Here is a 144,179-nt window from a genome sequence, read left to right on the forward strand (position 1 = left end):
GTCAACTATGTGTCTGTTTATCCCTGTTCTCTCCTCTCTGCACAGACCATACAAACGCTCCTCACCGCGTGGCCGCAGCCACCCTACTCTGGTGGTCCCAGCGCGCACGACCCACGTGGAGTTCCAGGTCTCCGGTAGCCTCTGGAACTGCCAATCTGCGGTCAACAAGGCAGAGTTCATCTCAGCCTATGCCTCCCTCCAGTCCCTCGACTTCTTGGCACTGACGGAAACATGGATCACCACAGACAACACTGCTACTCCTACTGCTCTCTCTTCGTCCGCCCACGTGTTCTCGCACACCCCGAGAGCGTCTGGTCAGCGGGGTGGTGGCACCGGGATCCTCATCTCTCCCAAGTGGTCATTCTCTCTTTCTCCCCTTACCCATCTGTCTATCGCCTCCTTTGAATTCCATGCTGTCACAATTACTAGCCCTTTCAAGCTTAACATCCTTATCATTTATCGCCCTCCAGGTTCCCTCGGAGAGTTCATCAATGAGCTTGATGCCTTGATAAGCTCCTTTCCTGAGGACGGCTCACCTCTCACAGTTCTGGGCGACTTTAACCTCCCCACGTCTACCTTTGACTCTTTCCTCTCTGCCTCCTTCTTTCCACTCCTCTCCTCTTTGACCTCACCCTCTCACCTTCCCCCTACTCACAAGGCAGGCAATACGCTCGACCTCATCTTTACTAGATGCTGTTCTTCCACTAACCTCATTGCAACTCCCCTCCAAGTCTCCGACCACTGCCTTGTATCCTTTTCCCTCTCGCTCTCATCCAACACCTCCCACACTGCCCCTACTCGGATGGTATCGCGCCGTCCCAACCTTCGCTCTCTCTCCCCCGCTACTCTCTCCTCTTCCATCCTATCATCTCTTCCCTCCGCTCAAACCTTCTCCCACCTATCTCCTGATTCTGCCTCCTCAACCCTCCTCTCCTCCCTCTCTGCATCCCTTGACTCTCTATGTCCCCTATCCTCCAGGCCGGCTCGGTCCTCCCCTCCCGCTCCGTGGCTCGATGACTCATTGCGAGCTCACAGAACAGGGCTCCGGGCAGCCGAGCGGAAATGGAGGAAAACTCGCCTCCCTGCGGACCTGGCATCCTTTCACTCCCTCCTCTCTACATTTTCCTCCTCTGTCTCTGCTGCTAAAGCCACTTTCTACCACGCTAAATTCCAAGCATCTGCCTCTAACCCTAGGAAGCTCCTTGCCACCTTCTCCTCCCTCCTGAATCCTCCGCCCCCCCCCCCCTCCTCCTCTCTGCAGATGACTTCGTCAACCATTTTGAAAAGAAGGTCGACGACATCCGATCCTCGTTTGCTAAGTCAAACGACACCGCTGGTTCTGCTCACACTGCCCTACCCTGTGCTCTGACCTCTTTCTCCCTCTCTCTCCAGATGAAATCTCGCGTCTTGTGACGGCCGGCCGCCCAACAACCTGCCCGCTTGACCCTATCCCCTCCTCTCTTCTCCAGACCATTTCCGGAGACCTTCTCCCTTACCTCACCTCGCTCATCAACTCATCCCTGACCGTTGGCTACGTCCCTTCCGTCTTCAAGAGAGCGAGAGTTGCACCCCTTCTGAAAAAACCTACACTCGATCCCTCCGATGTCAACAATTACAGACCAGTATCCCTTCTTTCTTTTCTCTCCAAAACTCTTGAACGTGCCGTCCTTGGCCAGCTCTCCCGCTATCTCTCTCTGAATGACCTTCTTGATCCAAATCAGTCAGGTTTCAAGACTAGTCATTCAACTGAGACTGCTCTCCTCTGTATCACGGAGGCGCTCCGCACTGCTAAAGCTAACTCTCTCTCCTCTGCTCTCATCCTTCTAGATCTATCGGCTGCCTTCGATACTGTGAACCATCAGATCCTCCTCTCCACCCTCTCCGAGTTGGGCATCTCCGGCGCGGCCCACGCTTGGATTGCGTCCTACCTGACAGGTCGCTCCTACCAGGTGGCGTGGCGAGAATCTGTCTCCTCACCACGCGCTCTCACCACTGGTGTCCCCCAGGGCTCTGTTCTTGGCCCTCTCCTATTCTCGCTATACACCAAGTCACTTGGCTCTGTCATAACCTCACATGGTCTCTCTTATCATTGCTATGCAGACGACACACAATTAATCTTCTCCTTTCCCCCTTCTGATGACCAGGTGGCGAATCGCATCTCTGCATGTCTGGCAGACATATCAGTGTGGATGACGGATCACCACCTCAAGCTGAACCTCGGCAAGACGGAGCTGCTCTTCCTCCCGGGGAAGGACTGCCCGTTCCATGATCTCGCCATCACGGTTGACAACTCCATTGTGTCCTCCTCCCAGAGCGCCAAGAACCTTGGCGTGATCCTGGACAACACCCTGTCGTTCTCAACTAACATCAAGGCGGTGGCCCGTTCCTGTAGGTTCATGCTCTACAACATCCGCAGAGTACGACCCTGCCTCACACAGGAAGCGGCGCAGGTCCTAATCCAGGCACTTGTCATCTCCCGTCTGGATTACTGCAACTCGCTGTTGGCTGGGCTCCCTGCCTGTGCCATTAAACCCTTCAACTCATCCAGAACGCCGCAGCCCGTCTGGTGTTCAACCTTCCCAAGTTCTCTCACGTCACCCCGCTGCTCCGTTCTCTCCACTGGCTTCCAGTTGAAGCTCGCATCCGCTACAAGACCATGGTGCTTGCCTACGGAGCTGTGAGGGGAACGGCACCTCAGTACCTCCAGGCTCTGATCAGGCCCTACACCCAAACAAGGGCACTGCGTTCATCCACCTCTGGCCTGCTCGCCTCCCTACCACTGAGGAAGTACAGCTCCCGCTCAGCCCAGTCAAAACTGTTCGCTGCCCTGGCCCCCCAATGGTGGAACAAACTCCCTCACGACGCCAGGACAGCGGAGTCAATCACCACCTTCCGGAGACACCTGAAACCCCACCTCTTTAAGGAATACCTAGGATAGGATAAAGTAATCCTTCTCACCCCACCCCCCCTAAGTTTTAGATGCACTATTGTTAAGTGACTGTCCCACTGGATGTCATAAGGTGAATGCACCAATTTGTAAGTCGCTCTGGATAAGAGCGTCTGCTAAATGACTTAAATGTAAATGTAAATGTAGATGACTGACTGACTTGGGGGCGATGTCAGGAGAAGCTTAACACTGTCACCTAGTGGTCATTGTGATGCATGACCACTATACAGATTCTATTAAGACATATCATTACATGAATAACTTGGTTTATTGTTCTGTACATGATCCCACAACAGAACCTCAATTTTTATGTATGTATTTTCTATTCGAATGTAAGTTATTCCCTTTGTTTATTGGTTTTAAACGTTTAGACCAGAGAGCTCTCAGGTTTCTCACTAGATTAAAATGTCACGAAGAGAAGCTTCCCTTCACATGGATGATCATCAAAGGGATTTGAGAGGTAACGGCTAAGAGTGGAACGAAAACATGCACTTTTATCCCTCTGAAAATTGTTCAATGTACGTGTATTGATGTGAGAAGAGAAAGAGTCATATACTGTGTCTGTGAAAGAGTGAAGGTGGGGGGTAGGGACCATGGTAGAGATGTAACTATACAGGAACGTTTGAGATTATTTATGTGCAGAAATGATCCAACCCCCTATTTTCATTATGTTTTTTATGCAAATGTTTTACATACCTTACTCTCTGATAACACATGTGCCTGCCTTACTGTATATCCCATACGTGCGCAAAAACTCATACTAGCGAGCGTGCACATTTACACTGAGGGCAGGATGAAAATATGACAGATGACGTCAGTGTCAACACGAACGAGAATGAGGTCGAAGTTTGGGAAGGCAGAAAAACATGGATCATGACTCCTGTCGATCATGTGGACTAGTTATTCAAATTGGGAAAGATATGGAATATTTCTAACGGCTTTTACTTTTGTTATCGAACCGTCCAAACGGGGGTTCTACTAAAACGAAATAATTTTGCATCACTTGTTATCTCACACATTGAGATTAGAGATGTTGCCAAACCATAGAGTACCACATTATGAGTCATAATCTTTCAATCTTTTTATTTATTTAACTAGGCAAGTCAGTTAAGAACAAATTCTTAATTTCAATGACAGCCTACCGGGGAGCACTGCCTTGTTCAGAGGCAAAATGGCACATTTTTACCTTGGCGATTTGATCCAGAAACCTTTTGGTTACTGGCCCAACCACTAGGCTACCTGCCACCCAAAATAATGCTCACAAATAATATTACTCTGAGTATTTTGGTAATAATACTCATAATACTCATAAACTCCTAGTGGTCAAACAGGGAAATGGTTCCAATCATTTTACCTTACTCATTTTTCCCATTTAGGATTTTAGAAACACTTAAAATAAGGTCTGTGTTTTGTGTAGACTTACCCTGGCGTGATGTTTTGATAACCGTGTGAATCTCTCTAAGACAAGGTGACTTTTATCAATATATTCACCTGTATTTACCCCCCCCCAAAATGAAATGCTGATTAGCTGCTAATGAGGCTATCATAAAGAACTACAAATGCTATGATGATCGGGACGAGACTGGTGAATCAAGGCAAAGGTTAGAATCTCTGGATTAATTATCTAATGTTAGCTAAATGTAGTAATGAATAAATTGGCAATATTTCTTCAAGTGGACAATTCTGTAAACTGACTTGTTCAAGTTTTATTTTCACACAAACCTGTTAGCAAAGGTGTCAGCTAGAGATGATGTGCAGGAGCTTGCAGGGATTTGTTGTTTTGCATTTGATATCAATTAGCATTTTCGAATCTGAGCGTAAATAGAGCTGAATATATTGATAAAAGTAATATTGTCCAAGAGAGAAGTACATGGTTATCAAAACGTCATGCCAAGGTAAGCCTACACGAAACACATACAGTATTTTAAGTGTTTCTGAAATATCTTATGGGACAAAAAATAATGATGGAAAAACGATTGGAACCATTTCCCTGTTTGACTGCTAGGTTTTATGGGTATTATGACACCTCCGCCGTGGGACTCTATTGAGGTCCAGGTGACGTCTGAACGCTCCGCCCATCAAGTAGAGGAGGATGCTGGAATGATAAAGCATCATGCATCTAATCTCTTTTGAGAATTCCGCTGAACTGTTTTCTGATGGACGTTTGAATTATTTACACGGCACGGACACGTGGATATGTATGACTGTTGCTTCCGAACATCATTCGACGTTATCATTATATTGTATCGGTGTTGACACGATAATGCTGTTGTTTGCGTTTATCATGACTAAAGTGCAACTAACCTTGTCCCCAAGCTATTGCGCATATAAAGCGGAAGTGTCTGGGGACGAGATTATAGCGAAACCTGGGGTTATTTCCAAGGTTCTTTACATGAGTCATATTACAATAATTGAATTGTAACCACATTTCAACGTCAAGACTCAAGATAATGTTTTATTGAACAACAATAATAGTTTAGAAGGCTTTAGTGAGAAAATGCGGTGTAATTATCTTTCTGCCATTTTTGTTGTTGCGTTTTCCACTTATTGTTCACATTCTAAAGAAAACTGTTCTTACATAGAGAAACAAACTTGGCGATGGTGATACCAAGAGGATAACTTCAACTTCAGGACAGCCACTGCCTTCATCTGACACTTGCCTTCGTTGGACCGTGGACCCTAGTAAACCTGACCGAATAACTTCATAATTCTGTTCTTCCAGGTAGGAGTCCATTTTACTTTAAAAAGTTTACCACTATACTAATTCAAAGTGTACCATTAGTTTACTACGCTGTAGTACTTTTCTTTATCCATGTTATTCTGAGCGCATGTCACCTGTGTGATAGGGAAAGAGGAGACACCGTGCATAAATATACAATATTTACATGATAACCACAATAATATGTCAATAACAGAAGTCATTACTCAGGGTAATCCTTTGAGTCCTGTAGAAGAGTAAGGAATATAAAGTACAATACATGGATCACTTGTCAATGATTTTATATAATATTTTCTAGAATGGGCATATTGCAATGGCTCAAATGGTTGTTCTTTGTCTCTCATCACTGTTGTGTTTAGTCACTGGTATATTTAAGCAATAAGCATGAGGGGGTACAGGCCAATATACCATGGCTAAGGGCTGTTCTTATGCACGCAACACAAAGTGCCTGGATACAGCCCTTAGCCATGGTATATTGGCCTGTACTCCATAAACCCCCTAGGTGCCTTATTGCTCTTATAAACTGGTTGCTAATGTAATTAGAACAGTACAAATATGTTTTGTCATAGTTGTGGTATATACCACGACTTTCACTTATTATTAAGCAATAAGGCAGAGGAGGTGTGGTATATGGCCAGTATACCATTGTATAGGCTATATTAAATATATATTTTTTAAACTTTATAAATGTACATGTTCCAACGGTATGCTTCTGTGGCTTGTAGGCTATGCGTGGAAGCCAGGAGATGCTAAACGTGTTTATGTTTATGAACGATCAATTACATTGAGACCGGTAGTTATTTGCATGACAATCACCGGCTGACAAAATGTCATGACTGTTACAGCCCTAGTGGCGGAAAAACTATTCTGGGTCCAATAGATTTTCCTGAACTGGTAACCTAACCAGGTGAAACTCCAGATCTTATATGGTATGACATGATTAATCTGTTGTAAAAAGGTTTAATATGGGCTATGATGGGATCCAAGTTTTTTAGAATCAGGTCACATGGTTTAGAAAAACTCCTCACCTTGGGGAATATAAAAACTCTGTCAAACTGCAGCAGCCTTGTACTTGTTCATATGAATTATATTTATACACAGAGAAAGCATCATAAATGGACAATAAAACTCACAGGGCTGAGCTTGCTTTATCCAGGTTGACATTGTGAAGTCCTGCCCTATGCAACTGTAGGCCTAATGAAACATTTACTCAATCTATGTCAGCTATTGTGTTTATTGATTCATTCCAGTTAATGATTTTGGATTGAAAAAGTGTGGGTTGCCTAGTCAGCCCAAGTTTGAATTTAAACCAAATGTGATCCCATTCACATTTTCTCACAATCAAATGGACTATAAATACACAGCGTTACCACTTTGTTTACCCTGGCCAGAGGTACAGGGCACATACTGTATGTAGTAGGCTAGACTATGCAGCTGCTGTTGATAGTAGCCTACAGTTGATCAGACTGAAACATAGTCTAATTTCCATGCCATACAGCATGTCAGATCTCACATGTTAGATGTATAGAGTTTTTGCTTGTGTCTGTCGGGAGTGATGTGTTATCACGCTTGCTAAATAAATACTGGAGGAAAGTGAAGAGCACGCCTTGAGCTTTGTGCTTTGTGCCCGGTCTGCACAACCTGCGATTTCTGTGAATCTGATTGGCCACGACTTGCAAAGAGCCTGAAGCAAACACTCTGATGTGAACGACAGATAAATTGTGTGTGAGTTGACAAATCACGAGGCAAATCAGTCAAAAAAAAACAACCATTTTAATGTTTGCTTCAATATATTTTGTTAAACTAAATGAATAGTGGTGTGGCGCTGCCACACATAATTGAAAAATACTGTGGCAAATGCCGCCCCCCCCCACACGTTTTCCGACGGCTCTGCATCTGTCAACCGATCATCCTAAGGCCAATAGTACAAACGCTCTCTTTCCCTACTGCTCTCCAGCCATGCAGAAGACACACTGTTATAACCCTGGGGATGTTACTGTACCGTGAATGTTTATGCTATGCTTAGACATTTATGTAATAGTGGTAAAAAAAAGAACTATGGGAATTATGTAACTGTTCATTGACGTATTATTATTCATATTTGTTGTTCACATTTGTACTAGAGGGCACTTAATGTGACGCTCCAGATCTTTTGTATCATTTCAGCCAGTAGTTATGGAAGTTGTACTCACAAGCCAAAACGGGTCCCCGTTTTTGTGTACTATGTCATCCATTTGATATGATCTGTTACGTCCTCAAAAAAAAACTATACATACAGTTCCTTTGGGGGGTATTCAGACCCTTTGACTTTTTCCACATTTTGTTTTGTTACAGCCTTATTCTAAAATGGATTAATAAAAACAATTCCTCAGCAATCTACACACAAATACCCCCATCCTCCGAGACAGGATTATGTCAAGGCACAGATCTGGGGAAGGGTACAAAAACATTTCTTCAGCATTGAAGGTCCCCATGAACAGAGTGGCCTCCATCATTCTTAAATGGAAGAAGTTTGGAACCACCGAGACTCTTCCTAGAGCTGGCCGCCTGGCCAAACTGAGCAATCGGGGGAGGAGGGCCTTGGTCAGGGAGGTGACCAAGAACCCGATGGTCACTCTGACAGAGCTCCAGAGTTCCTCTGTCGAGATGGAAGAACCTTCCAGAAGGACAAACATCTCTGCAACACTCCACCAATCAGGCCTTTATGGTAGATTCTCTGGTCTGATGAAACCAAGATTGAACACCTCGGCCTGAATGCCAAGTGTCACGTCTGGAGACCAGTTATTGTCAATGACATGTGATACTGTCTCCCAAGTGTACTAGATAACCCAGACAGCGCTAAGCTCTCTGTACCATCACCCCAAATGTACAGAACAAGTGGAATTCCTCTGACTGTGATTGTATTCATTGCCAGTTTTGACACTCCATAGTGTAAGTCAGCTGGACATTCCTTGGTTCTCTGATGGAGGCGTTCTCCTCCACTTCCACATATCTCTGTGTGTGTTCCCCTGGCACCTGTCTGTGTAGGTCCCAGCCTGCTGCGTTTGCTACTTTGTGTTTAGTACCACACTACCACCCCACAACAGCTGAATGTCTCCACAGAGGTTCTGCCCACGGAGGACCTCCATAACTCATAGTATCAGGGGATACTCGGGTTGTGTGTATGTCTGTGTATATATGTGCGTGTATTTCTAATACACACAATCTGTCATGGCCGGTGTGTGAACGCAGCACAAACCAGTCATACCCAGCAATGGTGGTGGCCTTGGAAAACTGTCTAGTTGAGCAGATAAGATGTCATTACTAGACCACACCAGCATAAAGGTTGCATGTTTAGTCACAGAACTGTGTCACTGAGAGTCAAGAGTTTACTTGTATCTCAAGGTCTTGAATTTACAACTTACCTGCTATTTTTAAGGTGAGTGAGCATTGAACAACTGAGTATTTAACAGCTTGGTTTAAACTCAACACCTTTATTGCCAGAGTGGCCTGGCAGTGTAATCTCGTGTCTGTTGTTTTGAATTGTATTGTGGTTTAGCAATGTGTTATAACATCACTATAACAATTGAATGTCTGACCCCAGACAGGATTTGGGTAGCAGTGCTCAATAGAAGACTGTGTGTGTAACAGTAGAACATGAATGTCAGAGTGGCCCGCAAACCCCACTCTGAAAAGTTTCAGTAGAGCTGGTTGTAATGTGGGGTTGATGTGACTTTGACAGTAGTCTGATCTGTTTCTCCGTCTCCACAGTCTCACTATGGGGCCTATCATTACAGCTATATTTAGCCCCGCTTATTGCTGCTATCTGACAGAGCTATGTGTTTCACGGTCCGGTGGAAGGTGTGCGTGGCACTGTTTTTCGTCTCTCATTGTCAATAATTGCAACATTTATTCCCATATCTTTTTCACCTAAATTAGTAATAAACAGACTCTCAGAATGTATGATTGGACTTGCCACTAGCCAAAAGCAACACTGTGACATGGATGTGAAGGGATTGTGTGTACACAGGTGTGTTGGGTAAGATTATGGATCTTTGTTTGATTGGGAGTGTTTTGAATCATAGGATATTTATGAGCCTCGTTGCGCTTAAGTAGATTATTAATGTGCAGGGGCTGCTAATACTGGCAGACAGGTGTGTTGTATCAATGTGTATACTAAGGCTAGACAAGGCATCAGTATGATGTGTCCCACCTCAAGAAGTCTGATTTGTGCTGACTGCCATCTTGGCTCTAATGTGTTTGGATGACAAGCAGCATATGTACTGTTTCCAGTCTCTTAGTAATGCCCTCCAGCTCTCAACAGCAGCTGGCAGCTCCATTGAGACCTTCCTATACGAGCCCCTAGAGGCCCCCTCCATTAGGCCTCCATGTTGTTTCATTCAATAATACCCCCCCTATGTCATGTGATACTAGTTTCAGCATCGGGTCTGCTCTTTGCCCCCAGGGCTAGGGCTGGGACCAATAAGTCCTGCTTATGGACTGCTGCTGCACTCTGAACTGGTGCTTTTATAGAAAGTGCACATGGGTGTGTACATGTCTGTGTGTGTGAACAATGCCCTATATGTAAAAGCTTTAGAATGCTGGCTTTGGATTTCTGCACTCTAAACAGCTGAGTCATTCCAATTCCAAGCATCACCATGTCTAATGTAGTCTGTTGCTCTCTTAAAAAAGCTCTTATACATTTAAAATAGCCATCCAGTATGCAGGCTAATGTGATGCTTAACTGCCACAAGGGTGTTTTCCTGAACATATAACACACAAGAAAGTGAGGATGACATTCTGCGCCCTCTCTTTTGAATTGGTTTCTTCTTGTTTCAAATATTGGAGTAAATCCATTCCACTATTTTTCATGTTGTTATTCAACATTGCCATAAACATTCCACCTACTGCAAGCTCTTATTCTTCCCAAAGAGTTTGCTTAGGATATGCTAAGCACTCACTGTCGGATGGGATCTCTCTTCCCACCTACCACTACATAGCCTCTCTAACAACCTGATTGTGGTCTTGGTAACACTTTGATTTCACGTATTTATGAGATGGTGACATTTGAAACCAGTGCCCTCCTGTTCAATACACAGCCCAATAGCATGCCCCTCCTACTGGCTAAAGACATGGAAATGAGATGGAGCTAATAAAATACTATTTTAAACACATTGTGGACTAAGAAGCTATAGGGTGTGTATTGAATCCAACTGCATTAGCATTGATCTCCATCACTCTCATACCCCCCATTATGATTGGCTAGCATCCATCATATGACTCATAAGCAGTCATGGTTGTCTGATCTTGTTACATATGTCAAATGAGATATGAGAGGAGTGTCGTATCACTTTACAGCAAAGGGAGGGTTGTGAGTGATGTCATTGTTGGTATCAGTGGATTGTGGCTGAGGACTGCAATTGAAGTGATTGAACTTGTGGCATGTCTGTTTTGAGCATCTGTTTTGAGTCTGCCCGTCTGTCTATGTCATGTGAGGAGAACCCTAAACATGTCAATGAAATTACGCCGAGCTTTCACCTCAGGGACTGTCAGTGCAGGGTTATTGGTCTGTTAGTCTGACCTCTACTGAGTTAGTAGGTAGGGAAAGTAGTAAAGTACAATAGTTGGTGCGCTTTAGTGGTTACGTATATAGATGTCACATAGGGGACTGTTGCCCATGACAACAACAATCTGACGATGGCGCCGGAGGGGAGGCTGCTGTCTTGTCTGCTCTTACCAACCACGTCTTACCAACCACGTCTTACCAACCACGCTATTAAATTACATTTACATTTACATTTAAGTCATTTAGCAGACGCTCTTATCCAGAGCGACTTACAATTAATTAGGGCCGATTTCAAGTTTTCATAACAATCGGAAATAGGTGTTCTTGGGCGCCGATTTTTAATTAAAATGATTTACACCTTTAATCTTTATTTAACTAGGCAAGTCAGTTAAGAACACATTCTTATTTTCAATGACGGCCTTGGAACGGTGGGTTAACCACCTTGTTCAGGGGCAGAACGACAGATTTTCACATTGTCAGCTTGGGGGTTCCAATCTTGCAACCTTACAGTTAACTAGTCCAACGCAATAACGACCTGCCTCTCTCTTGTTGGACTCCACAAGGAGACTGCCTGTTACGCGAATGCAGTAAGCCAAGGTAAGTTGCTAGCTATCATTAAACTTATCTTATAAAAAACAATCAGTCATAATCACTAGTTAACTACACATGGTTGCTGAAATTACTAGATATTATCTAGCGTGTCCTGCGTTGCATATATTCTGACTGAGCATACAAGTATCTAAGTATCTGACTGAGCGGTGGTAGGCAGAAGCAGGCGCGTAAACATTAATTTAAACAGCACTTTCGGGCATTTTGCCAGCAGCTCTTCATTGTGCGTCAAGCCTATCAACTCCCGAGATGAGGCTGGTGTAACCGAAGTGAAATGGCTAGCTAGTTCGCACGCTAATAGCGTTTCAAACGTCACTCGCTCTGAGCCTTCTAGTAGTTGTTCTCCTTGCTCTGCATGGGTAACGCTGCTTCGATGGTGGCTGTTGTCGTTGTGTTGCTGGTTCGAGCCCAGGGAGGAGTGAGGAGAGGGACGGAAGCTATACAGTTAACCTGGCAATACTAAAGTGCCTATAAGAACATCCAATAGTCAAAGGTTAATGAAATACAAATGGTATAGAGGGAAATAGTCCTATAATTCCTATAATAACTACAACCTAAAACTTCTTACCTGGGAATATTGAAGACTCATGTTAAAAGAAACCACCAGCTTTCATTTGTTCTCATGTTCTGAGCAAGGAACTGAGAGGTTAGCTTTCTTACATGGCACATATTGCACTTTTACTTTCTACTCCAACACTTTGTTTTTGCATTATTTAAACCAAATTGAACATGTTTCATTATTTACTTGAGACTAAATAGATTTTATTGATGTATTATATTAAGTTAAAATAAGTGTTCATTCAGTATTGTTGTAATTGTCATTATTACAAATAAATAAAATGTTAAAAAATCGGCCGATTAATCTGTATCGGCTTTTTTTGGTCCTCCAACAATCGGCATCGGTATCGGCCTTGAAAAATCATAATCAGTCGACCTCTAGTCAGGGTGCTCTCGATGGTGCAGCTGTAAATTCTTTTGAGGATCTGGGGACCCATGCCAAATCTTTTCAGTCTCCTGAGGGGGAATAGGTTTTATTGTGCCCTCTTCACGATTGTCTTTGTGTGCTTGGACCATGTTAGTTTGTTGGTGATGTGGACACCAAGGAACTTGATGCTCTCAACCTGCTCCAATGCAGCTCTGTCGATGAGAACGGGGGCGTGCTCGGTCCTCTTTTTCCTGTAGTCCACAATCATCTCCTTTGTCTTGATCACATTGAGGGAGAGGTTGTTGCCCTGGCACCACACGGCCAGGTCACTGACCTCCCTATAGGCTGTCTCATCGTTGTCGGTGATCAGGCCTACCACCTACCTATCATAGACAAACTTAATGATGGTGTTGGAGTCGTGACCATAATTCTATCCTCCTGATTCTTGCTTACAAGCAGAATTAAAGCAGGAAGCACCAGTAAAGGTGGTCCAGAGGTTTTTCTCCCTGTGGTTGCATATTTAACATGCTGTAGGAATTTGGTCAAACGGGTTTAAGTTTCCCTGCATCAAAGTCCCCGGCCACTAGGAGTGCCGCCTCTGGGTGAGCGTTTTCTTGTTTGCTTATGGCGTAATAAAGCTCATTCAATGTTGTGTTAGTGCCAGCCTCTGACTGTGGTGGTATGTAAACAGCTACGAAAAATACAGATGAAGACTCTCTTGATCGATATTGTGGTCTACATCTTATAGACTTAAGCGCGCAGCAGCTCGAGACTTTCTTAGATATCGTGCACCAGGTGTTATTTACAAGAAGTAAATAGTCCCCGCCCCTTGTCTTACCAGACGTCTCTGTTCTATCCTGCCGGTACAGTGTGTAACCAGCCAGCTGTATGTTGATAGTGTTGTCGTTCCTCAGATTTGCTTTATTAAAGTCCCCAGCTACAATAAGACCGAGGTGAAACAGATTTGACAACAGAGAGGGGATTAGTTGAGTGTTGGTGGTTCAGCTCTCCTGTCTCGATCTTTATCTGTGATCTACTGAATGGTCTCCAATGTAATGCTGGTGTCATATTGCGTGTGGATGCATTTGCTGTGTCTTCTCATGTTGTGATATTGGCAGGTTGTGTGATCATGTCCACTTTGCCATAGAACGGGCGATCAACCAGCTGTCTTCCTTTGTGCTTTTGGCAACATGATACTAGGGTATCTGATACGAACTTCCTTAAAAAGTTATATGACATTATGGTGAACACAGTGACCAGGCTAACTCATAGTAGCTTGATGCACCATTTCTCAAGGTAAATTATTTCCATATTTTCTTTGTGCTGTTCACAACCCTCCAGTGTAATTGTGTGTGTCTAAAGTACATGAAAGCTGGGTCATATGAATGTCACATGACTTCCACACAGTGGTACAGCCACAGAAAGAAAAAGCAAGGCTTATCTCTCTCCAAACAAAAGAATCGGTTGGTGGTTCCCTGGGCACATGCCCAGCGTGCCTGTTCAGCTCCTTGTAACATGTCTTTGCTCAGGCATTGCAAGGGACATTATTATTATATTATTATTATTATTATTATTATACATTCCTCCTCCACCAGCCAGGAATAAAGATGTGATTTCCACATCAGCAAATAAAGAATATGGCTATGTGTTCTAAAACATCAGAAGTACTGAGCACAGATTTGATGCCTACTTTAGAGTTGAAGTCATTGAATTAAGAAGAGCATCTGATGACTGCGGCTAATATATAAATAATATATGCCATTTAGCAGACGATTTTATCCAAAGCAACTTACAGTCATGTGTGCATACATTCTACATATGGGTGGTCCCGGGGATCGAACCCACTACCCTGGCATTACAAGCGCCATGCTCTACCAACTGAGCTACAGAAGGACCTGACTAAAATGTAATTACCAATGGATTCTCACCTCTACCCTTTTATCAATGGCAAAAGGCATGTGAGCATAAATATTATATTATTTTCTATGGGTGAGAGAGTAGAGTTAAGTATGTCCTCCTGTCGCTCGATAAACTCCTTTAATGACTTCACTGACAGTGATTGACACCACCAAAGCTACTGCAGGGCACTCATCAGCCTCGCTCTCCCCCGCAGCCAATCAGAGGCCAAGAAGTAAACGGGTTGTCAAACGCACTGCAGTCTTCTAACAGTGTTTGATGTCGAAGGTCATGTGAGCACTAACACGCCTGCACACTGCACAGGACACGGCTGAGTGTTAAGAAGATAAAAGATTGCTGTTGTTGGGAAATGTGATTTCAGTGATATAGCTGTTCAAACCTTTTCAAGTCACATTTCCTATATTAAAAATCTAACCTGACTCCCACTGCAGCAGCGCACAGGGCCGTTATCCGGAAGCACACATCATATTAGGGAGTCATTATAATTAACTATTTTTTTCCTATTTAAGTGCAGAAATGTGCGCATATCAATAGGCCTATGGGCGAATGTTCCAAAATGTGCAGATAAACACCGTTCGGAAATGCGTACTGCTCATGCAAGCAGTTTTATGGAAAGGGATGAAAATGAGAAATATTGAAAGAGGGGAGATTTTAAGATTCAACAACTATCATGGGTTGCTAATATGACTAGGATAATGCCTTTGGCTGCTAGACAATGAAAGAAAGTTTAAAGAAAACCAATAGAACAGGAGAATGCAATGTGCCTTCAGAAAGTATTCATACCCCTTGAATTATTCCACATTTACAGCCTGAATTAAAAATGGATTACAAAAATAATAATTCTCACCCATCTACACACAATACTATATAAGTGAAAACTTGTATTTAGAAATGTTCGCAAATATATTGAAAATTAAATATAGAAATATCTAATTTACAAAGGTATTCATACCCCTGAGTCAATACATGTTAGAATCACCTTTGGCAGTGATTACAGCTGTGAGTCTGGGTAAGTCTCTAAGAGCTTTGCACACCTGGATTGTACAATATTTGCACATAATTTGTATTATTCAGTCTTTGTCAACTCTGTTGTTGATCATTACTAGGCAGGTATTTTCAAGTCTTGCCATTAATTTTCAAGCAGATTTTAAGTCAAAACTTTAACAAGGCCATTCAGGAAAATTCAATGTCTTCTTGGTAAGCAACTCCAGTGTAGATTTGATCTTGTATTTTAGGTTATTGTCCTGCTGAAAGGTGAATTTGTTTCCTAGTGTCTGTTGGAAAGCAGACTGAACCAGCTTTTCCTCTAGGATTATGCCTAAACTCCCCGTCCTTGCCAATGACAAGCATACCCATAACATGATGCAGCCACTCCCATGCTTGAAAATATGAAGAGTGGTACTCGGTGATGTGTTGTGTTGGATTTGCAACAAGCATAATTCTTTGTTGTCAGGACATTTCATTGCCACGTTTTGTTTTTGTTTTACTTTAGTGCCTTATTGCAAACAGGATATATGTTCTGGAATATTTTTATTCTGTACGTGCTTCCTTCTTTTCACTCGGTCATTTATGTTTAGAATTGTGGAGTAACTACAATATTGTTGATGCATCCTCAATTTTCTTGAATCAAAGCCATTTAAATCTGTAACGGTCACCATTGGCCTCATGGTGAAATCCCTGAGCGGTTTCCTTCCTCTCCGGCAACTGTAGTGACTGGGTGTATTGATACATCATCCAAAGTGTAATTAATAATAATAATAATTTCACCCTGCTCAAAGGGATATTCAATGTCAGCTTTTTAATTTTTTTAAATTTATTTTTACCTCATCTACCAATAGGTTCCCTTCTTTGCAAGGCATTGGACAACCTCCCTGGTATTTGTGGTTGAATCTGTGTTTACAATTCAGTGTTCAACTTTGGGACCTTACAGATAATTGTATGTGTGGGGTACAGAGATGAGATAGTCATTCAAAAATCATGTTAAACACTATTATTGCATATAGAGAGTCTGTGCTACTTACGTGACTTGTTATGCACATTTATACTCCTGAACTTATTTAGGCTCCCCATAAAGAGGTCGAATACTTATGGACTCAAGACATTTCAGCTTTTCATTTGTAAAAATGTGTAAAAACCGAATTCCACTTTGACATTTGTATTGAACCTTTATTTGATCGGGGAGTCATACTGAGACCAAGCTCTCTTTTACAGATGAGCTCTGAATTACATACGGTACATTACAGAAAATACACACATCAAAATGCAAGCAGAAAGAAGAAAACACTGTCATAAAAACCTAACACCTTCATCTCATCAGTAATAAGGTCCTCAATCAACCTTCTGAATTGCCGTAGAGGCACCAGAACATCAAATTTAAGAACATTTTGAAGATTGTTACGCAAATGAGGTGCATGAAAATAAAACGCTAATTTAGCTAACTAGGTAAAGACCAAAGGAATTTCTAGAGTTAGCTGTCCCTGAGACCGGGTGTGGTAAGTTTAGTAATGATGTTAGGTACAGTGGGTCTTCTTGTAGAAAGGCTTTATCAATAAAAACATAGCAATGTATCAACCTACGTGACATCAAAGAGGGCCAACCAACTTTCTGGTAGATAATGCAGTGATGAGTGCTAAAACTGTCTCCCTTAATAAAGCGCAGTGGGCTATGATAAACTGCATCTAACTGCTTTAATGAAGTGGCAGCTGCGTTCATATAGATGATGTCACCATAGTCTAGGACTGATAGGAACGTCGACTGAATGATCTCCTTTCTACTATTTAGCGATATTTCTATAGAAGAAGCCCATTTTTATGGCCCATTAACTAACTCATCAATATGCTTTTTAAAAGACAGGTTTTCATCTATCCATATGCCCAGATATTTGTAAGCAGGGACACGATCAATATGGACACCAACCAAAGTACATGTGCTTAAATCATTAGTGTTATTTGTATGCACTCTAGAGAACAACATATACTTTATTTTTATTTTTACCTGCAATCAGCACTAATTTCTGGTCAATAAAGTTGTTCTGTAATCAGGGATGCAAACTAGTTACCGTTTGACGAAGTTTGCCGTTTTGAATCCAAAATAGGTGACCTCAGGTGACAGCTTCATTTCAATAGTAGGCCTACTATTAGCCTACTTGCAGAGTGAAGCTTGGGTTGGCCTGACTGAAAGAACAATATGGGATTTATGATTTTAGGTCATTCAGAGTATATGTCACTGTTTCATCAAATGTTCACACAGGGCGCCTATTCGTAAGTAAGCATTCCACTGTAAGGTACCTACCTTTTGTATTCGGCGCATGTGACTAATATGATTTGATTTGACATGTATTGGCGTGCACAATTGTGGATTGATTTAAAAAACAATAAATTCATCTTTAAATTATTTCTAAAACTCACAGGCTGCCAGTGCAGACCTTGAAACCGGTGTATTGTGCACTCTCCGCCTGGTCTTGGTCAGTACCCTTGCTGCAACATTCTATATGTTTTGCAGGATTTTTTTGGTAGACCAGACAGGAGAGCATTACAGTAGTCAAGCCTGCTAGTAAAAAAATAATGGATGAGTCTCTCTGTAGCAACCTGAGAGAGAAACGGACGCACCTTGTCAATGTTCCTCAGTTGGTGAAAAGCTATTTTGGTCACATTACTAATGTGTGATTCGAAATTGAGTTCAGGAATATAAAATAACACCTAGGCTTTTTAACTGGGGTTCTATCTTTATTGCCGTGAAATAAAATGTGTGGCCAGATTCTCTCTCTGTACTTTGGCTCCAACAATAAGTACCCCGGTCTTGTCTCGATTTAGCTTGAGGAAGTTGTGAGCCATCCAAGTATTTAAATCACTAATACAGTCTAATAATTTATCTTTGGAGCTAAAATCCTCTGGTGACACAGAAATGTAAAGTTGTGTATTCTCTGCGTAGCAGTGAAAATCAATGCTGTGATTTCTGATAAAGCTGCCAAAGGGGTAACATATGAACAGTACCAGACCCAAAATGGAACCTTGTGGAACGCCATGTGATGTATTTTCTCTGAGTTATGTTCACCAAGGGTGACAAAAAACTCTTGACTGGTTAAATACATCCTAAACCAATTTAGAACTGGACCAGAGAGGACAACCCATCTCTACATTCTGTCCAGAAGGACATCATGGTCAACAGTGTCAAATGCAGCACTTAAATCCAAGAGCACAAGGACAGAGCTGTTTGGCATCTGTATTGGCTCTAAGTTCATTTAGCACTTTAACTAAGGGGTTCTCTATGCTGTGGAGGAAACCAGAAGGGGATTTTCAACATTTAGCTGTTTGAAAACCAATTGCTCCAGAATTTTGCTTAAGAATTTAAGGATGGAGAAAATTGCTAATACCTGAAGAATCCACCATAGCAGGTTTTTAGTGCAGTGGGTTTGAAAGCGCCTGTTAACAGGGAGGAATTAACAATAGTTTGCACTTATTCAGATATGCAGTTAAAAACTGTTTTGAAGAAGGTGGTGGGGATAGGATCGAGAAGGCAGGTAAACGGCTTAAATTGAGAAATCACTTTCCTGAGCCGGTTTGTGTCAACCACGGAAATGTAATCCATAGTGTCTTTGCGTGATATGCTAGGGCACATGTCATCAAACTTCAGGTCTTGCTTGACTGATACCCAGCCTAATGGGTGTCATCTTATCTCTGAAATATGCAGCAAACTCATCACATTTAGATGTGGAGGAAAGTTCACATAGGTTTTGCAGGGGTAGGATTTATCAGGCCATCAATGGTCGAGAACCATTCTGCAGCTAGAATAAATGTTGAATGCGAATCAAAATGGTGTATGACATCAACAGACACTTGTAAAGAGTGGCTATTGAGGAACATTCTCAATAGTTCTTCATTTTTACTGGGCATGTCTGGCTGAGTGGGGAACAACTTGAAACCAGTGGAAGCTGTTAAGGGGAAGGCTGCTCATAATAATGTCTGGAAAGGAGTGAATGGAATTCCATTTACTCAATTACAGCAGCATTATGAGCCGTCCTCCCCTCGGCAGGCTTCACCGATTGACACTGTGTCTTTAATAGAACGATAACAGATCCTGTTTACTGGCAGATATCCCTCTGAAATGTGTCTGTTGAACCCTCTAAAATGGGTTCTCATAGCTATTGCCAAGTTGATATTTCTTTTAGTAGTCACAGTTGTGTGCTTGTGACTAGTTTCACACTGAGAAATGCCACATCAGCCTTTTTCTGGGTAAAGTGTGTGTGAATGATCTCTTGGTGGCATGTGACCTTTCTTTCATTTACAGTACTCTAACTTTGCCACTGTCACTTTCATTGCTCCGAACACTGCCTTGTGTGAGAGACTTGTGTGAAGTATGCTATACATCTCTAACCTGGCTCCTAAAAGACGCCCCATCAAATACTAAAGGACCCTTGAAAGCCCCTTTCAGTTCTCCCTTAGCTCCCCACCCAATCTCACACACATGCTGTATACAGTCAGACTGAATACATAGCCAACTGAAACTGAAAAGGTTATTTCTGTGTCCTTGCGTAGCAATATCCCAACGGGGTGACAGTAAGACACGGGAGAAAATGCATGAGCTGTACTGAATGTCTAAACAGTATCGAACTGTGCTTTCAACATTGATGTCTGGGAACTTGAGTAACTAGAAGACTTTGTGGTGTCAAGGCAGGTGGACTGCAAAGATAATGTATTTTTCCCGCGGAAAGCAAAGTGCTGCTTGTAATGTCTACAGGGATGTCCCCTGCTGTCATTGAGTCACTGTGAGAGATGGGTGGTGGCATAGTGTGGTGTAATGCGTTGCTCTGATAGAGCACCACGTGCAGTGCAGCACGGTAATGGAAGCCTATCCTGCATCACGCTTCCTCATCCATTTGATTTGCTTGTTAGAATATAGCACTAGCATAGCTTTCCACGCTCTCTCAATCATTTAGCATCACTTGGCGTAGCATCAGTATAGCTTTGCTAACGCATTCCATTTTCATTAGTTAGCATAGCCTCAGTGTAGCTTTCCTCGCTGTCTTATTCAATTAGCATCAGCTAATGGCTAGTTTGGGATCCCTTTGGGAATGGTGGAGGGCGGTTACACTACACTGAGGCAGTGTTTCTCAACCCTTTTCCAAGGACTGGCACGCAATTGTTCTCTAAGGCCCTCCGATTGTACAACTTGCATTTGAGAACTGTTTAAATTAGTTTCAGCGAACCATCTGCTTCGTGTATCGGGGTTTGAGAAACACTAATGGATGTCTCTTTTTTACACAGCCTTCTGTTTGCAGAGCCAGTGGAAGGAGTCCATGTCCAGATATGGATGAACTACTGCATCTGGGTTAGACTGACAGGGTTGTGTTGCATGGGGGGCTGTGAGTTTACCTCCACTGGGAAAGCTCTAGTTCTCTATTTCTAGGCATATGTCTGAGAATGGGACCAGTTGCCCATCAAACTGATGGTGTAGAGTAAATGATCAGACAAATTGATTCACTCTAAGAGTCTGATGACAGTTAGATTTACTGAGGCTGCAGTGCAGAGAGCAAACTGTGGAGCCTGGCTCAGCTCTGCTCAGTAAGAGGATGAAGAGAGAGGACTTGGGAGAGGCCATGGTCTACTGTAACCTCCTGGAAACTAGGAGGTTACAGTAGATACCAGTATTCTTGTCCATGACAAAAATGATAACAAGAAGCAGACCAAACTTTGGTACTTTAAAAACCTTTTATACATAAAATATTGTCTGCTAGAGCTTGGAAAATAAACACATGTGACTCTGGATGACAATATAATGATGTATGTTTCCAACATTAGGGCTGTTTTCCTAAAGACGTTATTTCTGCTTTGCGCTTTGTTTCCTTGCTATGATACTAACAAGTATCGTCATACTGGTATCATCCCGGCCCTACTGGAAACCAGTGCCAAGGCCCATTAATGGAAAGAAGATACAGCATGATAACCCAGTTTCCCCCTCGCTTTTCCTATCTCTTCCCTCCTTCATTGCTTACCGCCCTTATGACCTAGCTCTTAGTATCTAGACAGAGGCTCCCTAGGTTGGTTGGTTGTGTTTGTGTTTGAGATGAAGATAGAAGAGATATACTTCTACAGAGAGGAAGGCCTAGTAGTTATTAGTCGCTCCTGTACTCAGACCTATCGGCAGATAGTGGAGACTGAAGGGCGTGGGGAGGGTTATAGCAGGGCAGCATGGGGTTTTGGAGATGGGGGCCGGGACGGCTGCTGTATGATGCACTCATGCGTAAACCCACTTCCCAATTGATCACAGCCCAGGAGCTGTCATGTGCTATCTGTGTCCATCCTGTTGCTCTTGAAGAATGCTAGTCTGTATTTCAAGGGGGCGTGGACTGATTCGAGGCTGTGTGTGTGTGTGAGTGTGTGTGAGTGTGTGTGTGTGTGTGTGTGTGTGTGTGTGTGTGTGTGTGTGTGTGTGTGTGTGTGTGTGTGTGTGTGTGTGTGTGTGTGTGTGTGTGTGTGTGTGTGTGTGTGTGTGTGTGTGTGTGTGTGAGAGAGATTTGCTAGGGGAGTAAGTAATAATTATTTGCTTATACAATCTCCATTCCTTGACCCTCTCTCACTGCTTGTCGGGCCATCATATCACCCAATAATTTAAACTCTAAACATTACAGAAATGCCAAACAAGAAAACTCAATTATCTAACTCAATGTCTATACTGTCTGTATTTTGTCCTGCACAATTCAAACCATTTTCTAGGCTTGCTGTATCTTTGCCAAGTGCTAACTGTAGCTTCTGGGTCGGAAATGCGTTCCGGAAAGCTGCACTGCCAAATCAAAAGCTCTCCAAACGCATACGGGAGTAAGGAAAGATCCACTCTCTAAACAGATGATGATGCAGCTGCAGTGCACTCTGATTTAATGGAGGACACATTAAGACATGGCCATGTCTGAGCTGTATGTCTAATCTGTTTGATATGGATTATGTAGGTCACATTAGACACTACATTAGAGATTTCACTTACAGGTACACCCACCACGTAGTATTACTTTGGCAATTAAATCATACACATTTTATAGAGAATATATATAATCTACAGAGTAGAAAATAGTAAAAAATTAAGAAAAACCCTGGAATGAGTAGGTGTGTCCAAACTTTTGACTGGTACTGTGTGTGTGTGTGTGTGTGTGTGTGTGTGTGTGTGTGTGTGTGTGTGTGTGTGTGTGTGTGTGTGTGTGTGTGTGTGTGTGTGTGTGTGTGTGTGTGTGTGTGTGTGTGTGTGTGTGTGTGTGTGTGTGTACACAGTTGAAGTCGGAAGTTTACATACACCTTAGCCAAGTACATTTAAACTCAGTTTTTCACAATTCCTGACATTTAATCTGAGTAAAAATTCCCTGTTTTAGGTCCGTTAGGATCACCACTTTATTTTAAGAATGTGAAATGTCAGAATAACAGTAGAGATAATGATTTATTTCAGCATTCCCTTCCACAAGCTTCCCACAATAAGTTGGGTGAATTTTGGCTCATTCCTCCTGACAGAGCTGGTATAGCTGAGTCAGGTTTGTAGGCCTCCTTGCTCGCACACACCTTTTCAGTTCGGCCCACAACTTTTCTATAGGATTGAGGTCAGGGCTTTGTGATGGTCACTCCAATACCTTGACTTTGTCCTTAAGGCATTTTGCCACAACTTTGGAAGTATGCTTGGGGTCATTGTCTATTTGGAAGACCCATTTGCGACCAAGCTTTAACTTCCTGACTGATGTCTTGAGATGTTGCTTCAATATAACCACATAATTGTCTTTCATCATGATGCCATCTATTTTGTGAAGTGCACCAGCCCTTCCTGCAGCAAAGCACCCCCACAACATGATGCTGCCACCCCCGTGCTTCACGGTTGGGATGGTGTTTTTCGGCTTGCAAGCCTCCCCCTTTTCCTCCAAACATAATTATGGTCATTATGGCAAACAGTTACATTTTTTTTTCGTCAGACCAGAGGACATTTCTCCAAAAAGTACGATCTTTGTCCCCATGTGCAGTTGCAAACCATCGTATGGCTTTTTTTATGGCGGTTTGGAGCAGTGGCTTCTTCCTTGCTGAGTGGCCTTTTAGGTTTTGTCGATATAGGACTTGATTTACTGTGGATATAGATACTTTTGTACCTGTTTCCTCCAGCATCTTCACAAGGTCCTTTGCTGTTCTGGGATTGATTTGCACTTTTCGTAGCAAAGTACGTTCATCTCTAGGAGGCAGAACGCGTCTCCTTCCTGTGTGGTATGACGGCTGTGTGGTCCCATAGTGTTTATACTTGCGTGCTATTGTTTGTACAGATGAACGTGGTACATTCAGGCATTTTGAAATTGCTCCCAACGATGAACCAGATCTTGGCTGATTTCTTTTGATTTTCCCATGATGTCAATCAAAGAGGCAGTGAGTTTGAAGTTAGGCATTGAAATACATCCACAGGTACACCTCCAATTGACTCAAATGATGTCAATTAGCCTATCAGAAGCTTCTAAAGCCATGACATCGTTTTCTGGAATTTCCCAAGCTGTTTAAAGGCACAGTCAACTTAGTGTAGGTACACTTCTGACTGACTGGAATTGTGATACAGTGAATTATAAGTGAAATAATCTGTCTGTAAACAATTGCTGGAAAAATGACTTGTGTCATGCACAAAGTAGATGTCCTAACCGACTAGCCAAAACTATAGTTTGTTAACCTCTCTAGGGTACGTGGGACGCTAATGTCCCACCTGACCAACATCCAGTGAAAGTGCAGGGCGCCAAATTCAAACAACCGAAATCTCATAATTAAAATTCCTCAAACATACATGTATTATACACCATTTTAAAGTAAAACTTGTTGTTAATCGCACCACAGTGTCCGATTTCAAAAAGGTTACAGAAATAGAGATAAAATTAATCACTAACCGTTAATGATCTTCATCAGATGGCACTCATAGAACTTAATGTTATACAGTACATGTATGTTTTGTTCGATAAAGTTCATATTTATATCTAAAAATCTCTGTTTACATTGACGTGTTGTTATGTTTTGCCCCCAAAACATCCAGTGAAAGTACAGAAATACTCATCATAAATGTTGATGAAAATACAACTATTATGCATGGAATTAATGATATACTTCTCCTTAATGCAACCGCTGTGTCAGATTTAAAAAAAGCTTTACGGAAAAAGCACACCATGAAATAATCTGAGTACAGCGCTCAGAGACCAAAACAAGCAATATGTAACGGCGTTCGTCTGTTGAAAGAAGAGAGTCGGACCGAAATGCAGCGTGTAGGTTACTCATGACTTTAATGAAAGAATTGCGGTACATGAAATAACTGAAACTGAATACAAAAACAACAGAACGGAACGTGAAGCTAATACAGCCTATCTGGTGAATACAACACAGAGATAGGAACAAACACCCACGAAATACAAAGCGAACTCAGGCTGCCTAAATACGGTTCCCAATCAGAGACAACGATAAGCACCTGACTCTAATTGAGAATCGCCTCAGGCAGCCAAGCCTATACAACACCCCTAATTAGCCGCGATCCCAAATACTACAAACACCAATACGAAGACAACATATAAACCCATGTCACACCCTGGCCTACCCAAACATATAACAAAAACACAAAATACAATGACCAAGGCGTGACACAATACAGATACCCGCCATGTAATGGAGTCAACAAAAAGTCAGAAATAACATTATAAATAGCCACTTACCTTTGATGATCTTCATCAGAATGTGCTCCCAGGAATCCCAGTTCTACAATACATGTTAGTTTTGTTTGATAAAGTCCATCATTTATGTCCAAATACCTCCTTTTTGTTCGCGCATTTAGTACAGTAATCCAAATGCGCAGGCACTAGGTCGAGACAAAGTCAAAAAAGTTATATTACAGTTCGTAGAAACATGTCAAACGATGTATTTAATCAATCTTTAGGATGTTTTTATCATAAATCTTCAATAATGTTTCAACCGGAGAATTCCTTTGTCTTTAGAAATGAAACGGAACGGAGCTAACTCTGGTGCGCGCCTGACTGAGCACATGGCCTTCTGGCAGACCCATGACTCAATCAGCTCTCATTCTCTCTCACTTCACAGTAGAAGCCTGAAACAAGGTTCTAAAGACTGTTGAAAGCCTTAGGACGTGCAATATGACCCCGCAGACACTGTATATTGGATAGGCTAAGACTTGAAAACCTACAAACCTCAGGATTCCCACTTTCTGGTTGAATTTTTCTCAGAATTGTGCCTGCCATATGAGTTCTGTTATACTCACAGACATCATTCAAACAGTTTTGGAAACTTCAGAGGTTTGTCTATCCAAAACTACTAATAATATGCATATCCTAGCATCTGGGCCTGAGTAGCAGGTAGTTTACTCTGGGCACGCTTTTCATCCGGATGTGAAAATACTGCCCCCTACCCCAAAGAAGTTAACAAGACATTTGTGGAATGGTTGAACAACGAGTTTTAATGACTCCAACCCACGGTAAGTGTATGTAAACTTCCGACTTCAACTGTATATACATCCCTGGATTACTGGATCTCTGCGAGGTTTCATCAGACTTGATGAGTGTGGATAGAAGGGCAGGTGGTATAGTGTGTTAGTTCAGGGATGTTTATTTACCACAATGCTTTGGGGGAGGGGGTAATGTAGGAGCTTTGAGTGAGTGACAGATGGTGTGTTGGTAACCCTGACTCTATGAACTTCATATACTGGATGTGTGTCAGTTGCCCTGTTTGCTTACAGTTGCTATTTGTTTCTGTTTAATGAGGCTGTGCTAACATGTTTGTACTGGTCTTAGTGCAGGCCACAAATTAAGCTGTGAGGACAATGAGTTAATGCCTTCAGTACAGCAGCAGTTGTTAGCAATTTTGTTCAGGTGAATGGGTGTATATCGTACATTACAGAGCAGAAAAAATGTGTATTTTACATTTACTGGTCTAGTGATTCTGTTTTGGTAATTCAATTATTGGTGTGAATATTCTTGAAATAAATACATTTCAGATAGAGTATGTTCTGTGTGTGTGTGTGTGTGGGTGGGGGGTGGGTTATAGGATAAGTACGCACATATCTGGCAGCCTTGCTGGCCAGCTGAAGATGGTTGCCGAAGCTGCGCCAGGGTGTAGTCGTGTGTCACTCTGGATATGAATGGAACCTGGGTGAGGTTATTGAACTATGACAGCAGTGCGTCAGTGAGAAACTCCGTATAGGCCCGTCCTCCCCCACAACCCTTCCCTACCCCCTCCCTGGGCAAAGAGGCTTTGGCTACGTTGTCTCCAGTGACTGACCTGATTTCTAAGAGTGTGTGCTTGTGCAAGGCAGATTAGTGAGGCTGGCAGCAACTCTATTCTCTATTACATTGCAGTGTCAGTTTGGGCTGGTGATGGCACAGTGTGTGCGTGTGGGAATGTGGGTCAATGTGTAGTGTGAGGTCAGTGTTCCCAGACACACACACACACACACACACACACACACACACACACACACACACACACACACACACACACACACACACACACACACACACACACACACACACACACACACACACACACACACACACACACACACACACACACACACACACACACACACACACAAACCAGCTTTGTGGATTAATGGCCCAATGTCATCCTTTAGTTTTACATACACTTCTGTAGGTTTTTGGTCCAAAACACAATGATTTACTCAAGAATAGGAAGTGGCACATCAATGTAAAAGGGCAGGGATGGGCAATTTTGATAGCGTTGGCCCCCCACCTTGCGACCAACAATTTTAGCGGACCTCTTCTTGACAGCAGAGAGGAAAAAATGTATGTTAATTTCCATGGGGCGGAGAGCAGATTTTGGAATTTTATAACACATTTCATGCAATTCTACTTATTTTGTCATGGGGTGGAGAGAAAAATGTGCAGTTTTACAGCTAACTTCCTGCAATCGTATACATTTTGCCATGGGGTAGAGACAATTAGATTTCTGAGTGAGAGTAACTAACAAAATCAATGAGGGCCCCTCGGTCAGTGATTTGACCATAATTAATACAAGTGTAGAAAGCTAGCCGCTACACTAACTTGCCAAAAGTGGGGCCGCCAGTTGCCCATCACCGGTTTAGGGCGATTCCACGGGAACAGCGTGACACTGAGACTCTGAGTTTTCTAAATGTATGTCAAACAAAAACCAATTATTGCAAAGTTAAAGGTGTCACGCCCTGACCTTAGAGATCCTTTTTATTCTCTATTTTGGTTAGGTCAAGGTGTGACTAGGGTGGGCAATCTATGTGTTATATTTCTTTGTTGGCCGGGTATGGTTCCCAATCAGAGGCAGCTGTCTATCGTTGTCTCTGATTGGGGATCATACTTAGGCAGCCTGTTTTCCACCTTAGTTTGTGGGATCTTGATTTTTGTTAGTTGCTGTATAGCCTGCAGAACTTTACGTTCGTTTTGTATTTTGTATTTATTTTTGGTGTTCATTTGAAATAAAAGTAAGATGTTCGCCTACCACGCTGCACCTTGGTCTAATTCATCTAAGGAAGGATGTAACAAAAGGTCCAATGCATCCATTTTTGTTCTCAATATCAAGTGGTACCGTAACGCCAAGTCTAGGTCCATGAGTCTTCTACCCCCAAGCCATAAGACTCCTGAACATCTAATCAAATGGCTACCCAGACTATTTGCATCCCCCCTCCCTTCTACACTGCTTATACTCTCTGTTATTATCTATGCATAGTCACTTTAATAACTCTACCTACCTGTACATATTACCTCAATTACCTCGACTAACCGGTGCCCTCGCACATTGATTGACTCTGTACCGGTACCCCCTTGTATATAGCTTCACTATTGTTCTTTTACTGCTGCTCTTGAATTATTTCTTACTTTTATTTCTTACTTTCTTTAGGTATTTTCTTAAAACTGCATTGTAGGTTAAGGGCTTGTAAGTAACCTGTTGTATTCTGAGCATGTAACAAATAAAATGATATTTGATTAAATTGTTTCTGGGTAACAATGAACTGATTGCTTTCAATTAAAATGGTTAAAAATAAACAAAAATAGTTTCTAATCTAAGAGCAAGACTGTCTGAGAGGGAAAAATAAAAACTAGCTGTTATTGACAGAGAGGTTTGGAACGGACTTTCTTATTGGCCTATTGACTAATTAACCGCCTGGTGATGTCACAAGGCAGGCCAAAACTCCATCCCTCCAAAGCAGGCAGACATTTCAGGTGGCTCTTTTCAAACAGTTCGTACACTTAAAGGGCATTATCACAATTTCACAGTATTATTCCAACCTAATAGTGTGGAAATATATATAAAACACCGGGAAATCAAGTTTTTGACTGCCTTGGGCCTTTAAACAAGGACTACTTTAATAAATGTCCACTGATAATTTTATAATCACATTTACTTGAAGAACAGTACAGAATGACAGTTTGTGCTGTTACTGTCATCAGTTTTGTTACCAGACTTTGCATCTGCACTGTTCTTAAAGTAAATGTGTTTTTGTAAAAATGTCTTTGGAAATTGTTAAAATGTATTATTGTGCATAGAGTTGCATGGTTTGTTTAACTTTGCAATTATAGTTTTTTGTTTGACATAAGTTTTTATGTGAAAGATTTGAGTCTCAGTGTCCCTGTTACTGTGGAATTTCCCTTTACCAATAGAGCAGTAGATATCCCTTGTGTATTAGGTTAACTAGCACCCCGTATTCTGTGGTTGTGTATGAATACTATGGAAACACATATTAGTCCTCTAGAATGATTTATTTTTTAAGTTGACTACTAGTTATTACAGGCAATGGTGTCTCTTTGACAGGCTTCTGACTGGAGTCTGTCAATATACTGCCCACACCACCCAGGCTGCATTCATTATTTGAGTTGAATATTTATAGCTGAAGGATAATGGAGTTAGGCCTAAACTCACCAACGGCTTACGTCCATCCTCCATTCAGTATTGACTGAGCTGGCCTGAGTCCCAGCCTCAGTGTCCTACTTGGGGTTCTGTCCTGTACTTGGCCAAGCCCTCTTGGCATCTTACCCCCAGGTTCTGATATCCACGTCTCACATGGCTGCACTGTGGGATTGGGACTCAGGCCAACACATCCCTTTAAATTATATTTCCTTCTATTAACACATTTCTTCTTTACCCCATTATGTTCTGATAGTCTTAAGTTGACCAAGTAAAACTACCCAGGAGTTTCCTCTTAAGCCGCTATAGTTCCTATAACTATCTGGAATTTCCCCTTTGAAGGGACTTATCTGATGATGGACAATTAAAAAAACTAAAACAATGATGCCAGTCAGCATGGCCCTTGGATGATCGACACCGTGTAGCAGTTTATCCATGCTCATGAACTAAATGGACTATACTTGTCCCACTATTCCTGTGTCAGATAAGCCAGACATGCAAATTCCCCTCCTCCACAACCTTCTGACCTGGTTAAGGGGACCGGCACGTATATCAGCATCAGCAAGGCCTTTACAAAAGCCCTTATTATTGTCAATATGAAGTGACCTGCTTTGTGCCTCTGTGTGTGTGTGTGTGTGTGTGTGTGTGTGTGTGTGTGTGTGTGTGTGTGTGTGTGTGTGTGTGTGTGTGTGTGTGTGTGTGTGTGTGTGTGTGTGTGTGTGTGTGTGTGTGTGTGTGTGTGTGTGTGTGTGTGTGTGTGTGTGTGTGTGTGTGTGTGTGTGCTGCTTTAATGCAGCCTCTGTTCTGGAGCTGATCCAGATGAGTAGTAATGAGTCTGGGAATGGGGAACCGTTGGATAAGGAAGATGAAGGTTCTTTACCAGATGCTGCAAGAAAAGGAAGCTATACTACATGCAGAACCTAAAACTTCCCCTTCCCTTTGAACCAAATATGATTCACTATTATGCTCTATGGTTCTGTGATATCATAAAGCCTATGGCGCTCTGGTGTTTTTATGATAAGGTAGCTGTGACTCTTCAGCTTTGTTAAGTGTGGGGGGGGGGGGGGACGACCAGAGGTCCCATTGAAGCATATCTAAAGTGGTAATGAATAGGGAAGACAATGTGGAAAGTCTGCCAAATATCTTTCAAAGTTCATTCTTCATTGTCTGTGGTTTAAAAATCTAACGCTATAGATTTAGAGGAAAAGGCTGATATTGAAATAGTGAAATAACAGACGGTTGTTTCTGGTACTGTACAGTCCAACAAAAGATTCTGTCTATCAGGGATTGACTCCAGAATGTTTACTCTTTTCAACTTGCATATAAAAAAATACCAATGAGTTAGTGTAACGGCTAGCTAGTTAGCGGTGGTGCGCGCTAAATAGCGTTTCAATCGGTGACGTCACTTGCTCTGAGCCCTTGGAAGTAGTGGTTCCCCTTGCTCTGCAAGGGCCGTGGCTTTTGTGGAGTGATGGGTAACGATGCTTCGAGGGTGACTGTTGTTAATGTGTGCAGTTGGTCCCTGGTTCGTGCCCGGGTATGGGCGAGGGGACGGTCTAAAGTTATACTGTTACATTAGCTTTGATCTTGTGCCAGACTGCCACGCTCGACACAGAATGCAGTAGGGCCGGAATCCTTGTGTCAATGCCGGTTTCCAGTCTAGTCATTGACCCAAATAAATTATTACTAATCTAGGAATCATAACATCATGTCATTGTCTGTCTCACTGCTACAACATACTGTATATATACTGAACAAAAATATAAACGCAACATGTAAAGTGTTGGTCCCATGTTTCATGAGCTGAAATAAAAAATCTCCTACATTCTCCACATGCACAAAAAGCTTATTTCTACAAAATGTTGTGCACAAATTTGTTTACATCCCTATTAGTGAGCATTTCTCATTTACCAATATAATCTACTAGAAAGGCGTGGTATATCAACTAGCTGATTAAATAACATCATCATTACACAGGTGCACCTTGTGCTAGGGACAATAAAAGGCCACTTTAAAATGTGCAGTTTTGTCATACAACACAATGCCACACATGTCTCAAGTTTTGAGGGAGAGTGAAATTGGCATGCTGACCTTAGGAATGGCCACCAGAGCTGTTGCCTGGGAAGTGAATGTTAATTTCTCCACCATAATCTTCCTCCAACGTTGTTTTAGAGAATTTGTCAGTACGTCCAACCATCCTCACAACTGCAGACTACGTGTAACCACACCAGCCCAGGACCGCCACATCCACGCATGCATGAAAGAACAGAAATTACATTTTGATCTCTCTCTCTTCAATTCAATTCAATTAAATTCAAGGGCTTTATTGGCATGGGAAACATGTGTTAACATTGCCAAACAAGTGAGGTAGATAATACATAAAGTGAATATATAAAGTGAACTAAACAATAAAAATGAACAGTAAACATTACACATACAGAAGTTTCAAAACAATAAAGACATTACAAATGTCATATTATATATCTATATATATACAGTGTTTTAACAATGTACAAATGGTAAAGGACACAAGATAAAATAAATAAGCATAAATATGGGTGGTATTTACAATGATGTGTGTTCTTCACTGCTTGCCCTTTTCTTGTGGCAACAGGTCACAAATCTTGCTGCTATGATGGCACACTGTGGAATTTCACCCAGTAGATATGGGAGTTTTTCAAAATTGGATTTGTTTTCAAATTCTTTGTGGATCTGTGTAATCTGAGGGAAATATGTCTCTCTAATATGGTCATACATTGGGCAGGAGGTTAGGAAGTGCAGCGCAGTTTCCACCTCACCTTGTGGGCAGTGAGCACATAACCTGTCTTCTCTTGAGAGCCATGTCTGCCTACGGCGGCCTTTCTCAATAGCAAGGCTATGCTCACTGAGTCTGTACATAGTACATAGTCAAAGCTTTCCTTAATTTTGGGTCAGTCACAGTGGTCAGGTATTCTGCAACTGTGTACTCTCTGTGTAGGGCCAAATAGCATTCTAGTTTGCTCTGTTTTTTTTGTTAATTATTTATTTATTTATTTATTTATTTCTCTCTCTCTCTCTCTCTCTCTCTCTCTCTCTCTCTCTCTCTCTCTCTCTCTCTCTCTCTCTCTCTCTCTCACACACACTGTGCTGGCAGCTGATGGAAGAGAAGACACCCATCAAGCTTGCCATGGTGTCCAGACTGCCTAAGTTCGGTGTCCGCCCCACCACGGGGGTCACCAGCCCCCTGCCCAATGGAACCACCCCTTCACCCCAAGACAGCAAGACCACCCCTCCAGCAAGACCCAATGGGGTGGTCCGTGCCTCCTCCTTCTCTCTAAAATGGCGGAAAGACGGTGGCAGTACTCCAACCACCCCCACTAGCCTTGAAGATGATGCATGCCCAAAGGAGGGAGGGGACAAGCCCAAGACTCAGCACTCCACATGGGGGAGGGAGATCAAGAAACCATCCCCATCCACCCCTAAGAGGGTCAGGAGTTCTGGTTCGTCTGAGTCATCTACTTCAAGCCCCAGGGCCATCCCCCGCCAAGTCACAAAGACCAGCCCCAAGGCAGGGCCCAGACAGGGGCAGAGCGCTTCCTTCAGTGGAGGCCCCAAACTAGGCCAAAATGGAGCTACTGATGGCTCAGGACAGTCAGGTTTAGGGCTGGTGAGGCCACGGGCCAGCTCCAGCTCCCCGCGCAGCAGCTCTAGAGATAGCCTGTCCCAGTCCAGTGACAGCCTCAAGTCTCTCACACTGGACAACATGGTGCGCTCGCAGAGTTTCACTCACTTCAAGCAGATCCCGTCCCCGACCAACTTGCCCATGGCACGCTCCTTCTCCTTTAACCGGGCAGTGGAGCTGGCCAAGCCTCTGGCCAACACCCAGCTACAACCACCCAGGACCAACCACATCAGACCCCACCAGCTGTCGAATGGGAGGCAGGGCCTGGGGATGGGCCTCGGCCTGGGGACAGGGCTGGGGGGGCTTCAGTATCCTAGGAGCCTCTCTTCAGCCGGCTCCCCCTCCACAACCCCTAGTGCCCTGAAAAAACCTCTTCTCCCCAACTGTGTTCTGAACAAGCCTTCTGCTCTGGGCTATAGACTGACACGGCCTGGCCAGGTCAAGCAGCAGAAACCCCTGTTTACAGGGAGGGTGAAGGGGGAGGTCAGGGCTGGAGGAGTGGGGGACGGGGATAGGGCAGAGTCACCCCCCCTCACCCTCACTCCAGACCCCCTTAGTGACAGCGACAGGACCTCAGGGGGGCAGCTCAGGGGGACAGGGGAGGGGCTAGAGGACATGTCTCTCTCCTCAGCCTCATCGCTCTCTCGAGGAGACACCAGCGAGGAGTTCTTGGATGACTTTAATAACCTGGCTGATGGGGATGTCCCAGACAACAGGACGAGAGGTAGTACTGCCACTCAGACCCGCCTGCGGAGCTTCCTGATTGAGACCATGGACTGGAATGAGATGGGCCTCTCAGGTAAGCAAAAAAAATTAAAAACACCTGCTGAAATCATATTGTTACTAGTTGCCACGATTAACCTCTCTAGAGCTTTTATAACACTGCTTCAGTCCCATAATTCCTGACAGTCAGTAAAATGTACCGTATGAACTGTTTGTCCTGTTTGTGTCCCCTGTGCAGGGCAGAAGGAGGAAGTTGGGGTGAGGACAGCCCTTGACATCCTGCCCCCAGAGAGGGGAGACTTCCTTCAGGGCTTGTCTCTGGAGCTGTCCCCCTCCAACAGCTCGGGGGGCACCTACATGTGGGACGAGGAGGATCTGGAGCCCCTGGGACCCAGAACACACCCATGTGAGAGCTATGACGACTCAGACCGCCTCAACAGCATGGTGAGTCAACGCTTGGTTTGCCCTAGGGTACCAAATTCATACACACGAAAACACCCATATTTACCTGGCTGGTCAGATACAGTCAGAACATAGAGAGCGTCAGGAGAATATTTTGTCATTGTTTAGAAAAACACTGTTTTATTGTCAGCAATTGTCTTGTCTTCTGCTTAGCATACACTTCATATAGTATCACTGACTAGTAATGACATACTGTCAATTCTGTATGATGCACAGTACAGTACAAAGTTAATTCATCAGATTGACTAGTGTTGGTATTCAGCAGAGGCCTGATAGTGTGTACCTTTGACCCTATTATGTCAGTCCAGTCCTCCCAGCAAGAGCTACCTGCTTTATTCAATCAATTGATCCCGCTGCTAAAAATTCAGCTAAATTAATCCTTAATTAGGGATTAGGAGAACAAAGACTCAGGTCAGAAAGGGAATGTGAATGCCAAGGCTGCCAGCCACCCACTCCCAACCAAGGTCTCCCTCCCGTGGGGTTCCCAGATTCTGGAATGTCTGCATAGCTCCTTACAAGCCACATATGATCTCCTGGAGATAATCGAACACTTTCTTTCTGTTTTCCTCCCGGTGTTCCGGTGCCATTGGCTCTGGAATGTTTAACGAGCTTAATGACGGGGATTCAAAACAGTTAATCAGCTTAGTCTTTTCTTCCCTTCCTCTGGGGTTTACCATTACATGAAGACAGAATTGTTGACCGAACAGTGGTGCATAGACAACTGAGGCAGTGTGTATTGGGGAGAGAGCTGTCTGGGGATGCCAACTGTTCTGAGTGGGTGTGAGTGACTCTCTCTAATATATAATAATAATATTTAGCAGACACTTTCATCCAAACGACTTAAAGTCATGCGTGCGGCTTCGGGAATCGAACCCACAATCCAACTGAGCCATAAATCATTGCACTGATACAATGACAATGACATTCATGTATCTGGTAAGCCTAGTAGAATTAGGGTCCATCTAACATACTGTGTCCTAATTGTTTGGCCTATTAGGTCAAAGCACCCTTGAGATGTGCTGCATTTGTTTGGAACACGTGATTCAGAGCAAACACAGCAAAGTAAAGCATGTATGTAGGGTGACACCATGTGGCCAAAGCCATTTGTTACACCGATAAAGAAGTATAGATTGGAGTAGAACAGGGGACTCTAATAACATATTGTACGGAACACATTTGTGCTGTAGTGAAGCTGTCTCTAGAGCAATGCAAGGTGTCTTTCATGATCATGTGAAACGTCAATTGCTATGAAAATGCTGGGATGTGTTTTTCAATTATGTTAAAGTTAATTATGATGCAACTATGACGGTGAGACGATATGGATTACAATTATCATCATGAATATTAAGGCTATACGCACTACATTTTACACACATAGATACTCAACCATGCAAATTGGCCGAGTTATTATTTATTTGGACAGCACACATTATAGTCTTACTTTTATACAGACATCGTACACACTCTCACTAAATCATATCCTATATCATACACACCAACCTACTCAGATATACTTCACACATAATATCTTGTCTCAATTTTCTAACATCCGTGGCATTGGCTCACAGGCAAACAGGCAAGGAAATAAAACCGATATTGCTAGAACCTATTTCTTAAATTCTAAATATCAGACATTTGAAATCTCTAATTTTGACCGTCATAATACCTCTGATGGCAGTAACTTTACAAGCACTAATTATGGTCAATTTAGACTGAGAAAAGTATCTAGTTATGGTAAGGGGTGAAATAAGTGTAGCCAGTTATAATTGTAACGGTTTAGCAGATTACAAAAAAATAAGATCAGTCTTCATCCTTAGATGTGTGGAAAAAGGAATGTGGTGGCAATGTGTTTCTGTCATGGACAAAGGAACTCCAAAGGTGTGATGATATTAATTAACACAAATGTTGCTCTGAATGTGCAAATAGTCAGGAATGATTCGTAAGAAAGGTGGATATTTTTGAATATGAAAGTGGACGAAAAAGAGATTTGGCTCATTCATCTATATGGTCCAAATCAGGATGATCCATACTTTTTCAAAAACATTTGTACCAACTTATTGAACGTACAGGCAACAAATGTTCAAATCATTATGTTAGGAGACTATAATACAGTGTTACGTACCTCAATGGACCGTAAAGGTAATCACTCTATGAACTATCATCACCGTGCCCTTAAGGAAATCACAAATATTATGGACACATTAGAAATAGTTAATATTTGGAGACTAAAAACCCCCAACCTAGTGAGATATACATGGAGGAGACTTAATCAAGCTATACATCTTGGCTACTTTGTTGTCTCTTTCATCAAAGGTTAAAAAAGTTTTAATAGGAGACAGAATGCGATCGGATCATCATTTAATTGGCATTCACATAACTCTTATAGATTTTCCATGAGGACGGGGATATTGGAAATTGTATCGAAGTGTATTGGAGGACAACCTATTTTTAACTAAGACAAAATAATTTATAACTGAATTTTTCCAGTATAATACAGGTTCAGCAAATCCCCTTATTGTTTGGGTTACCTTCAAATGTACCTTCAGAGGTCATTCAATTCAATATTCATCAATAACTAACTAATAGTACAGGTAGATAGCAATAACAATTACACTACAGAGATACAAAATAAGTTAGAGGAAAAACAAAAATAACTTGAGGAACTTATTCAAGAATGATCTAATGTAATCTATTACACAAATAAATCAAACTGGATGGAATGTGGAGAAAAATGCACAAAATGCTTCACAAAATGATCCTGTACTTCCTGACGGGCCGCACCCAGGTGGTAAGGGTAGGCAACAACACATCCACCACGCTGATCCTCAACACTGGGGCCCCTCAGGGGTACGTGCTTAGTTCCTTCCTGTACTCCCTGGTCACCCATGACTGCGTGGCCAAGCACGACTCCAACACCGTCATTAAGTTTGCTGATGACACAACAGAGATAGAGGCCTGATCACTGACAACGATGAGACATCCTATAGGGAGGAGGTCAGAGACTGCCAGGACAACAACTCTCCCTCAATGTGAGCAAGACAAAGGAGCTGATTGTGGACTATAGGAAAATGAGGGCTGAAAAGGCCCCCATTAACATCGACGGTGCTGAAGTGGAGCAAGTCAAGACTTTCAAGTTCATTGGTATCCACATCACCAACTAACTATCATGGTCCAAACTAAAGGTTGACCGATGAATCGGAATGGCCGATTTAATTAGGGCCGATTTCAAGTTTTCATAACAATCGGAAATAGGTATTTTTGGACACCGATTTGGCCAATATATATATTTTTTGACACCTTTATTTAATCTTTATTTAACTAGGCAAGTCAGTTAAGAACACATTCTTATTTTCAATGGCGGCCTAGGAACGGTGGGTTAACTGCCTTGTTCAGAAACAGAACAACAGATTTTTACCTGGTCAGCTCGGGGGATTCAATCTTGCAACCTTACAGTTAACTAGTCCAACGCTCTAACCACCTGATGACATTGCACTCCATGAGGAGACTGCCTGTTACGCTAATGCAGTAAGCCAAGGTAATTTGCTAGCTAGTATTAAACTTATCTTATAAAATTAAATTTATCTTATAAAAAACAACCAATCAATCAATCATAATCACTAGTTAACTACACATGGTTGATGATATTACTCGTTCATCTAGCGTGTCCTGCGTTGCATTTAATCGATGTGTATCATGTGTATCGTGTGTGTAGCGTTGCTCCAATGTGTACCTAACCATACACATCAATGCCTTTCTTAAAATCAATACACAGAAGTATATATTTTTAAACCTGCATATTTAGCTAAAATAAATCTAGGTTAGCAGGCAATATTAACCAGGTGAAATTGTGTCACTTCGCTTGCGTTCATTGCACGCAGAGTCAGTGTATATGCAACAGTTTGGGGCCGCCTAATTTGCCAGAATTTTACGTAATTATGAGATGACATTGAAGGTTGTGCAATGTAACAGCAATATTTAGACTTATGGATGCCACCCGTTAGATAAAATACAGAACGGTTCTGTATTTCACTGAAAGAATAAACGTCTTGTTTTCGAGATGATAGTTTCCGGATTCGGTCATATTAATGACCTACGGCTCGTATTTCTGTGTGTTATCATGTTATAACTAAGTCTATGATTTGATAGAGCAGTCTGACTGAGCGATGGTAGGCACCAGCAGGCTCGCAAGCATTCATTCAAACAGTACTTTCGTGCATTTGCCAGCAGCTGTTTATAACTTCAAGTCTATCAACTCCCGAGATTAGGCTGGTGTAACCGATGTGAAATGGCTAGCTAGTTAGTGAGGTGCACGCTAATAGCGTTTCAAACGTCACTTGCTCTGAGACTTGGAGTGGTTGTTCCCTTTGCTCTGCATGGGTAATGCTGCTTCGAGGGTGGCTGTTGTCGTTGTGATCCTGTTTCGAGCCCAGGTAGGAGCGAGGAGAGGGACGGAAGCTATACTGTTACACTGGCAATACTAAAGTGCCTATAAGAACATCCAATAGTCAAAGGTTAATGAAGTACAAATGGTATAGAGAGAAATAGTCCTATAATTCTTATAATAACTACAACCTAAAACTTATTACTTGGGAATATTGAAGACTCATGTTAAAAGGAACCACCAGCTCTCATATGTTGTCATGTTATGAGCAAGGAACTTTAATGTTAGCTTTCTTACATGGCACATATTGCACTTTTATTTTCTTCTCCAACACTTTGTTTTTGCATTATTTAAACCAAATTGAACATGTTTCATTATTTATTTGAGGCTAAATTGATTTTATTGATGTATTATATTAAGTTTAAATAAATGTTCATTCAGTATTGTTGCAATTGTCATTATTACAAATACATTTTAAAAATCAGCCGATTTAATCTGTATTGGCTTTTTTTGGTCCTCCAATAATCCATATCGGTATTGGCGTTGAAAAATCATAATCGGTCGACCTCTAGTCCAAATACACCAAGACAGTTCTGAAGAGGGTACGACAACACCTTTCCCCTTCAGAAGGCTGAAAAGATTTGGCATGTGCCCAAAGATCCTCAAAAAGTTTTACAGCTGGACCATCAAGAGCATCCTGACTGGTTGCATCACTGCCTGGTATGGCAACTGCTTGGCATCTGACCGTAAGGCGCTACAGAGGGTAGTGCGTACGGTCCAGTACATCACTGGGGCCAAACTTCCTGACATCCAGGACCTATATACTCGGAGGAGGAAGGCCCAAAAAATGGTCAAAGTATCCAGTCACCTAAGTCGTAGACTGTTATCTCTGCTACCACACGGCAAGTGGTACCAGAGCGCCAAGTCTAAGACCAAAAGGCTCCTTAACAGCTTCTACCCCCATAACCATAAGACTGCTGAACAATTAATCAAATGGACACCCGGACTATTTACCTTGACACCCAAACTCTATTTCATGAACTGCATTGTTGGTTAAGGGCATGTAAGTAAGCATTTCACGGTAAGGTCTACCTGTTGTATTCAATGCATTTGACAAATCAAATTTAATTTGATTTGTATGTGTGCCATTCAGAGGCTGAAAGAGTGTGCAACTCAATAGTAGGAAGGTGTTCCTAATGTTTTGTACACTCAGTGTAGACAGACAAGTCTCTTAAGAGGCAACAGCCAGCCATGATGATCTGTCATCTGGTGTAGGATTAACCTGACAAACGTCTTATGATCCTGTGTTGTAAAAGAGCTTCATAACACAGAACCCAGACAAAACAAATCACAGTCATCCTAGTTAAGCTGTGTTGCAATACCTCTGTGACTCCGCTTGATGGCAGTGTTACGTTAAATATGACATAAGTGTGTGTGTGTGGTAAGAGAAATACATCACTTGGTTTCCATGTTTTTCACTTGATGATTTCCTATAGCCTGCTGTTGAGTAGTAGACATCCAGCTTCATAATTAGAAGTACTCCTGCCCTCATATTAGAGGTTTTAATGCATTATAATAGCATTTTTATAAGCATCCTGCAGATGAAAGTTGACGCGTGTCTGTGTACAAGCATCCTGCAGATGAAAGTTGATGCTTGCGTGTGTACAAGCATCCTGCAGATGAAAGTTGACGCTTGTCTGTGTACAAGCATCCTGCAGATGAAAGTTGATGCTTGTCTGTGTACAAGCATCCTGCAGATGAAAGTTGACGCTTGTCTGTGTACAAGCATCCTGCAGATGAAAGTTGATGCTTGTCTGTGTACAAGCATCCTGCAGATGAAACTTGCCGCTTGCGTGTGTACAAGCATCCTGCAGATGAAAGTTGACGCTTGCGTGTGTACAAGCATCCTGCAGATGAAAGTTGACGCTTGTCTGTGTACAAGCATCCTGCAGATGAAAGTTGACGCTTGTCTGTGTACAAGCATCCTGCAGATGAAAGTTGATGCTTGTCTGTGTACAAGTATCCTGCAGATGAAAGTTGATGCTTGTCTGTGTACAAGCATCCTGCAGATGAAAGTTGATGCTTGTCTGTGTACAAGCATCCTGCATATGAAAGTTGATGCTTGTCTGTGTACAAGCATCCTGCAGATGAAAGTTGATGCTTGTCTGTGTACAAGCATCCTGCAGATGAAAGTTGATGCGTGTCTGTGTACAAGCATCCTGCAGATGAAAGTTGACGCTTGTCTGTGTACAAGCATCCTGCAGATGAAAGTTGACGCTTGCGTGTGTACAAGCATCCTGCAGATGAAAGTTGATACTTGTCTGTGTACAAGCATCCTGCAGATGAAAGTTGATGCTTGTCTGTGTACAAGCATCCTGCAGATGAAAGTTGATGCGTGTCTGTGTACAAGCATCCTGCAGATGAAAGTTGACGCTTGTCTGTGTACAAGCATCCTGCAGATGAAAGTTGACGCTTGCGTGTGTACAAGCATCCTGCAGATGAAAGTTGATACTTGTCTGTGTACAAGCATCCTGCAGATGAAAGTTGATGCTTGTCTGTGTACAAGCATCCTGCAGATGAAAGTTGATGCTTGTCTGTGTACAAGCATCCTGCATATGAAAGTTGATGCTTGTCTGTGTACAAGCATCCTGCAGATGAAAGTTGATGCTTGTCTGTGTACAAGCATCCTGCAGATGAAAGTTGATGCGTGTCTGTGTACAAGCATCCTGCAGATGAAAGTTGACGCTTGTCTGTGTACAAGCATCCTGCAGATGAAAGTTGACGCTTGCGTGTGTACAAGCATCCTGCAGATGAAAGTTGATACTTGTCTGTGTACAAGCATCCTGCAGATGAAAGTTGATGCTTGTCTGTGTACAAGCATCCTGCAGATGAAAGTTGATGCTTGTCTGTGTACAAGCATCCTGCAGATGAAAGTTGACGCTTGCGTGTGTACAAGCATCCTGCAGATGAAAGTTGACGCTTGCGTGTGTACAAGCATCCTGCAGATGAAAGTTGACGCTTGCGTGTGTACAAGCATCCTGCAGATGAAAGTTGACGCTTGCGTGTGTACAAGCATCCTGCAGATGAAAGTTGACACTTGCGTGTGTACAAGCATCCTGCAGATGAAAGTTGACGCTTGCGTGTGTAACAGTATAATTTTGAACCGTCCCCTCGTCCATACCCGGGCGCGAACCAGGGACCTTCTGCACACAACGACAACAGTCACCCTCGAAGCATCGTTACCCATCGCTCCACAAGAGCCGCGGCCCTTGCAGAGCAAGGGGAAACACTACTTCAAGGTCTCAGAGCAAGTGACATAACCGATTGAAACGCTATTTAGCGCACACCGCTAACTAAGCTAGCCGTTTCACATCCGTTACACTCACCCCCCTTTTGACCTTCCTCCTTTTTCCGCAGCAACCAGTAATCCGGGTCAACAGCATCAATGTAACAGTATAATTTTAAACCGTCCCCTCGCCCATACCCGGGCGCGAACCAGGGACCTTCTGCACACAACGACAACAGTCACCCTCGAAGCATCGTTACCCATCGCTCCACAAAAGCCACGGCCCTTGCAGAGCAAGGGGAAACACTACTTCAAGGTCTCAGAGCAAGTGACGTAACCGATTGAAACGCTATTTAGCGCACACCGCTAACTAAGCTAGCTGTTTCACATCCGTTACACGTGTGTACAAGCATCCTGCAGATGAAAGTTGACGCTTGCGTGTGTACAAGCATCCTGCAGATGAAAGTTGACGCTTGCGTGTGTACAAGCATCATGCAGAAGAAAGTTGACGCTTGTCTGTTTTGTGGATATCGGCAAAGATATGTCCTAAATGGGCTATAATGATATGGCAACAGCTAATATTCATTTTGCTTGATTTGGTTGCTATAGAAACCATCACTATCATCACAATGGAAACAAGAATGTAAGTGCATGCATATGCATGAAGTGTAACGCTTGAGTCCAACAAAATGAAATATAACAGTCTGGATAAAGTTCGAAATGACACGGTTTCATATGTACAACATCTAAAGACCTGCCACACTATATTGGGAGCTTTGCTGTTTCTAAAAGGCCGTATTTGGGTGTTTCTGTAGCCGTTGTTCATGTTTTCTGCATCCCCTAATACTGCCCAATGAGCCCGAGGAGGTCTATCGCTGGTGGGGTAAGTTTCTCAAAACCAAGTGAAATCAAAAAGTGTAATGACACTTCTGTAGCCTCCATTTACATAAAAACGTTTGATTTGGTTAAAACTAGCCAGTGGAAGACATATTGTAGAGTGGCTGTCTGTATTCATTCTAATGTACCTGAAATGGCTATTTCCACCGAAATGCTGTAACTGATAGACATTGGAATACACAATGTGAAGCCACTCTCTCTTCTATTCTTTTCACGTACTCTCTCCTTGGCCTGTTCATTCCTTATTCCTGCAGATACCTAGTATTTGCTGTGTTTTTATTTTAACTCGGCTTCTCTCATGTGAGACATATCCTCTCAGTAGCAGAGCAAGCTCCTGACGGCGCTCTGTCTCTAATCCTCGCCTCCTCTCTGACTTCAAAGCTGCAGAGCTGCTGCTTCTTGATTTATTTATTTGGATCTAATGTTAGGCTTTGTAGCGCTGGGTGGTGACAGCCTAATTCATTAGCAGATAAATGAGCTAGGTGCTTAAGCCTTTCTCTCTGCAGTACACTGCTGTTTATAGTACACACACTCAGCAAGCAGACTGTTGTCGTATTAGTTAGCTAATATCTAGGCTGCTTTGTTTGCCATGCAGAAATTGCCAACATGTCCCTACATTGTCTTGTCTGATCATTCATTGATTTCTTATTTCTCTCTCTTGCCTTCTGTCTTCCCTCTTAGTATATGACATACGCCTGCATGCATTTATAGCTGCTATACTGAACCAATATGTGTCGTCAGCCAGAACCCGTAGAAACACATTTGATAGTGGTTACTACTGTTTTTTGAAAGTAGCTATTTACAATGATGAAGGTGATCTGTGTCAGCCCTAAGATTAGTGGGCTCAATGTAGTCATCATATTTTCCTGTTGGTTGCTGACCACAGTGGTAACTATTAGCAACTCCCTTAGTCTGTTCTAAATGTGATAGTTGAAGGTCTCCATTTAATCTCCATTTAGACTCATTTTGTTCCTCAACATAACGTTCTAAAACTGGCTAGTTTTGCCTCCTAGCATCTTTCCTTATGGAGTCTGCTTGATGTAAACCAGGCTTACTTTTACTTTGCTGCTTTTGGGTTTGTCGAATTGATTATGAAGTTGATAAAAGCAGTCAAGTGTGGGCAGTCAGGCAAGGCAAAGGCAGGCACCTGGTTGAAGGAGGCATAATGAAGGCAGAGGTTTATGAAAAGAGTGGAGGACGAATCTGTCACTCACTTATCCCCATAGCTCTGTTCACATCAAATGGAGATGACAGGAGGATGAAAATGGAGTGAAGAGGGAGAGATGTATGTAGTGTAATTATGAAAGGCCTAATTCCCTCATGCCAAGTACAAAGAGACACCGTATCAGAACACACACACACCAAATACTTGCTCCACTTTAGCACTGCCCTTAAATACAAAACCCTGTAAACAGTGTCGTTTCAAGTAATTTATTATAGTCAGCTAGATGGACAACAGCTTCTTGTCTTGTCATTTAGCATAAATCCCACCGCCGCCGCTCTCAAGCCGTATTCACACACTGGCGTCAGAATCCGCTTCTGCTTCCGCAAATGAAAGCGTGCATATAATGTCCCCCGTTCTTCCCATGTTAAATCTGGATGAATTTAAACCAATCTACACCGACCACTGTCCATCCAACACATTCTGGTGGGTTCGGGTTGGCTGAACTAAGAGGCACCTGTCACCAGAAGCAGAGAAAGAGCAGTGATCTATTTCCCACCACTTCTGCCGCCCATATGACCAAAGCAGAAATAAAACGTTTGTTGACTCTATGGTGGTCAATGCGGATTCCGCTTTTTGGAACGTTTCTGAATGTGAGGTCACTGTAGGCAGTCAGAGGGCAAATGATCCTGGCACCGGATTATTTCCTCACTGGAATAGCTGGTTCTAATGGAAAATGTGAAAATTCTGCTTGTGTTCCCAACAGTACAAACTCCAGCCTGTGAGCTCATCATTTTTGTGGACAGACACATGTAACATAAATGGTATCGTAGCGTCTGTCAACAGACTCCGGGATATGACAATGAATGAGAAATGTTGTTATGGTTTGCTGGTTTTTAGTCTCTGATTATCTGGACAAGTCACGATTTTGAAGGTCTTTCAAATGTAGCTGTTATAAAAAAATATATTTTTTAAATGTACAGGGAAACCTTTGCCTATCACCTTTAACCATCCCAACCCTGAATGTCCCAACCTAAAGCAGCACAACTGACCTTAGATCAGTGCTATGGGGCCATCTCTCCTTAAATCTCTCTTTTGTGCCCAAGTCAGTATCATTCTAGTGTCCTTGGAAGGGAAGTTCTGCTCTCATCAATCTCTCTAACACTTTCCGTGCTCATAGTGACCCTCTAATTGTCCCTGTAAAAGTCAATAAGCCCTTTGCAGCAACGGACGCCTAGATTACACCACATTACATCCTTTATAGAACCACAGAGAATGGTCATATGCAGTTGGATAGAGCCTGAGAATTGGGTTTGGGGGAAATGCATTAGTTCAAGAGCAGTAAATGAGTCGAATAATTGGATTACAAAGAAGTGCTATCATTGTAGAGGTAGAAGGCATATTTTATATTTAAAGGACAAGCTTAGTGCTTTCAACTCAGAACTTCAGTGTAGAATAAGGTCAACATAATGTCATTGTGGAGGCATTGCAGAGGCACACTCACACATAGCTTAGTAAAACTTGATTTGGAGATACTGTATGGGTCTTTTATCAAAGAAACAGTTTTGAGATCTTCAGTATCTCACATTGCAGTAAGCCCAACTGTGTTACATTTAGTCTGGGATTGACCTTCAATTAGAGTGAAGATCTACTGAAGGAGCAGCAGTTGATCTGCAGGCAGCTCTGAAGCCTTGATTGAGAGTTATGGGAAACAGAATGGACATGTAATGAAAATGCCATGATAATTCTAATCTCAGGCAGAGGGGCTGGTGACTACGTCTGAGAATCTGCGACAGCTATTGATTTGAACAGTTTCAGACTCATTTCTTTAGCCTCTCTAGGATATATTAGACGTTTGGATGTTTATATTTGTACCCATAATTCCTTATACAGTAGAACAATCCTTTTTTATTTGTTCTAGTTTCATTTTGCATTGATTACTTTTCTGGGTTAGGCAGACTGAAGTTCTGTAGGGCTTGGGTTGTGGGGGCAAAGCCACATCATATATTAATCACACTAGTGGGTCATATGAGGTAATCTGTGTGGGTTTGAGCCTCAGCTAACCTCAGATTCATATCTGAACAGAGAGTTGTGTTTGTTTGAGAAGTTTAAAGTCAATATGGGGTTGAATGGGCCAAGGCTTTTCCTTTGGTTTATTATTCTTCATTGATCTCCCCACCGGGTGCAGATTGAGAGGGTAGTAGGGAGAAGATGGGGAATGTGAGGTTAACTGACTGAGGGACACAGAATGTTGCAGGAATTTCCATAGCATGTTACAGTCCCTGTGCACAACCACAGCAAAATGCATTCTGAATTGATGTAATCATAATGTGAATAATATGTAACCTCAATCGATTAAATATTTGAACAACGTGTAAGCTCAATGAATGAATTATCTTTATATGAAAGATGTATGACGAGAGAGAGGGATAATCATGCTAATCCTGTAAATCAGTTGCCCATCAGTCTCCATCTACTGAACAGGAGGTGTAGCACCACTGAGGGGACCACCACTGGAGCTAGCTTAATTTCAACATGGGGACCTGCTGTGGTACTGTGGTTCTGTTGGACCCCCCAGTCCTCTCTGTTTGGCTGGCGGTTCCAATGTCAGAGCCCCAGGGCAGTCAGCTGGAGTGGGATTTGTGTGAAATATGACCCCAGATTCCCAGTTCATTCAACCAGCGTTTTTCTCCTCCTCCTTGGGGGAGATTATGTGGCCCGCTCAGCATCTAAGCCGCAGCCTTACCGGTGTGAAATGCCATTTCCTCTCGAGCAACGTGCCGTGACTAAGGCCTGCTCTGCATGAGGAACCTCTAGAGGAGAGAGGGATATAGTGGGGGAGGGGGAGGAGATGAGGAAAATGGAAGAGAGCAAGGAGACGAGAGGAAGAGGACAGAGAAAGGGAAAAAGAGAGAGTGGGAGAAGTAAAGAGGGTGATAATAGAAGTAGTAAAAAAGCAGAGGAGGGAGCAGAAGAGAGCAGGCGTGTGGGAGAAAGACTGAGTACAGTTCAGTTGGGTGCACTGGCAGATATAAGTATGGATCAGAAGATATTTTGGATGTTATTTTTCTGTTTTCTATCAAGGTTCCCTGCTTCAATGCCAGTTTTTGATTTAGATAACCATTCCCTAACCTTTAATAACACAACATCCATTAAATAGCACCAACCACCATCATGTTATGGGTACATCTTCAAGTAGAGGCCTCTCTATGTATTTTCATTTTCTGCTGAAGCACAAAATGGCCTGGGAATTGATGCTTTGGAAAACAAAAAGGTGAGGAGTACAAATCAACACTTCATACTTTGAAGTAGTAATTTGTACTCTTGCCTTTTTTGCTTTTGAGTACGTTATGCTTTGAATTCAACAACAAGCAAAGTGCAAACTATTTTAGCTTTAATAATAAGACATACTTACCGATTTTACATTATTATACTCATTCAAGAGTGATGTTTCTTTTGAGAAATTCATTTCTGCAAATCTTTTGTTGTCTCCGACTCTGCTTCTTGTTGTTTTGAATAACAACCTTTGTTTGTCCGTGAGAGTCTGATTCAAAAGGAGAACTGTTAGCATAAAAATGTACTCACTACTTTTGCACTGGCAGACAAAAACAGTGAACTAATCATGCCTTTACAGATGGGAGCATTATGAGATGTTTTTTGAAATACCCCGACATTCTGTACAATCTTTTTTTGAGGATCTCTTGTGAACTGACAAAACAAAACAGTTGACTTACTAGCTTGAGTATTGTCATAATATAAATTGAATCAAAATAACATAACATCAATTGAACCAACTTTTGTCTCTCCCACCATGCAGGACATTCTGAACAACCTGGACCCCCTGGAGACAGCTGACCTGGAGGATGACGACCTCATGCTGGACGTGGACCTCCCTGAGGACGGCTCTCTACGAACACAGACAGCAGGGGCTCCAGGTACAGTCATCGCTTCCTTCATCTTTCCCCAGGCTTGGTGCTCATTAACACTAGTGATTGGTTCAGTAGAGCCCTAATCATTACAATGAAAGCCTAATCACTGTGACCAGACCTTCTCACCTTTTGAGTGTAGCTTTTGATTCCATTCTGTAAATGTAATCATGGAACACCTATGGAAATGACAATTTAATCTCTAATCATGACACATTCCTCTGGTCCTATTTCAACTGCTGATTAAGTAACAAGATAGTTTTGGTGAATAGGTCTCTATTCTCAGAGACAGCAGGATTATATTTGTGTGTGTAGGTGTGCTGTGGGTGTGCGTGAGCACCTATGTGTGTGTCTGCGTGAGAGAAAGATTCTGGCATTTTGTGACATTATACAAACCATCACAAACTCCCTATGTCAGTGCTCATTGGTCATTGATCATGAATCTTAGGTTAGGAAGTCTCTCCACTGTATTGTGAATGCCATACTGACAGTGTCATTCATGGCGAATGCAGTTCTTTCCACTGCTCTGAAAACACTCGGCCCAGTGTGAGACTGCTGACCAGTCCTGCCAAAGGATTGCTAACAAGGGTCCCTTTATGACCATAAAACTCACAGACAACCCAAAGTGCATCTCATTCTGTCTCTATACACTCAAACACACACAGAGCCTGGTTTTTCAGTTCACAGAGCACTACTACATTGAGTGTGTTGTGTGTGTGACAGGAATGTTCACTCTGAAGGATTGTGAATCCAACCGGCATCCTGGAAAGAGACCGTATTTATTTATAGCTCTGTATGTCGTAGCGAGGGGTCGTAGTTAAGGGACAGAGGGTCCAGCCAAGCTCAGCCCTCCGTGGCAGGCCTAAAGAGAGGGGAGGAAAGGAGGGAGCTTCAATGTAGCATAGCCGTAGGCCCATCCTCCCTCTCCTCCCCTTCCTCCCTCCTTCCCATGGGCACAGGCTCTGCCAGCCAAGCAGGAAGGGGAAAGGGAGAAGGGAAAAGGAGGCCCTGCTATTTTCTCCTGCAGGCAGGCTCCAGCTCCAATGACAGGGAGGTCCTGGTGGCCTCTCCCCACCCTGCCCAAGCCGGTGACTCCCAGCCTGGCCACAGACACAGCCACCCCAGCCTCTCCCTCTCTGGCCACTTGGGGAGTTTCTCCGAAAACAGACAGCAGGGTGAAAGAGTTTCTCCAGTCCTTTAAAAAGCTGACTAGGACTTTAGCTTCTTTTCCCTCTTCATTTTACCACTTTGGATTTGTAATGTTTGGATTTGAGTTTTGTACATGTTGAGAAGAAGTTGACGGATGTAGCAGAGCATGTTGGAATGTAGCAGGTCACGTGTGGAATTACTGGGCTAACTACTGAGACAGGCTCGTCTTCAGTTGCGGTATGTGGAGAGGCTGCGTAAGGTATTTGTTTAGTCCTCAGCTGAAGAACTCTCATGCTACAACAGTAAGATTGAGTTATTTGAAGACTGGCACACCATTTTATTTTGTCTCAGTTCATTAATGGCTTGTTTGATTAGAGTGTCGCCAAATATTTATGATCCTTGGTTGCCCTGTTTGGAAGATAAATTGTGTGTCTGTCTGTGTCTGTAATGTACAGTAAATGTTTTGTGGGTGTGTATACGTTTTGTTATTTCTCTCTGTTCATGTTAACCCCTGAGAGTCCTACTGTCTGACTGTTGGCCTTAGCTTAAAGCCTTCTTCTTGGGTTTGATGTCTTATTCAGTACAAATCAGTGAATATATATATATATATATGTTAGGGTTAGGGTTAGGGTTAACTCCCTAACTCTACTATATATATATGTGTGTGTGTGTGTGTGTGTGTGTGTGTGTGTGTGTGTGTGTGTGTGTGTGTGTGTGTGTGTGTGTGTGTGTGTGTGTGTGTCTGTGTCTGTGTCTGTGTCTGTGTGTGTGTGTGTGTGTGTGTGTGTGTGTGTGTGTGTGTGTGTGTGTGTGTGTGTGTGTGTGTGTGTGTGTGTGTGTGTGTGTGTGTGTGTGTGTGTGTGTGTGAACAAATAAAAGTCCCCTAAGTTAACCTTGTACCATGAGGCAATGTTTGTGTATGCTTGGCACAGTGTATACAGGACTCTGCTTACCAGAATGGAATGGTATTGAACACATCAAACAAATGGAAGCCACGTTTGACACCATTCTAGGGCTGACCACCCTTAGTCGACTGGTCGATTGTTTGGTCGATAGGCTGTTGGTCGACCGAGATTTCTTTAGTTGAGCAGTAGCAAAAAAAACACACTAAAAAAATCACGATGTACAAGACACCTGTCTATTGTGGAGGCCGTGGGGACGCCATAGTCCATCAGTCTAAGACGTGCTACTGAAATTGTATATTGTTATATTATGTAAGAACAATGGTGCAACACAAATAAAAATGTAATTATTTTAAAACAAACGTGCTTTCTCCCACGTTCGATTACAGCCCTTGCCTTAATTGTCTCAAAAAAGTGAGGCGAGAGGATACCCTGACTTAATTAGGTCCATAATCAACAGCCTAACTGTTTACATTTACATTTACATTTACATTTAAGTCATTTAGCAGACGCTCTTATCCAGAGCGACTTACAAATTGGTGCATTCACCTTATGACATCCAGTGGAACAACCACTTTACAATAGTGCATCTAAATATTTTAAGGGGGGAGGGGGTGAGAAGGATTACTTTATCCTATCCTAGGTATTCCTTAAAGAGGTGGGGTTTCAGGTGTCTCCGGAAGGTGGTGATTGACTCCGCTGTCCTGGCGTCATGAGGGAGTTTGTTCCACCATTGGGGAGCCAGAGCAGCGAACAGTTTTGACTGAGCTGAGCGGGAACTGTACTTCCTCAGTGGTAGGGAGGCGAGCAGGCCAGAGGTGGATGAACGCAGTGCCCTTAACTGTTAAATGTGCCTGGCTTCATAAATCATCCACATACAGTGCCTTCAGAAAGTATTCAGACCCCTTGACTTTTTCCACATTTTGTTACATTACAGCCTTATTCTAAAATGTATTTAAAAATCCTCAGCAATCTACACACAATACCCCATAATGACAGGTTTTTAGAAATGTTTGCCAAAAAACAGAAGTACATTATTTACAAGTATTCAGATCCTTTGCCATGAGACTCAACATTTCGCTCAGGTGCATCCTGTTTCCATTGATCATCCTTGAGATGTTTCTACAACTTGATTGGAATCCAACCATCTCTGCAGCACTCCACCAATCAGGCCTTTATTGTAGAGTGGCCGGACAGAAGCTACTCCTCAGTAAGAGGCACATGACATCCCACTTGGAGTTTGTTAAAAGACTCTCAGACCATGAGAAAAAATATTCTCTGGTCTGGTGAAACCAAGATTGAACACTTTGGCCTGAATGCCAAGCGTCACGTCTGGAGGAAACCTGGCCCATCCCTATGGTGTATCACAACCGTTCGCGACTATGAGTCCCATTGGGCGCCGCACAATTGGCCCAGCTTCGTCCGGGTTTGGCCGGTGTAGGCCATCATTGTAAAGAAGCATTTGTTCTTAACTGACTTGCCTAGTTAAATAAAGGTTAATAAAAAAATTATGTAAAAAAATAAGGTGAAGCATGGTGGTGCCAGCATCATGTTTTTCAGCGGCAGGGACGGGGAGACTATAGCAAAGTACAAACATTCTTGATGAAAACCTGCTACGGAGTGCTCAGGGGCACAGACTGTGGCGAAGGTTCACCTTCCAACAGGATAACAACCCTAAGCACACAGCCAAGACAACGCAGGAGTGGCTTCGGGACAAGTCCTTCTGTAGCTCAGTTGGTAGAGCATGGCGCTTGTAATGCCAGGGTAGTGGGTTCGATCCCCGGGACCACCCATACGTAGAATGTATGCACACATGACTGTAAGTCGCTTTGGATAAAAGCGTCTGCTAAATGGCATATATTATATTATTATTATAAGTCTCTGAATGTACCTTAGTGGCCCAGCCAGGACCCGGACTTGAACCCGATCGAACATCTCTTGAGAGACCTGAAAATAGCTGTGCAGCTAACGCTCCCCATCCAACCTGACAGAGCTTGAGAATACCTGCAGAGAAGAATGGGAGTAACTCTCCAAATATAGGTGTGCCAAGCTTGTAGCATCACACCCAGGAGGACTTGAGGCTGTAATCGCTGCCAAAGTGCTTCAATAAAGTACTGGGTGAAGGGTCTGAATACTTATGTAAAAGTGATATTTCAGTTCCAAAAATGTTATACATTTGCAAACATTAATAAAAAACTGTTTTTGCTTTATCATTATGCGGGTATTGTGTGCAGATTATAAAAACAGTTTAATCCATTTCAGAATAAAGCTGTAACGTAAACAAAATGTGGAAAAAGTCAAAGGGTCTGAATACTTTGCGATCTACAGAAATAAGATTGATCCTGCTTGTGTTACCTATATGAGTGTTTGCTTAATAGCCTACTGATTCCGTGAGCACCAAGCCTCACGCAACCACATGTCGAATACAATGTATGTATGTATGTAGCACGATTAATACTGTTGATGTTCTGTGGTGGTAGCTGCAGCAGGGAGGAGATAGAGACAACGGGTGTTAGTCACACAGTCATTCGGTCTTTTTTTAACACAGCGCAGCAAGTCTGAGCCCGGCACAATCAAATCAATTGCAGTAGGACTCCCTGTAGTCATTTGTGTGTCTTAATTATTTAATCAAACAGTTTGCTTAAAGCATCAGACAAGCTCAGTGCATAAATACAGTTGATTAAAAATATTTTGACCGATTGATTCGTCAAAAGAACACTTTGTCGACAAAGATTTGTTTTTGTCGTGGACAGCCCTACTCCATTCCATTTATTCCATTTCAGCCTCCCACCAGCCTCCTCTGCTGTTTACATGCAACATATAGAACCACCCTCACACACACACACACACACACACACACACACACACACACACACACACACACACACACACACACACACACACACACACACACACACACACACACACACACACACACACACACACACACACACACACACACACACACACACACACTTCTAAGCTACCTTGTGGATTACCCATCTATCTATCCATTCATCCATCTAGACGCTGATGAGATGGCCCATTCTGACCGCTCAGAGAGGGGGGGACGAAAGGGTCACTGGAGGAGGAGGCAGCCTCGCTGGAATGAACTAGACTACTTCCATAATGACAACAGGTGAGACTCAGCAGCTGTTCTACAGCATGAAAATGGCAAAAAAGACCAAACACAACATAGTCTACTAGGTGTGCTGTATTCATGAATATAAAGCTGCTGTGTGAAATATGATGGGCCATTATTGGATATTTTCTGGATAAAGCCAGAGTGCATTTGTTAAGTGACTTAATTTTCCCATTTAAGCCTAGTCAATGTGGCAAAGGTCCTTCTCTTACTGCCTCTCCTCTTTCTATAATATAATAATAACACATGCTCCTCTTTGTCTCTCTCCTCTCTCTCTGTTCTCTCTCTATCCATCCTCTCCCAGGGGTCCAGTGTTCCAGCAGTATGAGGGTTACACTTGTCATGGAGGGTTCATGGTTGGCCCCCGTCCTCTTCCTCCTGTAGGGAGACACGATGGCTACTCGGGGGCGCTGGACGAGCTCACACTCAAACACATGGCCCAGGACTGCAGCTCTGTGAAAAACAAGCTGCTCAAACTCAAGATTTTATTACAGGTAACACACACACACACACACACACACACACACACACACACACACACACACACACACACACACACACACACACACACACACACACACACACACACACACACACACACACACACACACACACACACACACACACACACACACACACACACACACACACCCTCAAAGTCTCGAAGGCAGTCTTTAGGAACTCAATACAATTCCAATCTAATCACTTAGTTGATTTGAGCTATTTACTGACTAAGCAAGTGGAAATCACATCTTGTCACTGGCGTCAGCTCCTTTTAGAATCAAATAGATTTAGCGTCCAATAAAATGTCACTTGATTAGGATAACTATGATGTCAGGTTAGAGTTTTTAATTTGCCAGACGGAGGCTGCACATGTTTTGTTAAGCAGTAGCTTTATAGGAGTTTATCACACATCAAAATATCCAGGTGACAGAAGGCTTCTGAAGTTTAAAGGCAGAAGAAATATGCACTGCCACATGCCAGTCACAGTGACCCTTTAGGCCTGTGTAGCAGAGATGCACTGGTTTAATCCATTTTGTGATGTAGAAAATAGCTGCTGGCTTTACTCTGAATGCCATGTCTCATGCCCATGTCTTGAGAGTGAGCAACAGTTAAGCTGTGGCACAGGGTTTTCTTCTGTGTGTCAGTCATCTCTTCTTACCTGTTATTACTCCTGGAGCCAATCCTCCTCCCTTGTGGTTACCTGTGGTTCCTTAATCACTTAATAGATCTGTCAGATGAAGCATTCCATTCAACAGAGACACACACACAAACACACAGAGTCAGTGATGTGATGTGTGAGACAGTTCATCAGTAGTGTACAGCTTTTGACGGTACAGCGTCTCTGTCTGGCCCTGTAGGACCCCATTATCTATGTTAGTGTCAGGCTGGGTGATATTGGCTTTGCCCTCATAGCCCTCAGCACATTACATTCCTCCAGAACAAGTCAACTGTGCCCAAAGAGGGTCTGTGACATGACAAAGCACCACACAGCCTCTCTGTGATAGTAATTTGATTTGCTTGTCAGAGCCTAGAATATGTTAATTATCTCCAAAAAAGGAACATCTTTTATCGTGACCAAAGTGAGTATAAATGTGCATTATTTGTACCCATGTTTGATTCATGTTAATTTGACCTCTGTCTGTGCAAAATGTAGAGATCGTAGCAAGGGGGGGGGGGGGGTCATAACAGGCCTACCTAGGCAAGGTTCGTTACACAAAGTAATGCTGTTGCTGTTGATTATAGTCATCTAATTGCTAAATGACAAAAATGTCTAATTGAGAAAGTCTGAAAGTATGTCTGTCTGTTTGTTGTCTGTATTTAGCAGGGTAGTTTGGCCTTCGGCACCATTAGATGTTCTCTTCTTAATGATCTTTCTTTGGAGCTGTGATGATGTGCTGTGGGCAGCAGCTGTAGAATGACGCTCTACTTTAATCGCAATTGTTCTCTCTGAGCTACGAGCAACTGGCTTTATCAGTGTACCCAGCTGGCTATAGGCTAGCTAGAGCAAGGCCTGTCTACTCCAGCCATTTTAATAATGGGAATTGATGGGAAATGATGTAAAATATATCACTAGCCGCTTTAAACAATGCTACCTAATATAATGTTACATACCCTACATTATTCATCTCATATGCATACGTATATACTGTACTCTATATCATCTACTGCATCCTTATGTAATACATGTATCACTAGCCACTTTAACTATGCCACTTTGTTGACATACTCATCTCATATGTATATACTGTACTCAATACCATCTACTGTATCTTGCCTATGCTGCTCTGTACCATCACTCATTCATATATCTTTATGTACATATTCTTTATCCCCTTACACTGTGTATAAGACAGTAGTTTTGGAATTGTTAGTTACATTACTTGTTGGTTATTACTGCATTGTCGGAACTAGAAGCACAAGCATTTCGCTACACTCGCATTAACATCTGCTAACCATGTGTACGTGACAAATAAAACTTGATTTGATTTACAGAAGACATTACAGAAGAGGCTCCAAACTTAGTAGCAATTAGTAGTGTCATTATAATGACCTGTCAATATCCATACAGCTAGTCATGCTGTCTGCCCCCATGTAGTATAGTTCAGAATACTGAAACGTGTGTGCTTCGTGTTTGTAGATGGAGGATGGAAGCCCAGAGCTTGTGAAAGAGGGCGAGGAGGTTGAGGAGGATAACAGCACAACTATACAGGTACAGTCAGCCACATCCAGGAACCAAGACAAGTAGCATTGTTAGCCGTGTTCAGAATGAACCACTGTGTATGTGTTCCAGTTGGAGGAGCTAATGAAGGAGGTGCGGGTGCTCAGGGAGGAGCTGAGGGATAAGGACAGGACAATCACGCAGCTCACACGACAGCAACAGGCGGTGAGTCTCCAGGAGGGGTCAGTGAGACAACGGCAGTCATTCTCTGCCAGTGCGTTTGCCTCCATCATAATGCAGCACATTGCACGTGGGAGTTATGTTTCTACGAATTCCATAGTCAAGACACCGACATACTAACCTCAGTTATGTTTGCTTTCACATGGATCCATCAGTGTTGTGACGTTCATTAGTGTCCAGGGCCTAATGTGCTCGTTAGGTAAACAACCAGACTGTCCACTGACATTATTCAAATTCCCCATGTAGAGCAATAGCAAATGTCAGAGCAACGTAAGGTACAGTAATAGCAAATGTCAGAGCAACATCAGTGTTCCAAACGCTCTAGTTCTCCCAATTACGGGGAGGGGGAGAGGGAGAGGGGGAGATATAATAATAATTCATTACTATGGAGAGAAATAGTAAGGGAGTTACTGATTGAATAGTAGATGAGAGAAATAATAATAGAGAGAATGATATAATTAGGGAGTAAGAAATACTGAATACTCTGTGGGTTGAGCTGCTAGGAGTTCATGCAGATGTTCTGTTTTACTCATTAGCAAAGGGTGGTTGGTGTTGTTTTTATTGAACTGTGAGGAGAGAGACAGACGTGGGTATGTTGAATTTTAATTTAGCTCAGCTTAATTGATTATATGAAGTTACCAATTGGATTGAATATTAACCTCCCCTCATCTGACCTTGGTGCTCCTGGAATGAATACATTATTTAACGACAAACTGTGAATTAGCAACTGATCCACTGCTATAGTCTAAAGTTGAAAACCCACTGGGAATGACCTCCATAGTATTAGAGTTAACAGGGTCTAGTAGTTTTTGAATACCAACTCACCTTAGTGGATCAGTTGTTATTGTATTTTCCTGATACATTAGTGGTAACTCTCTCTCCTGCCCCAGTCTGCTCATGCTGACCAGCCTGTGAGCTGTCACTGTCACCAGAGGGCACCGTCGCTGGAAGAGGACAGACAGATGCACCAAGACAAGGCCACACAGACCCCCTGGAGAGGACAAGGAAACAGCCCTGCCGTGAGTACACCTGTATAATATATACCTGGAGAATGGAGTCCCACAGCCAGTCTCATCTGTCCACTGCTAGTCAGTCATCAAGTCAGTCCATCACCTATAGTCCCTTTCCTCACAACCTATCCTCCCATTCAACATACTCACTGGTACTGCACCTCCAGATCCCCCACCCCATCACCATTGTCCTAAATGGTGGAACCACTTAATGGATAGTGAGACTGTCTGTGTGTTTGAGACACGCCGTCAGCCCTCAGCCATCTACACACAAGGCAGGTGTAGTGGCTATCTCTTTCTACCTCTGTATTTGTCATTCTCGCTTATTCTTTCCCTATTTAATTATTCTTGTTGTCTCTCTCTCTCTCTCTCTCTCTCTCTCTCACTCTCTCACTCACTCACTCACTCACTCACTCACTCACTCACTCACTCACTCACTCACTCACTCACTCACTCACTCACTCACACACTTTCTCCACAGACAGTTCAAAGGGACTGTTGGAGCAGGTGGAACATTGGCCCAATATTTGACCTCTGATTAATTATTTCATTAATAAGATGAGGTCTAAGGGCGTTCCATAGTGACATCGTGTGAGATAAGTCATGCTTCAATCACTGTACCTGCTGTGTCCCACATCCGAAGATACAGCCATAATCTGTAGACGGTTCTGATTGGAGAATCGCCATTGGCATCACATTCCATGTTGTATCCTCACTGCGTGCACACTGGTCTGTGTTTCACACCTGTTTGTCTAGCTAATCAGTCTTGCAGTAGAGGAAATGTGTGCGTGCAAATCCAGAACAAAACATTGGCATCCATATTAGATTTTTATTTGTGGAGGGGTGTGCATCTAAAAACTGGGTTTAATAGTTTCTTGTTCACTGATTGGCGATACAAATGGCAATTCTCGAATCAGAACCGTCTACCAATTATGGATGTGTCTTCGGATGTGGGACACATGTGGCTAGCATGACTTATCTCACACGACGTCACTATGGAACGCCCTTAAACCTCATCTTATTAATGAAATAATTCATCAGAGGTCAAATATCTTCTCTGATCCTAATTACTACCGATACTGTTGTTGTGTGACATCCAGGTCCTTGCCTACCAGTCTCTTTTTGAGGTTTACCCAATACACTACTCAGAGTTTACCCAATACAATACTCAGAGTTTACCCAATACAATACTCATGATCAGGATGTTGTCAGGGCTTTCTGATCTCTTATGGAACGAGAGTCTTCTACACACCACACTTTGATAGATTTAACGTAGTCCACATTAACTACAGAAGATATGAATGGTACTCATGTTATGAGATATAACTCCCTATGGCTTAATTTATACACTGTTAATGCAATGCTGGGATTCGAGAGCGTCAGAGAGAGATCGAGAGAGTGTGCATGTGTGCCTGGAGGTTCAGGATTGAAAGAGGACAGGAGAAGAGGTCTCTGAACAAAGGGCTTAGACAACAGGGGAATACCAAACGGCCTCATTAATAATGTAGAAAATCAAACAGGCAGGAAGAATAATAGAATGCAAAACCTTGTTTCGTCACACCAAGACAAAAGGCTAATTACTGTCTTCCTGTCTCTCCTCCTCAAACTTTTCTATTTTCTTTTCCTCCTTCTCTCTCCTTTCCCCTCCCTTTCTTTCTATCATTATCGAAGTGGTAATTAGACAATATGCTCTTGTCATCCTGTCAGCAGGAGGGAGAGAGGGAGAGAGGTAGAGAGAGAGAGAGAGAGACCCCAGAGATTCCACACTCACCGCCCTGCCCCCAGCTACCACCAGAACGCTGCTGCTTTGTAAATCAACTTCATATTATCAGACAGGTGCAAATTTAATTGCCAGAACTACTGAAGTAAACATTTGTGTACAGACCTGGGTTGTATCACCTTTCTTGGTGCTGTCCTCAGACTAGCAAAATACTTTTCTAGTGGATGATACAAGGTACTTCAGGACACTGCTAGCAGAACTGCTAATGCCTTGATCATTTGTAAGAAGCAATGGCACCATGCTCCACAAATAAGGCCTCAGACCAGTTTGTAAGATGAAAGGGGAAGTGAACACTTTACTAGTATAACTGCTTGTGCTTTGCTTCATCATGAACAAATCAACAGCAGTATGCACACTTTATTACTGCATCACACTGACATGCTAGGCCAAGACACTGTTAGCATGCTAATGACATCATGATGAAAGACAAATCCATCTAATAACGGGTCCATCTACTTGTGTGCCTGAGGCCCAGACAAAATCAGTGGACATGTGGGGCAGAACATGGCTAATGAACTGAATGTTTTCTTCTCACAATTTGAATCAGACGAGGTGCAACTGATGAAAGTGTCATTACAAATGTGTGAGCGGGTTATTGTTAAATAGGTTGATGATTTGAAATAGTTCAGGGAATGTAATACACACGGAAGTCCAGGCCCAGACAAAATAGTGTTAAAGTTCTGTGCTGAACAATTATCTGGTGTTTTTACAATTTCCAATCCTCCCTCATCCAGCAACACCTGCCACTGTTGTGGAACAACTCAACAAGTATACCCATTCCTAAAGAATCTAAAACCTCTGTGCCGAATGACAACTGCACTGTCGCCTTGACATCCTTAGTAATGAAATGCTTTGCGGAAATTGTGAAAAGCCATGTCCTCGACCCTTTTCATTTAGTCTATCAGACCAACAGAGGAGTTGATTTTGCCATTCTTACGCTCCTCAACATGATCTATAGATATCTAGAGGGCGCCAAATCCCATGTCAGAGTTCTGTTTGTTGACATTTCTTCTGCCTTTAACACAACCCAGACGTACATTCTGGCACAGAGACTCACACGTAAGGGACTTCTTCTTAAATGGGGGTGGGGGGTTGTGGCTGTTGGACTTCCTGAGCCAGAGGTCAAGGTGGGTCCCTGTGTATCAGACCAACGCACCACCAACACAGGCTCCCCACAGGGATTTGATTTGTCCCCACTCCTGTACATTTTGTACAGCAAGTGTTCACTTTTTAAAAACGTTTTGTATTGTTTGTTGGTTTGGCAATGCCACTGTCAGACAGAAAATATGCTGAGAAGGATTATTACCACAGCAAGCAAGGTACTTGGAGTCAAACAGACAGGCCTGGATGAGATCTTTAAGGTCAGGGCCATCAGCAAGGCTCACAAAAGACTTTTAGACCCAAACCACCCCCTGTACCTGGACTTTGAACTACGCCCCTCTGGGTGCAGGTATAGGACACCCCCAGGTATAGGACACCCCCAGGTATAGGACACCCCCAGGTATAGGACACCTCCAGGTATAGGACACCCCCAGGTATAGGACACCCCCAGGTATAGGACACCCCCAGGTATAGGACACCCCCGGCACGAAAAACAGAACTGGACAATCATTTGTGTCAGGTGTGATATACCTTCTAAACAGCTCTGGTTAATGTTCCGATCTTATCCACCCAGTAAGGTCAGCAGGCTGGTCTTCTTTCATCGGTATACACTGTATGTAACTGTTATTCATTTTTTGTCAATTTGTATTTAAACACCACTTTAAGCGTGTACATGATACTGCAACAATATTTCACTGGGACAATAAAGTCAGTAAAGTAAAAGTGTTCCCCCTGAACTGTCAGACATGGGAAGTAGCTACGTCTTCACCCCAGAATGTTAGATGAAGATGGGAAAGCTCTCCCTGATCTGCAGACAGCCCAATAAAAATGCCAGTCACTGTCAGCTCTAGGCAAGCCCAGGCCCTCTTTCCCATTTCAAACTTTCCTTTCTGCAAATGAAGCCGTGGCAGGTGGCCATGCAGAAGGCTTCTGCTGTAATTGTGTTGTACAAGAATGACAGGGAGGAGGTTGATCAGAAACCTCATTTCTTATCCACTTCCCTAACCGTGGGGGTCTTTGAAATAGCGCGGGGCCCCCCAGGGAGTCCAATCTCTTTCACCCTAGATGCATATATGTCCCTCTCGGCTTGAGGAGATTTGAGCAATTTAAGAGGCGGCCCCAAACAGTCAGGAGAACCTGTTGACTGTCATCTCTGGTTAACGTAGCGCCTGCGGCCGCCCCTCCACTCCTCTTTTACCCAGAATGCTTTTACTTTTATGCCCAGTTTGGGACTCTTCAGGTGGGATTGGGGCGGTTATTGAGGACAGGCATTCGCCCTCACACACAGACAAACATTCTGTCTGATTATTCAGTGCTAAACGTAACTGTGAGAAGGAGCGAGTGAGAGAGACACCGAGTGAAAATAAAGGAAGTATTGGAGAGAGGTTCACATAAGTACAACATGCATTTGAACTTGTATGCCTTTCAAAAGTGTTATGTTTTTGCATTGACATCCTAGAGCAGGGAAACAGAGCGTGAGGATGTAAGAGGAGACAAATAACAGACAGAGTGAGCGATGTGGTCTTGGTGGTAGCGGTGGGAGGAACAGTGGGGTACAATTGATTCGGGCTACTTGATGTCTGCTGACTGACATTGATTTCTGTCCCTGGCTGCAGAGTGAAATGGAGAGATTGGATTGATAACCCTTCCTTCTTCCTCCCTGCACCCCTTCACCTGGAAATGAGAAGTCAAATTAGGCACTAGTTCTGCGACAGGGTGACTGGCTTTACAATATGTGACTCTACCTTTCTTACTTTTGTAGATGGTCTTTACAAAGTTGAAACGTCATGCCACTAACGTTAGGATGTTGACAGGGTGTGTGTTTTTTCATGCTCGTCGACGTAATGCTTCCTACTCACACAATCGCTCATAACATGGCTGGATGTCTTGTGGAGAAAACAGTGTCTGTCAGTGTCAGTGTGTGTCAGTTTCAGTCAGTGTGTGTGTGTCAGTTTCAGTCTGTGTGTCAGTTTTAGTCAGTGTGTGTGTCAGTTTCAGTCAGTTTGGGTGTCAGTTTCAGTCAGTGTGTGTTTCAGTCAGTTTGTGTGTCAGTTTCAGTCAGTGTCAGTGTGTGTCAGTTTCAGTCAGTGTCAGTGTGTGTTAGTTTCAGTCGGTGTGTGTCAGTTTCGGTCAGTGCGTGTCAGTTTCAGTCAGTGTCAGTGTGGGTGTCAGTTTCAGTCAGTGTCCATGTGTGTCAGTTTCAGTCAGTGTCAGTGTGTGTCAGTTTCAGTCAGTGTCAGTGTGTGTCAGTTTCAGTCAGTGTCCATGTGTGTCAGTTTCAGTCAGTGTCAGTGTGTGTCAGTTTCAGTCAGTGTCAGTGTCCGTGTTTGTCAGTTTCAGTCAGTGTCCATGTGTGTCAGTTTCAGTCAGTGTCCGTGTGTGTCAGTTTCAGTCAGTGTCCATGTGTGTCAGTTTCAGTCAGTGTCCGTGTTTGTCAGTTTCAGTCAGTGTCCATGTGTGTCAGTTTCAGTCAGTGTCCGTGTGTGTGTCAGTTTCAGTCAGTGTCAGTGTGCGTGTCAGTTTCAGTCATGTCCGTGTGTGTCAGTTTCAGTCAGTGTCCGTGTGTGTCAGTTTCAGTCAGTGCCAGTGTGTGTGTCAGTTTCAGTCAGTGTCAGTGTGCGTGTCAGTTTCAGTCATGTCCGTGTGTGTCAGTTTCAGTCAGTGTCAGTGTGTGTTAGTTTCAGTCAGTGTGTGTCAGTCAATGTGTGTCAGTCAATGTGTCAGTCAATGTGTGTCAGTGTATGTGTTAGTGTGTGTGACAGTCAGTGTGTGTCAGTGTGTGTGTCAGTCAGTGTGAGTGTCAGTGTGAGTGTCATTCAGTGTCAGTGTGTGTGTCATTCAGTGTCAATGTCAGTCAGTGTCAATGTGAGTCAGTCAATGTGTGTCAGTCAATGTGTGTCAGTGTGTGTGTTAGTGTGTGTGACTGTCAGTGTGTGTCAGTCAATGTGTGTCAGTCAATGTGTGTTAGTGTGTGTGACTGTCAGTGTGTGTCAGTGAGTGTCAGTGTGCGTGTCAGTTTCAGTCGCTCTGTGTGTGTCAGTGTATGTCACGCCTCCTTTGTCTTTTCTCTGTGCAGGGTGTGCTGCCCGCCCCCTTCCTCTCCCCCTGGCAGAGCCAGTACCAGGGGCCGCCCCGCACCAGCATGCCCCAGCGCAGACAGAGTGAGTCACTAACCCAACCCCCCTCTGACCCTCTCACTTACCCTTCTGTCTCCTTCTCTGCTCCCCTCAATTATCCCATGTGTCTGCCCCCCTTGACATGTTTCTCTCTATCATTACTTTCTTCCTTTAATATGATCTACCCATTAACACTTGAATTCAGTTAGGAGGGTGAGTGGTGTTCAGTTCAGTCACCTGTGTGTTTGGGGAAATCAGTTGGTAGCAAGGTTGAGTGAGCAAACGCAACGAATAGTTTTAGTAAATTGACTTGGATCGTTATCAGACACCCTAGTGTAAAGGAACAAGACTAGCTAATGCTTGGATGAGTTCAGTGACAGGGAGTCAAGACTCCGAAGAAGGGTGCGTTTCCACAGTCTGGGGCAGTCTATTGGCTGCTCTTGTATTAGGATTGACAAACATAATGTGGCAATCCCACTGGACAATCAAAGGGGTGCATTGACAGAGTTATGAGTCCACACACGATATTATCCTGCGTTTAGATGAGGGACGCAAAAACAGTTATACCAGTCGGCATAGCGGGACAAGAAAGCAAGAAAGACTGTGACGGCAAAAGCAAACGAGCACGATGGAATGCGTTGCTATGGTGATTTCAGTAACCTCAATGGCATTGACCGTCATGCTCTTATTGAAAACAACGACATCCGGTTTGCCGTCTACCTCGTACCGTGTCAACACAGACTGTGAGTGAGAAAGAGGGAGAGAGATGAAAGAGGGAGCTGTTTTAATGTGTTGTAGCCAAATGCACTGGATTGAGCTTGTTTGCAATTAACCATTTAACCCTTGAATTCAGGTGTAATGTGGGTATGTCTGTCTTTTTCTGTGCCTGAATGGGACACTGAGTCATCATGATGGAGTGATTATTGGTTAAGGTATTTGTCTGCGAAAATGTGGATGCCAGTGAAGATGTCATCACTCAAGTGCTCCTTTTCAGCTACCTTACTATCTTAACCCTGTTTTAATCCTGTGTGTGTCTCTCCCCTCTCAGTCTGCCTTCTGCTCGTTTTTCTCATCTGTCTATCGATCTCTCTCTCATCCCATCTTTCTCTCTCTCTCTCGCTCTCCCTCTCTCTCTCTCTCTCTCTCTCTCTCTCTCATCCCATCTTTCTCTCTCTCGCTCTCTCTCTCTCTCTCTCTCTCTCTCTCTCTCTCTCTCTCTCTCTCTCTCTCTCTCTCTCTCTCTCTCTCTCTCTCAATACCTTGTCAATGTTCTTTCTCTGCCTCTCTCTCTCCCTCTCTCTCTCTCTCTCTCTGGGAATACCTTGTCAATGTTCTTTCTCTCCCTCTGCCTCTCTCTCTCTGGGAATACCTTGTCAATGTTCTTTCTCTCCCTCAGCCTCTCTCTCTCTCTGGGAATACCATGTCAATGTTCTTTCTCTCCCTCTGCCTCTCCCATAATGTCTTTGGCAAGGAATGGAGCACGTTGTGCATTACATCACTGACAAAGCGTGGTACAGTAACCATCTAACCATCACCCTGGGCCCTGCACGCTGGCGTAGCATGACGTGGCACAATGAAAGCATGCAATGTTGATGTGCATCTGCATGCCTTGGGTTGAGTTTGGAGTCTACCTTGTCTTCCTGCTGGGCCTGCATTGCTCTGTTAAATGATAATGCATGCATCAATAAACATCTACTGTATTTTTAAATTGGCTTTCAAAAAAAAAGTACAACTCCTGAACACGGCCACATGTATTTGAAGCCCCATTATCGCTGTTGTCAGCTTTCGCTGTCCCACTATGTAATCACAAACAGTTTAGCTAAGCCAGCAGTCGACAAATGAAAGCAATCAGGCTTCTCTCCCCCTGTATCATTGGCTCTAATCTGAGCAGTGTAATATAGACAAAATTGAAATTGCCACTATTTTCGCAGCAACCAATATACGATTGTGCACTAAACTAGAGCTGAAATAGATAATGATCATCATTGGCAATATTCAGAGGGTTATAATAGGGGGATTTCCAGGGAGATAAATTAGTATAATTTTTCAATTCCACAATATCTAGGTCCTTCTGCACTCATTATGCTTAAATCACTGTAGTTTTATTGACACAGTGGGATGGGTTGTTGAGACTGGTTTGATAGCCCGGGCAGATACTTGTAAATGGTGTTATAAAGGGATGTCCTATTGTACTTCATAGACATTCCACTCAAAATCACAGACGTAGAACCTCTTATTTATACACTGGCCACTCCTGTGGGATAGAAAACTGTTCACTCGATTTCTCATTTAATTACACATTTCTGCTTTAGATTTCAATATGGTGTGCTATTTTTTCATACATACAATATATCAGCAAAAGTATGTGGACACCCCTTCAAATGAGTGGATTTGGCTATTTCAGCCACACCCGTTGCTGACAGATGTATAAAATTTGAGCACACAAACATGCAATCTCCATAAACAAACATTGGCAGTAGAATGGCCTTACGAAAGAGCTCAGTGACTTTCAACGTGGCACCATCATAGGATGCCACCATTCCAACAAGTCAGTCGGTCAATTTTTTGCCTCAGGAAGCAACGTCAGCACAGGAACTGTTTCGTCGGGAGCTTCATGAAATAGGTTTCCATGGCCGAGCAGCCACCCACAAGCCTAAGATCACCACACGCAATGCCAAGCGTCAGCTGGAGTGGTGTTGAGCCATTGCACTCTGGAGCAATGGAAACATGCTTTCTAGAGTGATGAATCACACCTCACCATCTGGCAGTCGGACGAATCTGGGTTTGGTGATGCCAGGAGAACGCTACATTCCCCAATGCATAGTGCCAACTGTAAAGATTAGTGGAGGAGGAATAATGGTCTGGGGCTTATTTTTTATTGTTCGGGCTTGGCCCCTTAGTTCCAGTGAAGGGAAATCTTAATGCTACAGCATACAATGGCATTCTAGATGATTCTGTTCTTCCAACTTTGTGGAAACAGTTTGGGGAAGACCCTTTCCTGTTTCCGCATGACAATGCCCCTGGCACAAAGCGAGGTCCATACATTAATGATTTGTCGACAGTTGGTGTGGAAGAACTTGACTGGTCTGCACAGAGCCCTGACCTCAACCCCATCGAACACATTTGGAACACCGACTGCGAGCCAGGCCTAATTGCTCAACATAAGTGCCCAACCTCACTAATGCTCTTGCAACTCCATATTTTAATGCCCAAGATTTTGGAATGAGATGTTCGACAAGAGGTGTCCACATACTTTTGATGTAATGTATTTTGTTACATTTGTTCTTTTTGGTGGTTGTGCTTGTCAATGTCTAGAATGTTATCAAAAATTAATTGCAGGCAGGAGGTACTCATGGTAATCTAATAAAAAGCATAATCACCAAAGACGATCATGATGTTTACCATATCTGATTGATGTAGTATGGGAGATGACCACCAGGTGGAGCTGTGGGCCTAGTCATCCCATTGCCTCTGTCAGGTTACTGCTGGAACAGACGCCTCCCTGGTCTCCTGTTGGATGTTTGAGGCGGACTGCCTTGGCCAGACCAGGGCCATCATAAGTATGTTCCCTTTGGCTTAGGAGGGATTCACACAGAGCAGGGTTGGGCTCAATTCAGTTTGTAGGCAGTCAATTCAGGAAGTAAACCAACAATACAATTCAATAATCGAAATAGGATACTTGTTTTTAATGACTTCTCAATAAACTGAAAGGTAGAAGCACGTTTTTTTCTTCTGATTTTAAATTCAAATCACTTCCTGAATTGACTGCCCAACCCAGCCCCACCCTGACACAGGGCCCTGGAGCACAACTAGAGTACTGACTCTTGCTAGATCATAAAGATTGCAGCCTCCTAAGGATTTGTAGGATTTAGGAGGATGATCATCACAAGATAGTCCCTTTTTATTGACTGCAGGTTCACAGACAATAAAGGACTTGAAAGCATGAACTTGTTAAGGACTAGGAGCAGAGGAGGCTGGTGGAAGGAGCTATGGGAGGACTGGCTCATTGTAATGGCTGGAATGGAATACATGGAACGGTATCAAACATATGGAAACCGCTTGTTTGGCTCCGTTCCATGTATTCCATTCCAGTCACTACAATGAGCCAGTCCTCCTATAGCTCCTCCCAGCAGCCACCTTTTACTAGGATGTATATAAGCCCACAGACCAGTTAGTGTACCAGTCTGTTTTATGTCTACAGACATCTGGTTGATGTATGACCCTCAGGCTGTCTGAGAGACACAACCCCGACCACCACAACATCAAGCCTTCATTCCCCTCTCCCTGGATATCACCACAGGGTAAAGAAGAGTGGAGTGTGGTTGCCCTCAAAACCCTGCTCTAACCATGGCCTTTCCTTGCTCCAGCCTGGTTCTCTCCCGACAGGAGAATAATCTCGTACCACATACTAACTGATAGGTCACCCTGAACTCAGGACCCACAACTAGCAGCCAGCTGTGCTCTTCCCTGACTCTACCCAGTGTTAGATCTGCTGTTTGTCTGATGCACTGGCCTGTGCTAGGTGGGTGGGAGGACCACTGTTTGACTACTGCTACTACTACTCTCACTGATTGTTAGAGAGTACAAACAAGTCCTCAGGGCAAAGAATCTTGGCTCGCTGTCCACAGTCTACAGTTTTCACCCATTTTAAGGGCAAGTTTTTGTTCCAAGAATGAATTGAAAAAGTGAATGGGGAAACCTCACCTGAAATTGTAGATAGAATACATTTACATTGTAAATGAACATCTTCATCAATTATAGACCTTTAAGAAGGATAACTCACTACTGGTGAATTGATAATAATGTGTATGTTTTTCGTTTTTCTTCCATAGCTTCAAATACTACAGCCTTCCAGCCCCAGCCACCACGAGCACCTCACCCAGGAAAGACTAGTAAAAACAGCCCTCACCGAGGGCCACAGTGACCCCCAGAGAAGGAGGAGCAGGGGAGATGGGTCCCCTTGCACAGACTCTAACCGCCCTGCTAGAAGCCCGGCCAGGGGTGTCGACACTCCCCCAGTGCCCAACCCAGACGAGTTGAGTGTGCTACTCAGCACCCAGCTCAACATCAATGACAGAGAAGGGCCTGGGACCACCCCCAGCCCTACCCAGGGGCTCCCTGCAGCCAGCAGCCCAGCAACAGGAGCGCTGTCCAGGCCAGACGGGGGGCAGCGAGCCTCTCCAGAGGGCCCTGGCTGCCCTCGCATCCTGCAGCGGCCTCGCCTCCACAAGCGTGTGTCTGTCCCAGCTCTGCCTCAGAGGTACACTAATGGCTCTCTTCTCCGATCAAGCTCTGTAGGACTGCTGGCCAACCACAGGACCAAGCAGCTGCCGCCTCCCTCCAGGGGTCTATCCTGCTTCAATTCTGGTCCCCAGGCAGTGGGCCCCTCCCTGGGCCACGGTGTGCTTGCTCAGCCCCGTACGCTGGGGGTCAGGAGGGACCTCGAGAGCACCAGGCCTCCTAGTCTGGAAATGTTAGACCTGGGACTTCTCAGAGCTAGAGTCCTGGTTCCCCCCATCCTGTCACGCCTCCCCAAGCCAAAGATCCATTGAAGAGTTCACATCATGAAACATATTGTATACTATACTGTATAACATCTCTCCTCTTCCACAGCCTCATGGTTATGACTGAGATACGTGGAGGGACTGTTTCTAACTGACAAATCTCCTTCATAAATTGTCCAGTTACTTACTTAGCAACCTTTCATTGCACATAGTCATTATTTCTATATATATGACAAACATTCATATTTTTTTATTTGGTAATCTCACTTGTGTGTTTTCTTTAAGAATGCCAAGACTGTACAGAATGCTCCGGTCAACTCTACTCACACTCACTTGGGTCCTTCCTCTGTAACAGCAGAACATGGTTTGACCATGGTCTTCCATGACATCAGCAATGTTACATTTCCCCCAGAGGGCAAACATAGAATGACAGAAAAAAAGCGGGGGGGGGGGGGGGGGGGGTAAGGAGTGGAGCTTTCTGCTCAAACAGGGAAGTGGATTGAATGAAGAATCATTCAAAGAAAGAGGCTCAAACATAAACAGAATTCTCCTGAATAAACCACAGTTCATCTTGACGTCCTATTCCACCTCTATGAGTATGTAAGGTGATGTGTGTCTGTGTGGGTGCTCTCCCTTTCCTCTGAGATCAACATCAGTGTTTATTGTATTTTGAGTTTAGGGCGAAGGTCAGTTTGAGGATTTGAGGGTTATGTTTATCTCCTCTTCAGAATAGTGGTTAACGTTTGGATGCATCCAGACATGGAGAGTGTGTTTAACAGTTTCTGACAGACTATGGCAGCTTCCATGAATGTGGGCTATGGCTGTAAGTTAATGCCTCTGGCACTCTCTGTTTTACAGTACCGATTAATACCATGCACACATGAAACACACACACATAACACACATCACACACACACACACACACACACACACACACACACACACACACACACACACACACACACACACACACACACACACACACACACACACACACACACACACACACACACACACACACACACACACACCAAATACTCTCACCACTTTGGCGCTGTCCATAAATTCAAATCAATGTACACAGTAGTGTTGTTTCAAGTAATTTATTACAGTTAGCTAGATGGTCAACGGTGTCTTGTTTTTTATTTAGTATAAATCTGACTGACTGAGAGACACACACACTTCTGGAAAGTTCTCATAGGGACATTGATCCATCTGTCCCCTACAGCAAGACAAGATGGGTGCCAGTGTGGTCCTTGGGGACTGAGCTGAGCCCAGGTGATGACAGGACTGTGTGTGTGTGTGTGTGTCTGTCTGTTTTGTGGGAGAGAGAATATTTGTGTTTGCCATGGTGAGATGTCCCATGCCATCCGGACCTGTCAGTCAATACTGCTTGGTAATTCCAAACAGAGAAATCAATAGGACCTTGGTTTTTAGTGAGAAGGGAGGATGTGTGTGAGTCTCTAGATACACCAATCTGGCAGTGTTTTCACTGGGTGTGTGTGTGTGTGTCAGGTGTACAGTATGTGCCCACAGGCCACATAAATAAAGCCAGGGAGAAAGGGTAATGCTGTTCTTTCCATCAGCCAATCAATAGCTTTCATCAATTATTCTAAAGCAGGAGTATAACTATCTCGGGGGTCCAACAGGTCGATCTCGCATCCCGTACTCTGCCATGATGTACACTAGGCCTAAACAGATAAATCGCTAGCCAAACACATTCGTCTCTTGCTAGGTGTACACTTGAATTAAAGGGGAATCACACTCAAATGTATACATTTGTTATTTTTTTCAAGACCGTAACATTTTTATTTTGATGTGATTTATGCATTGACATGGACTCTGAACATCCAATGTTGTTGTTTTTCAATAAGTAATTGTAATTGTCTGAGTGAAACAACAGAAAAAAGTAAGCAAATAAATGAGTAACTCGCAGCATTTTTAAAAGTAGATCTCATGTTATAAATTGCCGGAGACCCCTGAGCTAGCTAAACCAGAACAAAGAGCCCACACTGCAACTGTAACTTAGTGTAACTTTAGTCCATCCCCTAGCCCCGACCCGGGTTCGAACCAGGGACCCTCTGCACACATCAACCACAGTCACTCACGAAGCATCGGTACCCATCGCGCCACAAAAGTCACGGTCCTTGTAGAGCAAGGCGAACCACTACTTCAATGTCTTAGAGCAAGTGAAGTCACTGATTGAAACGCTATTAGCGCGCACCACTGCAAACTAGCTAGCCATTTCACATCGGTTACACAACAAAACAAGAGGAATTAATTAATTAGCCATTTCTAATACTTTCTCTTTAGTGGCAAAACTAGCAAGCCTTGTTCATCGTGTTAGTTAATGGAACATAGCTGCCTGCCTATCATCATTAGGATATTATACTTTACTTGTTTGTAGCTGTTGTTAAAGATTACATATTTGATGCAATTGTGCAGGTTCAGTTTAGGATAGGGTTGTCCACTGCTGTTTGGCTGTCTGTCAAGGCTTTGGGCTTACTCTGATCACATTTCTAACAAAATGGGGGTTAAGTAATGTTTGTAAATCTACCTACACTGTTAATGCAACAGGACTAGAGTTCCCTCCTGTTTCTCCACTACTTACACATAAACCACTAGATGTTTACACACCAGTTAACTCATTTGCTGATTACTTACTTAGTTACTAAAGTGTACAACCGTGTACATCCGTTACAACCGTTGTGAGGGGTATTTGTCTATCTTCAATGCGTAGCATTTCTTGTTTCTGTATTTCATGTCAAATCACCTATCCACCCATCCTGCTGTAATACATTATCCCATTGCATAACGTGCAATATTGTAAGAAACAACAGCTATATTAACCAATATAGATACTGATATTGAAGCAACGCTATATGCCTAACAACTGTGGTTTACCTATATGCAAGTGGATTTTTTTTTTTGTAAGCTAATCAGCGATGCACTTTAAATGACAGTTGAGACTGAAGGAACACTAAACTGGAGATTTGTTAAAGATTTGACTGGATTTTTTCTTGTTTTCCTTTCTCTGTTTGTCTCCCCTGGAGGTTATGTGAGACAGCAATAAAGACTGTATCAAACTTGCCAAGTCTGTTTTGGAGTCATTTACCTCAGGTCAAGCAGTGAAAGATGTCTAGTTGTTGTTGTGCAGGATTGCACTTATTCATGCTTTAAAGCAGGCAGCTTCAAACCCTGTTATTGTGGGCCATTGTTGTCTGTTGCTTGTTTTCATCCAGGCCTTTTCATCAACTGATTCAGACCTGATATGCCAGATATATGGATGTCAAGTGGTATTTATTAATGTAATACTAGGAGGAAGAATGATTCTAGAGCCAACTTTGTCTAGGGTGACGGCAACCATAGAGAAATATAGGCCATATTAGCATGGGTACTGTAGCTCCATTTTAATGTCATCAACTGGGTGGGACTTACAACTTCATTGGTTGATCCCACCCGGTGACCCTGTTGTAGTCCATGTCTAACTGGGTCATCAGGAGGGATCAGCCAATCGTGAAGAAAATTGACTACAATAAAATGGAGACGGCCTCAATGGCGCTGCTCATGTAACAGATGCTAGTGCTCCCGAGTGGTGCAGAGGTCTAAGGCACTGTGCTAGTGGTATCACTACATACCCTGCTTTGATTCACAACCGGCCGTGATTGGGAGTTCCATAGGGCGGCACACAGTTGTCCCGGGTTAAAGTTTGTCTGGGGTAGGCTGTCATTGTAAATATGAATTTGTTGTCTAGTTAAATGAAGCTAAAATGGCACAGATACAAAGATGAGTCCTCTGTCTATGATGGCAACAGATCTATGGTTTTCCTGATGTGTTGTGCCCCTACTGTATGAGTTTTGTCGATGGAATAAATGGAGATTGTGCTGAAACTACTGTGTCTTGTTTTCTGAATTGCTCAAGTCCTAACTAAGTTGCTCTGGATAAGATTTAGGATTTTTTACAATTATTTTATTCAGATCCCCATTAGCTGTAGAAGAAGCAGCAGCTATTCTTCCTGGGGTCCACACAAAACAGCGCATGACAAAATTAGCTCTCTAATGGACAGGAACAGCAACACAAATCTTAACTAAGAACACTATGACTAAAGAACAACACGACCAATGATACATTTTAGGTCTTGTGAGCGGAAACTTGACATTTGTGCAACTTCCGGTGCGCGTTTACAGTGGACACTGAGGCTGTACCCTTACAGTTTTCAACAGTAGCCAATAGGCTATTGTGACTGTTTGAGCATAGTGTAGGCCTACCAACCAAACCAGTGTAACAAATCCTAGAACATTTTCACATGGAAATAGCTTTGATTTCTATGATAAAGCCTATAGGTGGTGTTCAATGCAGGCCTACATTGCATGAGACTTAAAAACGTTTTTACATTATGAAGGGCTTGACATGAATTTATGATTATTTACTTGGTCTGTGACACCATGGGTCAAATAGGTTACTGTAAATTGCATTGTATTGTGTTGTATGATGCAAGAAACCACTTTACAAAATATAATTTATTATTTTTACCATACAGAAAATTTGACAATACCCATCTGCCTATTGGCTTATTTGCATATTCAAAACTGTCTCAAAATACAACAATGCCCCTTTAATTAAGACTGGCTTTTCAAAGACAGCTTTAAATGTAGCCTCCACGTTTTGTGCTCTTGTAGGAAAAGAGACCCTTAAACTCAGACTTGGATCACACACCCACTCCACTAATGCTTGCAGTAAGCCACTGATTCCTTCAAAACGCATTGTTGAATTTGCGATTTCCATCTTGTTGTATAATGTTTATGTCCAATAGCCAATGAGCCCTGATACGTTTTATCTATAATTTCTCTTCATTTCTTTTCATATTGAAAAGGCTTTGCCAGTATATTGTCAACTTGATTCATGATGATAACTGCTAGCTTGCTAGCTAAGATTTTGAAAGTATGATGTTGACATGATCAGTCCAATCAAAACTACAGTAGATATAATGTGATTTGATTTTATCTGTGGCCAATGACCTTGAGCCTTTTTGGATGGGCACTTCTAATACAACTCTATGGCAGCACCAAAGGGACTTGAATTTTCGAGCTCTCCCCATAGATTTTGCCGTGACGTAGTGTCCCCACGAGTGACAGAACACGGAGCCAATCACAGCTAGAGAACATTACCAACCCCGACATCCTGTATTTTCCACTGGCTGCCCTACAACCACAGAAAGCACTGAGCTAGGCTGAAACACCTGCATTTTGGAGCTGCTTTACTCAAGAAAGTAAAAAAGAGACAATGTTTGCATGCGCCTTTATTTTTTTTTTATACATTGTTTGCAAACTGATATGTGACATGTATTAATTCCTAAATAAATGCAAAACAGGCACCATTTCTTAAATTTAAATAAAGTATTTCATGTGTATATATCTTTTTTTTAGCTTAACAGGTGGGGCTCAAATGAATGCCGTGTCGCCACTGAATTTTACTAAAAATACTACGACTAAAGAACACTAGCACTATTTTAAGATGAAAGAGAACATAAAGAAAAATGAATAATAATAATAATAATAATGTATGTGGGTGTGTGTCTCTAAAGTCTGTGTTGTTTCTTGAGGTTTTGTTTTATCTGTTTTTTAAACAGATTTTATTGCTAGCCTGAGTTACCTGGAAGAGAATTCCATGTAGTCATTGCTGAATATATCAGGGGTATTCAACTCTTACCGTTTGAGGTTTGGAGTCTGCTGGTTTTCTGTCCTACCTGATAATTAATTGCACACACCTGGTGTCCCGTGTCTAAACCAGTCCCTGGTTAGAAGGGAACAATGGAGAAAAATACTGTGATGTCCATAGTTGAGTTTGAGGTCTCTATACAGTGCTGTGCTTCTTCCAGACTCTCTTCTGGTCTTGGGTACTGTGAAGAGACCCTGATTGCATGTCTTGTGGGGTATGTATGTTTTTTTAGCTGTATGTTAACTGTTTGAACAGACAATTAGATACTTTCAGCATGTCACTACTTCTTACAAAGACCAGCAGTGACGCAGTTCATCTCTCCTCAACTCCCAACCAGGAGACTGACATGCAAGTTATTGACATTGGCCCTCCATGTACATTTGAGGACCAGACGTGCTGCTAAGAGCATCTGCTAAATGACTAAAATGTCAAAAGGTTGTAATATTTCACTAACAAACTACAGAATAACAAACTACAGAATCTTTCCGCAGCTGAAAGCTGAATCCTTATGAGCAGAATGCTGACTTCAACATCCCATGTCAGAAGTTGTAGTGATATTCCCTGTAGGTTTGATAGACGAATGAGAAACCCCACATACTGTAGATAACAGCACAGTTTGTAGAGGTCTTTGGGGTGTCATGGGCCTGTATTGCAGCTAGTTGCCTAGCTTTGAAGCTTTGGGAGAGTTATCAGTCAAAGGGGAGTCTGGAGGATCCAGTCATCTAAGGTGCAATAGGGGGAAGGGAGCGAACCAGAGTCTTTGAAGACACTATCCTTTTGAAGCCTCACTTGGCAGGACAGTGTATGAACCCTGACCTCACTTCCGCACCAATCACCATCGCTCTATTGAAAGCTTGGCATAGCCACGGTAAGTAGGGATGCTGAAGGTGATGCAGCACCCCTTGAAAAATCGGAATAAAAAACACAATTCTTAGCTGTGTACATACAGAATGTGCAAGCTTTCATCCCAAAAATATATATCTGAGTCCACTGTGTACTGAGTTCCAGGTTTTGCAGAAGTCAGGTAAACAAACATCTCCCAGTTGTCTATGGTTGTGTGTTTGAACAAGGAGGATCTTCTTGTTTCATATTTCCTCCTCTATGATAGCTATGTCCAGAAATACAGATTGAGTCCCTGCATCCTTGTTAATCAGTAAATAATCTGTCAGCTACAGAATATCGCCTGTGGAAAATAACATAGTAATTAAAACAAAAAGATTTTAGAACAAATTCTCTGTTGATAACATGTAAACTATATGTTGTCTTTAATGTTTATTGAAAAGTCAAGTTTGGACACATCTTCTCATTCAAGGGTTTTCCTCTATTTTTACTATTTTCTACATGTACACCTCCAGGCTGTGTAAGGGCTATTTGACCAAAAGGAGAGTGATGGAGTGCTGCTTCAGATGACCTGGCCTCCACAATCACCTGACCTCAACCCAATTGAGATTGTTTGGGATGAGTTGGACCTCAGAGTGAAGACAAAACAGCCAACAAGTGCTCAGCATATGTGGGAACTGCCAAGAGTGTGCAAAGCTGTCTTAAAGGCAAATGGTGGCTACTTTGAAGAATCTCAAATATACCATTTATTTTGATTTGTTTAACACTTTTATGTTATTTCATAGTTTATGTCTTTACTATTATTCTATAATGTAGAAAATACAAAACATTTAGAAAAACCCTGGAATGAGCAGGTGTGCCCAATCTTTTGACTGGTACTGTAAATAAAGTTGCACAATGAGCACATGTCCCTCAAATACATCGTTACAGTTGTTGGTTTGCTAACTAGCAAATGTTATCCATATTAGCATAGACGTGACCTCAAAACAAGACATGGTATCAAGAACAAGATCAAACAAGCTTTAACAAGCCACTTACAAATCACCAAATGGCCGTTTCTTGTAATTGTTGCTAGCTACAGTATCTGGCCATCCAGAACCATAACAATACACAGCCTTCTTCCCCCTTGAAGCTCAAGCATCGTTTTCGTGACATTGTCATCTAACCCATAAATAAATCAAGATGCATGTGTGTGTGTGAACTTGTTGATCACATCACTCTCTGAGGAAGTGCGTACTTGAAGTTCAGTGTCAATATAGACAGTGACAAAACAACACTAGTCATGGTTGTCATGAAGTGTCCCTGTGTGATTTTAATGAAGAAATGAGCCACTCTGTCACTCACAACGTCAAACAGAAAATCTATGTTACCCGCTGTGTTTGTTTCTAGAGACACCAATATCCCAATGTGTTGTTATTGAATGTGTGTAGTGCGTGTGCCTACAGGGCAGAGGCAAACCATGCCAGGGAGAAAGGGAGCTGAAGGGAGTGACTTCAATTTCCTTCCAGTCTAGTATTCTCTACAGTGCACCATATTCTCGACCATCGATCTCTGCATAGGACGCCCTTTAAGAGTGTGCTCACTTTAACCTCTCTCCATGTGACAGCTTTTAAGAATATGGGAATATCAATCTAATTCTGCTGAAGCATTCAAGAAACTGTGTACTTGAACTTACTTACAGATTAGACTGGTAGGAGGTTGATTAGCTGAGAAGTGAATGAAAACTGGTGGGAAGCACTTTGACTCTTGGTGACTGATTGACAAGAAATCTGACAGGTGGTCAAGGTTCTCCCATCCCCACTTATTCTGTATTTCTGGCTATTCTGTACAATACTATCAGATTTGATTGATTATCTCTACTTTGAGGCCAGGGTAAAGAAAAAATATCCATGCACAGATATAGATTCCAATGTTTAATTAGAGCGACCACACAACTTCAGCGGATTAATAAAATGCAAGGAGAGATTATATGAGTAAAGAGCTGGAACCTTGGTTGTAATCATTAGGCCAAACGGGAGTTTCTAGTTCCGTTTGTTTCCGTTTAAGAAACATTTTGCAACAGAATAGGCATAATGAATACGCCCATGCCGTGGCACGCAAACCCTAAACTGAAGAGCTATCTCAGCAACCCCTGCTCTTTATGCCCTAGAGCTTCAGCTTCAGCTTTCACTATCAAAATCAAAGTCACTTAATTACGGTCCCACACTAGCTTTACCAGCTAGAGCTAATTAACATCTAGTGAGTTTTGGAGTTGTGGGTAAGGAAAGTGTTGGCCTTGATTCCGACGGTTAACTCTTCAGAAAATCTTACTAGACCCTGGAGAGTATTGATAAGTCTATCTGTAGTGCTTGTTTGATCAACTACAAATACATTTTACTCTGTCTTTATTATGCATTAAGTACACGTCAAGTAAGATCTTACCTTAATGAAACATTTACAGTATGAATAATGTGCATGGCAAGTCTGTGAGTTGTCCTTTAATGAGTTATCAGTTTTAATCTAAAGGAAATGTATTGAAATATTTGATATGTTTCTGTTTTTATCCCTCTCATATTTGCTCCATGAAGCAACATGTGTTAATTCATACAAGCCCTTCTAAATACCCAAGCGGTGACACAGCACAAAGGCACAGAGGAACTTTTTACATTTGACTTGCGCTGTTTGAGGGGTTTCCTGCCTCACTTCCACAGTGTAGGCTGCCGTGCCTCTCCTAAAGGGAGATGCCAACTCTCCTCTCTTCCTCAAGGCCAAACTTTCAAATATTCACAAACGCTGCAGGCCTGACGGCGTGTTTTGAAAGGGAAAGAAAAAGCGACATGAGAGAGACGATGGCAGCAGAACAACGGTCATAATCAGATCCCCAGACGCTAACCTTCATTCTACAAATCTCTTATTTTGGACTCCATTTTGCTGATTTATTCAAACACCGCTCATGTGGTTTCATACACATTTCAATGAGTCAGTGCAAAGGATAGATGTTACCATTCCTTTGCTGCAGGACATGCTGATCGTACTTGCTGTGGACTGGCTGGGCACTGAGAAACATGTGCTACTCTATAGACAAATCTGTATGATTCATGTTCAAAGTGAATGTATAATGCAAACTGATGAACACTATAATTGCAATGTGACATCTTCAAAGAGATGTAAATGGCCTGCATCAGCGCACAATTATCAATTATCAGATAGCATATTGAGCAGTAAGACTGGTAGGCTAAGCAGTGGTGTCAATAATGGAATTTTACAGAGGGGTTGGGTTAAATGAGGAAGACACATTTCAGTTGAATGCATTCAGTTGTCGAACTGACTAGGTATGGTCCTTTCCCTTTATATTCTAAAAGCTGATCCAGTGAATGAATGCAATCCAACATTCATTTATAACAGTGCTGCATTGTTTATAAAAATGTACATTTACTCGATCATTGCTGTGGGAAAAACACGTTTGACAGTATTACGATGTAAAACACAGAAGGGACATGAACCTGCATTTACAATGTAAAATACACAAGGGACATGAACCTGGATTTACAATGTAAAACACGGAAGGGATATGAACCTGGATTTACAATGTAAAACACGGAAGGGATATGAACCTGGATTTACAATGTAAAACACGGAAGGGACATGAACCTGGTGTTACAATGTAAAACACAGATGGGACGTTAACCTGGATTTACAATGTAAAACACAGAAGGGACATGAACCTGGATTTACAATGTAAAACACAGAAGGGACATGAACCTGGATTTACAATGTAAAACACAGAAGGGACATGAACCTGCATTTACAATGTAAAATACACAAGGGACATGAACCTGGATTTACAATGTAAAACACGGAAGGGACATGAACCTGGTGTTACAATGTAAAACACAGATGGGACATGAACCTGGATTTACAATGTAAAACACAGAAGGGACATGAACCTGGATTTACAATGTAAAACACAGAAGGGACATGAACCTGGATTTACAATGTAAAACACCGAAGGGATATGAACCTGGTATTACAATGTAAAACACGGAAGGGACGTGAACCTGGTATTACAATGTAAAACACAGAAAGGACATGAACCTGGTATTACAATGTAAAACACAGAAGGGACATTAACCTGGATTTACAATGTAAAACACGGAAGGGACATGAACCTGGATTTACAATGTAAAACACGGAAGGGACATGAACCTGGATTTACAATATACAACACAGAAGGGATGTGAACCTGGTATTACAATGTAAAACACAGAAAGGACATGAACCTGGTATTACAATGTAAAACACAGAAGGGACATGAACCTGGATTTACAATGTAAAACACGGAAGGGACATGAACCTGGATTTACAATGTAAAACACGGAAGGGACATGAACCTGGATTTACAATGTAAAACACGGAAGGGACATGAACCTGGATTTACAATATACAACACAGAAGGGACATGAACCTGGATTTACAATGTAAAACACGGAAGGGACATGAACCTGGATTTACAATGTAAAACACGGAAGGGACATGAACCTGGATTTACAATATACATTCATTCATTCAAGTCATTTAGCAGACGCTCTTATCCAGAGCGACTTACAAATTGGTGCATTCACCTTATGACATCCAGTGGGACAGTCACTTAACAATAGTGCATCTAAAACTTAGGGGGGGTGGGGTGAGAGGGATTACTTAACCTATCCTAGGTATTCCTTAAAGAGGTGGGGTTTCAGGTGTCTCCGGAAGGTGGTGATTGACTCCGCTGTCCTGGCGTCGTGAGGGAGTTTGTTCCACCATTGGGGGGCCAGGGCAGCGAACAGTTTTGACTGGGCTGAGCGGGAGCTGTACTTCCTCAGTGGTAGGGAGGCGAGCAGGCCAGAGGTGGATGAACGCAGTGCCCTTGTTTGGGTGTAGGGCCTGATCAGAGCCTGGAGGTACTGAGGTGCCGTTCCCCTCACAGCTCCGTAGGCAAGCACCATGGTCTTGTAGCGGATGCGAGCTTCAACTGGAAGCCAGTGGAGAGAACGGAGGAGCGGGGTGACGTGAGAGAACTTGGGAAGGTTGAACACCAGACGGGCTGCGGCGTTCTGGATGAGTTGAAGGGGTTTAATGGCACAGGCAGGGAGCCCAGCCAACAGCGAGTTGCAGTAATCCAGACGGGAGATGACAAGTGCCTGGATTAGGACCTGCGCCGCTTCCTGTGTGAGGCAGGGTCGTACTCTGCGGATGTTGTAGAGCATGAACCTACAGGAACGGGCCACCGCCTTGATGTTAGTTGAGAACGACAGGGTGTTGTCCAGGATCACGCCAAGGTTCTTGGCGCTCTGGGAGGAGGACACAATGGAGTTGTCAACCGTGATGGCGACATCATGGAACGGGCAGTCCTTCCCCGGGAGGAAGAGCAGCTCCGTCTTGCCGAGGTTCAGCTTGAGGTGGTGATCCGTCATCCACACTGATATGTCTGCCAGACATGCAGAGATGCGATTCGCCACCTGGTCATCAGAAGGGGGAAAGGAGAAGATTAATTGTGTGTCGTCTGCATAGCAATGATAAGAGAGACCATGTGAGGTTATGACAGAGCCAAGTGACTTGGTGTATAGCGAGAATAGGAGAGGGCCAAGAACAGAGCCCTGGGGGACAACAGTGGTGAGAGCGCGTGGTGAGGAGACAGATTCTCGCCACGCCACCTGGTAGGAGCGACCTGTCAGGTAGGATGCAATCCAAGCGTGGGCCGCGCCGGAGATGCCCAACTCGGAGAGGGTGGAGAGGAGGATCTGATGGTTCACAGTATCGAAGGCAGCCGATAGATCTAGAAGGATGAGAGCAGAGGAGAGAGAGTTAGCTTTAGCAGTGCGGAGCGCCTCCGTGATACAGAGGAGAGCAGTCTCAGTTGAATGACTAGTCTTGAAACCTGACTGATTTGGATCAAGAAGGTCATTCAGAGAGAGATAGCGGGAGAGCTGGCCAAGGACGGCACGTTCAAGAGTTTTGGAGAGAAAAGAAAGAAGGGATACTGGTCTGTAATTGTTGACATCGGAGGGATCGAGTGTAGGTTTTTTCAGAAGGGGTGCAACTCTCGCTCTCTTGAAGACGGAAGGGACGTAGCCAACGGTCAGGGATGAGTTGATGAGCGAGGTGAGGTAAGGGAGAAGGTCTCCGGAAATGGTCTGGAGAAGAGAGGAGGGGATAGGGTCAAGCGGGCAGGTTGTTGGGCGGCCGGCCGTCACAAGACGCGAGATTTCATCTGAGAGAGAGGGGAGAAAGAGGTCAGAGCACAGGGTAGGGCAGTGTGAGCAGAACCAGCGGTGTCGTTTGACTTAGCAAACGAGGATCGGATGTCGTCGACCTTCTTTTCAAAATGGTTGACGAAGTCATCTGCAGAGAGGGAGGAGGGGGGAGGGGCGGAGGATTCAGGAGGGAGGAGAAGGTGGCAAAGAGCTTCCTAGGGTTAGAGGCAGATGCTTGGAATTTAGTGTGGTAGAAAGTGGCTTTAGCAGCAGAGACAGAGGAGGAAAATGTAGAGAGGAGGGAGTGAAAGGATGCCAGGTCCGCAGGGAGGCGAGTTTTCCTCCATTTCCGCTCGGCTGCCCGGAGCCCTGTTCTGTGAGCTCGCAATGAGTCATCGAGCCACGGAGCGGGAGGGGAGGACCGAGCCGGCCTGGAGGATAGGGGACATAGAGAGTCAAGGGATGCAGAGAGGGAGGAGAGGAGGGTTGAGGAGGCAGAATCAGGAGATAGGTGGGAGAAGGTTTGAGCGGAGGGAAGAGATGATAGGATGGAAGAGGAGAGAGTAGCGGGGGAGAGAGAGCGAAGGTTGGGACGGCGCGATACCATCCGAGTAGGGGCAGTGTGGGAGGTGTTGGATGAGAGCGAGAGGGAAAAGGATATAAGGCAGTGGTCGGAGACTTGGAGGGGAGTTGCAATGAGGTTAGTGGAAGAACAGCATCTAGTAAAGATGAGGTCGAGCGTATTGCCTGCCTTGTGAGTAGGGGGGAAGGTGAGAGGGTGAGGTCAAAAGAGGAGAGGAGTGGAAAGAAGGAGGCAGAGAGGAAAGAGTCAAAGGTAGACGTGGGGAGGTTAAAGTCGCCCAGAACTGTGAGAGGTGAGCCGTCCTCAGGAAAGGAGCTTATCAAGGCATCAAGCTCATTGATGAACTCTCCGAGGGAACCTGGAGGGCGATAAATGATAAGGATGTTAAGCTTGAAAGGGCTAGTAACTGTGACAGCATGGAATTCAAAGGAGGCGATAGACAGATGGGTAAGGGGAGAAAGAGAGAATGACCACTTGGGAGAGATGAGGATCCCGGTGCCACCACCCCGCTGACCAGACGCTCTCGGGGTGTGCGAGAACACGTGGGCGGACGAAGAGAGAGCAGTAGGAGTAGCAGTGTTGTCTGTGGTGATCCATGTTTCCGTCAGTGCCAAGAAGTCGAGGGACTGGAGGGAGGCATAGGCTGAGATGAACTCTGCCTTGTTGACCGCAGATTGGCAGTTCCAGAGGCTACCGGAGACCTGGAACTCCACGTGGGTCGTGCGCGCTGGGACCACCAGAGTAGGGTGGCCGCGGCCACGCGGTGAGGAGCGTTTGTATGGTCTGTGCAGAGAGGAGAGAACAGGGATAAACAGACACATAGTTGACAGGCTACAGAAGAGGCTACGCTAATGCAAAGGAGATTGGAATGACAAGTGGACTACACGTCTCGAATGTTCAGAAAGTTAAGCTACGTAGCAAGAATCTTATTGACTAAAATGATTAAAATGATACAGTACTGCTGAAGTAGGCCAGCTGGCAGTGGGTGCGTTGTTGACACTACACTAATCAAGTCGTTCCGTTGAGTGTAATAGTTTCTGGAGTGTTGCTATTCGGGGCTAGCAGGCTAGCTAGCAGTGTTGTTTACGTTACGTTGCGTTAAAAGAACGACAATAGATGGCTAGCGAACCTAGAAAATCGCTCTAGACTACACAATTATCTTTGATACAAAGACGGCTATGTAGCTAGCTAAGTAGCTAGCTACGATCAAACAAATCAAACCGTTGTACTGTAATGAAAATGAAGTGAAAATGTGATACAACCTGTGAATGCGACCGGGTAGTTGAGTTCTATACAGAAGACGTTGGCTAGCGTTGGCTAGCTGTTGGCTAGCTAGCAGAGTCACCTACGTTAAGGACGACAAATAGCTGGCTAGCTAACCTCGGTAAATTAAGATAATCACTCTAAGACTACACACTCTAAACCTAAACAACACAATTATCTTGGATACGATGATACGATGATACGAAGACAGCAAAGACAGCTATGTAGCTAGCTAACACTAAACTAATCAAGTCGTTCAGTTGAGTGTAACAGTTTCTCCAGTGCAGCTAATCAGTGGACGTTAGCTAGCTGGCTAGTGAAGACTACGTTAGGACGGCGAAATACGATAATTACGCAATTATCTTTGATACAAAGACGGCTATGTAGCTAGCTGAGAAGAAATTGCTAAGATAAGACAAATCAAACCGTTGTGATATAATGAAATATAATGAAAAAGTTATACTACCCGTTGGAGCGACGTGCAGATGCGACCACTCGCTCCAACCGGAACCGTATACAACACAGAAGGGACATGAACCTGGATTTACAATGTAAAACACGGAAGGGACATGAACCTGGATTTACAATATACAACACAGAAGGGACATGAACCTGGTATTACAATGTAAAACACAGAAGGGACATGAACCTGGATTTACAATGTAAAACACGGAAGGGACATGAACCTGGATTTACAATATACAACACAGAAGGGACATGAACCTGGATTTACAATGTAAAACACGGAAGGGACATGAACCTGGATTTACAATATACAACACAGAAGGGACATGAACCTGGTATTACAATGTAAAACACGGAAGGGATGTGAACCTGTTATTACAATGTTACATTATATAACTGCATGCTGTTACTGTACATCAATATGTTGTTACAATAGTTTCTCAGAAAGACTACCCATTTTGATTCAGTGTTGATTTGCAGAGAAAAAAGTGTTTGCTAGGTGAGAAAAGAATATAGTCATTATTTCACAGGTGCCTCCAAGGCAACATAATTGAATTTCCTACTCCCAGCAAGCTATTCACTCTAATCAGGAGTTCACACAGGTCTGAGAGAGGTGAGAAAATCTGTGTGTAATCATAACCTTCACCTAGCCTCTGACTGAAGATTGTAAACACACAAGCCTGAGGGATAGAATGCTTTTGGAAATATAAAGAGAGCTCCTTAACCTCTTTTTGAAGTTTGAGTTTGTTATTAATAATTAATAAACACAATCCATGTTTGAGATGTTAATGTTTGATATAATTCACCCTTTTCTGGCTAATCTTTTATCTCAAATGTTAATATTCATTATTTGAGAGACTGACTTGAGTCGAATAATTCATAATATAATAATATAATATAATAAACAATTAGAGCTGCTTCACTACTGTGTGTGTGTGTGTGTGTGTGTGTGTGTGTGTGTGTGTGTGTGTGTGTGTGTGTGTGTGTGTGTGTGTGTGTGTGTGTGTGTGTGTGTGTGTGTGTGTGTGTGTGTGTGTGTGTGTGTGTGTGTGTCTGTCTGTCTGTCTGTCTGTGTGTGTCTGTGTCTGTCTGTGTGTGTGTCTGTGTTTCAGACAGCAATAAAGGGAGAGACAGAGGTACATACAGAAAATGCCACCATGCTTTGAAGATATGTCTTATGTGTCCTTTCTCTCCTTCCCACCTAGTGACTACTATATGTTCAGACAGAGAGATCACTCGATATTGATGAAATCCTGCTGGCATATAACAAATACATTACAAGAACCAGCCTTTGAGGACATGCTTATTAGTATGATTTTACTACTTGCATCTTTATGGATGAAAATAGATAAGAGTCTGTCATTAGATGTCTTAGTTGGTCTGTTTGATGAATTCTACACATACAGTGGGGCAAAAAAGTATTTAGTCAGCCACCAATTGTGCAAGTTCTCCCACTTAATAAGATGAGAGAGGCCTGTAATTTTCATCATAGGTACACATCAACTATGACAGACAAAATTAGATTTTCTCGCCCCAGAAAATCACATTGTAGGATTTTTTATGAATTTATTTGCAAATTATGGTGGAAAATAAGTATTTAGTCAACAAGCAAGATTTCTGGCTCTCACAGACCTGTAACTTCTTCTTTAATGGTTAACTAGTTGCGACGAGCAAACCCGTATCCGGGAGCGTAATCATAGCCTCAAGCGCATTAGCATAACGCAACTTTTCCTATTCATGAAAATCGCAAATGAAATGAAATAAATACATTCAAACACAAGCTTAGGCTTTTGTTAACAACACTGTCATCTCAGATTTTCAAAATATGTGTTACAGCCAACGCTAGACAAGCATTTGTGTAAGTTTATCATGGCATAATGCTATGCTAGGCTCTGCTGGCAGCAGGCAACATTTTCACGAAAATAAGAAAAGCAACCAAATTAAATAATTTACCTTTGAATAACTTCAGATGCTTTCACTCAGGAGACTCCCAGTTAGACAGCAAATGTTCCTTTTTTCCCAAAATATTATTTTTGTAGGCGAAAAAGCTCCGGTTTCTTCACCACGCTTGGCTGAGAAATCGACCAAAAAATGCTAAAACTATAACGCCAAACCTTTTTCAAAATTAGCTACATAATATCGACAGAAACACGGCAAACGTTGTTTAGGATCCATCCTCAAGGTGTTTTTAACAAATATATTCGATAATATACCCGTCGAGGCAGTTGGTTTCTCATAAGAAGCGATTGGAAAAATGGCTACCTCAGTATTTTACGCAAGGTTTTCTGCGGGAGACACCATGTGACCACATGCCATATATGGTCCCTTACAGCCATTATTCAAGGGAAATGCCTAAAAAGACGTCACAATGCTGTAGATACCTTGGGGAAAACGTGGAAAACATAAGCTCATTCATAGCTCATTCACAGCCATATAAGGAGTCATTGGCATGAGGCGGTTTCAAAAAATGCGGCACTTCCTTGTTGGAGTGTCTTCTTTCCAAAGCTGTCAATTATATGCATAGTCGAGCATCTTTTCGTGACAAAATATCTTGTTTAAAATGGGAACGTTTTTCAACCAAAAATGAAAATAGCTGGTTAAATTAAATCCAACTGGTTAAGAGGCTCCTCTGTCCTCCACTCGTTACCTGTATTAATGGCACTTGTTTGAACTTGTTATCAGTATAAAAGACACCTGTCCATAACCTCAAACAGTCACACTCCAAACTCCACTATGGCCAAGACCAAAGAGCTGTCAAAGGACACCAGAAACAAAATTGTAAACCTGCACCAGGCTGAGAAGACTGCATCTGCAATAAGTAAGCAGCTTGGTTTGAAGAAATCAACTGTGGGAGCAATTATTAGGAAATGGAAGACATACAAGACCACTGATAATCTCCCTCGATCTGGGGCTCCACGCACGATCTCACCTCGTGGGGTCAAAATGATCACAGGAATGGTGAGCAAAAATCACAGAACCACACGCGGGGACCTAGTGAATGACCTGCAGAGAGCTTGGACCAAAGTAACAAAGCCTACCATCAGTAACACACTACGCCGCCAGGGACTCAAATCCTGCAGTGCCAGACGTGTCCCCCTGCTTAAGCCAGTACATGTCCAGGCCTGTCTGAAGTTTGCTAGAGAGCATTTGGATGATCCAGAAGAAGATTGGGAGAATGTCATATGGTCAGATGAAACCAAAATATAACTTTTTGGTAAAAACTCAACTCGTTGTGTTTGGAGGACAAAGAATGCTGAGTTGCATCCAAAGTACACCATGCCTACTGTGAAGCATGGGGGTGGAAACATAATGCTTTGGGGCTGTTTTTCTGCATAGGGACCAGAACGACTGATCCGTGTAAAGGAAAGAATGAATGGGGCCATGTATCGTGAGATTTTGAGTGCAAACCTCCTTCCATCAGCAAGGGCATTGAAGATGAAACGTGGCTGGGTCTTTCAGCACGACAATGATCCCAAACACACCGCTCGGGCAACGAAGGAGTGGCTTCGTAAGAAGCATTTCAAGGTCCTGGAGTGGCCGAGCCAGTCTCCAGATCTCAAACCCATAGAACATCCTTGGAGGGAGTTGAAATTCCGTGTTGCCCAGCAACAGCCCCAAAACATCACTGCTCTAGAGGAGATCTGCATGGAGCAATGGGCCAAAATACCAGCAACAATGTGTGAAAACCTTGTGAAGACTTACAGAAAACGTTTGAACTCTGTCATTGCCAACAAAGGGTATATAAGAAAGTATTGAGATAAACTTTTGTTATTGACCAAATACTTATTTTCCACCATAATTTGTAAATAAATAAATTCATTAAAAATCCTACAATGTGATTTTCTGGATTTTTTTTCTAATTTTGTCTGTCATAGTTGAAGTGTACCTATGTACCTATGATGAAAATTACAAGCCTCTCTTGTCTTTTTAAGTGGGAGAACTTGCACAATTGGTGGCTGACTAAATACTTTTTTTTGACCCACTGTATACTCTGTATCCAAATAGACCCATTAAAGAGTTGGGAAGTCTTTGCAAGCAGTATTTCTGACAATGTATTCTGCGATTAAACTACCTTCATCAGGGTATCCATTGGGCCTTGTCAATGATGATTAAATAGTTTGTATTGGGTAGACTGACGCCATCAATGCAATTAGTTGAACTCCTCTCTGCTTTATTACTCAGTATCAATGCATTGATCATTTGTTGCCTTAGCTTTGAAGTTGTCCATATCACTTGTAAGCACAATTTTCTTCCTAAACTGTACATTTCTCTGTATCTTGCAAATTTCAAGGGATGTTTTGTCGTGTTTTTATTCACCTCAGGCTTATTGGTCTGTTAAAATGCAACTTCCAGAACAAATTCCAGATTAAACACCACCTCACTTGGCCTGTATGTAAGGCTCATGAAGAAAAACTTGCCACAATTACCGGGTGAATCTCAACACTGTCAAACGCAGACCGGTGCATCAAATGATCTCTTCCGTCAGACTAAAGACAACAAATAGAGAGAGAGAGACACAAAACACAGGATCACGGCCTAAACTATCAGTCGTTTCTCAGTTGGCCTCAAATTAGGAGGACTGTGTCAGTACTTGAGAGATCAAACAACCTCATGGATGGTTTGAAGTGTGACTGAGATAGCAAATCATCATTTCAGGAGCAAAACGAAGAACGCAACATAACCGTGATAGGAGCAAGAGAACATGTTGCTCCCTACACGTTTATGGAGATCAATAGCACTTCACTATAAAGCCACCTTATGATGCATCCTGGTTGCTAATGATGGTAGTGGAGGTGATCCTAAAGGGGCCTGTTGCCACTGATTTATCAACACCTACCGCGTCAAAGATTTATCACTCGCTCACCACAGGCCAGACTGTACAGCAGGGAACACCGGCTAATTGCCCAAAGTATACACACGGTGACTAGAGGACCTATGAAAGATTAATGAGAGGTGCTCCAAGAACAAGGGGCTGTTGAGATGACTGGGAATAAAAATCACAAACACTCCTAAACATACAGTACACTCACCCACACATAGGGCATACTATACTATCAGACCCACGAATACAACACACACACACATTCATCTTTGAGTAATAGCTCATATCCATGAGAAGCTTCACCCATACACGAGATAATCATGTCAGGAGTATTATGATATTAAAATAACATTACGGCAGTGAGAATTGATGATGTATAAACCCTGGATTGATAATGCTATGTATTGGCCATCGAGAGGCTTTAAAGTCAACTGTGTGCCATATTGGCACTCCCCAGTAGGAGCAGTCCTCCAAAGGAATTAATGGAATTCTACAGTAATTCAATTCAATTTCAAGGACAAAGTTTCATGTATTTAAGCATGTTTTTGTTATATTGGGGACAGTAACATAAGAAATAAAAAAATAAAAATACTTTAAAGCCAACTGTGTGCCATATTGGCACTCCCTAGTTGGAGCAGTCCTCCATAGGAATTAATGAAATTCTACAGTAATTAAATTAAATTTCAAGGACAACGTTTCATGTATTTAAGCATGTTTTTGTTATATTGGGGACAGTAACATAAATAATAAAAAATATATATACTTTAAGCAATAAATACCCGTCAGAAGTTTGGACATACCTACTCATTCAAGGGTTTTTCTTTATTTTGACTATTTTCTACATTTGTAGAATAGTAGTGAAGACTTCAAAACTATGAAATAACACACATGGAATCATGTAGTAACCAAAACAGTGCTAAACAAATCAAAATATATTTGAGATTCTTCAAAGTAGCCACCCTTTGCCCCGATGACAGCTTTTCACACTCTTGGCATTCTCTCAAACAGCTTCACATGGAATGCTTTTCCAACAGTCTTGAAGGAGTTCCCACATATGCTGAGCACTTGGCTGTTTTTCCTTCACTCTGCAGTCCAACTCATCCCAAACCATCTCAATTGGGTTGAAGTCAGGTGATTGTGGATGCCAGGCAAGTCTCTTCTTCTTATTGGTGTCCTTTAGTAGTGGTTTCTCTGCAGCAATTCGACCATGAAGGCCTGATTCACGCAGTCTCCTCTGAACAGTTGACGTTGAGATGTGTCTGTTACTTGAACTCTGAAGCATTTATTTGGGCTGCAATGTCTGAGTCTGGTAACTCTAATGAACTTATCCCCTGCAGCAGAGGTAACTCTGGGTCTTCCATTCCTGTGGCGATCCTCATGAGAGCCAGTTTCATCATTGCACTTGATGGTTTTTGCGACTGCACTACATTTTCAAAGTTCTTGAAATTTTCCGCATTGGCTGACCTTCATGTCTTAAAGTAATGATGGTCTGTTGTTTGTCTTTGCTTATTTGAGCTGTTCTTACCATACTATGGACTTGGTCTTTTACCAAATAGGGCTGTCTTCTGTATACCACCCCTACTTTGTCACAAGACAATTGATTGGCCCAAACGCATTAAGAAGGAAAGAAATTCCACAAATGTACTTTTACAAGGCACACCTGTTAATGGAAATGCATTCCAGGTGACTACCTCATAAAGCTGGATGAGAGAATTCCAAGAGTGTGCAAAGCTGTCATCAAGGCAAAGGGTGTCATGTGTGCTCCCTCTCCAGCTTCTAGGTCAACAGGCTGCTCGTTAAGGCGGCGCACAACTATCACCATTGTTACGCGCATTAGCGTATAATGAAACTCACCTGGACTCCATCACCTCCTTGATTACCTGCCCTTTATTAATATCACACTCCTTTTGTTTTTTTCCCCAGTCGTCATTGTTTCTGTTTCGGCTTCAGGTCTGTGCGTTGTTCGTGTTTCGTGGTGTCAGGTCCGGGGGTCAGGACCGAAGCAACCGGGGAGGTCTCAGCCGGCTCATCAGAATTCTGCGCCTCAGAGGTGACCGGTCCGCTCCTGTTTCCCGGGATCGGTCATTTTGGTCGGCTTCCTGCCTCTAGGTCACCAGGCTGCTCGTTAAGGCGCACACCTGTCACCATCGTTACTCGCAAAATGAAACTCGCCTGTACTCCATCACCTCCTTGATTACCTTCCCTTTATATGTCACTCCCTTTGGTTCCTTCCCCAGTTGGCATTGTTTCTGTTTCAGGTCTGTGCATTGTTTGTCTCTTGTTTTGGATTATGTTGCATGTTTTCATTAAAACACTCACTTCTTGAACTTGCTTGCTGACTCTCAGAGCACATCGTTACCAAGGTATTTTGATTTGTTTAATACTTTTTTGGTTACTATATGATTCCATATGTGTTATTTCATAGTTTTGATGTCAACACTATTATTCTACAATGTAGAAAATAGTAAAATATAAAGAAACCCTTGAATGAGTAGGTGTCCAAACTCTTGACTGGTACTGTACATATATATTTGTTTATGTTTAGCTCACATAATATACTTTAAAAGTATGCATTAAAGTGTCTGTAATTGAATACAATGTGGCAAAAATGAATGAAGACATTAATAAATGCCTTTCCATAGTTTTAAAAATATTTTCACAAAGGTGGGGCATTACCAAGATGGATGCAAGGTGGTTTCACCTAGATTGTTTTTGAAATTATAAATCCTCACCTCAGAGATTTCCAACCACTTTAAATCTTAAGTAGGGAACCTGTTTAATGTGTAGCACCTCAAGATTTTAATAATTAGGCTTAGTAGAGGCAAAACAAGGCAAGGGCCCTCTAATAGAAGGAATGTCTCAGCACATTTCTTGGAGTTCATTGCCAGCTATTCTGCCACTACATTGATTTTGCTGACATGGAAATGATTCGTCATGTTAGAGAAATCTTCTAGTCTGTTGAGTGGGTCATACTTTACCTGTGCCTGACAGAGGCTACCGGTATGTCTTCCTGTTTATACTGACTGCCACACAGCATTTTTCAAAAGCCTATCTGTTCTCTGTAGAGAGAGATGAAAGGAATAGGGGAATGGCATATTCAGAGATGATTTGAACTGTTTCATTTCTGCAACTTCCTTTGTGCTTTCTCGTCCTTGACTTGTCATTAGATCACAGACAACATATATTTCCGATATTTGCTCAAACTATTTTATTTCAAATAGAACACCACTGCCTTGAAGTCATATTACTGTTTGCCTGTTTGGTTCCTATTTGTTACCTCATGATTGAGTCTCCAAAGCCCATATTTCCCCAGCTGGCAGTGTTATTGCTGTCATTACAGACTAATGTTTGTTGGTGTAGAGTTGGAGCACTCTCAGTAGGCAGCCCTGCGGGGCAGAGGAGGCCAGGTGGGTGTTGAACAAAAAGTGAGGGATGGGGGCATGAAATATACCTTCAACTTATGTCTGTAGCTCTCTTGAGCGGCCAATCATAAAGACGTATACCTCCACTTCAATAGAGGTATTGTGGCTCCAACAACATAATTGCAACCTTTAGAGAATGAAAAGGATTAAAGTGGTGTGAAATCAATCTTCATAATAGACTTGAATGACTAACAAAGAAAAATACAGCCAAAAACGAAAAGTAAGGCGAAGGGAAAACGGCAACACATGGAACCTCATTCACTTCAATGGGAAGGTCCTTCATCATGGTCAGAGCAACACAGTTCAATGACTGAGAACCTTCCGTTAAAGTTCTGCCTCTCATCAAAAAATTGTTCCTTTACTTTAGTGTGAGTTTTAAGTGCCACATATTAATATTGTATTGTCCAATTTATCAATGAGTAACAAAATATTGTGTTGACGTCAACAAATAAAATGACATCAATGATCTTGAGTGTGTCACACAAGATCCTCCACTTATCTGCTGCCTCACCTAGATGCTTTTCCTCTTTATATGACACGACAGAGGGAGGTCACGGGCACCCTTCTGATCGCTATCCCACCTGTCCCTCAGTTGGTGGGATTAGGCTAGATTGATGTTGCCGGTAGCGTATTTGTCAGAAATTGATAAACGTGGCCAGCCCCACTGACGGCCGCTTTATCATCTCAATGGTGGATTGATTGAATTCCACTTCCTCCCAACAGGAGAACATAGAAGCACAGCTGCAGAAGGTGTGGCATTCTAGCCTCTGGGCTCCACTGAGCTCCATACTTAGAGAGCTTTGCCTACACTTAGTGCCCTATAAAAATCCATGATGCAGAGAACGCGGATGGAATCACGGAATCAACAATAACAAAATTCAACAATATTCAAAAATGTAGGAAATCAAACTGAATGTATTGAATTTATTAGAAAAAGAATTAATATGCCCAAGATTATCATAAGACATGAACACAATTCATCCAAATTGGTGTCCTGATAAAAAGTGTGATTTTGAAAGCGAAAAACAAAAAAGACTGAGACAAATCTGATACCTGGAAAAACAAAACTGAGAAAATGCAAAAAAAACCTACAGAAATAGGCAAAAAATTAAAACATTTTGTATGGCCCTATACTGTACAATGTACACTCCAGTACAGAAATTATTCCTTTTACTCTTGCGACTCTTCCACACCATTGGTGGTGCCATTCGTTTTTTACTGTTAATGTTACAACTGTGGAAAAGTTTGTAATGACCTGTCAGTCAAACTCACGCCGGTTGAGTCTGAAGTGGGCTCAATGGAATACAATGGTTTTTCGTTGCATCTATAAGAATGGCAACTCTTGGTATTGGATTTAATGCATCGTCTCAACACTTGTATCACAAAAAAAATGAAGAAAGATAACTTTATTTTGGTGGATGTTCATTGTTCATCTGACTTAAGGATCATTAGAGGAAGATGATTTTGTGTATTAGCGTTACAAATGCAAAAAATGAGTTGTTAATATTTTTCTTGTTTTTTAAAATACCAACACCAAATTCAGAGTGGTTCATCTTAGGGGTGCCCATGATATGTTAATACACCACTGTGGAATGGATTTATAGTGGTTTAAATGGATTTATAGTGGTTTAAATTGATTTATAGTGGTTTAAATTGATTTATATCAGTTTAAATGGATTTATAATGGTTTAAATGGATTTATAGTGGTTTAAATGGATTTATATTGGTTTAAATGGATTTATAGTGGTTTAAATTGATTTATAGTGGTTTAAATGGATTTATAGTGGTTTAAATTGATTTATAGTGGTTTAAATGGATTTATATTGGTTTAAATGGATTTATAATGGTTTAAATGGATTTATAGTGGTTTAAATGGATTTATATTGGTTTAAATGGATTTATAGTGGTTTAAATGGATTTATAGTGGTTTAAATGGATTTATATTGGTTTAAATGGACACCCTTTTTTTACCATTCCCTTAACTTTTCTCAAACTAAGCTAAGACATGCACTATGGGTCTACATTCCAAATTTGGTGTCATTTGGTATGGAATATGGTTCATGACAAGAAGATTTCTGAAGTATTGTATTTTAGCATATTAGCATATCTGATAATATGCAACTTCTGGTATAGTGTGGCCATCTTTGAATGGATCAACGTTATTTTCTCAAACTCTTTAGGGACTATTGTGATTCCAATAAATATAATTTTTATGTGCTATAATTCAGTCGATATCTAATGGATCTTAACTTCAAGTTTGGAGTATCTTCATCCATTGTCACACTGTTGCATCTATCAGAATTGTATTTTTAACCTTTTAACACTTTTGACAACCATTGCTAGGATGGGATGCTGGCTGCTTCAGTGAATGGCCTAGCAATTGATAATGCCTCTCAAGCACAGCAGAGACGGACGGCTCAGCTTAGTTTTAAGAGGAACATCTGCCTTAAAAGTGTGTGTATTCTTAAAACTGGGTAGGGAGAAATTTGTGCAGTACACACCAATCACTGTCGACCTGCCCGCAAAATCTTAGATGTCATATAAGGTGCCTTCAGAAAGTATTCATACCACATTACTTATTCCACATTTGTTATGTTACAGCCTCAATAAAAACATGATTAGATCTATTTTGTCTGACCTATATACACACGATACCCCATAATGACAAATGGAAAACATGTGCTTAGAAATTTCACCAAATGTATTAAATTAATTACAGAAATATGTCATTTACATAATTATTCAGTCTCCTTTTCAATGACACTCTAAATTGAGCTCAGTTGTATCCAATTTCCTTTGATCATCATTGAGATTGTTTAGATTTAGAAAGAAACACACCTGTCTATATACTATACACAGTTGACAGTGCATGCAGAAACTATACCATGAAGTCCAAGGAACTGTAAGTAGATCTCAGAGAGAGAGTTGTGATGTTAAACATTTCCAAGAGCACAGTGGTCTCCATCATTGTGAAATGGAAAAAATATGGATCTACCTAGATTGCGCCTAGAGCTGGCCGTCCAATCAAACTGAGCAACCAGACCAGAAGGGCCTTCGTCATGGAGGTGACAAGAACCCAATGACCATTCTGACATAACTACAGAGTTCCTTGGCTAAGATGGGAGATCCTGCCAGAAGAACAACAAAAATGTAACTCTATGGCCTGAATGCAAAGCATTTTATCTGGAGAAAACCAGGCACAGCTCATTTCCCGTCTAACACCATCCCTAACATAAAACATGGTGGTGGCAGCATCATGCTGTGGGGATGCTTTTCAGTGGCAGGGACTGGGAGACGGTAAGGATAGCAGGAACAATGAATGGAACCAAATAGAGGCAAATACTTGATGAGAATGACGGACTGGGGGCGAAGATTTACATTCCAACAGGACAATGACCCCATGCATACAATCAAAGCAACGCTGCAGTGGCTTCAAAACAAAAATGTAGAAGTCCTTGAGTGTCCTAGCCAAAGCCCAGACTTGAATCCCATTGAAAATCTGTGGAAAGACTTGAAGATTGCTGTTCACCGCCGCTCCCCATCTAACTTAACAGAGCTTGAGAAAATCTGCAAAGAAGAATGGGAGAAAATCCCCAAATCCATATGTGTAAAGCTGATGCAGACATGCCAAAGACAAATCAATGCTGTAATCGCTGCCAAAGGTGGTTCTACAAAGTATTGATTCAGGGGTGTGAATACTTTAAATTAGATATTTCTGTATTTCATTTTCAATAAATTCTAAAAAATATGTTTTCACTTTGTCATTATTGGGTGCTGTGTGTAGATGAGTAAGAACAAAATCCATTTAACCCATTTTGAATTCAGGCTATAACACAACAAAATGTGGAATTAGTCAAGGGGTATGAATACATTCTGAAGGCACTACTCTCCTCCTCCAAAACCTAATAGTCCTTTATTCAGAGACACCCTCCTGGTCACCACTCTTTCAGAGCACTTAAACAGACAGGCACACACAAAGCTCCCCTCTCTCCCATTCTGTGGTGCTCCACTGAAATGGTTTCTGTTGATAGACAGGCACAATCTTAGAACGTGTTCTTTCCTCTCCACATCTGTCATTGACCTTTGAATTGGACACGTGAACCATACAATTCACAGCGATGAATGGGAAGTGATGAAACAGAAATTATGGAGCACTGTTAGGTTGTGTAACACAACAACACATTTTTTAAAGGTATCTTCATCCATTGTCCAACTGTTGCATTTATCAGATTTTTTATTTATTTTTAACCTTTTAACAATTTCTGATTGTTGCTACAGGAATAGGGATGGGAGGTTAGCTGCTTTAATGAATGACCTAGCTATTGATAATGCCTCTCAGGCACGATGGAGAAGGAAGACACAGTTTAGCTTCAAGAGGAACAGCTGCCTTAAAAGTGTGTGTACTCCTAAAACTAGGAAGGGAGAGATTAACTTGGTACACACCAATCACTCAATACCTGCCCAGAAAATCATATACTGTAGCACTGCTCTCCTCCTCCAAAACCTAAAAGAGTTGTCCTTTATTCAAAGACATGCTCCTGCTACACTCTTTCAGAGCACTTAAACAGACACGAACGCACACACACACACACACACACACACACACACACACACACACACACACACACACACACACACACACACACACACACACACACACACACACACACACACACACACACACACACACACACACACACACACACACACACACACACACACACACACACACACACACACACACACACACACACAGCTCCACTCTCTCATTTTCTGTGGTGCTCCACTGAAAATGGATTCTGTTGATAGACAGGCACAATCTTAGAATGTGTTCTTTCCCCTTATGATGGTGCAGTGTTGGGGAATAGCTGTGATATTCTACATACAGAATCATTATGATGTAACATTATTAGTCATGCAGAGACCTCCCTCAACTCTGGGATGATAACTGGGTTCTGGACTTCCTGACGGGCTGCTCCCAGGTGGTGAAGGTTGGAATAACATCTCCACTCCGCTGATCCTCAACACTGGGGCCCCACAAGGGTGTGTTCTCAGCCCTCTCATGTACTGCCTGTTTGCCCTTGACTCTGTGGCCATGCACGCCTCCAACTTAATCATCAAGTTTGGAGACGATTACCAACAACGACGAGACCGCCTACAGGAAGGAGGTGAGGGCACTCGGAGTGTGGTGTCAGAAAAATAACCTCTCACTCAATGTCAGAAAAACAAAAGAGATGATCATGGACTTCAGGAAACAGCAAAGGGAGCACACCTGTATCCATATCGACAGGACAGCAGTGGAGATTTGATTTGATTTGGATCTCTTTTAGTCCCCATTTGGACTAATCTTCCAAGAGTTCTTAAACGTTAAAATACAATTTATAATACAAACACATTTTCACATATAACACACTATTACAAACATACATAACATACTAACATAATGACCCAATAAATACTCAATCTAAAAAATATTGATTCTTCATCTACTATAGTCCCACAGCATTTCTATGTATTATATTTAAATCATTAAAAGATCAATTTAAAATGTTTATTTCACCTTTATTTAACCAGGTGGGCTAGTTGAGAACCAGTTCTCATTTACATCTGCGACCTGGCCAAGATAAAGCATAGCAGTGTGAACAGACAACAACACAGAGTTACACACCGAGTAAACAATAAACAAGTCAATAACACAGTAGAAAAAAATGCATACATGCATATATTGTGTGCAAAAGGCATGAGGAGGTAGGCGAATAATTACAATTTTTCAGATTAACACTGGAGTGATAAATGATCAGATGGTCATGTGCAGGTAGAGATACTGTTGTGCAAAAGAGCAGAAAAGTAAATAAATATAAACAGTATGGGGATGAGGTATGTAATTTACCAATGGACTATGTACAGCTGCAGCGATCGGTTAGCTTCTCAGATAGGAGATGTTTAAAGTTGGTGAGGGAGATAAAAGTCTCCAACTTCAGAAATTTTTGCAATTCGTTCCAGTCACAGGCAGCAGAGAACTGGAAGGAAAGGCAGCTAAATGAGGTGTTGGCTTTAGGGATGATCAGTGAGATATACCTGCTGGAGCGCGTGCTATGGGTGGGTGTTGCCATCGTGACCAGTGAACTGAGATAAAGTGGAGCTTTACCTAGCATGGACTTGTAGATGACCTGGAGCCAGTCGGTCTGGCGACGAATACATAGCGAGGGCCAGCCGACTAGAGCATACAGGTCGCAGTGGTGGGTAGTATAAGGTGCTTTAGTAACAAAACGGATGGCACTGTGATAAACTGCATCCAGTTTGCTGAGTAGAGTATTGGAAGCTATTTTGTAGATGACATTGCCGAAGTCGAGGATCGGTAGGATAGTCATTTTTACTAGGGTAAGTTTGGCGGCGTGAGTGAAGGAGGCTTTGTTGCGGAATAGAAAGCCGACTCTAGATTTGATTTTGGATTGGAGATGTTTGATATGAGTCTGGAAGGAGAGTTACAGTCTAGCCAGACATATAGGTACTTATAGATGTCCACATATTCTAGGTTGGAACCATCCAGGGTTGTGATGCTAGTCGGGCGTGCGGGTGCAGGCGGTTGAAAAGCATGCATTTGGTTTTACTAGCGTTTAAGAGCAGTTGGAGGCCACGGAAGGAGTGTTGTATGGCGTTGATGCTCGTTTGGAGGTTAGATAGCACAGTGTCCAAGGAAGGGCCAGAAGTATACAGAATGGTGTCGTCTGCGTAGAGGCGGATCAGGGAATCGCCCACAGCAAGAGCAACATCATTGATATATATTGATAAAATAGTCGGCCCGAGAATTGAACCCTGTGGTACCCCCATAGAGACTGCCAGAGGACCGGACAACATGCCCTCCGATTTGACACACTGAACTCTGTCTGCAAAGTAGTTTCTGAACCAGGCAAGGCAGTCTTTAAAAAAACCGAGGCTACTGAGTCTGCCGATAAGAATATGGTGATTGACAGAGTCGAAAGCCTTGGCCAGGTCGATGAAGATGGCTGCACAGTACTGTCTCCACATCACCCGTGGAAGTATGAGGGTGCGGCTAAAGGCTATCAAAACTGGTCGCCTAGAGCGTTGGGGACAAAGGGCATGGTAGAATATATTCAGGGCATAATGTGCAAACAGGGGTATGGTGGGGTGCGGGTACAGCGGAGGTAAGCCCAGGCACTGGGTGATGATAAGAGAGGTTGTATCTCTGGACATGCTGGTTGTAATGTGTGGGAGGTGGGACAAAGGAGGTATCAGAGATATGAAGAGTGGAACTAGGGGCTCCATTGTAAACTAAAACAATGATAACTAACCTGAACAACAGTATACAAGGCATATTGACATTTGAGAGAGACATACAGCGAAGACATACAGAGAGCTAGCTAAAACAACAGGTGAGACAACAACAGGTGAGACAACAACAGCTAATCAACTAGCACAACAACAGCAGGTAAAATGGCGATGACTAGGCAGAGAGGGTCCGATTAACTACATACAGAGCCTGAGTTCGCGCCGACAGATAAAATATAAACAAACAGAATGGAGTACCGTGATTAATGGACAGTCCAGCAGGCATCAGCTATGTAGCCAAGTGATCACAGTGTCCAGCAGGCATCAGCTATGTAGCCAAGTGATCACAGTGTCCAGGAATCCGGCGTTGTTGTGGAGAGACAGTTCGATACTGGTAGACTGGCGAGTATTATCCAGGCTAAAAAACAGGGCTGGCTATGCAGAAGGTAAAAGCCGTTAGCAGTGGCTAGCAATGACTAAATAGCTTGTAGCTAATTAGCTGGTTAGCTTCTGGAGGTTCTTGAATGTGATCTAAAATTTAAAATAAATAGCAATTCCGTATCACATTGGGTGAGGCGGGTTACCGGAAGGTATAATCAAATTAAAAATCGAAAAGAGATTGAAAATAAATATGGGTCCAGTGAGTGGTTGGGCTGGCTGGGGACACGGCGATTCAGACAGTTAGCAGGCCTGTGCTAACAAGCTAACAGTTAGTAGACCGGGGCGGGTTAGCAGTTAGCAGGTAAGCAGATAGCAAGCAAGCAGATAGCAAGGGCTAGAAAGTTAGCCTTTGGGGGACGTCGCGATGGGGTTGAGTCTGTATTTTACCTCTTCATGCGGTGACGTCGATAGACCGGTCGTGGAATTAGTAGGGTTCCAAGCAGCTCTAGGTAGCTAAGCAGGCCTAGCTGGTTAGCATAATGGGCCTTCAGCGGGCGTTGCGCCTGAGACCTCGGGCAGATTATGTCGGTATTCCAGTCATAGGGGATCTGCGGGGTTCCATGCCCCGTACTGGCTGTAGAAGGGGTCCGGATATTGTAGCCCAGGAGTATGCTTCGGTGGTAGCACAGGAGCTCTGGCCGGGCTAGCTTCAAGCTAAGTGGATGGAAATGCTAGCCAGAAGCAGTCATCTGGGGTTGTGCTTAGCTAGTTGCGATCATCCAGATGAAAATGTTCGGTTTGCGGTGGGAATCCGGGGATAAAAAAATAGGTCTGTTATGCTCTGCTCTGGTTTGAGTCGCGTTGTTCGAACTGGCGAGAGCTTTCCGAGCTAAAGGTTAGCTGATGACCGCTAGCAATGGTTTGCTAGCAATGGTTTTCTGACTGATAGCTGGTAGTTAGCTGGCTAGCTTCGGTTGAGGGATTCCAGATCCGAAGTAAATATAGATACTTTAGAAGAAAAAAAAAGCAGATCCGCGCTACATTGGGTGAGGCGGGTTGCAGGAGAGTATTTAGATGTTGAGGTTTAGCAAAATATTTTAAAAGATATGCAAAGAAAAATATGTAAAAACTATATATACAAGGGACACGACAGGACAAAGACGTCTGGCTGACTGCTACGCCATCTAGGAAATAATGTTAAAATAATGTTTACATTTATTATTGAAAGGTTTATAGTTTGCTCAGTTGATTGATTCCATTTCTTTATTGCTCTAAATGTAAATGTTATTTTGCCTCTTTCTTTTTTCTGTCTGAATAACGCATAGATGATGGACAATCTATTCCTAGTATTTACGGAATGTCTGTCTCTTACCAACTGAATACCATTGTGAATAGAACTTGGCCGTTTTAAATGATTATATTATGAAATAAAATAAGCATGTTTTTTCAATTATGTTGTCGATTGATGACCAACCAAGAACACAAAAAAAGACCCAATTGTGATGTTTATGGGACATATAGGAATGACAACAAAGAAGCTCGTCAAAGGTAATGAATGTTTTATATTTTATTTCTGCGTTTTGTGTAGCGCCGGCTACGCTAATTATTTTGTTTACGTCCCCTTGAGGTATTTCGGGGTGTTGCATGCTATCAGATAATAGCTTCTCATGCTTTCGCCGAAAAGCATTTTAAAAATCTGACTTGTTGGCTAGATTCACAACGAGTGTAGCTTTAATAGAGTACCTTGCATGTGTGTTTTAATTAAAGTTTGAGTTTTAACGAGTGCTATTAGCATTTGGCGTGGCGCATTTGCATTTTCTGTTGGCTAGGTGGGACGCCAGCGTGTCGGGTGACACCAAGAGGTTAAAACCATAATGCATTAATTTTGTCCAAAATATTTAATGATCCACTAAACCAAATGCTGCACTTGAAATCTAAAAATAGTACACCCACAAACTTGCCATTATCCATAGCATTGAGCCACTGGTCAGTCATGTCAACCAATACAGTGGTAGTGGAATGTTTTTTTTTGCGATAAGCATGCTGATTGGCTGTAATCAGATCATTCTTTCCCATGTACTCCCACATTTGTCTACTCACAATACCCTCCAATATCTTACTGAGTGTAGGGAGTAGACTAATTGGTTGACTATTGGCAGGAGTAATGGGTTCTTTGCAGTCTTTCGGAATAGGACACAGTTTCGCATGCTTCCATACATTTTAATTTCCTCGGTGTACACATCACGGACAAACTGAAATGGTCCACGCACACAGACAGTGTGGTGACAGCGCCTCTTCAATCTCAGGAACAGCGCCTCTTCAACCCCCAAAACCCGTACTAACTTTTACAGATGCACAATTGAGAGCATCCGGTCGGGCTGCATCACCGCCTGGTACTGCAACTGCACCGCCCACATCCGCAAGCTCTCCAGAGGGTGGTGAGGTCTGCACAACGCATCACCGGGGGCAAACTACCGCCCTCCAGGACACCTACAACACCCGATGTCACAGGAAGGCAAAAAGGATTAACAAGGACAATAACCACCTGAGCCACTGCCTGTTCACCCCGCTTCCATCCAGAAGGCGAGGTCAGTACAGGTGCAGCTGCCTCTCTGTAGTCTTGATATCATTGGCCACTTTAATAAATGGAACACTAGTTACTTTAATAATGACACCTTAAGAATTGTACGTATCTCACATTACTCATCTCTTATACTGTATACTGTATCCTTCACAATCTATTCTTTACGATCTATAGCCGCTCTGTCACTGCTCATCCATATACGTATATGTTCTCATCCCATTCCTTTACTAGATTATGCGTATCAGGTTTTGTTGTGGAATTTGTTAGATATTAGGTTTTGTTTTGGAATTGTTAGATATTACCTGTTAGATACTGCTGCACTGTCGTATCTAGAAGCATCAGCATTTCGATACACTCGCAATAACATCTGCTAACCATGTGTATGTGACCAATACAATTTGATTTGATCTGATAACCAGATATAATAGAAATATAACTTGTTTTACAATATAGAGAGGGGGAGACAGACAGGGAGCGACGGAAGAGAGAGAATTATGAGGGAGAGGGGAGAGAGTGTTTAGCAGAGCTGCAGTAAAGAAGTTCAAGAGGGGAGAGGGGTGGTCTGAGGAGGAGAGATGAAGATGGGTGAGATGAGCCTTGTTAAATCTGCCCTTATTACTGTGCGTGTGCTAACACTTCCCCCTAGGCTCTCCCTAATGAGAGTGCTATGGGATAGGTCTGGAGAGCCAAACAGATCGATGGGAACTGCTCCGTACATGCTAAACTGGGCCATGTCTATAATGAAGGACTGTCTCCCTTGAGGCCGAGAGAGAGCGGGGAGGGAGAGACGGATACAGGGAGCGAGAGCAAAGCTATGGAAATGTGCAGTCCAGAAAATCGTATTTAATATCATATTGTCTTGTATAACTAACGCATTGTTTAGACATGAAATATGTCATTGTTACATTTTCTCAGACGCCAAGAACATCTCCTTTGAAAGACGTCAGGCCTTGCAGGGCTCCATGGCCACAATGCTCCCCAACCACTCAGTGCAGCATAGCAACTAACCCACAAACAACACTGTTCTATTCCCCCCAAAATACCTTGTTCATCATTATGTGGTGGCTAACAATACACAAACAAAACATCTAAACACGGATTATCTGAGAATTCCAAGCTAAGAGTAAAGTATTGTACATTCAAGTCTAGGGAGCTTGGCTGCCAAAATGCTTAATGTAATGAGCATATGGAATATCAACAATTTCCCTGACAAAGCAAGAGGGCAGCCCTATCAGCCTACCAAAGCCACGAAAACCTCACAATTGGGGAGGCCAATATTGGGGAGACGGTAATTTGATACAGTAAAACACCAACATTTTATTTTCTGTGGGAGAATATACTATTCTAAATTCATTCAACCATGTTGATTAGCTTTAGAAAGAACCCCTATTAGTTTCAGACCTCGGTTATGAAACAGCAGCAAACAGATTTGCTTTCACTCTCATTGCTGCAAATGCCAAGTCTGAAATGATGTTGATTTGCAGCAGCCAGGACAGCTGGGTCTTTCTCTGTGCATTTGCTGGACTCACCCAGGGAATCTCTGGAGATTGATTGGGCTCTAGTTGCAATTCAATTGGATTCTGACAAATGCAAAACAAACATTGCACCTGGGAGTGTAGTTGCAGTAACCTCAATTTACCTATTCCTTACTTAACTATAAGAAGGTAAAATGGTAATTGTGCTGTATAAATTCATTCATTTCCTGTTGGTGGTCTGGTGGGTGGGTGAATTAATGCCTATTCTATTTTTCTTTTTGGTTTTCACTTGGGAACATGGTCTTCATCATTTACTACAAAGCAGAATTACTCTGTTACCACAAGCCCAAGACCAAATCTGACACTAATCATACCTCAGTGTGTGGGCACTGATCTAGACTGCCATAAAGTGCCCACAAAGAAAAGGCAAGGAAGGAGAAAAGTGCCAACACCATCAGACAGCAGGGGAAATACCTATCAGTTCTATTTAAGTGGTCTCTAACCTGCATCTTTAGTGACAGAGCGCTCACTCAACCTCACGGCTTCTGTCCTGATCGCTGATAGTCAGGATTAAAATGACTAAGCAACTTTGCTCTCTCTCTCCCTGGTTGAAAACATTGACTGCTGCACTATACATTTCTCAAGGGACACTACACTGCTCTCTTGCCCTCTGGTCTTCCTCTTTCTAATGCTTGTCTGATCCATTTAAGACACTAAACATCCCGGACACACAGCTCAGCAAAGAATTGCTAAGCCATTTGGCCGTGCTGCTGTAACCGGAGTGGACAGTAGTGGAAGGTTACCTGTCGACCGCGGCCCTCTAATGCAGCCTGTCTGGGCGTTCGTGCACTGGAGGAACAAGGACACAGCGGAGAACGGTGACGGTGTGTTCCAGAGGCACGGCAGAGCTGCGTCAGGTGTGAACTGATGTAGAGAGACAAGGCGGAGGGCCGACTGTGAAATATTCATCAACCCAGCCTGAGCAACTATCCTCCCCACCCCCACCTCACCCTCCCCTAAAGAAAGGGGCATCAGGATCAGTGACCAAGTGTGTATTAAACAATGTTTCCACACTCAACATCTTACTGCTCTGTCCTCTAAAAGTTTATGATGAGATGGAACTCCTAAGAAAAGTAAGCCACTCAGAAAAAATACTATTCTTAAATACTACCAAGTAATACTCTACGGTCTACCAACTGTCTTGTCAAGTTATCAATGTTGACATTTAATTTGCATTGGATTACTGTGTTTTAACTGGGAATTACAGCTGTGAACAGATGTTGCCAAAAGCGTTTGACTGGTCAGTTCATATAATGTACTCTCTATGGCAGGCCTTCCTTTCAGGTACTGAACAGAACTCTGCCAGACCAGAGTCACCTCATATGACAGGTACTCTGTCAGACCAGTCACCTCATCAAGTAGTGTGATTGAGTGATTGGCCATCACTATAGCGGCCCTCTACCCTGTCCTTACTCTATCCTGTCCCAGCCAGAGCACTAATGAAATTTTAAACTTCAAATGGCAGACACCACTTTCAATTACCACACCGTGAAAGGCAGCTAATTCACATTTGTACGGCTCACCCCCTTCATTTAACGCTTTGTCAGTTATCACTGCTTGTGTCGTGCTTTTCCCCCTTTGTTCTTATGAGCAGCAGGATGCAGAGCTATTGTGATTATATTCCCTGTGGTTAATGAGCTCTCTCCTTCCTTGGTGATCTGCCTGCTTCACTGAACCCCTAGGAGCCTCTCTGGATAAGGAGCTAGTGGGCCCGGCTCTCACTTCATCCTTAGAGATATCAGGCAGCAGTGTCATGCACATCTGAGGGGGCAGAGTTGCAAAGAAAAAGCCATATCTCAGACTGGCCAACAAAAAGAAAAGATTAAAATGGGCAAAAGAATACAGACATTGGACAGAGGAACTCTGCCGAGAAGGCCAGCATCTTGGAGTCGCCTCTTCACTGTTGACATTGAGACTGGTGTTTTGAGGGTACTATTTAATGAAGCTGCCAGTTGAAGACTTGTGAGGCGTCTGTTTCTCAAACTTGACACTTTAATGTACTTGTCCCCTTGCTCAATTGTGCACCGGGGCCTCCCACTCCTCTTTCTATTCTAGTTAGACTCCTTTTGGCTGTTCTTTGAAGGGAATCGTTCACAGGATTAGCTAACACAACGTGCCATTGGAACACAGTAGTGATGGTTGCTGATAATGTGCCTCTGTACTGTAGACATTCCATAAAGAATCTGCCATTTCCAGCTACAATAGTCATTTACAACATTAACAATGTCTATTCTATGTACACTGTATTTCTGATAAATCTTATGATATTTTAATGGATCAAATCACCTCCACCTTATCTGTCACCCTAGACCCACTTCAATTTGCTTACCACCCCAATTTGGCCACAGACGATGCAATCGCCATCACACTGCAAACTGCCCTATCCTATTTGGACAAGAGGAATACCTATGTAAGAATGCACTACATTGACAATAGCTCAGGATTCAACACCATAGCACCCTCCAAGCTTATCATTTAGCTTGAAGCCCTGGGTCTCAACCCCACCCTGGGCAATTGTGTGTTGGACCTCCTGACGGGCCGCGCCAGGTGGTGAAGGTAGAAAAACAACATCTCCACTTCGCTGATCCTCAACACTGGGGCCCCACAAGGGTGCGTGCTCAGCCCCCTCCTGTACTCCCTATTCACCCATGACTGCGTGGCCACGCACGCCTCCAACTCAATCATCAAGTTTGCAGATGACACAACAGTAGTAGGCTTGATTACAAACAACAACGAGACAGAGAGTAGTGTGGTGTCAGGCAAACAACCTCTCACTCAACGTCAACAAAAGGAGATGATCGTAGACTTCAGGAAACAGCACAGGGAGCACCCCCCCTATCCACATTGACGGGACAGCAGTGGAGAAGTTGGAAAGTTTTACATTTAACATTTACATTTAAGTCATTTAGCAGACGCTCTTATCCAGAGCGACTTACAAATTGGTGCATTCACCTTATGACATCCAGTGGAACAGCCACTTTACAATAATACAATTTTAAATTCCTCGGCGTACACATCATGGAAAAACTGAAATGGTCCACCCACACAGACAGTGTTGTGAAGAAGGTGCAACAGCGCCTCTTCAACCTCAGGAGGCTGAAGAAATTTGTCGTGTCACCAAAAACCCTCACAAACTTTTACAGATGCACAAATGAGAGCATCCTGCTGGGCTGTATCACCGTCTGTTACGGCAACTGCACCTCCCACAACCGCAAGGCTCTCCAGAGGGTGGTGCGGTCTGCACAATGCATCACCGGGGTCAAACTACCTGCCCTCCAGGACACTTACAGCACCCGATGTCACAGGAAGGCCAAAAGCATCATCAAGGACAACAACCACCCGAGCTACTGCCTGTTCACCTTGCTACCATCCAGAAGGCGAGGTCAGTACAGGTGCATCAAAGCTGGGACCGAGAGACTGAAAAACAGCTTCTATCTTAAGGCCATCAGAATGTTAAACAGCCATTACTAACACAGAGAGGCTGCTGCCTACATACAGACTTGACATCATTGGCCAATTTAATAAATGGATCACTAGTAACTTTAACAATGCCACTTTAATAATGTTTACATATCCTGCATTACTCATCTCATATGTATATACTGTATTTTATACCATCTATTGCATCTTGCCTATGCCGCTCTGTCGTTGCTCATCCATATATTTATATGTATATATTCTTATTCCATTCCTTTACTTAGATTTGTGTATATTACGTAGTTGTTGTGGAATTGTTAGATTACATGTTAGATATTGCTGCACTGTCGGAACTAGAAGCACAAGCATTTCGTTACACTCACAATAACTTCTGCTAACCATGTGCATGTGACCAATACAATTTGATTTGATTTAATAGTTGCACTGTATTGTGGGAGTATTGGTTGATAAAAGTGAAAACATTCATTAAGTGAAAACAACCATAATTGAAGCTGCAGACTGTACCGCAATATCAGCAGATGTCAGTAAGTTGTAGCTGAATGCCAGCTGGAGTGCACTCATTGTGACAATGTTACTGACAGCACTGTTCTTTGGAAGTATGCTTGGGGTCATTGTCCATTTGGAAGACCCATTTGTGACCAAGCTTGAACTTCCTGACGGATGTCTTGAGATGTTGCTTCAATACATCGACATAATTATCCTGCCTCATGATGCCATCTGTTTTGTAAAATGCACCAGTCCCTCCTGCAGCAAAGCACCCCAACAACATGATGCTGCCAACCCCGTGCTTCACGGTTGGTATGGTGTTCTTCGGCTTGCAAGCATCCCCCTTTTTCCTCCAAACATAACTATGGTCCTTATGGCCAAACAGTTCTATTTTTGTTTCATCAGACCAGAGGACATTTCTCCAAAAAGTTTGATCTTCGTCCCCATGTGCAGTTGCAAACCGTAGTCTGTTTTTTTATGGCGGTTTTGGAGCAGTGGCTTCTTCTTTGCTGAGCAGCCTTTCAGGTTATGTCGATATAGGACTCGTTTTACTGTAGATATAGATACTTTTGTACCTGTTTCCTCCATCATCTTCAGATGGTCCTTTGCTGTTGTTCTTGGATTGATTTGCACTTTTTGCACCAAAGTATGTTCATCTCTAGGAGACGACAGCTGCGTGGTCCCATTGTGTTTATATTTGTGTACTATTGTTTGTACAGATGAAAGTGGTACCTTCAGGCATTTCAAAATTGCTCCCAAGGATGAACCAGACTTATGGAGGTCTACAATTGTTTTTCTGAAGTCTTGGCTGATTTCTTTAGATTTTCCCATGTTGTCAATCAAAGAGGCACTGAGTTTGAAGGTAGGCCTTGAAATACATCCACAGGTACACCTCCAATTGATTCAAATTTTCTTGAATTTTCCAAGCTGTTTAAAGGCACAGTCAACTTAGTGTATGTAAACTTCTGACCCACTGCAATTGTGATACAGTGAAGTTAAATAATCTGTCTGTAAACAATTGTTGGAAAACTTACTTGTGTCATGCACAAAGTAGATGTCCTAACCGACTTGCCAAAACTATAGTTTGTGAACAAGAAATTTGTAGAGTGGTTGAAAAATGAGTTTTAATGACTCCAACCGAAGTGTATGTAAACTTCCGACTTCAACTGTACGTGTTTATACTACCTACTGGGGACGCCTGTTCTGGCACCACATTGTCAGAATAGTCGTAGGAATACGTAAATATAAAAACAGAAGAAAACAACTACACAATCCAAAACACACACACACACACGCACGCACGCACGCACACACACACACACACACACACACACACACACACACACACACACACACACACACACACACACACACACACACACACACACACACACACACACACACACACACACACACACACACACACACACACACACACACACACACACACACACACACACACACACACACGCGCGCGCACCTATATTGTTGCTAAACACAGTGTGTTTAACAGCCCTTAAATGCGCTTAACATTTAAAGGTAATTTCCAATTGAGCCGACCGCAGCGTTTATGAAGCGTTTACCGTGAATGCGGTTTCCATGAACGTGGGGAAATTATCTATAAAAGGCCTAAAGTACAGAGGTGTTAGACCATTTATCTTCCAAACCATTTCTCATTGTGAATTCTCTGATCTTAGCAGCTAATAACGTTCTCAAATTGGGGAATACACAAAGTAATTACTCTGACGTCAAATAGGATCTTATTTTTGTGAGCCTGTCAAATCATGCAGTGTTGTAATTACTCTCGCATTTCTGTAAATCAACACTATTTCTAAACCAAAAACGACTTGAGTCCCAATGATGAGTTGATGTCCTCTTTGCTTGTCACCGCATATTCAGCTGTAAAACTAGTAGACTTGTTATATAGTTTTCCTGATTTGATACCTGTGGATATGTGCCTGCCCTCATTTAGCAGGACAAGGGGGTATAATTGAATCAATAAAGCTAGTATTTGTTGTTCTGTTTTACTTTTTACAATGCCAGGCAGGAATTGAAACCGAAGTCATTTGAAACTACAGTATAATTAAACAATATAACTTGTTCTGGTTGCTGTGATATGAGTGCTGGTGTCCAGTTTCTTGAGCCCTAACAGTTTTAATAATTTAGGGAGTTCTCAGGGAGCCATCCTAATCTTGTTCGATATACTTCCTGTAGAAGTCTTTTTTTCTATTAAAAAATCATACATTTTATGGCAAAAAATGGACTCTGTGGGGCACTTTGATTCATCAAATTGTGATTGAAAGGCTTTTATCATATCTCAGCTAGATAGGTTCCCCCGAGTAGCCAAGTTCCCTATTATCACATTTTCTGAGCAACATATTTCTCTAGAAAGTGCTGCCATGGACATGGAATGATGTTTACCAGAATGTTACATTAAGGAGTAACATCCAAGCCAAATATAATCTGTGTGAGTCAAATAATCCAGAATGAAATAATGGTAAACTCTCTGTAGGAAGAACAGAAATATTTGCATCAGAGCTTTTACGTCAAAGCAAAAGTCTGGGATTTTGGGAAAGCAACACTGACAAGAGCCAGAACATATACAATCAGGTCGGTAATTATTGGCTTCCTTGATAAAGATGAGCAAAAAATACTACAAAAGAAATAGAACAAGCACCAAGCTATGTTGTATGCTAAAAGAAAATGGTGAAATTATATAAAATTGTGAATGTGAATTATATGTTAAAATTGTGAAATTAATAGCCCCATTTTATACTAATACAATTTCTCAGAGAAAGAGATGTTGTTAAACAAGTAAAAAAGTAATCTAAAATAATCTAAAAGATAAAGGTTAACAGTTTTGGCAGCCCATTTTCAATACTCTAGCACCCTCCCCTTGTGAGGATAACGACACTGAGCCTTTTTCTTAAATGTTTTATGAATTGTAGAACACATTGGGAGGGATCTTAGACCATTACTCCACACAGAATCTTTCCAGATCCTTAATATCCTTTGTCTTGTTCTCTGGACTGCCCTCTTCAATTCAAACCACAGGCTTTCAACGGGGTTCAAGTACATGTTCTGGTACTTGGTAAGGTTCATGATGCCGTTGACCTTAACAAGGGCCGTGGGACTAGAAGAAGCAAATAGCCCCATAACAAAGATCCACCACCATATGTTACTGTAGGTATGAGGTTCCTTTCTGCATATGCTTCTGTTTTTCGATGCGAAACTCAACACTGGTTCTTGGCCAAAGAGCTCTATTTTCAAGTCATCTAACTGTAGCACCGGTTCCAATCCAAGTGCCAATGGCATTGATCAAACTCCAGGCAGTGCTATAGTCAGATGACATGAAAATAGAGCTCTTTGGCCATGCATACCAGTGGTGGGTTTGGCGTTGAAAAACAAAACATTCATAGTGTTGTATTGTGTATTATGACACCTCCAGTGTTGGGTTTCGCATTCCCACAGTGGAGGTGTCATAATACCTCCATACAACCTAGCCGTCAAACAGGGAAATCGTTTTTCCAACAATCATTTTTCCCATGGGGAACTTTAGAGACATTTAAAATATGGGCTGTGTTTCCTGTAGGTTTACCCTGGCGTTTTGATAACAATGTCACTCTCTCTCGAATAAGGTGACTATCAATATATTCGGCTCTATTTACTCTCAGATTCTAAACTGCTAAATAGCATCAAAGTAGACATCATGCAAGACTACAAATCCCTGTAACTTCTTTTACGTCATATCTAACTGACACCTTTGCTAACAGGTATTGTGTCAAGAGTTCACATAATTGTACATTAAAAAAAATATATAGCCAATTTATTCTTTACAAAATGTAATGCTAACTTTACATATTTAATCCAGAGATTCTTACCTTTGTCTCATCAAGGTCATCATGTCATTTGCAGTTATTTATGATAGCCACATCAGCAGCTAATTAGCATTTCATTTTGGGGGGGTACAATGCATTTGGAAAGTATTCAGACCCTTTAACTTTCTACATTTTGTTAGGTTACAGCCTTATTCTAAAATTGATTAAACTGTTTTGTTCACTCATCTGTTAAGCGGAGCGACACAGGGGAACCCAAGAGCAGACTCAGATGAGGAAACAGGAATGAACCAAAATATTTATTGTTGCACAGAGAGATATGGAGGGCAGATCCGGGGTAGCTCGGATGGGGTTGCAGAAAAACCAGATGTGGAGACAGAGGTTGGAGTTGGCTGTGTAGAACAGGGTAAACAGGTCCTGGGGGGAATCCAAGGTAGTGGTGGTGAGTAAAATCCAGAGCAAGGTAGTCGGGTGGTGAGATGTGGAACAGGAGCCAGAGACAGAGCAGTAACTGCAATGAGAGGATAAACGGTGTTAGGCAGGGAAACAGGCACAGCAGAGTAACAGGATCTTGAGTAATAATACATGGCTAGAATCATAAACTGACTGAGCAGTGATTATGATCTGGCAGAGTGGAAGTGGCAGGACTGAGTATTTGTAGAGGTCTTGATTATGGAACGAGTTGCAGCTGGTAGGGATCTGCTCTGACTCAGCATACCTGTCTCCAACCACACAATCACAGAGAGAGGGAGAGAGAGAGAGAGTGTACAGGGGGAGTAACTGCAGGTCAAGAAGACACCGGATTAACACCAGAGGACGTAGCAGGAGCAATGTGACATCTTCAATCTCCACACAATAGCTGCATAATGACAAAGCAAAAACTGTTTTTTAGACATTTTTGCTCATGTATAAAAATGCAAACTGAAATATCACATTTACATAAGCATTCAGAGCTTTTGTTGAAGCTTTTGGCAGCGATTACAGCCTCAAGTCTGCTTGGGTATGACGCTACAAGCTTGGCACACCTGTATTTGGGGAGTTTCTCCCATTCTTCTCTGCAGAACCTCTCAACCTCTGTTAGGTAGGATGGGGAGCATCCCTGCATGGCTATTTTAGGTCTCTCCAGAGTTGTTCGATTGGGTTCAAGTCCGGGCTCCGGCTGGCCACTCCAGGAAATTCAGAGACTTGTCCCGAAGCCACTCTTGTGGTGTCTTGGCTGTGTGCTTAGGGTCGTTGTCCTGTTGGAAGGTGAACCTTTGCCCCAGTCTGAAGTCCTGAGCACTCTGGAGCAGGATTTCATCAAGGATCTCTCTGTACTTTGCTCCGTTCATCTTTCCCTCGATCCTGACTAGTTTCCCAGTCCCTGCCGCTGAAAAATATCTCCACAGCATGATGCTGCCACCACCATGCATCACCGTAGGGATGGGCCAGGTTTCCTCCAGACGTGAAGCTTGGCATTCAGGCCGGAATGTTACATCTTGCTTTCATAAGACCAGAGAATCTTGTTTCTCATGGTCTTAGAGTCATTTAGTTGCCCTTTGGCAAACTCCAAGTGGGCTGTCATGTACCTCTTACTGAGGAGTGGCTTCCATATGGCCACTCTACCATAAAAGCCTGATTGGTGGACTGCTGCAGATATGGTTGTCCTTCTGGAAGGTTATCACATCTCCACAGAGGAACTCTGGAGCTCTGACAGAGTGACCATTGGGTTCTTGGTCACCTCCCTGACCAAGGCCCTTCTCCCCAGATTTCTCAGTTTGGCCCAGGCTGCCAGCTCTAGGAAGAGTCTATGTGGTTGCAAACTTCTTCAATTTAAGAATGATGCCACTGTGTGTGTTCTTGGGGACCTTCAATGCTGCAGAAATTGTTTGGTACCCTTCCCCAAATCTTTGCCTCGACACAATCCTTTCTCTGAGCTCTATGGACAATTCCTTTGTTTTTGCTTTGTCATTACGGGGTATTGTGTGTAGATTTTTAAATGTAATTTAATTCATTTTAGAATAAGGGTGTAACATAACAAAATGTGGAAAAGGTCAAGGGGTCTGAATACTTTCTGAATGAACTGTAAATACAGGTGAATATATTGATAAAAGCCACCTTGTCCTAGGGAGATTTACATGGTTATCAAAACGTCATGCCAGGGTAAACCTACAGTAAACACAGCCCTTATTCTAAGCGTTTCTAAAAATCTCCTATGGGAAACACGAATGGTGAAAAAAACGATTGGAACTATTTTCTTGTTTGACCTGTAGAAATGTTCATGTAAAATGTTTCATTAAAATGTGTTTTGTTATAAATTACATGGTAATTTAGTCCATGTTGTGCACTGATTAGATCAATACACCTGGGGCTTTAGGAGAAAGTGTCTCACCTGTAATTTGGTGTATCAATAGCAATGAATTATAGATGGTTTACATCAGTGTTTGTTTACATTTAGTTTACAGTGTTTGTTTACATTTACAGTGTACAACCTTATGGGTTCTGATGGGGTATGACAGTTGAACTAAGCTCATGAGGCATTTATAAGTAATATTCTTCAAGAATCATAAGGTTATTTATAAGTCCAATATGTAGCAACTGCAGATTGCCCATTTAAGCATGAGGCTGACTTCCCCTGTGTTTGATAACTGTATTATGTCTAAACTTAGATTTTACACTTCTACATCAGCCTTCACAAATAATTTCAAAACATGTTTACTCTTGAACATGTTTTTAAGAACTTCAAAGTTCCTCATCCACATCAACAAGGCCGGCTATAACAAAAATAACCACAGTCAAATGAACACTGCGTTGTGGTTGGACAAAATCTTCTCTTCCTCTTTATGCATATTTAATGAACTCTGTTCTCGCAAATAACATCAACAAAGAGCCAGGGAACCTTCCCTTAAGTCTTCTGTCCACCTTTGTTAACTGGGTAACAGTCTATTGTGAGTGACTGTGTAAGTGCTGCCACTGAGATAAGAGATCAGAGAAGAAGGGTTGAAGAATGGCCCTAAACCACATCATTTCATAACGAAAGTTTCAAATGTTTACTGCATTCAATATTACTTGGGAATCCTGTACCTACAGGACCAAGTCACTGAGGTCAGAGACAAAATAGTTTTGTTTCTCAATAAATTGTATTCAGACACAGGTCTGTGTAGACATCCCTTGAATATTTTATTTTTTGAAATGGCACTAACTCAAACTAAAAACTAAGGGGTTAATTGTTAGGGAAGTGCTCCCGCTGTGGGGATCAAATCAGGGAAATGTCAAGTGCGCCACGTATAGTTTTTGATAAAACTCAAACTTTCATTAAAATGCACATACAATGTACTGAATTAAAGCTACATCGTTGTGAATATAGCTACCGAGTCAGATTTGTAAAATGCTTTTCGGCGAAAGCATGAGAAGCTATTATCTGATAGCATGCACCCAAAAGTACTGGAACTTCATCTAAAACGACAGATTTTGCGGTAGCCGGTCCTAACCAAAACGCAGAAATAAAATATAAAACATTCATTACCTTTGACGAGCTTCTTTCTTGGCACTCCTAGATGTCCCATAAACATCATTTTGGGTCTTTTTTCGATTAAATCGGTCCATATATAGCCTAGATATCGATCTATGAAGAGTGTGTGATCAACGGAAAAAATAGCTTTTTTCTAACGTAACGTCATTTTTTTAAATTAAAAAAGTCGACGATAAACTTTCACAAACTTTCACAAAACACTTCGAAATACTTTTGTAATGCAACTTTAGGTATTAGTAAACGTTAATAATCGATCGAAATGTTCACGGGGCGATGTATATTCTTTAGCTTCACGTCTTGATATCATGTCCGGATATATCTCAACCAAAACATCCTGTCGGAGACCGGAAGAAATCGGCGTCCTTGTGTCCGTTTGACCAAGAAACAAATCTGAGTCAAATGACAAGACTGTTGACATCGTGTGGAAGCTGTAGGTATTGCAACCTCGGCTCCATTTAATGTGGGTCACTTTTAACAATTGGTTGAAGTTGCGCATGGATATATTTTCTCATTTTCAGTGATCAGATTTTCCTGCACTTTTCGATGAAATGCACGTTCTGTTATAGTCACAGCCGTGATTTAACCAGTTTTAGAAACGTCTGAGTGTTTTCTATCCACACATACTAATCATATGCATATACTATAGTCCTGGCATGAGTAGCAGGGCGCTGAAATGTTGCGCGATTTTTAACAGAATGTTCAAAAAAGTAGGGGGTAGGAGTAACAGGCTAAGGTGTAGGGTTGTGTCAGGGTTGTGTCATGATGTTGCCCTGTTAGGTGAGGTTTATGACACCCTCATAAATACCTTTCCTCCTTTCCTCTCCACTCTACAGAATTGATTCGCAGCTTCCTTAAGTGGTTTTTAAGTAGTAGTTCACTCAATTTACTTGATAAACTAGCAGTTTAATATCGAAGTGACGACAGCCGTTTCTTCCCACATTTCTATAATTCATCTTATTTGGTTTCATCACAGAGCCATACCAAACCATCTATTGCTCTTGTGCCCAAAAGGAAGAAGAAATAAAGCAGAAATCAATCCTTTATAGGTCACCTGCACAACAAGTCTGTGACACTTAACTCATGTGAATTCAAGGATGACAGACTGCACATGCAAAGGTTGTGGCCCTCTTTAAGAATGACAGCTCCTGCTCATCCATGCATCAACCTGTCACTTATGGATATAACAAGGTCATTTACAGTGCCTTCAGTAAGTATTCCTACCCCTTGACTTATTACACATTTTGTTGTGTTACAGTCTGAATTCGATATGGTAACCAAGCATATTTTTCTCACCCAACTACACCCAATACACCATAACATACATAATACACCATAATACACCCCTTTTTGATCTGGTTTCAGCTCTGCAACTTCCCAACATGCTTGGGGGATGAAATTTGAGTCATGCGTCCCCCGATACATGACCCGCGTGCTCCATCACGTCCAAACACGATCAGGACATGCAGGTTTGAAATATCAAAACAAACTCAGAACAAGGTGAAAATCATTGAACATTTATGTAAATTTAGCTAGCTGGCTTGCTGTTGCTAGCTCATTTGTTCTGGGATATAAACATTGGGTTGCTATTTTACCTGAAATGTACAAGGTTAGCTACTCCGACAATTCATCCACAGATAAAACGGTAAGCTGACGCATGTGAGAAGTTTGGGTTCAATGATTGAATAACGTGTATTCATACATTTATTTTGCAGCTCGACATGTCCGATCTGGTCAGGATGTAAGAGCTTTCCATACCTGGATTGTGCAACATTTGCCCATTATTCTTTTCAAAATTCTTCAGGATCTGTCAAATTGGTTGTTGGTCATTGTTAGACAACCATTTTCAAGTCATGCCATAGATTTTCAAGTAGATTTAAGTCAAAACTGTAACTCAGCCGCTCAGGAATGTTCACTGACTTCTTGTTAAGCAGTTCCAGTGTAGATTTGGGCTTGGAAAGCAGACTGAATTAGGAGTTTCCTGTGCTTAGCTCCATTATGTTTATTTTTTAATCCTGAAAATCTTCCCAGTCCTTAATGACTACAAGCATAATCATAACATGTTGCAGCCACCACTATTCTTGAAAAAAGTTGTACTCAGTAAATTGTTTTATTGGATTTGGCCCAAACACCTTCTATTCAGGACAAAAGGTGTGTTGCTTTGCCACATTTTTTGCACTATTACTTTATTTTCCATGTTTTGGAATATTTTTATTCTGTACAGGCTTCATTCTTTTCACTCTGTCAATTAGGTTAGTATTGAGGAGTAAGTACAATGTTTTTCATCCATCCTCCGTTTTCTCCAATCACAGTCATTAAACTCTGTAACTGTTTTAAAGTCACCATTGTCCTCATGAAATCCCGGAGTTGTTTCCTTCCTCTCCGGCAACTGTGTTAGGAATGACACCTGTATCTTTGTAGCGACTGGGTGAATTGATACACCATCCAAATGTAATTAATAAGCTCAAAGGGATATTGTATTTACATTTTTAATATATATTTTTTTACATCTACCAATAGGTGCCCTTTTTGCGAGGCATTGGAAAACCTGAGGGACTTTACAGATAACTGAATGTGTGGGGTACAGTGATGTGGTAGTCATTCAAAAATAATTTTAAACATTATTATTGCACAAAGAGGGATTCTATGCAACTTATTATGTGACTTGTTAAGCAATGTTTTACTCTTGGGCTTATTTAGGCTTGCTATAACAAATGGGTTGAATACTTATTTATTCAAGACATTTCAGCTTTTCATAGTTTAATGAATTAGGTTTTTAAAACTTTGGGGTGGAACATCTCAAACATCTCAATTTAATCTATTTTAAATGAATTCTGTATAACAACATTTTGGGGGAAAAAGTCAAGAGGTGTGAATACTTTGTGAAGGCACGGTACCTGGATCCAGTAGTGGTTTAATGTATGCACTATTATGGAACTTTAAAATCCAGCCGTCACTTTCAGTATTACCCCTCCAGAAAGCTAAATCATTATTATTTAATCCTAAGGTTACATAATGGCGAGCCTTTTTACCTCATCATCAGTGCTGAATTCATATTCTACAGCATAGAAATCATGTCCCCCTGCCGCTACAGCCACTTCTATTCCTTCGGACATATGTGTGTACTGTGTACCATGGCCCAGGGGGGTAATAGACATGAATGCATAAAGCGAGGGTGACTTTGACAGTGCTGACAGGATATCCAATCCCCAAGGAGGCTTGATTATATCATGTATTCAGACAGTCACTGTAGCCAATCAGTTTTCTTTTTATTATGATGTGTACTGTAGAATTCTTCCCCTTATCCTAGGGAGAATTGGCTTGTCTAATTGAATATGCTGCAAATAGGAGGCATCCCCTCGGGACATTGTCTAACACTTTTGAGTAGGGATTGTGACTGTGTGGGTGTTGCATATAAAATGTTGCTTCAAGGCTGTACTAACGTGGCTCTTGGGGAGAGGAGGCACATCTGGGAGATAATGCAAGCTGTCACCCATGTCAGATGGAGACCATTCTCATATAATCTCCTGCCATTTAGCTGCTGGTGAGAGTCTGCATGACCAATGTTGATGAAGGTTAGCCAAACACCTCACAGATAGGGGGCATGAATTCTTGCCATGTGAAATTACAGCGCTGTTTCAGAGGCAGACAGAGAGAGCTCCACTGTTGCTTAAGTAGGTTATTTTTCCTGTGATTCAGTCGTGATTGAAGCTTTCAGACAAATGACTCTATTTTTTGCTTTTGTAATAGATTTTGCATGCCACCCTCTCTATGGAACTAATTTCCCTTTTATATGTCCAATAGTGTGACAGAGCCATTTGTGAGTCAAGCCACAGGAGAAACTAAACTGTATGCAGTAACATGTTGTACTGTACATATTGTACTGTACAACAGACTTTCACTGATAAAACAGGGCATATTGAATTTATCCTGTACATCAAATCCCAGTGCTTATTTGTAGATTAGGGGTGCAGTCTTTATACACCTTCAGACAATTAGACTAACAACTAGAACTATGGAACATGAAATTCTGTTCTGTACACGTTTCACTCAAGAGGTTAGAGAGTGAGAAGCATGGCACAATAGCTCACCCATAACTATACTAGCTACTAATAATTTCTTACCATGCATGCTGTCTAATGGCCAATTTGTTGTCCTCTTTCAGAAGACGGCAGCACAAGAGGTGATGTGGTGTGATGGTCCAGTTCAAAATTGATTATAGGTTACTTCATTTCAGAACAAACATCAAAACGCTCTCATATGCCCTATGGCCTACTCAGTGCTGTTATTTATAGTTTTTTTGTGACGGGATTATAAGGTGTAGTACAGTGATGTTAAGTATATGTTGCTGATCTTCAACAGATGTGACGTGCGTTTCATCACACTCGACTAAAGCTAACTCTCTCTCCTCTGCTCTCATCCTTCTAGATCTATCGGCTGCCTTCGATACTGTGAACCATCAGATCCTCCTCTCCACCCTCTCCGAGTTGGGCATCTCCGGCGCGGCCCACGCTTGGATTGCGTCCTACCTGACAGGTCGCTCCTACCAGGTGGCGTGGCGAGAATCTGTCTCCTCACCACGCGCTCTCACCACTGGTGTCCCCCAGGGCTCTGTTCTTGGCCCTCTCTTATTCTCGCTATACACCAAGTCACTTGGCTCTGTCATAACCTCACATGGTCTCTCTTATCATTGCTAATGCAGACGACACACAATTAATCTTCTCCTTTCCCCCTTCTGATGACCAGGTGGCGAATCGCATCTCTGCATGTCTGGCAGACATATCAGTGTGGATGACGGATCACCACCTCAAGCTGAACCTCGGCAAGACGGAGCTGCTCTTCCTCCCGGGGAAGGACTGCCCGTTCCATGATCTCGCCATCACGGTTGACAACTCCATTGTGTCCTCCTCCCAGAGCGCCAAGAACCTTGGCGTGATCCTGGACAACACCCTGTCGTTCTCAACTAACATCAAGGTGGTGGCCCGTTCCTGTAGGTTCATGCTCTACAACATCCGCAGAGTACGACCCTGCCTCACACAGGAAGCGGCGCAGGTCCTAATCCAGGCACTTGTCATCTCCCGTCTGGATTACTGCAACTCGCTGTTGGCTGGGCTCCCTGCCTGTGCCATTAAACCCTTCAACTCATCCAGAACGCCGCAGCCCGTCTGGTGTTCAACCTTCCCAAGTTCTCTCACGTCACCCCGCTCCTCCGTTCTCTCCACTGGCTTCCAGTTGAAGCTCGCATCCGATATCTTCACCAAGACCATGGTGCTTGCCTACGGAGCTGTGAGGGGAACGGCACCTCAGTACCTCCAGGCTCTGATCAGGCCCTACACCCAAACAAGGGCACTGCGTTCATCCACCTCTGGCCTGCTCGCCTCCCTACCACTGAGGAAGTACAGCTCCCGCTCAGCCCAGTCAAAACTGATGCCCTGGTTGGTGGAACAAACTCCTCACGACGCCAGGACAGCGGAGAAATCCGGAGACACCTGAAACCCCACCTCTTTAAGGAATACCTAGGATAGGTTAAGTAATCCCTCTCACCCCACCCCCCCTAAGTTTTAGATGCACTATTGTTAAGTGACTGTCCCACTGGATGTCATAAGGTGAATGCACCAATTTGTAAGTCGCTCTGGATAAGAGCGTCTGCTAAATGACTTAAATGTAAAATGTAAATGTACTAGAGTCTGAGCACTGGGGTTTTCGGTATTGTTCATACCCATATTTACATCCTTGCATAATATTTGAAATGGTACAACTGTTCTAAAGGCAGGGGGAATTATGTCAACATGGAAACCAATATCAGTTTCTCCCATGTTCAGTATGTACATCCATATCGAACTAAGTTGCATTCATCAAATGCCTCCTGGTTGTAGGCCTACCGTTCAGTATTTCCATAAAGTATTAAAACAGAGAATGTCATTAACTTAACCTGCATCTTTTCATGTTGTGTTGCAATCCGCAGTGTCTTATGGTTTACATACACAATGTCATTACTCTTATCTTAAAAATTTCTAAATGCACTCGCACATCTGAGCAATCTAATTTGCAGGTGCATGGCAACAATTGAACAAGATGAAGGAAAATGGAAACCGCACACTGCTCTTGATAGTAGCACTGATCTTTAATAAGCTTACGTATCGGCCACACGGCCTTCGTTAGAGCTTTTGGGATTTTTTGAAAGTTTTACCCTTATGTAGACCTGGCCCCACCCACGTCCGTTCAACACATCGAAGGGGGTTGGAGGCAAAGGAAAAATAAATAAGTGCTACCAAATATAACAATATGCGTTTCATAAATATTACAAAAGTGTATAAATAAGGCGTATTAAACACATCTGTAAAATCTCAATGAGGACATAGCAAGTTTTCATTAGTCATAGGGTGCATCATACGAGAAACGTCAGAATAATCTACAAGAGACACATATTTCACGTGCAAATTCACAACATAACATACATAGGCATTTCATCATTAAGTCCTTTAGGAAATAATGTCTGGAGGGTGAAAATCCAAAAACATTCTCTTTTACTCAGAGTATTATTAATATCACCTCCCCTGTCTGATATCTTCACTTTCTCTGTGCCACAAAATCTAAAGGTGGAAATGTCATGCTTCAGGTCATTGAAATGTACAGCAACTGGATAATCCCTGTCATTTCTCCCGATTGAACTTTTATGTTCACTAATTCTCTGTTTGAGAGAGCGGGTGGTTTTACCGACATAGCAGAGCCCACATGGACATTTAATAATGTAAATAACATGGGTGGTGGAACACGTAATAATGTCATTTATTAGGAACCGTTTTCCTGTGTGTGGGTGGCAGAAATATTCACACTGTATCATATTTTTGCACTGTGCGCATCCTCTGCATTTATAGCTACCATTTGGTAGAGGGCGTAAAAGAGCTTGGCTAATTTTATTTTGTGGCTGGCAGTTGGCATGAACCAATTTTTTTCGCGTAAATTGCGACCTCTCCTATACAAAATATGTGATGGTTATTTAAATTCAGCCGGCAAAGCTGGGTCCGATGATAAAATATGCCAGTGTTTCTTGACCACACCTCCCACTTTTCGTAAATTCAAAGAATATGTAGTTGTGAACATTACAGTGTTCTTTGGATTTAGCGGGTCTTTTTGTAGCAGTTCATCTCATGTTTTTCCCAATGCCAAATTATGAGCTTCATCCACACATTGTGAGGGATAGCCTCTTCTTAGAAACCTCATGCGCATCTCCACTGCTTTGTCTAGATAATCCTTTGTGGAGTGGCATATACGACGCAGTCTAAAAAACGGGCTTCTGGGAAGTCCTCTTTTTAATGGCTCAGGGTGAAAGCTGTCACGTGTTTTAATAGGGCTCCAGATTCGAGCAAATATCCCTTTGGAACACCTGTGTGGGATCAACACTCAGTTTTCAAATAGAAACGTTCATTGCTAAGTTGTCTGAATTTCTTCTTTATATTTTTCAGTCTAAAACAACCACAGCACCGCCCTTGTCTGCAGGTTTTATAACCAGATGATATAACCATAATGAAAGATGAATCTTTCATTAATTCATTGAGTGCCAGTTCTTCTGTTCTAGTGAGATTCTTCTGAATGTGGTTTGTTTGTCTCGTATACACTGACATGGCTTCTAGTTCGGCTAACCTACAATAGGTATTAATCGAGGAGTTGTTAAAACCATGGGACAGAATTTGCTTTTGGGCTTAAAATGGTTTCCAGTTCTTTGATCTGCTTCTTGGCCCGAATCAGTGTTTTGCGAAAACACATGCTTAAATTTAATCTTGCGAAAGAATTTAAACAGATGTACTTTCGTATCAAATGGTTTATCTGTACATGTAGGTACAAAAGAGAGGCCCTTAGATAAGACTGAGTCTTGTAGTAGGTGAGTTGGAGAACTACGGTGGGCAGGCTGTTTTCAGTCTTGTAGTAGGTTATCAAAGGCCAGGAGTTCATCCAGATAAACCTCTTCAACAACGTCGTTGAAGAGGTTTAACTGGAAGAACTCCTGGCCTTTGATAACTGTCGTTCTATCTTTTCTAGTTTGTCCTTTTTCCTCTTCTTAATAGGAATTGCTCTTCAGCCAACGTCATCCATCATCTAAGATCTTCCAGTTGAAAGACTTGAATACAAACACTGCATCAACAAAGTTTCTTCTTCTGCTGTGATTCCTCCACTACATTGATATTACAGTAGCCTGGCAGTTTTTTCAGAGCGTTCCGGCAATGAAACATCATAGATTCAGTTATTTACCCATCAATCATTTTCGACAGAAGCTTGTGCAGCTCTGTTTTCAGGGTGGACCTAGTGAGACTCAGAATGAAACTGTTTCCACTCCTATACACAACCGTATGTTAACACTAAGTCACACAACATGCTTGCAGTGAAAGGTCAAACTAAGTACACAGGGCTCACATGTTGCTTGCTTTAGTGTCATATACAGTTTGTCACAAACTACTGAGATTTGCACTTTACCAGGATGGAATGGGTTCAATACAAATCCCTGTAACACCAAGACATGTTCTGATAGTGGATCCTTGTTAACTTGAGCCTGGCCAACTGTTTCATCACAATAACACATACACAATCAGAATCCATTTAGAGAGACAGGACTGTTGGTTGTGTTTAATTAAACAAGACATGCTTCATTGCAGAGACTAATGTAAAGTTAGCTTATGCTTTCACCCATAATACACTAAACAAATTAAAGCATTATCATGTCGTCACAGCCTAACTGTTCAATGGATGTTCCAAATTGAATCACAGATAATACCAGACTTGGGGGGAAATGATGACTACGATAAGATATATATTTACCACTGGAAAATATATTTATCGTGATCGCTCAATCACTTACAGTATAATACCAAATAGGTAATGCATTATACTTATATGTTGTACAGAATGTTACTTATGACCATGTTGGGATTCATGAGTCACTGTTCACTCATCCCTATGCCCATAGGGAGAACTCAATGACATGTGACTTAAATAACCAATAGAAACAATCCGACCTGTTAGCACATGTATTTTCTTACCATCTGACCAATTATTTACCCCATACAAACATTTACATTGTAATTTTAGCAGACACTCTTATCCAGAGCAATTAGGGTTAAGTGCCTTGCTCAAGGATACATCAACATATTTTTCACCTAGGCAGCTCTGGGACTTATTATTATATATTATTATTATTATATTATTATTATATTATATATTATATATTATTATATTATGAACCAGCAGCCTTTGGGTTACTGCTATGCTACTGTACCTGCCACCAAACAAATGTAATACATAATGCATCTGACAGTTTCCGTACATTTTTTTTTAACCCACACATTCACTGTCCAACATTTCTGGTTTTTAATCTACTAAATTATTAATTCCATTTTCCCATGGAAGATTGGGAGTAAATAAACTGTTATTTGCAATAATATTGTGTTCAAACATGTCATTAGCCTCATCTAACACAATCTGTCTGTCAGTCATTCGAGATGTGGATGAAATTACTCATACATTTTGAGAAAGTAAGACCTGTTGTAGAAAGAATGAAGAACATTGTAATTTAAACACAACTGCAAGGGCTAGCTGAAGCCTTACATTGTGTAATTTAAAGAAAAGGTTTAAATCTGCTGAAAGTCATCTGAGGCTCTCAATGTCTTAAATACAATTCAAAAACGATAGAGAACGTCAGTCCTTTTGAACTAATAAGCTTCCTATTTCAAAGCTTCTACTTTAAAACATTTTGTTAATCAAAAAGACAAATCTAACCAAATGAATAGTACTTCTTTAAAATGAGCAAGAATGTCATTATTACTAAAGTGGTAGCATTGGCCAGCTAAAGTGGTAGCATTGGCCAGCTAAATCCTGTAATATTTGCTGCTCGATCTGCCGGACACAATTTCCTGTTGAGTGTGTATCTCCCACTCCCTGTCCAGGAAAAGCTGCTGTGTGGTCCTTAATGTACATAGACAGACCAGCCAACTTCTATTGGAGGTCTCATTAGATTTTGAAAGGACCAGAGAAAAAAATTATGATATTTTATTGTAGATGCTTCCCATAGTTCCAATTGTAAAGGAAAGGCCCATCAGCAATTGGCCTATTGTCTTTGTATGTGCCTGGCTAAAAACAGAAAAATGTTGTCTTGAAGCTTGTTAGAATACATGGAGGGGACAGTTAGATGTTATCATACTGAGATGTCTGCTCCAGTCCTTAACATATTTGAATGGGTGGGGGTTAAGGCTCGGAGTGAGTCTTCATATTTTGACATAACTCATGACTTATTAGCTGATAGACCATGGGTAGTGAGAGAGCTGAGCTGACTAGTGTTGTCACGATACCAACATTTTACTAACAATACCATACCAGACCAAGTATCACAACACCGAGTATTATCACGACACCACAGGGAAAAATATTCTGAGTGACCTAGCATCCTCTTCATCCATTCTCTCTGACACTTTTTCTTTTCTAAACATTATGAGAATGTGCTACACAGAAAACATGTCCCTTATATTCACACTTCTACTCAATACAACACATATAGAATTTAACTTCACACCTTATAATACAATGCGGCATAGAATGACTGATTTGCTCAAATTTTCAAAGGCCTATCTGTGATTTGGCTGGAGAAATGGGGGAAAGGAATATACATGCATAATGATCTGCATTACATTGTTTGCAGTAAGCAGAAAACACTGCATGAAACCTCCTTTACTCTTCAGTAAAGATACCCACACAGAGCTCCCTCCCTCTCCCTCTCTCTCTTAAACACACACACACACACACACACACACACACACACACACACACACACACACACACACACACACACACACACACACACACACACACACACACACACACACACACACACACACACACACACACACACACACACACACACACACACACACACACACACACACACACAACTCTCTCTCCCACAAACACATACACACACACACAACTCTCTCTCCCACAAACACATACACACACACACACAACTCTCTCTCCCACAAACACATACACACACACAACTCTCTCTCCCACAAACACATACACACACACACACACACACACAACTCTCTCTCCAACAAACACATACACACACACAACTCTCTCTCCAACAAACACATACACACACAACTCTCTCTCCCACAAACACATACACACACAACTCTCTCTCCCACAAACACACACACACACACACACAACTCTCTCTCCAACAGACACATACACACACACACAACTCTCTCTCCAACAAACACATACACACACACAACTCTCTCTCCAACAAACACATACACACACACACACAACTCTCTCTCCAACAAACACATACACACACAGTTCCCAACTTGAAAACGTTAAGCAGCAAACAGAATATCAGGACCATCAGAAAGAGATAGATTGTTTGATATAGTTTAGGCCTATATTAGGCCTATATGAATCCTTCCTTTGAAACACATCTCACGAGTGGTGAAGCAGACCTTTTACTTTCTTCATGTGCCAATCACATTTGCCTGACGGAACAAAATTGTTTATCAGACCAATAATTAGCAACCTGGGATTCATTTAAAACACCCTGTGAAATGGTTTGTGAAATTATATATAATCAGTGTGAAAATGCGCAGGGAGAAAAGGTAGCTCCAGTAATATGGGTCATATTTTTTATTACCGTTGGAGCTGGAGACATTGTCTTTGATGTAAAGCTGCAAGCCTACCTGTCGTGAAGCTGTGCTCTATTTTTCCTCTCTGGTACCTAGAGACTGCGTGACAGCAAACTTGCAAAGCCTACTCAGACTGGCCTGTGCTTTATGAAATTATACAATGTATCAACTTTGCTCACACTGCACTCTGCAGACTGAGCGAAGCAGATGAGTGATGGCTGGAAGGGAATGTGGCTGCCGGCTGGCTGATTACAGCTCCCACATGAGTGATATGTGCATGAAAGTGAAGTGGATAGTATTGGACTGTTGCATACAAGAGACTACTGTTGCTTAAAACTTCATAGGGATAGGCCCCTTTTTTCTCAATTTCCTGCCTGAATGACGTGCCCAAAGTAAACTGCCTGTATCTCAGGCTCTGAAGCCAGGATATGCATATACAGTGGGGTAAAAAAGGATTTAGTCAGCCACCAATTGTGCAAGTTCTCCCACTTAAAATGAAGAGAGAGGCCTGTCATTTTCATCATAGGTACACTTCAACAATGACGGACAAAATGAGAAGAAAAAATCCAGAAAATCACATTTTTAATGAATTTATTTGCAAATTATGGTGGAAAATAAGTATTTGGTCAATAACAAAAGTTTATCTCAATACTTTGTTATATACCCTTTGTTGGCAATGACAGAGGTCAAACGTTTTCTGTAAGTCTTCACAAGGTTTTCACACACTGATTGAACATACTTCTTTCCAAAATAAATATTTTAGTTTGATTACATTTTAGGATATCTGAGGAGTAAATAGAAACATATTTTGACTTGTTGAAACAAAGTTTAGGGGTAGATTTTCGGATTCCTTTCTCTGCAAGTTGTTCGAGTAGATTACTCAAAATCGATGGCGCCAACTAAACTGACGTTTTGGGATATAAAGAAGGATTTTATCTAACAAAACAACACTACATGTTATAGCTGGGACCCTTTGGATGACAAATCAGGGGAAGATTTTCAAAAAATAAGTGAATATTTAATCGTTAAATGTGAATGTATGAAACCTGTGCCGAAACCTGTGCCGGTGGAAAAATATTTTGATGTGGGGCGCCATCCTCAAACAATCGCATGGCATGTTTTCGCTGTAATAGCTACTGTAAATCGGACAGTGCAGTTAGATTAACAAGAATTTAAGATTTCAGCAGATATTAGACACTTATATGTACCTAAATGTTTAAAATCCATAATATTTATGAATATTTATTTGAATTACGCACCCTCCAGTTTCACCAGAAGTTGTCCCGCCAGCAGGACGTATAAATTCTGAATTTAGAAACAAAAGTGAAATAGTCATATGAAGTAGTACTATGGTATTCTAAAATGTTGGTATCATAAGTATTATGATGTTTTGGTACTGTGGTACTGATATACCATTCAACACTAGAGCTGACAATAACAACATCCATTATTCAGCAGTTTAGACATCTGTAAGAACCGCCTGATGGACTATGAAGCTATTTAGCATGATAATGTGGCAGGTGACACTTTTCTTCTTAAGGCCAATATCTTGAAAACTTGACTGCTGACATGCAAAACATTTTGTGACTGTATCAAGGAATATTTTATATATATATATATTACTATATAAAAACTATATATAGTTTTTGAGTGGAGTTCACCTTTAACATGAAACTTGGGCATGGGGGAATTTCATTTTGAATTAAGGTCTGACACAGTAGGGCTTTAATATTTAATTAATCATACACCACAGGTAATAAAAACCACACATGTTGTGTGATAGCCTACTGGACTACGACACATTTCATACACAGAAAATGAAAATGTCCTCTCATCTACACGTGAACATCTGGCTGACAAAAACAGGAGTTTCATCTATTGTTGTCTCTCTCTGAGGAATGAAATTGCTGCCCTACCCCCAAATTAGTTAATGAGTTATTAAGGCTTCATTTGAATCACTTAAGGTGAACCAAACCCTATTTGTCTGGCCAAGTCTACAAGCTTAGGTGGACCCCCAGAGCCTACTATACTATATGTGCTTAAACGCTGTAGTTGCCATGGCAACATAGCCAGGTAGAAGAAAGTGGATGAAAGGAGGTGTAGACGGGGGTGACAGGTGTTGTTGCCCATTCTACGACTTATTGACTGTATTTCCCCAGCTAGTGTATCTTTTTCACACACACCAGCACAAATGCTAATTTAAGCAGTTCTGTGTTGACTCTGTCAAAAAGTGGAGATGTTGTGTTGGAGCAACGTTATTGAATTACTTGGTTTCTGCAATGGTGTGCACGGTTGGTTTTCTGCAGAAATTGGCAGCATTGGGTTTCTTATCCTCTCTATGTCATTGCCTGCCCATTTCACCAGGCTGAGCAAAAGATGATAATCTGCCAGGTAGAGGCACTACTCCACAATGGCCTCAGGTTTTCAAAGAATAAACAAAATATCTATTTACTTATCACATAGCTGACACATGTTGAGTTTGTTTGGCTGTAGAGTATAATGAGGGGCTGTTAGTTTGGAAGAAATGTGTAATATCCACAATACAATTGCATGTTACACTTTCCTAAATGAAATGGTGTTAAATGAATATCCTGAGGCAAAAATAAGCATTGAGACTTTAAGGAACACGCAAATTAACATGAGTTACATTTGTACTTGTATTTGTATTTATTAAGGATCCCTGTTAGCTGCTGCCAAGGCACCAGCTACTCTTCCTGGAAGTCCAGCAACATGAAGGCAGTTATATACAATTTCAAATATTACACGACTTTACATTTCACAACACTTTGTCTAATACATTTAGAACATGTGTTCCCTCAGGCCACTACTCCACTATCACATATTTACAATACAACATCTATTTGTATGTGTGGGTAGAACACGTGTCTTATCATGTGTATGTGTGTCTGTGCCTACATGTGTGTGTGTCTCTTCACAGTCCCCGCTGTTCCATAAGGTGTATTTTTTACTGTTTTTAAAATCTGATTCTACTGCTTACATCAGTTACCTGATAGAGTTCAATGTAGTCATGGCTCTATGTAGTACTGTGCACCTCCCATAGTCTGTTCTGGACTTGGGGACTGTAAAGAGACCTCTGGTTGCATGTCTTGTGGGGTATGCATGGGTGTCTGAGCTCTGTTCTAGTAGTTTAAATAGACACCACGGTGCATTCAGCATGTCAACACCTTTCTTCCACTTTGAGCCATGAGAAATGTACATGCATATGTTTTATGTTAGCTCTCCATGTACTTTTTAAAGGGCCAGCCATGTTGTGCTGAGCCAATTGTATTTTTCAGAGTCTCTCTTTGCGGCACCTGACCAGAAGACTAAACAGTAGTCCAGGTGCGACAAAAGAGCCTGTAGGACCTGCCTTGTTCATAGTGTAGTTAAAAAGGCAGAGCAGTGCTTTATTATGGACAGACTTCTCCACATCTCAAATCAAATTGTATTTGTCACATGCGCCGAATACAAGAGCGAAATTTTTACTTTACAAGCCCTTAACCAACAATACAGTTGTAAGACAAATAAGTGTTAAATAAAAAATAAAAGTAACAAATAATTAAAAAGCAGCTGTAAAATAACAGAAGTGAGGCTACATACAGGGCGAACCGGTACAGAATCAATCAATGTGCGGGGGGCAACGGTTAGTCGAGGCAATTGAGGTAATATGTACAGTTGAAGTCGGAAGTTTACATACACCTTTGCCAAATGCATTTAAACTCAGTTTTTCACAATTCCTGGCATAAAAATTCCCTGTTTTACGTCCGTTAGGATCACCACTTTATTTTAAGAATGTGAAATGTCAGAATAATAGTAGAGAGAATGATTTATTTCAGATTTTATTTCTTGAATCACATTCCCAGTGGGTCAGAAGTTTACATACACTCCATTAGTATTTGGTAGCATTGTATTTAAATAGTTTAACTTGGATCAAACGTTTCGACTAGCCTTCCACAAGCTTCCCACAATAAGAATTTTGGCCCATTCCTCCTGACAGAGCTCGTGTAACTGAGTCAGGTTTGTAGGCCTCCTTGCTCGCACACGCTTTTTCAGTTCTGCCCACAAATGTTCAATGAGATTAAGGTCAGGGCTTTGTGATGGTCACTCCAAAACCTTGACTTGACGTTACGTTATAAGACGCTATTTTCCTTCATTTATCACACAGTCTTCATAGATCGATATCTAGGCTATATATGGACCGATTTAATCGAAAAAAAGACCCAATGTTGATTATGGGACATCTAGGAGTGCCAACAAAGAAGATGGTCAAAGGTAATGAATGTTTTATATTTTATATGTGCGGTTTGTGTAGCGACGACTATGCTAATTATTTTGTTTACGTCCCCTGCGGGTCTTTTGGGGTGTTACATGCTATCAGATAATAGCTTCTCATGCTTTCGCCGAAAAGCATTTTAAAAATCTGACTTGTTGCCTGGATTCACAACGAGTGTAGCTTTAATTCAATACCCTGATGTGTATTTTAATGAACGTTTGAACTAGTACTATTAGCATTTAGCGTAGCGCATTTGCATTTCCAGATGTCTAGATGGGACGCCTGCGTGTCAGGTAAGAGCAAGAGGTTAACTTCCTGACTGAGGTCTTGAAATGTTGCTTCAATATATCCACATAATTTCCCTTCCTCATGATGCCGTCTATTTTGTGAAGTGCACCGTACCTCCTGCAGCAAAGCACCCCCACAACATGATCCTGCCACCCCCGTGCTTCACGGTTGGTATGGTGTTCTTCTGCTTTCAAGCCTCCCCCTTTTCCCTCCAAACATAACAATGGTCATTATTGCCAAACAGTTCTATTTTTGTTCACCAGACCAGAGGACATTTCTCCAAAAAGTATGATCTTTGTCCCCATGTGCAGTTGCAAACCGTAGTCTTTTTATGGAGGTTTTGGAGCAGTGGCTTCTTCCTTGCTGAGCGGCCTTTCAGGTTCTGTCGATATAGGACTCATTTTACTGTAGATATAGATACTTTTGTACCTGTTTCCTCCAGCATCTTCACAAGGTCGTTTGCTGTTGTTCTGGGATTGATTTGCACTTTTCGAACCAAAGTACATTCATCTCTAGGAGACTAAATGCAGCTCCTTCCTGAGCGGTATGATGGCTACGTGATCCCATGGTGTTTATACTTGCGTATTATTGTTTGTACAGATGCACGTGGTACCTTCAGGCGTTTGGGAATTGCTCCTAAGGATGAACCAGACTTGTGGAGGTCTAACATTTTCTTCTGAGGTACCACGGGCTGATTTATTTTTATTTTCCCATGATGTCAAGCAAAGAGGCCGTGAGTTTGAAGGTAGGCCTTGAAATATATCCACAGGTACACCTCCAATTGACTCAAATTAGAAGCTTCTAAAGCCATGACATAATTTTCTGGAATTTTCCAAGCTGTTTAAAGGCACAGTTAACATTTACATTTAAGTCATTTAGCAGAAGTTAACTTAGTGTATGTAAAATTCTGACCCACTGGAATTGTGATACAGTGAATTATACGTGAAATCATCTGTAAACAATTGTTGGAAAAATGACTTTTGTCATGCACAAAGTAGATATCCTAATCGACTTGCCAAAACTATAGTTTGCTAACAAGACATTTGTGGAGTGGTTGAAAAACTAGTTTTAATGACTCCAACCTAAGTGTATGTAAACTTCCGACTTCAACTGTACATGTAGGTAGAGATAAAGTGACTATGCCACCTGGCCAGTCTTGACACCACTGCCTGGTACAGCTCTTCCCAGTGCTTCCTGACCCACCTCTCTGAGCCCAGGTACACCCCCAACATATGAAGTCCTTCACAACCCCACTGCAAACCCCCTGGAAGCAGAGGCGCCCTTGTCCCCCCATAGCAGAGCTTTGCTCTTGCCCCAGTTTACCTTAGCTGATGAAGCTCTCTCATACACCTTCAGACTAATCTCTAGTGCCTGCATATCCTGACCATCCATGACCAGCACAGAAATCTCATCTGTGTATATAACTGCCCCAATAGAGGGCATCCTTGTCTAATGCTCCATCTCACCCAGACTGGCCTACTGAGCCCCCCTCCCACCTTGGCCATACATGACGCCACAGCATACAACATCTTCCCACAGGTCAAAAACCTTTCCCCAAACCCAGACATAACATTAAACAGATACTCATAGTCCACTCTATCAAAATCCTTCTCTTGATCTAAAGAGACCAGTCCAAAGTTCACATTAGAACCTCTGCGAATTGTATGGTAAGCATGTTACAGTCACCAATGCTCTGGAAAACATGAAAACAGCATAACCAGCTCTGCTAGGGTGAGTAAAATTATCAGAGTGGGGTGTTCTCTCATTTGTGTCTAGAAGTAGCTAGCAAGAGAGCCAATGTCATCCAGTTAGCTTGGGTGCTTGACTGCCGTTGTGAGGTCAGAACTTTTGGATCAACCCTAGTCATCAGCCAGAGTGTATACACTGAACGCTCTGAGAGCGAAATGCTCTGAATTTACTAATGGACAATTTGACAGCACAGTTGCAGTCACCAATGTTCTGGATAACATAAAAACAATCTAAGCAGCTCTGCTAGGGCGAGTAATGTTCAGTGAGCTGTTCTCTGGAGGTAGATAGAAATTTAGGGCTTGACTGCTGTTGTTAGTACAGAACGCTCGGATCAAGCTTTAATGCAACCGCTGTGTCAGATTTCAAAAAAGCTTTACCGAAAAAGCACACCATGCAATAATCTGACTACGGCGGTCAGACACAAAAACAAGCCATACAGATATCCTCCATGTTGTGGAGTCAGTAAAAGTCAGAAATAGCATTATAAATATTCACTTACCAGCCTCCTGGGTGGCGCAGTGGTCTAGGGCACTGCATCGCAGTGCAAGCTGTGCCACCAGAGACTCTGGGTTTGCGCCCAGGCTCTGTCGAAGCAGGCTGTGACCGGGAGGGCCGTGGGGTGAAGCACAATTGGCCTAGCCTCATCCGGGTGGGGGAAGGTTTGGCCGGTAGGGATATTCTTGTCTCATCGCGCACCAGAGACTCTTGTGGCGGGCCGGGCGCAGTGCACGCTAACCAAGGTCGCCAGGTGCACGGTGATTCCTCCGACACATTGGTGCGGCTGGCTTCCGGGTTGGATGCACGCTGTGTTTAGAAGCAGTGCGGCTTGGTTGGGTTGTGTTTTGGAGGACGCATGGCTTTCGACCTTCGCCTCTCCCAAGCCCGTACGGGAGTTGTAGCGATGAGACAAGTTAGAAATTACTAAAAATTGGATACAATGAAATTGAGGAGAAAAGGGGGTAAAATGTTTCCAAATATATATATATATATTCACTTACCTTTGATGATCTTCATCAGAATGCACTCCCAGGAATCCCAGTTCCACAATAAATGTTTGTTTTGTTCGATAAAGTCCGTAATTTATGTCCAAATACCTCCTTTTTTTCGCGCCTTGAGTTCATAAATCCAAATTCACGACGCGATGAAAAGTAAAACAAATTCCATTACAGTTTGTAGAAACATGTCAAACGATGTATAGAATCAATCTTTAGGATGTTTTTAACATAAATCTTCAATAATGTTTCAACCGGAGAATTCCTTTGTCTTTAGAATTGCAGGTCGCTCTCACGGGAGCGCGCGTAATCAGCTCATGCCAGACACCTGATTGAAAGTGCTCTCATTCCCCCCTCCTTCATAGTAGAAGCCTGAAACAAGGCTGTTGACATCTAGTGGAAGCCTTAGGAAGTCCAATATGATCCCATAGACACTGTATATTCGATAGTCTGTTTCCTCATTTACATGTTTGCTTGTAAACAATGAATCCATTTACAAGATAATCAACAGCTTTCCATACATACATTAGCCATTGGTGTCAAATTGTGACCGACCGCCTTGATTCAGTCTTACAGTATGTAGCAAAATTTGAAATTGTGTTTTTTACATTGGATAAAAGCAGAGATACAGAGCTTCAAAATGGTAGGTCATACAATGGTAGGTCATACAATGGAAAAACTACAAACCTCAGATTTCCCACTTCCTGGTTGGATTTTTTTCTCAGGTTTTTGCCTGCCATATGAGTTCTGTTAAACTCACAGATATCACTCAAACAGTTTTAGAAACTTCCAAATATACTAAGAGTATAACTGAGACTGCTGTCCTCTGTATCACGGAGGCGCTCCGCACTGCTAAAGCTAACTCTCTCTCCTCTGCTCTCATCCTTCTAGATCTATCGGCTGCCTTCAATACTGTGAACCATCAGATCCTCCTCTCCACCCTCTCCGAGTTGGGCATCTCCGGAGCGGCCCACGCTTGGATTGCATCCTACCTGACAGGTCGCTCCTACCAGGTGGCGTGGTGAGAATCTGTCTCCTCACCACGCGCTCTCACCACTGGTGTCCCCCAGGGCTCTGTTCTAGGCCCTCTCCTATTCTCGCTATACACCAAGTCACTTGGCTCTGTCATAACCTCACATGGTCTCTCCTATCATTGCTATGCAGACGACACACAATTAATCTTCTCCTTTCCCCCTTCTGATGACCAGGTGGCGAATCGCATCTCTGCATGTCTGGCAGACATATCAGTGTGGATGACGGATCACCACCTCAAGCTGAACCTCGGCAAGACGGAGCTGCTCTTCCTCCCGGGGAAGGACTGCCCGTTCCATGATCTCGCCATCACGGTTGACAACTCCATTGTGTCCTCCTCCCAGAGCGCTAAGAACCTTGGCGTGATCCTGGACAACACCCTGTCGTTCTCAACTAACATCAAGGCGGTGGCCCGTTCCTGTAGGTTCATGATCTACAACATCCGTAGAGTACGACCCTGCCTCACACAGGAAGCGGCGCAGGTCCTATTCCAGGCACTTGTCATCTCCCGTCTGGATTACTGCAACTCGCTGTTGGCTGGGCTCCCTGCCTGTGCCATTAAACCCCTACAACTCATCCAGAACGCCGCAGCCCGTCTGGTGTTCAACCTTCCCAAGTTCTCTCACGTCACCCCGCTCCTCCGCTCTCTCCACTGGCTTCCAGTTGAAGCTCGCATCCGCTATAAGACCATGGTGCTTGCCTACGGAGCTGTGAGGGGAACGGCACCTCAGTACCTCCAGGCTCTGATCAGGCCCTACACCCAAACAAGGGCACTGCGTTCATCCACCTCTGGACTGCTCGCCTCCCTACCACTGAGGAAGTACAGCTCCCGCTCAGCCCAGTCAAAACTGTTCGCTGCTCTGGCCCCCCCAATGGTGGAACAAACTCCCTCACGACGCCAGGACAGCGGAGTCAATTACCACCTTCCGGAGACACCTGAAACCCCACCTCTTTAAGGAATACCTAGGATAGGATAAGTAATCCCTCTCACCCCCCCCCCTTTAAGATTTAGATGCACTATTGTAAAGTGACTGTTCCACTGGATGTCTTAAGGTGAATGCACCAATTTGTAAGTCGCTCTGGATAAGAGCGTCTGCTAAATGACTTAAATGTAAATGTAATGACTTAAATGTAATATGCATATCTTAGCTTCTGGGCCTCAGTTGCAGGCAGTTTACTCTGGGCATTTTATTCATCCAAGCTACTCAATACTGCCCCCAGCCATAAGACGTTTTAAAGAGATGGGTCGAGCTAAAGCTTAACTCCTTTGAGGTACCCCCCTTCTTCTCAATTTCCGTCTAAAGACATACCCTAATCTAACTGCCAGTAGCTCAGGCCCAGAAGCAATGATATGCATATTCTTGGTATCATTTGAAAGGAAACACTCTATATTTTGTGTAAATGTGAATTGAATGTAGGAGAATATAATACAATAGATCTGGTAGAAAAAATACAAGGAAATAAACATACGTTTTCTGTTTTTTATTGTTGCTGCATCATCTTTCAAATGACCAAGAACAGCCAAACATACAGATAGGATGCTGGGGATGAGTTTAATGAAGAACATAAGATGGAAACAATAGCTGAGCAAAGTTTTTGAAAGTTTTTGAAAATGAGCGAGCTACACTACATTGAGCATGAAGTCACCCAGGTGTCCCACACAAATGTAACCAAATGTACCCAAGTGGCCGAATTGGAACAGTGATACATTTTGAAGGAAAGAACTATATACAAAATACATAAATGCTATTCTAACACAAACCTAAAAAAAATACAACTTTTTTTAATATATAAAAAAAGGGGGGGGACTATTTACTAAGTCTCGCTGTATCTATCAATTTCCTATACCAAGACTTTGTTTTAGCTTTTCCTGATTTATTTGCCATATTTAAATATATAAACTTGCTGAAAATGCTATTGACTATATACTGCTATGCGTAACACTTAACGTAACGCTCCGTCAAGTAGGATTTGCAATGGCGAATGAACCTACATTTACATTTACATTTAAGTCATTTAGCAGACGCTCTTATCCAGAGCGACTTACAAATTGGTGCATTCACCTTATGACATCCAGTGGGACAGTCACTTAACAATAGTGCATCTAAAACTTAGGGGGGTGGGGTGAGAGGGATTACTTAACCTATCCTAGGTATTCATTAAAGAGGTGGGGTTTCAGGTGTCTCCGGAAGGTGGTGATTGACTCCGCTGTCCTGGCGTCGTGAGGGAGTTTGTTCCAAACTCTCTCTTTTATGCCAGAGTTTACGACAAAGGCGGGTCTTCGAACATATAACCATTACATATTGCCATTTACCTCAGCTCATTGGCTATCTTCCAAGCTAGATTTCAAGATGATCAGTGGTCATTGGGCCAAAATACAGACAATCAACGATAGACCGGTCCTACCACTGGTGCGCAATGAGGTCATTGATTGGTGTCTTCAAATCGGTTTGTTTCGGTCAATACGTCCCGGGAAAAGAACCATCAGGTGTAGTTGTGTTTGTAATAACCAGAGGATTGCAATGAAACCAATCATGACTGGATAAACATTTGTTTAGTGTGTGTAATTACCACGAATGCTTTGTCCAAAGTTTAATGAGGTGGAAATCACGACGCAAGCGGTTTACAAATGTTTCGTGTTAGGCTATAAAAATGGATGTTATCAAACAAAACTAACATTCACTGTGTAGTTAGGACACTTGGCATTGCCACCAGAGGAAGCTCTTCAAAGGTAAGCATTTTTTAAATTGTTATTTCTGACTTTCATGACGCCGATGCTTGTTTGGAAAATGCTAGTAATACTTGTGTGTGCGGGGAGCTGTCCTCAGAAAATCGCATGGTTTGCTTTCACAGTAAAGTATTTTTGAAATCTGACACAGCGGATGGATTAATAAGATGTTCATCTTTTAAATGATGTAAAATACATGTATTTACAAGAATGTTTATTATAACAAATGGTGTATTTAGTATGTTAGCGCTCTGCAGTTTCACCGGATGTTGGCCTGGTGGGACGTTAGCATCTCACCTACCCTAGAGAGGTTTAAGAGTGTGTGAACGATGCTGAATGAGTGTAGACTAAGAAGAGCTCTCCAGTTGCTACCAAAATATTCAAAGGCCATTTTCACAAAAGTGAGGTTACACATTTATCAACTTTCAAAGCAGAATTACTTTTCCTCAAATGCAGTGTATGACCTACCATTGTATGACCTACCATTGTATGACCTACCATTTTGAAGCTCTGTATCTCTGCTTTTATCCAATGTAAAAAACACAATTTCAAATTTTGCTACATACTGTAAGACTGAATCAAGGCGTTCGGTCACAATTTGACACCAATGGCTAATGTATGTATGGAAAGCTGTTGATTATCTTGTAAACGGATTCATTGTTTACAAGAAAACATGCAAATGAAATAATATTTGGAGGTAATCATCGCCCTGCTGTGTGAACACTGCTGCAGTGTATGTGCTGGGGGCTTGGGCCAGTCTGTTTTATCTGTTGTAATTATCCTGTTTTATCTGGTGTCTTGTGTGAATTTTATTTAGTGTGCTCCCTCTAATTCTCTCTCCCTCTCCTCCTGGAGGACCTGAGCCCTAGGACCATGCCTCAGGACCACCTGGCCTGATGACTCCTGGCTGTCCCTAGTCCACGCGGTTGTACTGCTGCTCCAGTCTCCTCCTGTTTTTTCACTCTCTCTCTTTCTCTCTCTCTCTCTCTCTTTCTCTCCCCTCCCCCCTCGCACTTGCTGTCTTGACCTCTGAATGCTCGGCTATGAAAAGCCAACTGACATTTACTTCTGAGGTGCTGAACTGTTGCACCCTCTACAACCACTGGGATTATTATTATTTGACCCTGCTGGTAATCTATGAGTGTTTGAACATCTTGAAGAACAATTTGGCCTTAATGGCCGTGTAATCTTATCTCCACCTGGCACAGCCAGAAGAGGTCTGGCCACCCCTCAGAGCATGGTTCTTCTCTAGGTTTTTTCCTAGGTTCCTGCCTTTCTAGAGAGTTTTTCCTATAAATCTGTATTGCTTGCTGTTTGGGGTATTAGGCTGGGTTTCTGTACAAGCACTTTGTGACATCTGCTGATGTAAAAGGGGATTAATAAGTACATTTGGTTGATTGATTGCAAATTGTCAGAAAAAAACAATGAAATCAAAGTTTATATGTCATGTGCACCGAATACAACAGGTGTAGACTTACAGTGAAATGCTTACATACAGGCTCTAACCAATAGTGCAAAAAATATATTAGGTGAACAATAGGTAGGTAAAGAAATAAAAAACAACAGTAAAAAGACAGTGAAAAATAACAGCAGCGAGGCTATATACAGTAGTGAGGCTATATACAGTAGTGAGGCTATATACAGTAGTGAGGCTATAAAAGTAGCGAGGCGACATACAGACACCGGTTAGTCGGGTTGATTGAGGTATTATGTACATGTAGATATGGTTAAAGTGTCTATGCCTATATGATGAACAGAGAGTAGCAGTAGCGTAAAAGAGTGGTTGGCAGGTGGTGGGTGGCGGGACACAATGCAGATAGCCGTTTAGCCAATGTGCGGGAGCACTGGTCGGGACAATTGAGGTAGTATGTACATGAATGTATAGTTAAAGTGACTATGCATAGAGAGTAGCAGCAGCATAAAAGAGGAGGGGCGCACAATGAAGATAGTCCGGGTAGCCATTTGATGACCTGTTCAGGAGTCTTATGGCTTGGGGGTAAAAACTGTTGAGAAGCCTTTTTGTCCTAGACTTGACACTCTGGTACCGCTTGCCATGTGGTAGTAGAGAGAACAGTCTATGACTTGGGTGGCTGGGGTCGTGAACATTTTTAGGGCCTTCCTCTGACACTGGCCTTCCTCTGGCCTGGTGTAGAGGTCCTGGATGCCAGGCAGCTTAGCTTCAGTGATGTACTGGGCCATACACATTACCCTCTGTAGTGCCTTGTTGTCGGAGGCCCGAGCAATTGTCGTGCCAGGCAGTGATGCAACCAGTCAGGATGCTCTCGATGTTGCAACTGTAGAACCTTTTGAGGATCTCAGGACAGGTGTCAGATGTGCTGCTACCTACCCTCACCACCTGAGGGCGGCCCGTCAGGAAGTCCAGGATCCAGTTGCAGAGGGAGGTGTTTAGTCCCAGTATCCTTAGCTTAGTCATGAGCTTTGAGGATACTATGGTGTTGAACGATGAGCTGTAGTCAATGAATAGCATTCTCACATAGGTGTTTCTTTTGTCCAGGTGGGAAAGGGCAGTGTGGAGTGTAATATAGATGGCATCATCTGTGGATCTGCTTGGGCAGTATGCAAATTGGAGTGGGTCTCGGGTTTCTGGGATAATGGTGTTGATGTGAGCCATTACCAGCCTTTCAAAGCACTTCATGGCTACAGACATGAGTGCTAAGTGTCTGTAGTTATTTAGGCAGATTGCCTTAGTGTTCTTGTGCACAGGGACTATGGTGGTCTGCTTGGAACATGGTGGTATTGCAGACTCAATCAGGGACATGTTGAAAATGTCATTGAAGACACCTGCCAGATGGTCAGCACATGCCCAGAGCACACGTCCTGGTAATCCGTCTGGCCCCGCAGCCTTGTGAATGTTGACCTGTTTAAAGGTCTTGCTCCCATCGGCTACGGAGAGCTTGATCACACAGTCATCCGGAACAGCTGATGCTCTCATGCATGCCTCAGTGTTGCTTGCCTCGAAGCAAGCATAGAAGTAATTTAGCTTGTCTGGTAGGCTCATGTCACTGGACAGATCTCAGATGTGCTTCCCTTTGTAGTCTGTAATAGTTTGCCACCCCTGCCACATATAAGACGAGTGTCGGAGCCGGTGTAGTATGATTCAATCTTAGCCCTGTATTGACGCTTTGCCTGTTTGATGGTTCGTCGCAGGGCATAGAAGGATTTCTTATAAGCTTCCGGGTTAGAGTCCCGCACCTTGATATCGGCAGCTCTACCCCTTAGCTCAGTGCGAATGTTGCCTGTAATCCATGGCTTCTGGTTGGGGTATGTACGTACAGTCACTGTGGGGACGACGTCCTAGATGCACTTATTGATAAATCAAATCAAATCAGATTTGATTTGATTTGATTTGATTGATAAAGCCAGTAACTGATGTGGTGTACTCCTCAATGTCATCGGAAGAGTCCTGGGACATGTTCCAGTCTGTGATAGCAAAACAGTCCTGTAGATTAGCATCTGCTTCATCTGACCACTTTTTTATAGACCGAGTCACTGGTGCTTCCTACTTTAATTTTAGCTTGTAAACAGGAATCAGGAGGATAGAGTTGTGGTTGGATATACCAAATGGAGGGCGAGGGAGAGCTTTGTTCACGTCTCTGTGTGTGGAGAACAGGTGTTCTAGAATATTTTTCCCTCTGGTTGCACATTTAACATGTTGATAGGATTGAAAAACATTTACGTTATCTAAGGATAATTACTGAATGTTCCATCTGATTCTAAACATTTCACCATTACATAACAAAAAATCGTACAGTAAGGCTTAAGAAAAATATGCATCTTAATTTAAATACCATTGCAGGTCTTCAGCCTACTGTACCAATGCTAATTATTCCAATAAAATTAGCACATAGCAACAACAGATGAAAATCCTAGGATTCATTATTGTATGGAATGAGAAAATACACTTGGACTGACTAAAATATGAAAGGCATGCACTTCAAAGTTACATTTATTTATCTGTTATTTTACCAGGTAAGTTGACTGAGAACCCGTTCTCATTTGCAGCAACTACCTGGGGAATAGTTACAGGGGAGAGGAGGGGGATGAATGAGCCAATTGTAAACTGTGGATTATTAGGTGACTGTGATGGTTTGAGGGTCAAATTGGGAATTTAGCCAGGACACCGGGGTTAACACCCCTACTCTTACGATAAGTGCCATGGGATCTTTAATGACCTCAGAGAGTCAGGACACCCGTTTAACGTACCATCCGAAAGACGGCACCTTACACAGGGCAATGTCCCCAATCACTCCCCTGGGGCATTGAGATATATCTTTAGACCAGAGGAAAGAGTGCCTCCTACTGGCCCTCCAACACCACTTCCAGCAGCATTTGGTCTCCCATCCAGGACCAACCCTGCTTAGTTTCAGAAGCAAGCCAGCAGTGGTATGGAGGGTGGTATGCTGCTGGCAAATGGTAATGGTAATGGTATAATTCAATAATATTCTGGTTATACAAATAACGTGATGTGCCTGAAATAACTTAAAATGGAAATCTACAGACAGCAATTGACAATTGTATGGGTTGATTGATCACATTAACATGATTAACCACCTGTCTGCTCAGAAGCAAAACTATGCCTAACATTATAACTCTACTCAATCTTCGAAATCTAAGACATCATGCAAATACATAAAAAACTATTAGTTGAAAAGAACCCTTTACAAACCAATGTAGGGAAGGAGGCTGCAATTACTGTGTCGTGTCTCTCAAGTGAGACCACATGCACATTTGTTGACATATGTATTCCTCCTTCCTCCTTTTCAGACCAATGTCGTCCTCTCCATGGAGATGCGATGATGGAGCAACACCTCATGTACCCCAACAACACTTATCGTCTCGTCTCAGATATGCACCGTACCAGCTTCAGCCCCTACTTGGGGAAATTTATGTGGAATATGTAGACATTCTTATGGCATAGATAATTGTAATTTATCATTCACTAAATAATCAGCTCAGAGGCAAAAATCAGAGATGATTCAAAGATACACTCAGTGAATATTCTCTTCATCTTTGAAATGTACAACAAATTAGGAAGTCCAGCTCTTTTCATGACAGACTGACCAGGTGAATCCAGCTGAAAGCTATGATCCCTTATTGATGTCACCTGTTGACTCCACTCAATCATTGTAGATGAAGGGGAAGAAAAGGGTTAAAGAAGAATGTTTAAGCGTTGAGACAATAGAGAGATGGATTGTGCATGTGTGTCATTCAGAGGGTAAATGGACAAGTACAATTATTTAAGTGCCTTTGAAAGGGGTATGGTAGTAGATACCCAGTGCACCAGTTTGAGGGAGTCAAGAACTGCAACACTGCTGGGTATTTCACACAACACTTCCCCATCGGTATCAAGAAATATCCAACACCCAAAGGGCATCCAGCCAACTGTGGGAAGCATTGGAGTCAGCATGCGCCAGCATCCCTGTGGAAGGCTTTCGACACCAAATTGAGACTGTTCTGAGGGCAAAAGAGGGTGTAACTCAACATTCTGAAGGTGTTCCTAATGTTTTGTACACTCAGTGCACAATAGTTGAGTGCACCAGACATAGCCGCAAGAACTAGGGGTGCTGAGGGTGCTGCAGCACCCCCAGAAAAATCTGAATAAAAAAATAATATATATATATACAGTACCAGTCAAAAGTTTGGACACACCTACTTTTTCACAAGTTTTTCTTATTTGTACTATTTTCTACATTGTAGAATAGTAGTGAAGACATCAACACTATAAAATAGTACATGTGGAATCATGTAGTAACCAAAAAAAGTGTTAAACAAATCAAAATACATTTTATATTTGAGATTCTTCAAAGTTGCCACCCTTTGCTCTGACAGCTCATCCAAATTGTAAAAATAAAGAAAAACCCTTGAATGAGTATGTCACGAATCTCGCCGAAGATGGTGCCTCTTCCTGATCGGGCGGCGCTCGGCGGTCATCGTCGCTGGCCTATTAGCTGCCATCGATTCCCTTTCTGTTTGTTCCTGTTTATTGGGTTTAATTGGGTACACCTGTTTTGAGTTAGTGTTTGTTTGTAGGCTATTTAAGGACACTAGGCCCACTGGGTATTTGTGCGGGCTTGTTCTCTGTTATTTGGTGCTGGTGTATTAGTGTGATCTATATTTTTCCGGACAGTTTTAGTCCTTTGTATTTTGGACGGGTTGTTTCATGCGCCCTTGTGTTTTGCATGTCCGTGTCTCACCTGTCTTTGGAATAAAATATCCACGTACGGAATTCCCTACTCTCTGCGCTTGACTCCTCCACTCACCATTCATAGAAGTCGTAACAGAGTAGGTGTGTGCAAACTTTTGACTGGTACTGTATATATATATATATATATATATATATATATTTCAGAAAAATATATTTTTTCACAAAAGTAGTGCACTGGGCCGTTA

General features: G+C 42.5%; 1 protein-coding gene across 15 annotated transcripts; it reads left to right on the forward strand.

Moving 5' to 3' along the window:
- The first annotated feature begins 5,033 nt into the window (after positions 1–5,033).
- Positions 5,034–69,102, forward strand: ccser2a (coiled-coil serine-rich protein 2a). 15 transcript variants are annotated; one of them, XM_046358543.1, is made up of 13 exons: positions 5,034–5,669; positions 32,678–34,004; positions 34,167–34,372; positions 47,934–48,051; positions 53,121–53,232; positions 53,540–53,729; positions 55,877–55,948; positions 56,030–56,122; positions 57,028–57,156; positions 58,855–58,983; positions 63,105–63,189; positions 64,616–64,655; positions 67,977–68,172. In XM_046358543.1, the coding sequence occupies exons 2-13, from the start codon at positions 32,681–32,683 to the stop codon at positions 68,035–68,037; spliced, it is 2,559 nt and encodes an 852-aa protein (XP_046214499.1). In that variant the 5' UTR covers positions 5,034–5,669; positions 32,678–32,680; the 3' UTR covers positions 68,038–68,172. The 15 variants fall into 15 exon arrangements, with proteins under 15 accessions (XP_046214499.1, XP_046214497.1, XP_046214500.1 ...); XM_046358541.1 differs by lacking the exon at positions 67,977–68,172 and having other exon boundaries at positions 64,616–65,625; XM_046358544.1 differs by lacking the exon at positions 67,977–68,172 and having other exon boundaries at positions 58,855–58,956; positions 64,616–65,625.
- Positions 69,103–144,179: the final 75,077 nt, after the last annotated feature.

Source organism: Oncorhynchus gorbuscha, linkage group LG08, assembly GCF_021184085.1.
Source record: "Oncorhynchus gorbuscha isolate QuinsamMale2020 ecotype Even-year linkage group LG08, OgorEven_v1.0, whole genome shotgun sequence".
NCBI lineage: Eukaryota > Metazoa > Chordata > Actinopteri > Salmoniformes > Salmonidae > Oncorhynchus > Oncorhynchus gorbuscha.

Bases quoted from the DNA above. Each gene is read 5' to 3' on its own strand.
- ccser2a (XM_046358538.1), top strand. From the start codon at position 32,681: ATGGAAGAGAAGACACCCATCAAGCTTGCCATGGTGTCCAGACTGCCT. The intron at 34,005-34,166 runs GTAAGCAAAAAA...TCCCCTGTGCAG, and splicing joins GAATGAGATGGGCCTCTCAG to GGCAGAAGGAGGAAGTTGGG. The intron at 56,123-57,027 runs GTGAGTCTCCAG...CTCCTGCCCCAG, and splicing joins TCACACGACAGCAACAGGCG to TCTGCTCATGCTGACCAGCC.